At 40.4% G+C, this 144,179-nt stretch overlaps 2 protein-coding genes across 13 annotated transcripts; one reads left to right on the plus strand and one right to left on the minus strand.

The window, feature by feature from the left end:
• Positions 1–2,430: 2,430 nt before the first annotated feature.
• Positions 2,431–23,575, minus strand: MAFF (MAF bZIP transcription factor F). 7 transcript variants are annotated; one of them, XM_075182954.1, is made up of 4 exons: positions 23,431–23,573; positions 14,727–14,797; positions 10,218–10,277; positions 2,431–5,500 (listed from the first exon to the last, which is right to left on the minus strand). In XM_075182954.1, exons 2-4 carry the CDS (start codon positions 14,742–14,744, stop codon positions 5,090–5,092), a joined length of 489 nt encoding a protein of 162 aa, XP_075039055.1. In that variant the 5' UTR covers positions 14,745–14,797; positions 23,431–23,573; the 3' UTR covers positions 2,431–5,089. The 7 variants fall into 7 exon arrangements, with proteins under 7 accessions (XP_075039055.1, XP_075039054.1, XP_075039057.1 ...); XM_075182953.1 differs by lacking the exon at positions 23,431–23,573 and adding an exon at positions 23,233–23,417; XM_075182956.1 differs by lacking the exon at positions 14,727–14,797 and having other exon boundaries at positions 23,431–23,575.
• A 7,659-nt stretch (positions 23,576–31,234) lies between these two features.
• On the plus strand, positions 31,235–106,853 carry PLA2G6 (phospholipase A2 group VI). Of its 6 annotated transcripts, none has more exons than XM_075182960.1 (19): positions 31,235–31,505; positions 40,061–40,277; positions 44,403–44,618; positions 48,137–48,320; positions 48,530–48,717; positions 49,143–49,239; positions 63,299–63,481; positions 77,188–77,296; positions 77,986–78,120; positions 79,006–79,096; positions 82,154–82,317; positions 89,489–89,639; positions 92,721–92,857; positions 95,632–95,676; positions 96,044–96,198; positions 97,782–97,949; positions 99,778–99,851; positions 100,209–100,379; positions 103,422–106,853. In XM_075182960.1, exons 2-18 carry the CDS (start codon positions 40,069–40,071, stop codon positions 100,351–100,353), a joined length of 2,451 nt encoding a protein of 816 aa, XP_075039061.1. In that variant the 5' UTR covers positions 31,235–31,505; positions 40,061–40,068; the 3' UTR covers positions 100,354–100,379; positions 103,422–106,853. The 6 variants fall into 6 exon arrangements, with proteins under 6 accessions (XP_075039061.1, XP_075039060.1, XP_075039063.1 ...); XM_075182959.1 differs by lacking the exon at positions 31,235–31,505 and adding an exon at positions 31,543–31,642; XM_075182965.1 differs by lacking the exon at positions 31,235–31,505 and adding an exon at positions 41,020–41,075 and having other exon boundaries at positions 40,210–40,277.
• The last annotated feature ends 37,326 nt before the right edge of the window (positions 106,854–144,179 follow it).

Raw genomic sequence — 144,179 nt, forward strand, 5'->3', positions numbered from 1 at the left:
TACTTAAGTCTTAAATGCAGCACTAACATTGGTAAACGCTTCACAATAAACTGCACTCTTGGTTTGTAAATAACTTCTGAAAAGAGTGTGTTAAAGTGCCTAAAGCTGGATAGTATTAAAGGCCAACACATCATTTACGTGAAAAAAATGCTTTATTCGAACAATATAAAATACACTTATAAAGGGACTTTAAAATGCTTCAGAAAAATAAATACCAGTCACTATATTTATATACACACACATATATATTAGATATATGAAAATGTTCAATACATGAGACTTGTAATGCAGAATAAGTACTGTGCACTTGTATCTGACGAACACACAGATATTACACCTGAAATATGCCACACACCTCAGCTGACAATAGGATGAACAAAAGAACTAAGACCTTGAAAGCCAGAGGGGTTGCTGGCCCATTGCCCGTGAAGAGAACAATAGTCTAACTAAAGTTGAATATTAATTAACCCTTCTCCTGCCAAAAAGGCCACCTCTGGAAGTCAAAATGTAAAAGCAGTGATGCGTGATCAATTGCAGTATAAAGTGAGGCAGACTATTTATTGAGTGTAAGGCAACACATAGTTCATCTTGTCTATCCTGGCAGTGGACTCTTGTTTCTGGTGTTTATAAGTATCTCTATCCATTCTTCAGTACTGAGAAAGAGAACAACACTTTTTAGACTATTTCTGAAACAAAATGGAACATCAATAACTCTCGGCTGAGTTAGTAGTCTTTTAGGAAACAGATAATTCAAGATTCTCTCTCAAGTAGTCTAATCATCAAAATACAGGAAAAATAATTGTTTCCAGTGGAAGTCAAAGTAAAACATACATTTGGTTCTGGAATACCCAAGACTGAGAAATTTACAAAACACGGTGCTCCTTATTTATAACGTCAACATTAAAAAGATAAAACAAAACAGGCCAAACTGTTGTTATAGCGAGTGTGGTATTATAAACGTGACATATAATGGAATACATACATTTTTGTGCAGAGAATATACCTGGTGGTATTATAAATACAGGTTTTATAAAGAGGGAGCAAATATAGAATATACCCTTCTACTAATTATCAGACTATATTTTCGGTGTAGTTTACTAGTTCTGCTATAGTATGAATTTTGTCACTGTTAGTCTGAGCTTTCACCAGCGAGGGAATTGTGCAGACTTGAGCAGCCTATATCTCCATGCTGGAGAGATATAATTTTTGCCTTGTTTGGCTACGTTCAGACAGGTAACATATATATATATATATATATATATATATATATATATATATATATATATATATATATATATATATATATATATATATATATATATATATGTTGGTTTAGCGTATTTGAAAGGATTTGACATTACAGATACATTCCTAAAATGCTGTTACAATACAACTCCTTTCACTTTAATGGGATTCTAAATAAAAGGCTCATAAATGCCAGCTGCCGTTCTGGAAAAGGAGGACAGACTTTGTTTTCTATGCTCCTGGACAAAACGTTGCAGACATAAAAACAATCGCTCGGCTCATAATAACTATTCAATATGGTGTGTGCACATACCCAATAACGCACATACCCTGTAATCACTCACAGTAACCAAGCCGTAAGCTATAAAATCCAATACGGACTGTACTACTACCAAAAAGGTAACTACAATTAAAGGACGGTAAAATCTCGGTTCCATCAGAGAAATAATATAGGCATTGCATAATTATTTTTAGTTTTATGATAAGAAACACAGAGCAGACATGGCTGCACCCCTTACCAGAACCCCAGGATTTGGGGAAGGCGCTCTATGCAGCCATTTTTGCTCATTACTTGGTCTTCGTCACAAAGCACCCAAGCCAGAACTATGTGATTAAATTTAACATCCGTGGTTTGGTTATGAAAAAAAAATGCCTACAACTTCAGCAAAAGTGGAAGAAAATGCTTGTCTGAATGTAGCCTTACAATAGACATACAGCTGTGCACACAATATAGAAGACTCAAAGAAAATCCATACTGTAAGAAGTACAGTTGGTTTGCTGCATCATCACACCATCATTTAAAAACAAAAAAAATAGAAAACCACTGAAATATCCACTTTGGAATAGTTGTGTTGAGATATTTGCTTCTGTATTGGATGGTGACTAAAGAATGATTCATTTAAGCGTAACTGCACAAGGTTGTATTGCTGAAATCACCCCTATATATAACATCTGCACATAACCACACAATCTAATCGAATCCTCAGAACCTGCACAGTGTTAACTTCTGTTGGCTTAAGGATTTTCACTTTCAGGCAACTTAAATATATTGATTTGTAAATTCCTTACTGATACTTTTGATAAATAAATATCTATTGTTTTGGCTTCCTTCTGTGTTTTAACAAATAATGTATCTACCAGCTTTAGTGGTTTATATTGGTTGCTCTTGGATAGGTCAGTTATCTGTTCTGTGAATACAGTTTCAAAGAGCAGAGCTAAACTGTGTCATATCCAAGTGCAATAGAAAATAAACAACTCTACCTGGCATATATAAAAGGCCTTAATATAAAAAAAGAACAAAAAATAAGCTATGTAATTAGTAAGATTAATTAAATAACACAAAGGAATGTAGACCTGCTGAGGCAAACTGTGGCCCTCTAGCCGTTTTGGGACCAAAAGTCCCAGTATGTTGTTATAACAAGAGGTTTCCTAACAAAGTTAACAAGTCCAGATTATCTGATAATCTAATCTAATAATATAAAATATATATAAATAAGGGTTGTTGTTATATTTTGTGGTTCCAAAGTTTCTAGTCTTGAGTTTGTCACTTAATTGGAATTCCTGGATTTAGTTAATTCTAAGCTCAAGTAGAAATTCTATTTTTGTCAATAACCATTAAAGAAATAAAAATAATTTTACAAGACATAACAAATATTTAAAATAAGCATTTCCCACCCTTTACCCTAAAATCTTTAAAATAAAAATATATAAATATGCAGAAAAATAAACGTCTCAAACATAAATAAGAAAACAAAATAGGGCAACAGGGATAATCTGAGAGAAATGGCCTGGAATATTAAGGCCAGTGACATCATCTCCTCCCCAGCAATGCAAATTCTCTGTTCCATGGCTTGTCAAATTGATATTTTTTTTTTTGTTTGAAAGCAGCGAATAAAATATTTTAGAGTTTCTCCAGAAAAGAGAAGCAGACCCATCTCACCATAAGTAGTAATACCGATGGAAGTGGGGTACTTGTCATATGCCCAAACTGGCCACACTAGCTTGAAAACTTACAGTAATATTATATAGTTATGTCTGTAAGACACGTTAAAGTACCTTGCACCAGTATCTGTATGCATCAGAATGACTTCCTTTGCTGGGACACTGGCTACACATGACCAAGCAAACTTACATTTTTAGAATATAAATAAAGATTTAGGTTCCTGATGGAGAATGTTACCAGTGTTCTGGGCCCAGAAGGATTTATGGTCCATGTTTCTAGAATTCACATTAGACTTCCCTTAAATCAGCAAAATCTTTATATGCTTTTCTACTTTTTCCCTCAGTCACTTCTCCTATTGCCTGCATTGTTTATCCAAACATCCTTTAAATAGCTGGCTAGCAACAAGGTAGTTTAATAAAATCATGTCTGATGCTCTTTCTGTTTCAAGAGGCCCATGTTTAGGATTGATTATAACAATGAAACACAGACACTTGGCTGTTGCTATAAATATGTTTCCATCAAAGCGTATTACATGTCTTTTCTTTCTTCTAATCTTATACCTAAATGGATGGAGATGTAACCCTTCCACTCCCAAATTGCTGGTTTCAAATGTCAAACGCTGCTAGAATTGTAAAAAAAACTTTGTTTCAATATGTCCAAAAGTTACTATGGTTCATATGTTCACTTTAACTGTATGTAGTTACTAAAACATGTTTACGTACACCCCTCTAGAGCAGTGTCAGGTGGGGATAAGTCCAGCCCTGTTAATATCGGGTGATCATTACCCTACATGAAGTACACAGTGGCATGGAGAGAATGTTTAACTTATTATTGATCATTTACTTTACACACCTTCTCAAGACCTTAAACGTCTCCCTTCCTTCCCCATCACATTCTCATACTCCTTTCTTTGACTAGTCTACGACTTCCGGTTATCATTTTTCCCCTTTCATTTTGCCTTCATATGTTTTGCTTTTCCCAACATTTCACAGACACCAAGTAAATCCTTTTGGGCCATAATCCAAAAAGGACCAAACAAGCACCAGTCACACTCCACCAGGACACACTATGAGGCCTGTGTATTAAGATATCTGGTACATCTCTACTATGCCTCATATATAGATTATCTGCAGAATATGGGAGCACATTCTTAGTTAATAAAAATAGAACATGTATACATTTTTTAAAGTGAACCTGTCATGTATATAATTTACCCCCATTTCAAAAATTACAATAAATATTGTGAAAATAAATTAAACATGAAATAGTAACTTAATTTTTTCTATATAATGATTCCAACATTTTCCTCATTTCTGTAGGTTGGAGTAATATATTTCCTCTTAGAGACAGAATGTTAAATATTTCCTTAATTAGCATATTCTGCAATGGCAAACTGATAAAAAGAGAAATGATAAAGTTTTGCATTTAGCTAGCTATTAAACCAGCACAATATAAAATGCAGAATCTGATACAGTTTATAATGAAAATATTTGTGTGTGACAGGTTTACTTTAAGAAAAAGAAATGAAAAAAAACCCCAAAACACTGCTTTTCCTAATGAAAACATTTCCCAGAGATGTAGAACTTTACAAATATCTGTACTCAAAGACCAAAATGTCATGTTTTTCCTGCTGTTCTCCTACATGGGAATTTCCAATTAGGAATCCCACAATTTGGGGTAGATCATTAACTGCACCCTATAACACAATACACATACACATCCTGCTGTTGCTGGAAATGACTGGTTCGCATGGTAGAACAAAGGTTTGAGGGCAAGTTGAAGAATCCTCATACTTATGCCTATCCAAGTCTTTGGGAGACTGCTGTCTGGTGCGTGTCTTGTTGATGAGGTGAGATGGGATTTGGGTGCACAAGCAATGTTTTTTTTTTTTTTTTGCCTTTGTTAAGAGTAAGAGTTCCCAGAAGACTTCACGATGGTGATTACGCTGGTAGCAGCTACTTTTGCTGGAGTGACAGGCCCTCTGGCCACCGAGTGAGCAAAGTTTTGCAGAGCCTCATACTTGGCCCTCAGTGCGTCCAGCTCCAGTTTTATGGTGGAATTCTCCTGTGCCAACTTCTCCACTTCCTGCTGTAGGTCATTCTTCTGTTTCTCTAGTTCCTCCTTCTGCGACACACGCTTGACACGACAGCTGGCAGCGTAGCCCCTATTCTTCAGGGTTCTTCTCCTCTGTTTTAGCCGTACTACTTCCTCCTTGGACAAACCACGTAAGTGGTGATTTAGCTCCCGCACAGTCATAGACATTAATTCATCATCTGAGAGCATTGGCGTATTCTCTCCCATTTCTCTTTTCACCTGAGGGAAGAATTTAAGTTTTGTCACTAATATAGTCATTAAAAAGTGCTATGCAAATCAGTGGTTACAGAAATCAGCATCTATTAGAAACACAATATATGTATAAACTAAAAAAACAAAACAAAAGCTAGAGCCACCAGAGCATAATCAGTCTGAGCTCTCCACAACTGTGTATCACAATAATGGTTACCATGCAGTCCTATATTACAGTGGTTAAACAGATTTTATATAAAAACTTTATTACAACTACACAATATACAAATCAGTGACTGATATATTGCACATCTGTTAGAGTTGAGTAGTTATTGTGATAGGGTTTATTCCAACCAGGGCACTGTATATGGGCAGTTACTATGATCTCCCTGTGTTTGTGTGGGATTGCTTCAGGTTCCTCCAACAAGCCAAAAACATACAGGTAGGTTAACTGGCTTCAGTTGTCATTAACCCTAGTGTGTTTATTTGTGTGCGGTAAAGAACTGACTGTTAGCTTCGATGTGGGAAGAACTGATGTGAATGATTACATATTCTCAATAAAACACTGCATTTGTGCACTATATAAATAAAGGTTAATAATAAAATTAATAAAATAATGCTGCTATAATCTATTGAAATAAGCAAACAAGTGATATGTAGTAGTGGCGTGTAGATTAAATTGTAAAATTCACATTTTATCAGTGATTGATTTGGATAGAATATTCAATAGGTTTGGTAAGGTCAAAATGATAACTTATTTATAATTTAGTCATACACAGATTATCCCATTAGGTAGGATTAATGTTTTTTAATACTTTTATTTGTGCAGTTATGGAGTGTATATTACAATGGTGGGAAACAGGTGGCCAGCAGCATGCCAAGTCCTCATGTGCAGTCCACAGAGAATAAGGCAGACTTAAGGTTGGTTGGAGGGCCGCACATCACATCCTAGCAGCATTGATCAGTAGCTCTTCCTGGGAAGGAGGAGACTGGCTGTACGAGTGGCAGCCAGAGGAGAAGTGCACAGATCAGGTGATTAGGTAAGGAGAACTCAAGGGGATCGCAGCATCATACATGTCTCTCATCGCAGGCTGCTGCTGTAGATGTCGGGGTAGGGAGAGGAGGGGCTACTATGGTTGGACTCTGTGCAGACACCAGCTTGCGCTGCTCATACATGCACCTGCCCAGCTCTGTGTGTTTGTACATGTATTTGTCTTTGCATACATGTGTGTACTTAATATGTTGGTGGGGGTGATGGGCATAGCTACCATATTGTCACAATGCGTCTTCCTGATTACTGTTCTCTTTCATGGCCAAGATCTGTCTTGTGCACACTGATTAAGAAAATGAATGCCACTCTTGTATACAATGTAATGGACAGATAAAATGGTTAACTGTAAAGCTGTGTCTGTTGTGGCCACAAGCTAGAGAACTCACTTTATTATGTGATGTGTGAAAGAGTGATCAGACAGTAGTATGAGAGATACAAATGGGAGAGTGGCAAACACGGATGTCATATCAGACAGTGCTAGGTCAGTGGATGCTTAGAGAGTGGGTTTGTAGTGAATTTACTGTATGCTCTAATGTGCCAGTGGGATAATACACTGGGGCCTGAGGTTTGGAATTTTATAGTGGGCCTTTACTCTGAAGTCCAAACCTTAAAAGCCTCTCAAAGGCTCAAATTTGCCAATGATTTAGTGCTAGTGTGTCACACTGCGTAGTGGAGGAGGAGGGAGTGCAGTATGCCCCCCTCCTTTCTCTGTGTGGCCCTTTTGAAGGTTGCATATGTAGCCCTCAATGAACATGAGTTTGCCCATTGCTGATATACTATGTAGTTGTAATAAAGCTATTTAATATAAATTTGCTTAACTCTGTTGCAGTATAGGAGTGCTGTGTACAGACTCCATGGTAGTCCTAGATACTAAACCAATGGCAACAACAAAAAGTCAGCTCCTAAAACACAACAGCCCTACAATCAAAAACTCTGACTCAACAACCTGGATTTTTGTTTAGTTGGCCCTAAGGACTTTAAATGACAAACAAAGTATAAACTCTAAAAGGTCCTAATGCAAGACATGGTGGATCAGGGCATTGTCCAGGTTTTGCAGTTGACAGGTATGTTAGTAGAACATATATTTTATTACGCTACATTACAAAACCTTGATAACACAGATGACATGAAGTGCCTTCCCTCATATGGTTTCTAAGCCCGAGGATGGACAGCTGGGAATGGGACAATGATGTCAAGGGACCCTTTTAATGGAGGCGGTCCCAAGAGAGGGCTTTTCCCAAGGTGGAGAAGTGAAGAACCTTTTTATTTCAAGCATACCATTATTTCTGTCCTTGGAACATATATTTACATACATTTTCCTCTTTCTATTAAAAGAAAAAGTAAAAGTTAAAAAAAAATAAAAATATACAGTCCTACTGATCTCTTTATTATGTAATACATCCCAGGCTCAACTGTCTAGAAAGGTCCCACCTTTGGTTCTTAGCAAAAGAAGTTTGTTTTGAACAGGGGAAATAACCAATAACCGCATTTTCAAGGAGATTTTACGCGGATTTTCTTTAAAGCTTTAGTAAAATGCATACGTCAATTTGCACGCAGCTCCTTATTTGCATTTATGATATTACATTATTTGATGTGATTGGCCATATGTCTTGGCAGCAGAATACCTGGCCAAAGAGGGAGTCACATGAGTGGATGTGAGAGTCACACAAGTGACACACATCCACTCGTGCGATGGGTCTTGTCATAGAAACACCCCATTGCTACAAAGTCTCATGGCCGGTAGCAATAAACAGTCTGATTGGGCCTGGGGTACCAATCCCCTTTAACATGGAAGTTGCCATACTGCTTGCTTGAAATAAAGTTAAATCACTCTTGTGGAACAGGACCACTACTAGTATTCAAATACTAAAGCACAACACACACTTGGTTTTCAGCAACACACCTATCCAATATTAGAGTTATTTCAGTAAGTAAGGTCTAAAGAGCATTCACAGTTTATGAAATAAGCAGTGTTCTAGTGTAATATAGACTTAATTTACTGTTTCAACATATTTTTGACCCTAGTGCTTTTGAATAGGTTGTGTGTGGGGTGAATGCATGCGATATACATTGGGACTGGAGTGATCCATAGATATCATAGAACACAAAGGAAACTGCATAATACATGATGGCGGGAGAGCGGACAATGCATTTTTACTTGGTGTTTTCTCAATTCTCCTTTAAGAACGGACAATGTAGTTTTAATGCAATTTTGCTGCAACATGTGAATCCACATTTCTATACATACATTGCTAGCAAAAGGCAATGTGCAACACTTGGCTCATCCATGATATGAGGCACAGAAGAGCACACAAAAAAATAGAAGACTCAATAAAGGACTCTACTGCCACAAATCTGTAAGCTACGATATAATAAACAACAATCATATGCACTGCTTATGCAAGAACAAATCACATAAAACTACAAAAACAACAGCTACCTGATTCTTTAATAGTCACAGAAGAACAGTATTATTTTGCAATTGAGTTTAGTGGTTTTCAATTTGCAAATTCAACAATATATAGGAATAAAGCCATAAGCTGGGTACACACTACACAGTTTTCATCCAATAATCTGCTAAATCAGCCGACATACGACCGCTCGTTCAAAAGTCGGGTCAGTGTGTGCAGTGACACGATGGACGAAAGTCTGCCCAAATGGACGATTGTCGGCTCATTTGGTTGGTCGTACCGTTTAATATTTTCGTTCCAATCTCGTTTCTGTTGTGTAGTGTGTATAAACTTCCGACCGATCCACAACAGTGAGTACGAAATTACAGTCATTGCTCACGACAACATGGCTGTAAAAAGTTGCTAAAGGGACGTCCGCTCTTCCCTTTATTGTCCTAAACAAGGCTAGTGTGTATGCAGTCCATGGACCGAGCGATCGGAACATCGATCGCATGTAAAATCGCTCGGCATTAAAAGTTGGATGAAATTTCTGTAGTGTGTACCCAGCTATAGGTGGTGAGCATTGTCAGTTTAATCAGTGTTGGCAGATGACCTTGGGATTACTTTATGGAGTCCATATACGGCTGATCTGTCAGGTTTGGCCATTCACATCTGTTACAAATTGTGAAAGAGTCGTGTGACTCTTAGACCTAACATTTGGATCCAATAGGAGATGAGTGGGGCCAGATAAAAAAAACAAAAAAACAAAACAAACAAACAAAAAAAGAACACACATAAAAAACTAGATGTGGTCATTGACTATATTAACTGTCCATTCGAATCCACATCTAATAAATTCTAATCAGATGGTAAAAAACAGCAGTCTTATCGGACCCATACATAATGTAAATTGTGGCCAACTAGGTCTAAAGCAACCTAATTGACTGCCAAAATCGCATTGTGTATGGGCACCCTTAATCAGAGTGGAGGCATGCCATTTTGTGGGCTGAACCATTATTCATGAAAATTTAACCTATCAATTCACTTGGACCCAGTGACTGAAGAAAAAATGTAATTGCGAATTAATGAGCTGTATTCTCACAAATATCGGGTTAGATGACAAAGTGGCTTCCCAAATGTATAACTAAAATATTAACTTTGTTACTGCATGAAATAACATTGTTATACAGACTGGCAGACTAAGGTACTAAGCAATCACACATGTACATTTATTCTAGATGGAGTATGTTCGTGTTTGGGGGTAACGAGAGTCGTAGTAAGATGGTTCATCTAAGTACAGTACCTTTAAGGCCTTGGCCGAAAGTCCATCAGACGACATTGTCACCTGGAAGTCACGACCGGTCTGGAAAATGGTACAAATTTGGATCAAATGTTAATGTTGATTAAGCAAAATAATAATAATGCAATCAACATTTTTTGTAGATTTAATTTTGAAAGACACTATTCAAAAATTACCAGATAGCCACTAAATTTATAGAGCTGTTGCATAGTTTTATCACTGACTCCATCTTCGAATCCTCTCTGATAAAATAACGCCATGCCCATATTGCTGGTTGGGATGAACCAAAACTTTACATTTATACATATTCTAAAGAACAGTGTGAAAGACAAGCAGTTATACATCTTGCACCATAAAAGCTCATTCATACAAATAGCTTTGTAGCTTCAACAAAAAGTCACTTCTGCGATTTTTCCTAAACATACATTCAGGCTAAAACTTTGTTATTTTTAAGTGAGGATATCTTCAAGTATGGATTAAACTTTATAAGAAAGTTTTCTTCTATGACAGACATAGGTTCCAGCCCATCTCCTATATATGACTGGGTTAATGACAAACATACAATTTCTGAAAACAAATTCGCAGTGTGCAGAGTAAATGGAACCTAACTTCAACTGTATAAACTAATTAAACTGACTAATTAAAGTTTGAGAACCTCTATAATAATGGATCTAGATTGAGACATACAGTGATCGACATTCTCTGAGGAAGTCTGAACTGTTACTAGATGAAAGGTGTTGGAAATTATACATTAAAAACCTATTCGCTTTGAAAGACTACATTTATCACTACTTTTATTACTGAGTGAACTGTACATCCGAACATAGTAATTATACACTTAACTGCTTAACGGAGGGAGTATTGACAGCAATGAAGTACTTGCCATTCATCTGGAGGAGATACAACTGGAATGAGCAATACTGCCACAGACTCCGCACCACACTCTAAGTTCCTATATAGGATCGAATTGTGGACTGTTCATCTTAACTGGAGAGTGGCTAAGCTTCTGACTGCTAGCTACATTGCAAGCCTAGATACGAAGCAGACAGCAGGCAACACTTGCTGTATGTGCAGCAGCCGTATAGCACTAAGCCACCGATTGTGTGGTAAACCAGCCTCTGTACAGGAGCAGTTTCTGAATTCCTGAATCACTGAATGCTGAGTATATTACAAGCCCTGGCTTAGAGCCACATAACAAGTGATATTTTCTTTTTATCCATACTAGCCGGCGCAAACAAGTGTTTTCACTGGTGTTATTATTATTAATAATATTATTATTTATTGGGCTTCTCCATATTTATCAATGGCTACTGGCATGCATAGAGAAACCTATTTAACAAAGATTAATTTTAGGCTCATTTTGATACAGGCGGAGGGCGATTCAGACGATGTTAGGGTTTCACTTGCTGAAAACCAATGCATTTCACCCTTTATGTATACAGACCTCATCCGGGATATATCTATATACAGAAAGAACGAAACATTTTGTATTTCAGCAAGAACATTACAATCCTTTAAAATGAATAGAAAACAGCGCCATCCTGATCACAGATCAATACAGCAACACCAAATTGTTTTTATAAGAGCAACAGGCAATAAAATGAGCAGTAAACACAAAACTGCTATTTTCAGAGCAGTGATCTATAAACACTAGGTGAAGTAGTATATCTACTATTGAAACCCCATAGCCCACAGGGCTGTCTTGCAAAAGAGCTCACATTTCATGGCAAAACATTGCACCACCCAGGAGCACACCAGAAAAAACCTGATAAGAGTATACAAACATCACGCAAGACCGCAACACATAACCGGCGGATAACAATACCAATAATGAGAATAACCCTCTACAAGGATAAGGGATACATACTACAAGGATAATAGGTGCATCCTTCAAGGACCATCGGTACACCCCCACCCTCAAGATAAAAGCATCAGTTTCCTCCAACTACCCAAGATAGGATAAGTACAATCATACGGCAAGTTTAACACCCTCCTCTTCCCCCTTACAGAACAAACCAATTACTATGTTCACCACCACTGCCAAACAGAACTCTCCAAAACATTTTCTAAAAATAGGACATGGAACTGCTACCACCATTTGGCAACAACCTGCACAATAACACTATCACAATTGCAGACTGTCCAGACCATCTCCTATATCAGTACTTTGTATTTCCGTTGCTATTGTAGTCTATAAGACTTTGCCAATGACTAAAAGATTTTATCACTCTGCAATAATGGTGTATGTAGAGTACAAGTATAGTCAACAAAATATATTAACAAGGAGGAGGGTGAGAATGTGATAACTTTAATCAATATGAGGATTGTTAAAATCAATTCTATGTAATTTTGCACAAAATTATTTGATAAAGTAAGTAAAATGTATAGTATAAATGCACATGCCCTAAAAACAAGAAAAATAGTATTCCTTAACTTCCCTATTCCTAGCCTACATCAAAATTATTCCACAACAGGACCCGATATTCAGTGTTTTATTTTTAAAGTGTCGCTCCATTTCACTTTAAGGCGAGGCACAAACTCTCCAAAGTAATTAGAGATATAGGGGAAACAGGTTTTAGTCCATTAAAAAAAACCTTTGTAAAAATGTTTATAAAGTGTTTTATTTTAATAGTAGTGCCGTTATAATAAATTAGTATATCTCAGTGTATCGCATGTTGCCACAAAGAAAATTGGGGATTGCTACAATAAAAACATAATTAAAATGAATGTAAAGCCATTAAACTACCTCCCCCTGTACAATGCTGCCCTATGAGTGAGTAAAAGCCATGACCATGAACTATTTTCATTTAAATAAGTAGTAGAATAACAAGATACAAAAGTACAAGAAAAAATAAAATGAACCACTTTGCAGAAAAAGACCAAGCCCATAATGTGCACACATTCTACTAACTTATAAACCACAATCTCTAAAAAACAATGGAAAAAGCTTACTAATAGATTTTAAAATGTTGTCCCCAATGAGGGCAAAAACCATTAGCTTACTGTAAAATGAGAGCAATAGGGTTACACCTTGGATCAACATTCCAACATGACAATACTTTCTATACGCCTGTAAGAAGCTAAACATATATTTAACCTTTCTGAAGCCTTTACAATTAAGATTGTAAACACACAACAATACATTATAATACTATAATGTAAGATGGCTATTAAAAAGGACAATCCCATCAGTTATATTGAAAAATAAAAATCAATCTGGCAGATAATCTGCATGCAGGACACGCATTGCAATATGTGGAACCAACATTCCCTGTTCTTAATAAAGAAAAGTAGTTAGTACAGCATTTATTATGTGTTTGGAGAGTGCAGAGTATCCCTGTTTGTTGTCTATACAATATGAGTATCCCCCTCTTACACCTCAGTCTGTACATGGAGAGTGCAGAGGATCTATGTCTTTTTGGTAATAAATTTATATATATATATATATATATATATATATATATATATATATATATATATATATATATATATATATATATATATACACATATATATATATATATATATATATATACACACACACACACACATACAATTTTCTTGGAAGGTCGGTGTACTAGGTAATCGCACTCCTCGTGCCGTTCTGTCCACTGTCGGGGTAGTCATTATCGTGAAACTGACGTGTGTGTGTGTATGGACGGACCCGCCTGTTATTTATTTCCTGTAAGTATTATCTTAGGGGTTAAGGTTAGGGTTAGCTCTAACTCCAACACCCCTAACATAATACTTACAGGAAATAAATAACAGGCGGGTCCGTCCAGCGCCGCTTTAAGGGAAGTCAGTGTTTCTAATCACGTTATTTTCAGCAGTCTACAAGACAGCCAATCGGAATATGAAGTCATCTGGATTGCGATCAGTAGTTTTCTTGGAATGTCGGTGTACTAGGTAATCGCACTCCTCTTGTCGTTCTGTCCTCTGTCAGGGTAGTCAGTACCGTTAATTGGTACTACACCCACACATACATACATACATACATACATACATATACACGTATACACCTACTCTCACGATCATGTTTTATCGTACCAAAACACATCGCATCTGTTGATTTGTTTTAAAACATTTCCTAAAAATCACGCTCGACAATGGAACAATGTATTTTTACCACATGGGCATGAGAGATGGAGATCACAGATCTTAAGGTAAATTGTGTAGGTATACACGCACAAATCGGCATGTTTATCAGGACATTCAGTTGTTGGTGAAATCATTAGAGAAACTGCATCTGAAGTACGATTGCATACATGTATACCCGGCTTAAATGTACATGCTATACATCATGCATGCACACACACCTCCACCAAGAGGAACAAACTATACCCATGATACCAAGAGTCATCCTATTTTTGTCCAGTTCAAGAAGAATTGAAAGTAGAACAGCACTTGCAAAATTCATCACATCAGTATTTATTAGTAACTAGGATGGGGATTGTAATTTATGCCACTTCATACAGGACAGTGCTGTATTCAAAATAAAAAGTATTTGCTTACTGTGGAGCTGCCCCTCATCAAGTGGCAATCCGCAAAGATGGATAAAAACTATATATTCCACCTGATGTGTCCTACACAGGAAAAATAAAGATTATAAAATTAGCGTTCAAATAATACTCAATATTTGATATTAGTAAACATAACGATAGCACAAAAAGTAGTATGAATGAAAAAAAAAAGCCACAAAACGTAAGGTAGGGCTGGTTGAAACCCAGGAGCCAGGTAGCCAAAGCATCTTTAAAAACAAAAAAAAAAGCTGCTGGTGCTTAACTTTTGAAAGCTATTTCTATTGATGTCAATGGATGCACAGCTTCTCTGACTCCTTAAAATATCCTTCTTCCTCCTAAATTTAGCAGACTGGCTACTGAATTTTACATTATTTTGCCCATCCTCTGTGTTAGGTAGTATTTTGTGAAAGTCCCTATATCTTAGAAAACTCTTAGAGATGGGTTGGTTTTTCCACAAGTATAGGATGGTTTGACTGTGTCCTGTATTCCTGAACGTCATCAGTGCCTAACCTCTCAGTAATTATTGTGAATTATTTGGAATTGTAACCTCTCCACCCCAGCATATGACAAGAATATCAGAAATCAAGACTCTTCTACAGCCACAGATCTCTGTGATAACTTTGATATTCTACAAGATCTGTAACAGTGTTCCTAATAAATACTGAAGTGATTATGTCATAACTATGATTACTACATTATAATTACTCAGGCATTAGAATTATATAAACCTACTACCATGTGATAAATCCTAATTTGTACCACTTCTCTGTTGGCTTATTGACACATTTCCGTGCCTTGGACTTTTCTCTAAGATGGAGTCAAATCATACAGGAACTATACAATGACTCTCTTTGCCTGCCTGCTCTCCCAACCTAGAGCAGAATTTATGACAATTGTAACCTTTCTTTAGTTAAACATTAATTTGCAAACAGACCTGTCACAAGGTTCTTTTATAAAATAGGAAGTTACTTGACCAGAAGAAGAAATGGAAAAAACATTTAGCCACAGAATAAGCGGAAGTATACTTAAAGAAAAAAACTGCCACATTTTCTACCTAGTCTACTTTAAAGTCTTATTATTTAGAAGCTAAATAAAAGAGTGAAAGTTTGTAACAACATTAAAAGTGAACTCCACAATGAATGAACTTAAGGCGGTTAGAACTCTATTTTTTGTTTTTGTATTGTATAAGCAGAACCTGCTTATTTCCAAAGTGATCAATGGAGCCTAAATCTACTTACATTAGAATTACGCAGTCAAGATGCGTTTCTAACACAAGTTCAGTGCATGAAAACGCATGTGAAAATAAAAATCATTCTACCAAATGTGACAGAACTTATTTGTGTTTTTACGCTGGAGTCCATTTTTTTCCATTGGTTCATTTTCCATTTCATTGCGTCTGACAAGCATCAACACAGTTGAAAACTTACATTCATCTCAAAGGGAGCACATTGTAAAAGCAATAAGAGGGTGTTCAGAAGCATTTACATGTGTTTCCACCTGCGTTTGGTTTGAACGACATAACTTTCTCTTTTGCACAGAGAACTGTGAAAAATGTGAATTGAATATATTTTTACATGTGTATAAACATGCAACAATAAATACATTGTAAATGCCAGTCTGTACATAGCCTAAAACGGTTATATTTTCCATGCAGTTTTCCTCCACGAGTGTTGTGTTCAGAATGCAACAGAGAGAAATATTGTATAAATAAGCAGAGTTAGCATTTAGAAAGAGCTCAGTGCTACCTTGAAGATATTTTCACTACAGGAAAAGATGATGAAAGTCATTGATGTTACAATGAAAAAGATAAAAAAAAATAAAATTGTTTCTTGCCCGTATCCACCGTTTTAAAAATAATAATAAAAAAAAAAAATGTTCTAATGCTAGTAAAAGTATGTAACAGCCTATTGGCTCCAATGATCCCATACCCACTTGTGGCTGGAAGCAGTGTTGGCATGGCAGTAGCTTTCGGTTGATGCATTATTTACTTGTCCTTCACTAACACACTTCAACCCCCCCCCCCTCCCTGCAATTGATGGTTACTTCCTATATATGAAATATCCTATATTGATGGTGTTTGACATGCAGTGTCACTTGCTCTTTTCTAACACCAGTGGGTAAGCAGATTTATCACTCATATAGCTGGGCTCAGGCTACTTACGCTATTAGTGATATTATGAAGTACATATTATATGCAGCATGGTGACAAGTTAAACTAATAACACAAGACAAACAGTAAAAAAAAAATGTGAGTAAAAATTGAGACTTTATACAAAATAAATTAACTATGGTATATCCTTTTAAATGTTACTATACAAGTGATAAATAACAGCCCATAGTGAAGCATGTTTTAATGCTCATCATATTAAGGGCTTGTTTTGTTGATTAGTTCTGTATTCTCTCTAAATTTTCTCATTTATATCAGGACCTTGATAGCATCCCAACACACACTCTTACAGATTGCTAGCATGCTAGACTGTAATATTTCCAAGTAAAAAGTAGTAAATGCCAAATAGGTCACTGGGTTGAGACACCTCCCCGCTAAGTATTATAAGTTGTTCGCTATATAATGTTGCTATACACAGTGATGTATTTATTGCCTGTTTCCATGACGGGAGCACTGAAAATTCTGATGTCTAAGCCTGGCATGAATCCCAAATACTGCTCCTATATTGTCCCATGCCACTGTTCAACCTTTTAGCAAAAATCCTTGCCACCTGACAAATCAATCAGGGTTTATCATAAAAAAAAAATCTATAGCGGTCAACATACATACAACACTATTTGCAAACTTGTGTATTCCAACAATGGCTTGCATGTAGTAAAGTACTTAGTCTTTGTTTTGTGGGAGTCTTTGGCAGGTTGGATATGCCTCCACAGATTTACAATCACTAAAACTATGGTACAATAATCCCACGGTGTGTATCCACACTAACTCCTCAGATTTCTGCTATACATAACTCCAGCCCTTTTTTGCAAGAATGTCCTTTGGTCTTCTGGCCCAAAGGACATCCCTGGCTTTTGAACCACTAGCAATATTTCTGTCACATTTGGGCCACCTCCCTTTCAATAAAAACCAATGACCAAGCTAATATGCTCTTTGCCTATAAAATACCCCTTTAACTTAAAGAGAGTTGTTTTTACTACTAATCATTTGCCCTCGTGACTTATGCATGAGTCAGAGGTGTTTATAAACATGGGATACAGGGTTTGAAACCAGAGGGATAAAACAGGATCCAAATCCAGAGACACAGTAGGCAAGGTTAATGTCAGACCATGCTCAGGAGCAACAAATCAGTTTCACAGAGAATAGTCAAAATCTAAAGTCAGGCAGATAACAGGTGAGATAAGGAGTCAATCAGGGTAAAAACACTAGAGAACCATAAGTAACTGTGCACCTAGAAACAGCACCTATCACGAGCCACAAAAACCATGTGACCTGGTCTTATATAGTTTCAGAACACCTCTCCATTACTCACAACTGTACCAACATCAGTAGGACACACCGCTGTGATCCTAGAATCCAGCACAGTTTGGCTGTACCTGCAGTGGCACAACCTAACAATTGCTAAGGCTATTATCATGTGCAGATTATGGACAATGAGGAGAGGCTAGCCCTGTGCACAGGTAACATGTTACTATATCTGGAAGATGATGTCCCTTGTTTGGTGCAGTCCTTTGTTGATAATCCCATAGGTATCTTTTCAGGACTAGATATCTACTACTGAATTCATCACATTCCCTCAGCTTCCCATTCTAATATCTTCCCTGGCTCCCCTCTAACATGTATTTCTTACTTCCAGTACTTTCAGGTAGTTTACAAATATCTCTTTATGTTCGGTCATTTCAATTTACTGTCAGTGGCAAACATGTGTGTGGCCTGTTCCTCCCATCTCTTTACAGTTATGGGAAGAATTAACCTATTAAAATTGAAACTTCCACCTAAATATAATTCATTGTGTTGCCAAGCCCATAATTGGATAATCAGATAAAGTAAAGTAAGGCAATCATTTCATTTCTCTAGATGGAGGGACTGGCTTAGCTTGCCTACTCTCAATCTACAGACCTTAGGTGGCCTTTGAACTTCACAATTTTTTCTTTAGTTTCTTGCAACCATATAGGTCTCTGTTTGGAGTTAGTATGATGTCTATTAAGTTTTCTGAGGCCTGCAGTTCATCACACTTGTCACTATTCTTCAGACAGTGGCACATGCCAGATCTGATATACCACCATATCAGTAGTCTCCTTTTACTCCCCTCTGGCTTCGTTTTGTGCCCTCTTCACCTATCTACAGTACCTGACCCACAAGTGTTGGCAGCTGATGGTATTAAAATTGTAAAATAAATCTTTAATGAAGACTGTGTATTTTAAGCTTCACCTTGTGGTCTCTTGTCAGTTAACTCTATTGCCTATATAAGTACAATTAGATTATTTAGAGGACCCACCCTATGTGGCATTTGTATGTTTTCCCTGCGTTTGTGTGGGTTTCTTCCCACATAGTTCAAAAACATAACAGTAAGTTAATTGGCTTCTGACAAAACTGGACCCTGGCATGTGTATGTATGTATGTATGTATGTATGTATGTATGTATGTGTGTGTGTGTGTGTGTGTATGTGTGTGTGTTATAGAATTTAGAATGTGAGTACCAATGGGGCAGGATGTGAATGAGTATATAGGGTACAGAGTACCAGCTGCGCGCGCCCAAGATGGCTGCCTCACCCTCTGTAACAATGTAAAATGCTTTTGAGCCTTATTAGGAGTGTCACATAAAGAATTATTATTATTGAACTGGTTGATGACTGCAGCAGACCCTAGAAATGTTTACTAAAATCAGTCATATCTGCAAAGCACTGCATGACAGTTACATTTCTTTCATCTTATTTAATACCTGTGTCTATGGTTTTCGATGAGTTTGCCCCAACCGGAGATGAACGGGAAGCGCTAGTTACTTTTTTTTTTTTTTATGATGAACGTGAATATGAGCTAACTTAGAGGACTTCAAAACGCTGATGTCCTCCCTTTATACAGGCTTACATACCTAGCCACTCAAGTTATGAAGAGGTCTATAAAATTTAGTTGACATCGATAGACCCCAATACTTGTCATCCATTTTGTAGCACAGTGAACCCAGGGCACTCCTAGCAGGCAAGTTGTTCCCCTTTCCAACGGGAATGAAGGCCAAGTGCAGTAGGTGCCCATTGGCCATCAACAAAATTGCACCGACATATATTTCCTCACTTGTCTCGAAATATCTCCCTACTTGACACCTCCGTTCTGCACAAGATCTACGTCTCTCCTCCACTCTCATCACATCCTCCCATTCTCGGTTACAGGATTTTTTCCGGGCTGCACCTACTTTGTGGAATTCCCTCCCTCGCACAGTAAGACTTTCCTCTAGTCTTCAAACCTTCAAGCGTTCACTGAAAACCCACCTCTTCAGACAAGGTTATGATATTCCTCAACCATCATCTTAATTTCCCTAGATTACCCTATTGCCATCCTCTACACTGCTAACGCAAGACAACAACCTTCTGACCAACATTGCAACACACACAGCCCACTCAGTACTTTTACATTTGCAGTCTGGCTGGTCCATTGTGCAATATGATGTAGCACATGCCCTTGTGTTTCTAACTCCCATTGTCCTATAGATTGTAAGCTTTCGAGCAGGGTTCTCTTACCTCTCTGTCTGTATGTATTACCCAGTATTGTCTTATTAATGTTTGTTCCAAATTGTAAAGCGCTACGGAATTTGCTGGCGCTATATAAATAAATGTTGATGATGTTGATGATTGGTGTGTGTGTATAAATGAGTGTGGTATATTAGGTGGATATTATTTGTTACCTATATTTTCTGAAACGTTTTAAATAAAGCACTATATGAAAAAGCCAATAAACCTAAAACTCAAATTGAGACATTAAAAAAACTGCATTTTACATACGCAAATACGGCACATATTCACAGGTTCTTATAACCTGACAGCTCAAAATAGTTCAAGCTTTTTTATTTATGGATCATTGATATGAAGCAGAACGTGTACAGACTATCTAATGTACAAGGCTGAATGTTACCTTAAATGTTCATCCAATCCATCCAAATACTGCAACTATCTCATTGCCATCATAAGGCAAAGCAAAGATATTATTCCAACTCATATACAGCTGTATCACATTCTCAGTCATGAGATATCATAAGGTAAAATGCCAGCTATATACGTGGCAACCTTTATTACAAAACATAACTGATGTTCAAAATAGAAGGCCTAACTTGGTAGCAACATAAATAAGCCTAGCAATAACATTATAAATATTGTCCAGCTGGCAAAACATTCTTATCAATCTTGTTTAACGAACTTCCCAGTGATGAACTTTACACCATGACAAAACAATATTTTGGCAACATTGGACTTCAGTGTCAGTCTCCTGCCTGAAGGGTCACTGGTACATTGCAGAGTAAATAGTGCTGAGCATGAACTTTCTACAGGAGATCCTTCAGTAGCTGTGCTTCACACTTCATACGTTCTGCAATTTATGCTGACTCGTAAACTCTTGCCACTTAGGACTCACCCCTATCCTCTGTTAATGCGCTTTTCAGCTGCTAACTAACGAAAAGCAAATTAAAAATATATTTCTTCTGGTCTCATTCCCAACATTGTGTTTAAAATTTTAGAACACAGAACATCCTATTTCTCATTTGTTAATGCGAGCTACAAGTATAATAGATTGTATCGCAATCATAGAAAACGCAATGCATAAAAAAAAAGGAAAAACACTTCACTAAAACACCTCTAGACCTAGTTAGTTGTAATACGTGTTTACTCATTTACCCAGAGCATGTGTGAATGTGCCCCGAAGTGCAAGAACAGTATATCTGCTGTTTGTTTTTTTTAATGAAGGGCATTTCATAGGTATAAGTTATCATATGTAGGCTCTGACAATAACTGTAAATAGCTTGACTCTAGGGTATAAGAGTCAATTTAATGCAGTTTTGTTACATCTAGACAGTAGATAATCACAACATACACAATCAATTCCGTGATCCTACACAATAGCGTGGGACCTCTTGACTGCAAACCATCAGGACAGGATCAGACAGTGCTCGGTTTCTATATACAAAAGTGTCACCTTCTGCCCACAGTTTCAGGACAGTATTCGACAATGCAGACTTTATATATAATGTTGTGTCGGCTAACCATTACATAGGATATGATGAGACAGTGTTGACTTTATTTCTAATGTAGGGTTACCTTCTGACAGCAGGTTGTTAGCACTAACTTAACCTGTGCTCGGTTCTATGTAATATAACCTTCATACTGTAGATTATCAGGGTAGACTGAGACATAACTGAGCTTCCATATAATGTAGGGTGAATCCCTGACTGGACCTGACAATTTGCATACCATGTTTATTTTCTATCCTACTGCCTGACAATATATAGACTTATTTCAGAACATACACAATTTATCTTTACTGCAGCCATGAGGCTGCTCCAAAACTCCATTAAGCAAACACACGCCCCCTTCAAGTCAGTTACAATTACATACAGACAACACCCAGGGAAAAACAGGAATGTTACGTAAGGAATGTTACACACACTCTTCTCTGGAAGAAAACTAACAACATGACTTCATCTGGGAACAATCAGCAAGAAAAACAGTATACTAGCCAGAAAACCCTCCCTCTTCTGTAATACTGGCGCACCACTGGCATGTAAGATCACCAGAGCAAGGATTCTGTCCACAAAGTTTTATAAAACTGCAAAGTGTAGCAACCTACAGAAAGGAATGACATGTCACATTGATATAACTGACTACATGGTTTCACACACACAAGTCGTTACCTAGCTTTATGTGAACACTTCATATAGTGGCAATTACTGCCTCTGTGTATGAGATACTAAGAATATACAGATTCAATGTATATTTGAGATGTATTTAAGTTATTGCATGTGTAGATATACACACACATCATGTAGTGTAACACGTGCTTAATAATTTACTAAAATGTATACATGACTACATAAAGCAGACTGGCAATAGCTTGTAATATCCTATTATACAAACGAAATTAAGCAATAAATCCATATTGTTAATATATAATCTATACGTAAAACGTCATTTAACAGCGTTGTGTATCCGTATCACTAAATATAAAACTGGTTTCTCGACCACACACCGTACTTTGGAGGAAGTTACACTTGGGAGGGCCTTCCTTGATCGTCACTCATTTAAAAAAAACAAAACACACAACAAAACACAAAAATGTTATTACTAAGCAGTAAAGGAAAATATGCCATGCCTAAATATAGCAGTGGCAGTGGCCTGTATATGAAGAAAGAGCAGCATCGTTTGATTTCACCCCTTCCATGCCAGTTTGAGAGCCTTCAGCAGAGACAACAACCTATCACTGACAGCGAGGAGTTCCTGTAAGCAAATAATAGACGTAGGAACTGTAAACGCAATCCTTTAAGAAATAACGATTAGTATACATATCCCACCAAGATCTTCGGATGAAAACCACACAGCGTTTCGTTTGACCACATCATACAAAGAGCGAGCTTCCTTGTTTCCACCGTGTAAACACGCTTGCTACAAGGCGATCTTCTGCCCGATTCCAATTTCCTTATTATTAAACAGATCAGGTCCCACCCAGGTTCAGGGAGGAGATGCACATGGGGAACGAGGCGCTCCCTTACCTGCTGTGCTGTAGGATGAGGGGCCTGGGGGTCCCTGGGAGCTGCTTGCAGGAGGGAGTGCTCAGATCTGCTGAGTTGTAATGTTACAGTTTCCTGGAATTACTCACTCACGGATTCCTTTCATTCATAAAAACACAGTCATGCACTGACGTCATCCTTAGGGGGTGGGTCAGCAGCTATCACATGATGGGAACAGTGATGTCATTCAACTGCCTGTCTGAGTTTAAAGGGGCGATGTCACCAGAGTGAGTTAGCTTCCAAAATAGTTTTCAAAATTATTACTATATTACATTGAAAATGTAAATATTAACTCTTCCAAGGTAACCAGATTGATAATTACATAGTTATTTTTCAGTTACATTTTAATTATTTCTTGATTGTATAAAAATAGGAGATTATTTTCACTTGTTGAACTGCGAGAACTGACTACTTACTAAAGCAGTGATGGTCAAGCCGTGAACTGCATGGTTTGGGCTCTAACCTTCACAGGGGTGCGTAATACTCTTAATCTCAGTAATAAGTTAATAGAATACATTTAATCAAAGATGCTTATCTGGAATTTTCAACAAGTGTTGCAGGCAGTGGCGGAACTACCATTGGTGCAGCAGGTGCAGTGCACCAAGGTCCATGGAGATAATGGGGCCCGCTGCATGGGGAACTAGTGAGTTGTGGGCTCCGGTTCCCTCCTCCGGTGTCCACAGCTCGCTAGTTCTGCCTCTGGTTGCAGGCTAACAAATCTGACAATAAAGTAGGAAGGAGCTGGGGGCAGCATGTGAAGGCTCAAAGGGCCGTCTGTCGCACATTACTGTGCTAGAGTCAAAGTAGCACAAGAGATGGACAGATGGCCACTGCAGCACTCCACAAAAGAAGGTGGAAACATTTTCAATTTATTTATACAATTATTTGTCCCGATCAAAGGTGGTGGCACATACTGTTCAAATATACAAACATTAATCTTCAACAATAATATTCCAAGTGGCTTGATTATGTTTTTAGTTAGTGAGATGGCTGCATAACATAAGTCTAAGAAAAAACACATGCTATAGAATTATATTTCCCCTTACTATCTTACCTTACTTAATAAATTGCAATGAAATAGTTATTCTTGCGCATCATCAATATCCACCATATAGTTCAACGTTTATATTTTTCTTGTATACAGTAACATTTAACAAGGAGACACTTTTACACAGAGGGGCCAATTCAATTTGGCTGCGTTATTCTAGAAAGGTAGTACCAATAGTGCACAGTATTACCGTTAGTACGGTAATTCTAAAGCAGATTTTTGCCTGCTGTCCCCAGGGCCGCAAGCAAAAATTACCGTATTAACGGTAATACTATTAGTGCCGCGTTATTCCTAGAATAAAGTGCCCGAATTGAATCAGCCCAAGAGAGTGATATGAAAGATCAGTCCCTTATACAATTGAATATGAATAAATGTGGGAAGGGTTATCACCATGGTGAACCCTTTTGGTTTGTCGCCCAAGATCTTTAAAAGTATAATAAAAATGGCTGTCATTGTTTTTAGGGCTTAATGCTATAGCATTTTTGGAACATGGAAAGCTGGGGCAGAAATTAAGCTTTCTTTCTGAAATCGGACAGAAAAAGCAGTTAAATCCACTAAGCACATCAGGCTGTATGTGTCTATATGTAGCATGTATCATCTGTCACTGCATTTCACTTATCCGATAAACAATAATGCTTAATAGAACATGGAAGTGAAAATGTAGAATCATAATCACCATTTCATCATCATTTATTTCTATAGCACCACTATTTCTGCAGGGCTGTACAGCTTACTCACATCAGTCCCTGCCCCATTGGAGTTTACAGTCTAAATTTCCTAACACACACAGACAGACAGAGACTAGGGTCAATTTTGATAGCACAGGGAGAACATACAAACGCCACACACATAAGGCCGTAGTCGAGAATTGAACTCAAGACCCCAGTGCTGTGAGGCAGAAGTGCTAACCACTTAGCCACCGTGCTGCAAGCCAGTGATGGCTGCATAGTTAGTGGGTATAGTTCTAAGTGTATAATTACAAGTGTAAAAAAATTTAAATAGCATAATTTGGAGTTATACAAGAGAAGAACATTCTGCCCATTACCACAGCTACACAAGGACAACAGTCAGTATTCACCTGGACCTCTATATTCTACTCCTGATGTTTCCATCTCTCCCTCGCTACAAGCCTTACACATCATAAAGACTGTTTTGGACTCTGATCTTATTTTCTTCTCAGCTCATGAAAGTTTGTTTTATCTGTCAGTTTATTTTCCCTGCAAAATGCCTTCAGTTTAATCAACCTCCTGTACTACTCAGTCACTCCCTACTCATGCTACAGCTGTTTCAGTCCTCTATCTCATCATTACACTTTCAATTCTACTCAAGGCTTTGTCTGCAATCACAAGTATAAACAAATGAAACTGAGTTTGAACCACTCTCCTCTCTCATGACTCTACAAGAACCCAGATACTCCATCACCTGTGCCTTATTAGTCTCCATGCAACACTTCCACCCACTCCCCCCAGCATCATTACTCCATGTTATCCAGAAATAAACTATATCTGCTGCAGCCTCACTTACTCCACTACTTTTCTGTTTGCACAGGACATTGCAACTAGGTAATTCTTTTAATGCCCTCATTTTTTGTTACTTTACTCATAAATCCCAATGTTTGCCAAATTATTTTTATTACTCTCCTTTCATGGCATTATATGTAGGACTATATCATCCCTCACCCATCCTCCAACACACACCTCTGTCCACATTGCCCCTTCATTACTTCACTCACCTCTAGTTAACACTCATGAACTGTTGTCCTATTTAAATTCAATAAGTATAACAGCCTCGCCTTGTCGCCAGAAACTAAAAAGGTCACACATCTTACAATTATCTTTCCTATCTTTCTTCCTTGTTGCTTCTATTAGATGGTGATATATCACCTAATCCAGGTCCCCCTCACTTCATCCACACACATATATCTGAATGCTACAGAAATCCAGCAAACCTCAAACACATCACCTGTCTCCGCTCTCTTCCAAAGTCCTTTAAATGTGCCCTTGGGAATACACGCTCTGTAACAAACTTACCTCCATACATGATCTCTTACTTTCAAACAACCTCAACCTTATGGCAAGAACAGAAACATGGCTCACGCAATCACACTGCCTCACCTGTAGCCCTTTCACATAGTGGTCTCCATTTCACCCACAACCCCAGACCTGGAGGCAAAGAAGGAGGTGGGGTTGGACTACTTCTCTCCCCACAGTGACATTCACAGTTCTACCAAATGTCCCATCACTCACGTTCACATCTTTTGAAGTTCATACTGTTAGGATTTTTAACCCAATCTCTATGCGTGTTGCTGCTATCTATCACCCCCCTGAACCAAACCAACAATTTCTTGAACACTTCTCTGCATGTCTCCCTCACTTATCCTCTGACATTTCAACCATCATCATGGGTGATTTCAATATCCCTATTGCTAATCCACTTTTCAATGCTGCTCCCAAACTACGCTCTCTAACATCCTCACTTGACCTCGCCCAGTGGATTGAATCCGCTACTCATCAGGATGGCCACTGTCTTGATCTTGTTTTCTCTAAACTGTGCTCAGTTTCTGATTTTCTTAACACTGCTTACCCTCCCCAGTCAAACTCTTCTAAGCCTCCTCACACCCACAGGAATATTAACTCTTTTGATTTTCAACAGTTTGCCACCTCTATTCAACACCTTCTCTCCCAAATTTCTACATTCTACTCCCCTGATAGGACAGTACTTAATTTTCCCCAAACCCTTGCAACTGCCATTGATCAAGTGGCTCCAGCGACTCTACATACCCCGCGTAGACTTCGTTGCCAACCGTGGCACACTAAAGTAACACAAACTTTATAAAAACTTTCTCGTAAAGCAGAATGTCACTGGTGTAAATCTTGTACCTCTAATGATTTCATCAAATATACTGCACTCCTATCGAAATGCTCTGGACACTGCAAAACAAACATACTTCCAATCTCTCATCTATGCACAGGTTTCTAACCCAAAACGCCTTTTTAACACATTTAGATCTCTTCTAAACTCTCCCACCCCAAATCCTCCGACTACATCAGTGCCCATGATCGTGCTTCCTATTTCAAGGACAAAAGATATAGAATAGGTAAGATCAGACTTGAAATGGTATCATCTCCCTTGACAATCAGTCAGCTCAATTCCTTTGTAGCACCCTCTGACACTCTCTTCATTTGATCCTACAAATGAAGAGGAAGTTTCTACTCTCTTCTCATCTTCTTACTCTACCTCCTGTCCTCTTGTTCCCATACCCTCACAAATTGGTAGGTCCCTGTCTCCTGTGCTCATTCCACTTCTACCTAAAATCTGTAATCTACTAGTATTTTTCCATAACTATTCAAGTATGCAGTGATTACTGCTATTTTGAAAAAACAAAATTCTGACCCAAACTCTCTCTTAAATTACCGCCCCTTCTCTCAGCTCCCATGCCCCTTCAAGCTTCTCGAGAGAGTAGCCTACACTCACCTCACAAAACTGAAAGCCATTACTCTCTTCTAATTCTCCTGGATCTCTCTGCTGCATTTGACACTGTTGACCACTCTCTCCTCATACAGACGCTACAATCCCTAGGTCTTGAAGGCACTGTACTATCCTGGTTCTCATCCTACCTTTCTAATCGCTCTTTCAGTGTTAATTTCTCTGGATCCACCACCGTTTTCTTTATCAGTTGGAGTACCACAAGGCTCAGTCCTAGGTCCTCTGCTATTCTCCATCTACACCACTCCTCTTGGAAAACTAATAAGCTCCTTTGGATTTCAATATCATCTTTATGCTGATGATATACAAATCTATCCTCGCCAGATCTCTCACCATCTGTGTTGTCTTGCGTTGCTGACTTGCCATTTCATCTTGGATGTCTTCTCACCAACTCAAACTCTTTCAAAAACTGAATTAATAATATTCCCACACAAAAACAGAAGCTTCCTGCCTGACATTTCTATTTCTGTTGATAACATGACCATAAATCCCACCCCGCAAGTTCGCTGCCTAGGTGTAATCCTTGACTCTCAACTATCCTTTGTTCCCCACATCAACTCTCTATCTAAATAATTTTACCAGAATATGCACATATTTCACACAAGACACTGCAAAAACCTTAATTCATGCACTCATTTCCTCATCGACTATTGCAATTCCCTCCTTAATGGTCTTCCAAAATCAGACTTGAACCCCTACAATCTATTTTGCATGCAGTGGCTAGATTGATTTTCATTGCAAACTGTTCTTCCTCTGCTGAGCCACTCAGTCTCTACATTGGTTGTCTGTTTTTCAACGAATCCAATATAAAAATCTTCTACTAACATACAAGGCCGTCAACAAAATTACACCAACATACGTCTCCTCACTTGTCTCAAAATATCTCCCAACTCGACACCTCCATTCTACACAAGATCTGCGTCTTTCTTCCACTCTCATCACATCCTCCCATTCACAGTTACAGGACTTTTTTCGGGCTGCACCCACTTTGTGGAATTTCCTCCCTCGCACAATAAGACTTTCATCTAGTCTTCAAACCTTCAAGTGTTCTCTGAAAACCCACCTCTTTAGACAAGCTTATAATATTCCTCAACCAGCATCTTAATCTCCCTAGGTTACTCTTATCACTCTTTACACAGCTAACACAAGACAACAACTCTCTGATCAACATTGCTGTGTGACTGATCACACAGCCCACTCAATACTTTTTACCTTTGCGTTCTAGCTGGTCCAATGTGAAATATGATGTAGCACGTACCCTTGTGTTGCAAACTCCCATTGTCCCATAGATTGTAAGCTTGCGAGCAGTGCTCTCTTACCTCTCTGTCTGTCTGTATTACCCAGTATTGTTTTATTAATGTTTGTTCCCAATTGTAAAGGGCTACGGATTTGCTGGTGCTATATAAATTAATGTTGATGATGATGTAGAGCAGTGTTGGCTAACCTGTAACACTCCAGGTGTTGTGAAACTACAAGTCCCAGCATGCTTTGCCAATATATAGCAGCTTATTTCTGGTAGGGTATGCTGGGACTTGTAGTTTCACAACACCTGGAGTGTCACAGGTTAGCCAACACTGATTTAGAGTATGTTGTACTTTTTCCCTATCTATGTTCCATAAAGTAATGGGCAGCATGGTGGCTTAGTGGTTGGCACTTCTGCCTCAAAGCACTGGGGTCATGAGTTCGATTCGTGACAATGGCCTTATCTGTGTGGAGTTTGTATGTTCTCCCTGTGCTTGTGTGGGTTTCCTCCCACACTTCAAAAACATACTAGTATGTTAATTGGCTGCTATAAAATTGACCGTAGTCTGTGTGTGTGTGTGTCATGGAATTTAGAATGTAAGTTCCATTGGATCAGGGACTGATATGAGTGAGTTCTCTGTACAGCGCTATGAAATTAGTGGTGCTATATAAATGATGTTAAGAAGCCTGTGTACTGTGCATTTCTTCATAAGGACCAAGGATCCCTTTATGAACCTTTGTCCCTGCTTCATAAAGGGCCATGGGAAAATCAAAACTACCCATGTGCACTTACCCTAAAGCTGGTGTCACGTGGACAATCCTGAATATGAAACTTTTGTTGTCATGCAATAGCTTCTGCAGTGTTTTGGTAGCTGAAGCACTCCTGTGTGACAGGGAAACTGCATTTGTCTTTCACTTGTATACATAATCCTCCTTCAGCATGCTAGGTTTTTCAAGCTGGAAAAATACTGTTACTAATGGGCATTGATTGGGTCTTTTCTCCAGGCGGATTCAACAGTAAAATGACACTGCCTGCTCAAAGGCAGAAATTATCATCAGGCCTAACTACAGCACTACGTGACAGCAAGGACTTGTGAAAGGGATAGAGTATCTTGCAACAAGACTTGCAGCCACTGGGTACCATATTTAGCTCTGATGAGAATTCCAGGCTCTAAAGTACCAGTGCAAGTCACGCTGAATCCTCTGGGAGAGAAGTTCCCAGCAAAAATAATAATCTGTGTGACATGGATGGGCATTTTTTTTGTTTTTAAATTAGTGTTTAGGTAGCTGTACAAATTTGCTGCAACCCACGGGAACTAGTCAGATGTTAGCATTAACTTTCAAAAATGTTTGGTTTCTATGGATTATAACATCTTTTTGCAGTGCAGTCAAATGTTTAAAAGTGCACATTCCATGACTTGTTTTTAATATGTACGTCAGCATGCCTTGTTATGTAGTGAAATGTATTTCTACAGTTTCCTAGTTCAGTTGACCTGGTAGTAGTGTGTTATAGCGGTCATGTACATCTGATGCTAAGTTAACCAAGCCAATAAAGCATAATTGCTAGAAAGTCCCCTTGCAATTTACTATAACAAAGCTTCACATACTGATGATATTGTAATAGAACAAATGGTTCAACACATGATAAAGTGCTGTAAAACAAGAAAATAAATGCGTACACATGGCCACCATACTGATAATAAAGACCTGGTCAAATTTATAGCTAAATCATTTTAAATTCATTAGCCTCGTTGACCATTAGGTTTGTAGCTAGATGCTTAATTTCATATGTGTAAAAATAAACCACGTCTATCCTATTTAAATAGTATAATTTACATTTTATAGACCAGTGCTTGTTGCCCCAACAAAGATGGCACCGAATGTTCATAGCTGAACATCATCGACAAGATGGCCTCTAAAGACACTCACTCTCCTACAGCAGATAATATGGCGCCTTCACTTTGAATTTTGAAGACAGCATGTCCTCTGCCCTTAATATTTTGCTTTACTACATAATTTTTTTTTGCGCAGTAGTAATGTCGTGTGGAAGAAGCCGACCTGCATAGTGCAGTCTGGCAGAGAAGCCAAGTCGGGTTGTGAGACTGCAGAATTCTCGATATTAGGCCATGTTCCGTCACATCTCTTCTGCTATGCTAACAGGATGAAGTCTGCCATTTTGTCTATGACCTACGCAGAACGGGCATGACAGCCAACATGTCCACAATTCTATTCCCGATACAAACATGGCTTCTGCGATATCTGTGACCATTCGCACACACAGGTAAAATCCCGCCTTCACAGGGTTTTCATTGGTTAATTGTCGGCAAAGGCTTAACCAGTAGAGCTCTGATTGGTTAAGATGCTTCCCTGGTCTAAACGCATAGAAAGCTCTGAAGCGTGTGACTGCAGACAAGTGAGGTGAGTGGGGGGTTTACATAGAATGAAGACGTAGAAGTGATGATGTAGTTGGAGCATTGCTATCATATGTGAGATGCTCACGAGCTGCGGTGACATGTTGTAACATTTTAATTCCCACTATAGTTTTACTTTTAAAATGGACCTAATGAATCATCAGTTTCCATTTAAATAATGCGCACACGATACATAATTGTAATAGGTTTTCATAAAGGTTATCAGTTCCAGTAGGTGTTCCTCGCTTAGTCATTGTCTCCTCACCCTCCCGTTGTGACAGCTATAACTCTTTTTTTTTTGCCAACAACTACTAAATTCTAAATACTATTTTTTTTAAGTTGTCTTTGGAAATATTCCTATTTGTCTGCATAATGCAATTCCTGCAATGCATTTTTTTTTATGTAAGATGCAATTATCTCTGTTATCTGAGCTTTATCAACAACTATTTATTGAAGAGGACGTATAAATCAGGAATATGTTCTGTATACATGTTAGTTGTTGTACGATGGGGCCTGTAGTGCAGTGATGTCCAACACATATGCACTACTTAAATATACAGTTGAGCAGCAAAATATCCGTGGAAATTATAATCAAAAGAATTAATAAAATTAATCTTGACTCTTGTTTCTAACCCCAAACGCTTTAATACATTTAAATCCTTTAAACCCTCTCCCCCAATCTTGTTTAATACTTCAAGACAATATTCACAAGATCCGATATGATATTATATCATGCTCCTAGAGCTACAACCTTCATATTTCCTTCTCTGCACCCTCTGGCACTATCTCTTAATTTGGTACCACAATTGAAAAGATTCTACACTTATCTCTTGCCTCACTTCTACCTGTCAACTCAACCTTATCCCCGCACAGATAGGGGATATATTTATCAAGCTTCGGGATTGAAAAAGTGGAGATGTTGCCTATAGCAACCAATCAGATTCTAGTTATCATTTGTTTAGTACATTCTGTAAAATGACAGCTAGAATCTGGTTGCTATTAGTAACATCTCTACTGTTTCAAACCTGCAGCTTGATAAATTTACCACCAGGAGTTTGCAGTCTTCTGTGTTTTTTTAAGCTTTATCTTGCATTTGGAATCTTCCCCCCTCCCCACTGGTATTTTTCCATAATTATTCAAACATGCAACAATTGCTCCTATTCTGAAAAAAATACTTCTCACCCAAATTCTCTATCACATTACCATCAAATCCATAACTCCAATGCTTCTCCAAGCTCTTTGAGAAGCTTGCCTACACTCTTCTCATCTTTACAAGCATCCTTTCTTCTTCAGTCACACTATCCTGTCCTGGCTCTCATCCTAAATGTTAAACTGGTTCTTCAATGCTTGTTTTGTCTGGATCCGCATCCTTTCTGCTTCCTCTGTCAGTGGTGGTACCGCAAGGCTCAATCTCCACTCTTCCCTTTCACTATCACTTCTCTTGCAAAACAACTGAGATTCTTTTGGCATGTGTTAGCTTGCGTTACTGAACATGTTTTACCATTTCATCTTGGACGTCTTCAGGTAATATTTCAAAATAGAGTTAATAATCCTTCCACCAACCAACAAAAGCTGCCTACCTGACAGCTTTATTTCTGTGGACAACATGACGAGGCTCGGCACACACTGAAGAATTTTTCGACCGTCATGTGTACAACGATTTTACTAACGACTGAAGGTCCGATCGCTCGGGCGATTCATGCTTACACTCTAGACATGTTTTAAACGATTAACTAAAGACTGACCATCCAAGCAGCGATTTTTCACAGCTATATTGTTCTGTTAAAAGATTTGGATTTCATACAAACTGAAACTACATATGTGGTCCCTGTAGTGATATCCCCAATAAATTTAAATAAACGGCCGAGCATGTTAATTAAGAACCACCCAGAAACTCCTAAAAGGAGAAGGAAACACGTCGTCTTCATTCAAATGTATGTGTCTTTATTTTATACTAGAGTGACTAAGGGGCATAATTATGGAGGCAGACATATGCAATACACATATATAGAAAAGAAATCTAGGCGCGTTTCTTGCAGACTGTCCTGACAAAGGTGTATAGATAAACAAGCAGACCGGCTATACACATCAAGGCAGTGTACAGCTGCTATTGGTTTACCGTTAGAAGCACCTAATTACCAATTGAGTGATGTGCGGTTACCGCTCCACGTAGGAGAGGTACAGGCATCAGAAATTTACACAAGCCCCAAAGGAGTCGCAGCCCGAGGAACTATCGGCAGTTGGTGGTGAATTGGTTGATTGGTAATTTATACACATTATATGATCGTAAGGTGATTGGAACGAGATTATTAAACAGTTCTACCAAACAAATGAACCAACAGTCGGCACTTTGGGGCGATTTTCGACCATCATGTAATTATACACACAAAGCCGACATCTGAACGAACGGTCGAATGTCGGCTGTTTTGCACGATGATTGGACGAAAAAGCTAGAGGGTGAACCTTGCCAAAGTGTCATCCGTGGCACAGTATTGTCTTTTGTTACTTAAATCATGTTATGGTCATCTAAAAAACATGTCCAGAATACACACGTATCACACACAAGACAGTGGGAAAGCTTTTTCATTTATGTACACATAATTTCCTGCATCTGTCTTATTGGTCTTCACCTAACCACACTTCCCACCCCTACAATTTATTTCAAATGTAGTGGCTAGAATAATTTTTCTTCTTGCCATATATTCTATTCTTTTTCTGTTCTGCCAATCCCTATATTGGTTGCCTATACAGATACAATATAAAATACTTATACAAACATTCAAAGCCTTAACACATCTGCGCCAGCAAACCTCTTTTTACTTGTTTCAAAATATCTTGCAATCTGTCCCTCTGCAATGCCAAGATCTCCACCTCTCATCCTCACTCAGCACGTGCTTCCTCTCTCGGATACAGGACATCTTTTGGGCTGCACCTATTCTATGAAATGTCCTCCCTTGTATAACAACATTTTCCACTAGTTTCCAAACCTTCAATTGTTCCCTAAAAAAAAGCATCTATAGGCAACTTTGTGAAATTCCCGAACTACCTTCTTAACCTTTCTAGGCGATTCTACCTGATTACCACCCCTCTATACAGTTCACATAAAACTTATATTTATTCTTTTTCTATACTCAACCAACTGACTCTCAATCCAACTGGTTCATATGGCCACTATTTTCCCATTGCAATATGACTTAACCAATATGCAGTATGTGTCTTTAACCTAATGCATCAAACTCCAAATGTCCTATTTATTGTAAAATTGTGAGGTTAACTGTTATTTAATAAACTATAAATATCTGTTTAAATGTGATGACAAGCACTGATTCCTAGAATGAGCCTCGTGAACTAGGTTAGTCGTGGTCTTCCTCCAGGTCTTGTGAATGTGGTAGTAGGGGCTTATTTTTTTGTAGGTGCTGACACAGGAAAGTGGGAGACCAAAGAGTGGGTACGGCAGGCAGCAATCAAAAAATGATTTGGATTTAGTGTGGTCATGTGACCATACTTTAAACTACCCCAATGGTGCTAAGAAGGGTCACAGAAGCAGGATGGAGCTATACGGTGCCTCAGAGCATGCCTGTGCTCACTGCTACTAATCCTATGCAGCTCTTGCTCTTATACTCTAGTAATTATATTGCTGTTAAGGCTAAGAAGACTTAAGCATCATGCTTGAATGTAAAGGTGTCCAATTATGCAGTGATAGCTCAATTTTGTCGCATGTGGGGTACACAAAGATGGGTTGAGTATGGTATCCCGCTGCTTGGGATACCGATGTCCAATACACCTACAAAAGAAACCCGTAGCCTTAAATCAACAAACTACTAAAATCTACACTTGCCTTCTCACTGAACGAGGACATTACTGAAACAACTGGTATGCGACTGCTGCAAAATCCGAAGATGCTGGAGTCCGGCACTTCATTGTGACATCACTGACGACAGCAACGTTTCAAGCAGCCGCAGCCTAAACCCTAACCCTTAATGATAACATACCTGTTTAAATGTAGATGTCACTGTCTTCAGTGTCGTCACAATGAAGTCCCAGCATCCAGCATCTTCGGATTTTGCAGCAGTCGCATACCAGTTGTTACGGCAATGTTCTCCGTCGGTGAGAAGGTAAGTGTAGATTTTAATTAGATTAGATATAACTCCCTTGGCGCTTGAAACAGGGGGGACAGTGAGTGATATCAAAACCGGAGTTTGATGAAGGCAGTAAAAGGGTAACAACCTTACAGTATGGACTTTTTTTATAACATATAACTTTTTGCCTGCTTTCATGTTATACAAATTTGCCTATGTGCCTTGTTTATTTTATCATGTCAGTGTGATTCACACTGCAGGGTTGCCACCCACATATACTGCTGATCAATAAATCTGTATACTATTTTCCTATCTGACTTTTTGTTCCAAGCGCCAAGGGAGTGTTATACATTTACACTGTAGGGTTGTTACCCTTTTACTGCCTTCATCAAACTCCGGTTTTGATATCACTCACTGTCCCCCCTGTTTCAAGCGCCAAGAGAGTTATATCCAATGTAATCCTCCACTAGGGTTGAGCTATCCCTATATTCCCCCACTCCCAGGTGGCTGCTTACCCACTGACACGCTATAGCTGAAGGGAGCGCTGAACACCCATTTCCACAAATTAGATTTTAATTAGGCTGTTGTTTGGGTTTCTTTTGTAGGTGTATTCGGTGTCGGTATCCCAAGCATCAGGATACCGATTACCACCGACAGAGATAACCTAGTGTCCGAAAATAGTCTGACTGCAGTTGAGCTAATCAAAATTGCATTTAGTTAACTGAACAAGACAAATTGTTAGCTGTTTTTGACAAATAGGGACAAGAAATTTCAGGGACAAATCTTTAAAACCTGGGACCATGCCATATAAAGTTCTGTCATATTAAGGGAACGTTTACACATACTTGGGCCTGATTCATTAAGAGACAAATACTAAGCGCAATGTGCGTTGTTTTTTTAAAACGCATGTAAAGCGGGTATACGTACGCCCAAATTCAAAAAGGAGCAGATGTGAAGATACGTGTAGTGATGAATGAATACGGGTGTATAATAAAACTATTCAATTAATGTCATTTGTTAATAACATAGGCGTTAATGGTAAACATTAAAAAATAAAAGTGTTTTTTTGTTTATTATTTTTTATTTATGAAATACATTTATTAGGATGTTCTTAGGGGGGTATTCAATTGTCAGCGCTAACGCTGAAAAACGAGCGCTCAAAAAATATTACCGTTTATACGGTAATATTGTGCACGAAAACCGTTAATACGGTAGTTTACTCGCTGAATTACCGTATTAACGGTAAGATTTTTTGAGCGCTCGTTTTTCAGCGTTAACGCTGTGTCACTCACCAGACTGTGAGTGCTTCTTCCCGTGTGTTTAGGAACCGTGGCCGTCCACCATCCTGAGGGTCTGCGCATGCGCAGCCCTTTCAAACCTTCTGTTCATGTTCCTTTTAGTTAATTGGCTGATCAGGCAACACTCCCTATTTAAAGCACCTGAGTTCCATACCTCGTGGCCTGATCTTGGAGTCTCATTCCCATGAGCCTCTGAAGGTGTTCCTGTGTTCCTCGTGTATTCAGCCCTGCTGATTCCTGTGGTTTCCAGACCACTTCAACTCTCCTGTGTTTCATCGTGACTGTATTAGCTGATTCCTATCCGCTGCCTCCGTGCACTACAGTTATCAACTCACTTCAACTCTCCCGTGTTTCATCGAGACTGCACCTGCTGATTCCTATCCGCTACCTCCGTGTACCTGCAGTGTCCTGCTTGCCGCTACCCTTCAGTTCTATTCGTGTCTGCAGCCAGCTGATCCGCTCTCCGTGCTTCTACAGTGTTCCTGCCTGTGTCAACTCGCCTGTCTGCATCGGATCAACGCCTCGCTGCTTTCATCTCGTCTAGACCATCTCTACACTTCAGTGTCTCCAGGTGTCCAGTTCTATATACTACTGCTTCCTGAGTATTTGTTCCTATCTCTGCTGGTCTACCTACCTGTGCGCTGCACCTACTTGATTACCGCTTCTACCCTCCTGGGACTTCGCATCCTGCCGGCCTCCAGCCATTCAGGTATCTCTGCACTCCTGTCTGACAGCCTGCTCCTGAACCACGGTATGCATACTTCTCATTGACTGTGCTGGTGTATTGCATATCTTGCTGGACTGAGTTGTTCTCCTCTGGAGTTTACTATCCGCTGAGACTATTGCCATCATTTGACTGTGTTACCGTTTGCCCGGATAGTTCCTGTGACTTTGTATTATTGTGCAGTGCTGTTCAGTCATTACTAAATTGTGCCTATCATCGTGGGATCAAGTTCAGTGTGCCCGTGTATACTCTGTATTGCATTTCTCTCCCCGTGCTCCTCCTCACATATATATTCAGTGGTACAACTTGCTAGAGGCAGACCACTGATCCCTGTTTCCCGAGTCACCTGTTTTTAGTATCCTTTCACATAGCAGTGGTACAACTTGCTAACGCAGACCACTGACTTCCCGGATACCTCCACCTGGATTCCATTCCTTCACATGGACAGCGGTACAACTTGCTAAACGCAGACCGCTGACTCTCATCACCTCCTCGTTGCTGCTGGACATTCCTCCTCACTATAGCAGTGGTACAACTTGCTACCGCAGACCACTGACTACCCTCACGTTTCCTTTGTCCATTCAGTTCCTCGCGTACTACTACCTGTATATTACCAGTGCTGCTAGTCATAGACTTTCCACGAGCATTCTCTACCATCTGCTGTCTCCTGTTCCGTGATCACCCCGCTACCAGAGTACCATATTACCATCTATACTGCTCTGGTAAGTCTATCACCTGGTGATCCCTGGGTAAAGACTCCTTGTGCCCGTGACACGCTGACAATTGAATACCCCCCTTAATGTCTTTTTTTTACAGTTGCTGCTGATTGCCAACACATGTCTTAGCATGTATAGACAGCCGTCATCACTAGCAATCTGCAATAGACCTGTAGCTGGAGCAAAAGATACAGCTCAATAACAAGTATCTGAGAGATGCCCAGAGCTTAATTTGGACACTTCTATGTGCACTCACTATTGGCACACCCTTACTGCATATTGAATACTGGCATCAGCCCCTTTACTGCCCTGTTCCCTCCCTGAAATTGTAGGCTGTAGTAAATGTCCTTTGTACTTGAAAATGAATTGAACGTGGCTGCGTTCTGTGGCGTATTGTCCAGTTCTGGGCATTGTTCAGATTATACGCAGAAAATGCCGTTTACGCGCCTTAATGATTGAGGGCCACTATGTATATCTGATAATGGTAATATTAGCTCCTTGATATAAGTCTATTCATATTTTAAAAACCTCTTTAAGACAGGGGAAATTACCTTGTTGCAACAAAAGATGCTCATGAAACCATCTCACGCTTACTTTTCAGCTGTTCAGAGTGTGATTACAATGTGGTTTCATGTCTCTGCATATGGGAAACTTACTCATTTGTAAAGTCTACCTCTAATGCTTTCACTTAAGTGAAATCATAATTTGACATTGCAGCTAATCACAAAACACTATTACAAAGAGCTGTTCAGATTTAAACTTCTCCTACAATGTCAAAGCCAGAAGAAATAATGTTGGAGCTCTGGTACAGGTAAATTTTTCACGAACTGCGGTAATCTTTGGCTTGGGACTCCAGAGTTCTGCAGGACAGGAAGACGGGAGATGTTAAATAAATGTTTGTTGAATTAGACTTTGACTGATGGAACACTGGTGCAAAAAGTATTTCATATTATTATTTTTTTTTATAAATAAAGCTCAGTTTGTTATCTTTGTTGAGAACAATAAAATTTCAAGTTAATATTTGTCTGTTGAATTGTTATAGTATCGGTGTGTACTGGTTTACAAAAGCAACTAGATCTCCCTTTACATAAATCTTTCTCTATTTGCTCATGTAACCTGGCTCAGGCTTCCTAGGCTGTAGATAACAATATCAGCTAATTAGTGCATAATAAGGCATTGATTTACTAAACGCATAACTTTCTGGATCTTGTGTTTCCCAATTAGCCACCAAGCCTGTGAAAGTTTGGTCCTTGGGTAAATCACTGCATCAGTACCTATCATTTGTAGTACAGAGAAAAATGATACAACCAAGGGGTCTGTTTATCACCCCAGCTCAGTAGGCATCAATATGTATCTCTGTAAATTGCAGCTGTACATAAAGAAGCACTGCTGCAATTTGTTAAGACGGATATAGCGCTGCAGTGGAAAGTCATATTAACACTGAACAATATATTTTACTTTCCTTATATATGGTTCATATATGACAATGTTTGGATTTAGTGGTCCTTTAAGGGAAAACAAATAATCTGAAGTTTTATGTCAGACATGTAAACTGTAACGCCGCTGGGTATGTCTTATCTAATATCTGTATATTCTTTGCTATTTCAGTGCTTCCCATGGATCTGTTTGGACGAATCTTCAACACTGTGAGTGCAGTAAGCAACCTATTTACAAATCCTTACAAGGTGCGGGAGGTACCATTGTTGGACTATGTTGGTTGTCCTCGAATCAGAGAGGATGGACGGGTTTTGCTTTACAAGAGTAAGACCGCAAGATCGTGGGACTGTCTTTTAGTAAACCCGCTCACTCCACAAAATGCCTTTCGGTGAGTATCTTCCTTATTGTGATTATTATTATTATTATTATTATTATTATTATTATATCATTTTACTAAACCTTACAGATTATTGTCTTGTGGTTAATTAATGCATGAAGGTCACAAACCAACAAGTTGCATTAATCCTAAAGTAATTAGTAAAATAATTAAGTTACTTTATATGAAATGGGTACTATAATCATAAGCACATATGTGTGAATCCGTTTCAGAAACTTGTAGCCTTTATTCTGAAAATGTTACGATGGTCCGTGTTTGGATATTCTCGGTTAATCTCAGTTGGTTAACCTTATCCCTTGCTCCTTAAAATTTCAGAATAGATTTTAGCGCCATCACATTGTGGTTAATATGACTAAAAGCCATGTATCAGTGAAACTAATAATAGAGCATTAAATATATTGTGTGAGTAGGACAGTGTATCAGCTATAGATCAAAAGGAATGGTACCATACAACATATTAAAAGAGATATTCACTCACGTTTTCTTGTTTAACTTTATATGTTGCTACCAAAGGAAGACAAAACCTTAAAGGTTGCACTCAAACCACACAAAATTGAAAATGTAATAAAAATATATTTAGTTTTTGTGTTAACTTTATTAATATAAAAGAAAAAAAAAATCTCGTCTAGGTATTGACACTTTCATTTTAATTTTAGCATATAGGTATGCTGCTGGTTTCTTGTGTGATCAAGTTGACCAATACATTTATTATTATTATTAATTATATTTATAGGGCGCCACAAGGTGTCCGTGGTGCCATACAGGGACAAAAACAAATTACAATACAAGGTGAGACAGCACAGTAACTCAGTAAGCTCAATGCACAGCTAGTGAGGGCGGGGGGGAGTATGCGCAAATGACGGGGCCCAAAAGGAGGGCGCGGAAGACAGGGAGACAATACATATTGTATGGTGAATTTTGAGCCTAAATGTTATATATATATTTTTTCTTGAATATCAATAATGTTCAATAAACATGTTACCAATGCATATTAATTATGTTTAGATTATATTTTAATTTTGTTAATTTGTTTATTTTTGTTTTTCTTTTTAATAAGAGAACAAAAAACAACCTCTCCATGACTACGAAACTGAATTGTTGCTGTGTTGGGACTGTGCAGACGTGTCACCAGGTCGTTTAGAGTAATTTCTCTTTAATATCTGGGGGTAAATGTATCAAGCTGAGAGTTTTCTGGCGGGTTTGAAAAACCAATCAGATTCTAGCTATCATTTATTTAGTACATTCTACAAAATGAATGCTAGAATGTGATTGGTTGGTTAAGGCAACATCTTCTCCACTTTTCAAACCCGCCCTAAAACTCTTAGCTTGATACATTTACCACCCTGGTGTCTTATACACTTGGGAGAGAGCATTTACTTCAGCGTGCTAGACACTCTTCTGAGCAGGCTTCTTTTCAGCCTGCAGGTCAGTGGATCTGTGACGTGTAGAGGTAGCCAGCCTAGGAATGAGCATAATGCAATCCAACAGCTCGACTTGGAAGAATTCTCATTCCAATGGCTGCTTCCTCAACACATCAGAGCCCTACTGCTGTGGAAAGCCTGCCCTGGAGAGTGCACAACATGCTGAATAAAATACTCGCTAGTGGGTGAATGGCGTTCCGGGGAACCTTGTTTTTGTTTTGTATACTACATAGTCCGCCAGGGTCTAAAAATAACTAGAGGAAGTACACCTTTTTTGTTGAGGCTTGTGAAAAAATTGCTTTATGTAGTGTAGTGCCTTGTGCCGTGTGCCGTGCGTTAGAATTAAATGCTCTATGCCAGTTCAAGGTCGAAGTCACGCTTACTCCACGTTGGCTTTCTCCTCTATTTCCTCTACACTCGGGAGGCAGGGTACTATGAGAAATAGAAAATGATATAAGATATAGAGGAAAAAATAGATAAAGACTGCCTTTACTTCACGCAGCTCGTGTATTCTTCTGTTGGTTTTGGTATTGTTTTTTTGTTTGTGTTGAGACTCTTAAAGATCCCATAGATCTTCTTTAGCTATTTATAATGTTTCATCTGTCTGGTAGCAGAGTACCTATGTATTCCTCACTTGTAAGTATGTTCCAGTGTTTCTCTAGTATTTTCTTTGTTATGAACAAGCTACTACGGAGCAAGCATAGCTCTCCACCAAGGTTAGAATACAGCATTTGCATACAGTGAGGGATAATATATTATGCTATATATAATGCCCTATGCAATGTGAACAGCAGCAGAAAATATAATAATAATTTGAAAATCATCTTATTGATATGAATATTCAAAAATATTTTATGTAAAACGTGCTTTTAAATTAATTAAACTTTTTAATGGGGAAATGAATGGGTTAATATGTGGTTATGTTTCCTGTGGCTCTTCAAGCAGAAATGACTATTCTCTGAGGAGCAGCAATGCCATTTACATTAAAATATCACATCCCGCGTGTCTATAACAAATCTTCATCCTGCTTCCAGTATCATCTTCAGCCATTCATATGTGCAGACCAGATCTACAGTGCAACCTGTCTACATTTATACAGAATAATGGGATATGCCCATACATACTGTATTTCTAGTTCCATATCAGCAATGTATACCATACTTGCCAACTTTTCCTCGTTGGCTTCAGGGAGATCCTGGGTGAGGTGGGTGTGTGGGCGGGGCTTGACAAATTGTATCTTTTTGGCCCGCCCCTAGACGATTGTCACCATTTTGGCCATTTACAGCAGGGGGCGGGGCCAAGATGACGTAATATTTGCGTCATTAAGCCGGAGGTTGCCCTGCTCTCCCGGGAGGTCTCAAAGAAATGTGGGAATCTCCTGGACATTCTGGGAGAGTAGGCAACTATGCGTTAAAGAAAAGCAGCTAATGAATCTCTAGAGACTAAAGTGTCTTTTACATTTCTGTCTCCATTACTAAAGTCATATGGTCTTACCTGTCAGTCTTTGATTAAATCTTGGTCTCCATGAAAATGGCCACCTCCATAGGCATCAATACATGGACATAGGACACAATTTCTGAACTGTATCATCAAGACACAGATGGTGAAGCCAACCACATCTTGTACTGGCTCAGCATCAGGGAGAATGCCAGACTCTTCAGGGAGTGAGGGAGATCGCCCCTATTTCAGGGAGTCTCCCTGACATTCAGGGAGAGTTGGCAAGTATGATATATACTACAACATTCGTTTATTTTAAGAGTGGCACTATATTTATTTATCATCTGTTGGTCTCCTCTCGTATGTTTTGTCTTCACCAATATATAATCTTATTCCTCATTTCTACAAATGTAAAAGCAAGTAAAGAAAAAGTTAACTGTACCTGCCAGTGTTGCGGTGGGTCAAAGCATGAAAAGACAAGTATATAATAGTCCACAATGACCAACATATAATAGCCTGCAATGATCAGAATTCAGGGCCAAGTCGTTTGTGTCACCCCAGCCTCAGAGGCTGCTGATATGCTACAGAGCTTCAAACCCCAGCTTCATGTCCTGGTAACTAGCAATACCAGAACAATAAAACAGATAAAAGGACCATTTTCTTTATATCTTACAATTGAAAGAAGATATTATAAATGAGAAATGACATGCAAATCAAAGTGTATTTTGTACAGTGGACAAGCAACCTATGTATGACAAAGATGAACTTTGGCATGTGCTAGAAAATGCTAAAATGTAGCTAGTTTCTTGCAAACACAGAAACTGTGTGCTCAGAAATAAATGTCGCTAGAGAGTATAAGAAGGGCAGGAAGATGTAGTGTTGTTGATAGAGTAAGTATGTTATGGATGACAGGTGTAGGTAATAGAGGATTGGGTAAGGAAGGATAAGGGCATATGTCATTTGCAGACCTGAGAGTATGGCTAGGCAAATATGCAGAGTAGAGAAGTGATGTAGGAGCATTGTGTTTGGGCGGAAGGCCAATTAGTAGGGGGTTACAATAATTAATATAGTAAGCAAGCAGAATAAATATTGTGTATTATTGTGTGTTAAATATAAATATTGTCAGTAATTGTTTTCTTTTGAGTATTTTTTTTCCTTTAAAATTCACTCCCTATATAGATGTAAAAGAAGCAATTGAAGCATATTCAATTGTGATATTCTGTGTTGTGGTTTCCTGGTTCTCATCTTCTCCTCTCAGTCTGTTCCAGCTGGACTCGGAGACAGAAGCTCTGCAGCAATTTCACGAATTTGCTCTGAAACTGCGGCCATTCTATGAGAGTGCCAGACAGGGACTTCGTCTAGACACTGTGCAGCAACTTGCAGACTGTCTGCGCGGACATCCAAATTGGTCATTGGCACATGTAGCAGTGGAGATGGGTATTCGAGAGAGTTTTAGGCACAATGGAATTCTAAGGTGGGAGAAAAGTTTAATGTGTCACTGTAACAGTTGATGTGTGTTCATTATTAGTACCCATATTAGTGTACAATTACACAATACATTAACACAAATGGCCTATTGTGTAACAGACAATTTCATTTAGCATATATTATTTTTTACATTATTTTATTTCAAATGCTCTAGAGGCCTAGTGTCTTTATTTCCCATAGATTGTAAGCTTGCGAGCAGGGCCTTCTCACCTCTTTGTCTGCTTAACCCAGTTTGTTTATTAGTTTATTATGTTTGTCCCCAATTGTAAAGCGCTACGGAATATGTTGGCGCTATATAAATAAATAATGATGATGATGATTTCCTTTAAGTCCTAGCCACCTACCAAAAAGGGGTGAGTGCTGCAGACCCCTCTGTCGGTTCCCTAATCTGTTACCTGCATTTCCATTTCCAGGGCCTTCAGGAGGCATATCACCACAATATAGTAAATCTACATTGCTAAGATAAATAAAGCTCCAGGTCCAGATGGCATACACCCAAGGGTCCTTATGGAATTAAACTCTGAAATAGCTAGACCGCTATTCTTAATTTTCAGAGATTCAATCTCATCAGGCTCAGTACCAAGGGATTGGCGAATAGCAGATGTGGTGCCGTTGTTTAAAAAGGGGACGAGTTCACAACCAGAGAATTATAGACCTGTAAGCCTGACATCAATAGTGGGGAAACTACTGGAAGGTATTTTAAGGGACAGTATTCAGGATTACTTGGTAAGCAATAAAATTATTAGTGGGAATCAACATGGATTTGTGAGGGATAGGTCATGTCAAACTAATCTAATTAGTTTCTACGAGGAAGTTAGTGGGAACTTAGACCAGGGCAGGACAGTAGATGTGGTCTACTTAGATTTTGCAAAGGCCTTTGATACAGTGCCACACAAGAGGTTGGTTTACAAAATAAGGGAACTGGGTCTAGAAATCAAAATTTGTACTTGGATCGAAAACTGGTTAGAGAATAGGGAAGAGAGAGTTGTGATACATGGAACATTTTCTAATTGGTCAAAGGTCTTAAGTGGAGTTCCTCAAGGTTCCGTGCTGGGACCACTCCTTTTTAATATATTTATTAATGACCTTGGTGATGGTTTAGAGAGTAAAGTTTCTATTTTTGCAGATGACACTAAACTCTGTAAGGTAATAAAATCAAAGCAAGATGTAGCTTCTCTACAGAGGGACTTAAATAAACTGGAGGATTGGGCGGCTAAATGGAATATGAGGTTTAACACAGATAAATGTAAGGTTATGCATTCAGGGATCAAAAACAAGAACGCAATCTATAAATTAAATGGAATTAATTTGGGAGAATCTATAATGGAAAAGGATTTGGGAGTGCTCGTAGACAGTAGACTTAGCAATAGTGCTCAATGTCAAGCAGCAGCTGCAAGGGCAAACAAAGTATTGGCATGCATAAAAAGGGGCATAGATGCAAGGGAAGACAGTGTAATTTTGCCACTGTATAAATCATTGGTAAGACCTCATCTTGAATATGCAGTACAGTTCTGGGCACCACTCTATAAAAAAGATAATTTGGAACTAGAAAGGGTTCAGAGAAGGGCGACAAAATTGATAAAGGGTATGGAGTCATTAAGTTATGAGGAAAGGTTAGCCAGTTTAGGCATGTTTACTTTAGAAAAGAGGCGTCTAAGGGGAGATATGATTACTATGTACAAATACATTAGGGGTCAATACAGAGAGCTTTCATGGGAACTTTTTACCCCAAGGACCATACACAGGACACGTGGTCATCCCCTAAGGTTAGAGGAGAGGAAATTTCACAACCAGCAAAGTAAGGGCAGTCAAGATATGGAATTCATTGCCAGGGAAGGTTGTGATGGCAGATTCAATAGATATGTTTAAGAAAGGGTTAGACAAATTTTTAGCGGAAAGGTGTATCCAGGGATACGACCGTTAATTTAAAATAAAGGATAGTAGTGGATATAGGGTAAAAATTGGATTGCAATATTGAGTCAGGGGGGATTTTCAAAATTGAAACAGATTGGCGGTTGCCTACTCTGGATTAATTTCAAATATAAGTGCAGGATCGCAGGAGATCCAAAATAGGTTGAACTTGATGGACTGGTGTCTTTTTTTCAACCTCATCAACTATGTTACTATGTTACATTGACCCTGATCATTGGGTGGTGGACAGGTGGCCCCCATCAGTATTACCATCTACAGGTACTCTGCTGCCAGCCACAATAAGGACAGGCTCACCTGCCTGTGTGAGTGTGTCCAGCTCTGACAATATCTATGTGCGGCTGTCTGTTGCACCCCAGGCTTCATCCTGCTATATAGATGCCTAGAGGCTGGAGACTCCCACTGGTATAATGTACCAGTGAGGACAGTAAGGAGCTTGGTAAATCTACATGAAATATCCATAGACTGAGACACAGAAAATGTAGAATAAATGCAAGGGATAGCTGTATAGTAGACACTGCTTCTAATAACTGCTCATATATTTGTACCTCTTACAAATACAGGGGATTGGGTATGTTGGTGCAATGACCGAAACTCCAACAAGATTTACCCCGACTACTTGAGGGCGACGTTGTCATTCCCAGCACACTTATAATTCCTACTGTTTGTAAAACTGACGTCAAAGTATTGCGAGCACTGAACATCCCGGCACGACTAAATGACGTCACTGTGTGATGTAACTCTATTATTGCTGTTATGAGGATAATGGAAGGTGGCAGCGGCTGTACAATGTACAAGTGTTTGTCAAAAAATATTGTACAGCCGCTGCCACCTTCCATTACCACCTTAACAACAGCAATAATTGTGACGTCATTTAGTCATGCCGGGATGTTCAGTGCTCGCAGTACTAGTAGGGATTATAAGTGTGCCGGGAATGACAGTCTCGCCCTCAAGTAGTTGGTGTAAGTCAGAGTTTCGGTCATTGATAAATTCGTACAGGCATAGTACGAAGCACTATAGGCCCTTAGGCCTGCCATATAGTCCATCTATATCTTGTGCTCAAAACATAATGGCGGCTGTGGGTGTAGGGCAGCGGGGTTCCCAGGTTTGCCCAGCTTGATAGGCCATGGAAAAATAATCATCTGTCTGTAACTCTGTATTGAGCATATACAAGCTTACATGAAAATAGGGCAACATCCACACAATTTGGTGTCGAAAGCAACTTTTAACTTGGCATATGATGAATTCCTAACTAGCAGCAGTATATTCTTAATATTTAAATGCAATTCCACGCTACAATATGCAGTGGAGTCTTTCATTATGTGGAGTTTAGATTTCAGTTGGACAGTGGATCTGACAAAGTGTACTCACACACCCCATGCCAATATTCTATTATATTTATAACAAAAAGTTATTTTATACCTCTTTCTCCTTTACTTTTTTAAATCACATTTTCAAGTTTCCCCACCATTGATGTGTCCCACTTAGGACCTATCATTGTACACATATGCATCGTTATACAGTATAGCACCTTTGACAGATTCTGCAGTAAATACATCTTTGTGTGTTTTCCAGGAGTGTGAACAGCACAGAGTGTGACGGAGGCTGCACCCCGCTGCACCTGGCCTGCAAGAAGGGGGATGTTGAGTGCATACAGGAGCTGGTAGAAGAGTGCCATGCCAAGCAGGACATTGCTGACTCTAATGGAGAAACTGTGTACCATTACGCTGCACGTCAGAACAACCCCCGTGTTATCGAGGTTACTTCTCGTGTGCTTTGTTATAGTTGCCATTCACTTGCTGACCTTTGCCTCTGGATTCCCTCAGTGTTTAGTCATTACACTCCCTTATATGCTCATCACTTATTCTGTGCATACTGTGCCACCCTCTTCTGTATGCTTTTTTGCCCTTGTTTTGTTCTATGTTGTCTTACATTTATTTTTCTGCTCCCTTTTGCATTTACCCCTAGATCCTGTGTTCTGTGCCGTCCATTGGTATTAACCACCTGAGCAGCACCAGTGAGACTCCGATGCATGTGGCTTGCCGCATGGGCAAGGCTGAATCAGTGCTTGCCCTATTGCGCTGCCATGCTCGCTGTGATACCTTAGGAAAGGATGGATACCCCATTCACACAGCCATGAAATACTCTATGAAAGGGTAAGGTAGACTCAATATTCATGCAAAGGCAGCATGTGATTATAATGAGATTGCTATAGATGGGATAGCTCATACTGTAACATGGTCAGCAAAATATTAAAAAAGGACATTTTGCTCAATATTTGTAATGCACATCAATGCACTGGTGAAATGTGAAAAATGGAATAATAAATAAAACAATTGCTGCACATGTTTAAAGGGACACAATCAAAAATGCATTTAAAAAACTTACATTGCAATACCAATATTGCTAAGCCGAATGTTCTAGCATTTATAACGTGAGCTTGATTGAATAATAGCAATATTATGAAGAATAAAATATTATTATGAAACATACTTAATGCTATTAGGTAGTCGTTTCTGCCTCATTGAAATCAGACTGTGAGTTTATTAATCAGCAAATGTATACTTATGCTCCCCTTTAGATGTGCAGAAGCAATCCTGGACTTTAGTGCCAGCCAAGTCCATGCTGAAGATCCTCGACATGTGGCAACACCTCTGCATTGGGCAAAGACAGCTGAGGTATGAAGTTATTGGATTTAAACACTAATATGGAGCCTTGTGAAGTATTTTACTCGGGTATGTTAGGGTTCTCCATACCCGCATCTCAAGGTTTCCTCTACTTGCTAAGGACTATCCACACCAATTCCTCACAGCAGTTACTGAGTACACAGAGTCATCCACAGCCAGTTTCTCTTAAAATTAGCTGTTTTTTATTTGATCTGCGACACTAGCATGTACACACTCTTACTATTATTGGTAGATGATTATTGTTTGTGTGTTTACAATCATAACGGTTTTAGTTTGGCAAAAGCTTTGATCATGCACTGTTCCTGGGATCATTGGTGTATCTTTCAGTTTTGGACCAACACTTCCAGACAGATACAGCGCTTGACAGATATTGGTAGGCAGAATTTTTAATCATTGGTTTTGGATCTGAAATGGTCTTTTCTTGACTAATCACACACTAATCAGTGACCGATTCAGATGAAAAATAACTGGTATAGATCGTATGTATGCGTGCCCTGTAAGGAGGGCTATATACACTGCACATTCAAACTATAGCTGAATCCTAGAGCAAAGTATCCGAAAAGTCACTAATGTATGCTGCCTTATTGGCCAACACAAGTGCTCCTCAGAATATCAATATAAATATATATATTTTATATTGTTCAATAAGAACTGCACAACACCTCCTCATCACCTTGGCTTTACTGAAAGAAATGAATGATTTCACACGATGTTTGAAACGCCACCACCGTCTAAGTAGAAAAACATTTACGTTCCTCGATTTAAAATGGCTGTGGAGGGGAGCGAGAGGTCCAATCAGATCTTCATGGCAGCATCTGATAAATGTTTCCCTCACACCCTTCCTCCAGGGAGTGCACTCAGTTTCAGTTTTTTGGGACTGGACTATTGTATACTGGAAAAACAGCAGCCTGGAGCTCCAACCCTCATGATATGTACTCCAGATTAGACTACATATTTATCTCTTCATCTCTGACTAATCACGATTCCATATAGAAAAACATTTTCAATGAATCTAACATTCAAATCCAAACTGCTTAATTGTATCATAGTAACAAAACAATCATGACAAATTAGCAGCATTTAAATGGTATACTCATCTTGTGATGGAAAAAATGAAGCATAGATCATGGTAGTGTATGTCCAGAAGAATGCGCCCAATGGCCATTTCGTTGACTGGTAGGGCTAATTAACAGATAAAGGCAACAAGCCGGTATATAAAGGCAAAATTGGGCCTCATCAAATATAAATACACACCCAACAACTTCACTTGTGTACATCATGTACATCCTAATCCGGCGGTTCCCAAACTGTGCGCCGCGGCTCCCAGGGGTGCCGCGGCCTAGACATAGAAAAAAGAAAGAAAACAGGAACTTACCAATCCGCCGGGCGCCGGGACCCAGCAGACTCCTCTCTCCCTCAGCTGTCGCTGAATATCGACGTCAGCGACAAGCTGCTGCGGGAGAGAGGAGGCTGCTGGGTCCGGCGCCCGGCGGATTGGTAAGTTCCTTCTTTTTTCTATGGTTGGCGCCTGGCGCGGGGCAGAGTGAGAGGGATCGTAGCAGAGGAGGGGGACAGAGGGCAGTGGAGGAGGGGGACAGAGGAGGGGGACAGATGGCAGAGGAGGGGGACAGAGAGCAGAGGAGGGGGACAGAGGGCAGAGGGGGCAACGTGAGAGAGAGCAGTGTGCCTGGATGCAGAGGGGGCAGTGTGCCTGGATGCAGAGGGGGCAGTGTGCCTGGATGCAGAGGGGGCAGAGTGTCTGGATGCAGAGGGGCATTTTTGCATACAACTAAATAAGTATTTCTGTCGTGACCTAAATACTTATTACAATTTTTTGACCCAACTACTTCTAAAACAGGACTGCTCAATAATTATTTTGGAGGGGTGTCTTGAAAAAATTTTAAGACTCTAAGGGTGCAGCGAACTGAAAAAGTTTGGGAACCACTGTCCTAATCATTAGCCAAAATATAACAAATATTGCATGTAAACAAAATAATATAAATCCATTCTCATTATCTCACTCAAATTGTACACAATACAGTGGGTGCTCAGATCCCGCACTCCAAACATGTTAAAACACACTTCCTTAATCTCCGTGGTTGCCTACAGACCGGCAGCTACCTAGGGCTAACTAGAATGCTGGGTACAACATAGTCATTTTAAATGCAGCTCTGACAAAATCCAGCCACATCGCTAATAGCCAAGATATATCACGTAATTCAGAAGAATTATTCTATGTGGAGGCACTAATAACCCCCAAATAGTAACTTTTAGCAAAAGATCAATCTTAATTAGTCTAATATTAAAACGTATTTGCCCTAATTAATAAGTGTACCCAATTGGCAAAATATAAAATGTAGTGGAAAAAGTTAGATAAATATTTGTGAACAAATAAAAATACTGAAAATGTGGGTTTTTCCAGGTCTCACTGTTATGAAATTATCACATTCAATGTGTTGTGATATAAGTTATTGGCCGATCTATCAGAAAATGATATGTATTTTTTTTACTTGTACTTAATCCATTTTTATTACACAATTGTCTTTGTCACCTAATTATTATAGTAGTAGTAATAATTATCCAATGGCTCGTTCTAGTACAATCAGATGTGTGTTTAATGAGATCTGAAGGGTTTTAGATGTCTCATTCTAGTATCAATGCCTAATCATTCCTTATGAGAGAAAAAACTCTGTTACAAAATAGCACCTATATTGATTGTAAAAGATACAATTGATGCAATCTACATTTGTTGCAAAACATGTGCTGTTGCAGTGTAAGCATGCCTCATTATATCAGTAATCTGTTCACTCATTAGATCAGTACCATACATTGAATTCACTGTCACTTTCAGTCTCCTGTGTTACATTTTACAAGTTTACATTACTATCGCTGTGATCTCTTGCTGATCACTAAACACAAAAATGTTGCTGTATATTAAAATACTGCCAAAGTGAAGACCTTGGGTCTCTGTGAGCCACGTAAACACTTGCTGTTCTCTCCTCCTAACATACGTTTTACCATGTAGCTTTTCCAAAGGGTGCTCTGCTAAGATGTAAGTTGACATTAACAAAACCGATCTACAAAAACCACAAATGACAAGTTTGAACTTTCATATCTCCATCATTTTTTTATGTTGTAACCTTGATGCTTTTGACAAGCAAATTGAGGCTTTGCATCTGACCTTTTTAGGGTGGAGGTGCAGAACACAGATTTTATCAGAATACCTTTTTTAAGTGTCTTTGTTATGTTACAGTGTAATGTTTGAGAGAACCCTCATACCTCTTATACATAGGCTGCAGCAAAATCAAATAAATTAAGGTGAATCTTGATAATAAAAAGTAAAAGGCTTTAGGCTTTAGGCTTTAGATCTCTAACGGCCGATATCCTGACTTCCCTTACCCTTTTATTCGTAACTATTACCTTTAAATAATTGACACAAGACTTGAGTGTGGCAAAATTCAAATAGTTTATTTAAATAAGGTGGTGGAGAAAAGAGCAATCAGTACGACATCTACCAGACAGAACCAGAATGTCCCAGCTTAACCATGGAACCTAATCAACTGGGGGACAACCAATCAAACCCCAGGTTCAAGTGGGGAACAAACAATCGCCCCCGGGCGCACATATCTACCTTTAGTGGGACCCCGCGTCCCAGACTCTACAACCCACCAATCCTCTGGGCTAAACGGAACGCCACCACAGGCTGTCCACTCCCGGATCTCTAAGACCCGAGGTTCGCCACCATACCTCCACCTACCGCAGCCAAACTCTCATAAACATCCTTCACAAACAAAACTATGCATTCATCGCTTAAATGTACACATTCACTTCTATAGCTTTGAAATCTGATCTGCAGGTGCTCAATCCTCAAACCCCCAATAGAACGAGTGAAACAGGCAACTACTGAATTCACTTTTTTCCTAACTTCGTCTACCACGTGCCCATCGGGGAAAGAACGCCAAATCCTCCACTTCGTTATATCAGACCAACATATCAACAGGGAAGGCCAGGAGGCACAAACCCACGCCATGTCATCCGGAATCAGTAAAATCAAGTCAATAGATATACAGTAACCCAAATCATTCCCCCCAAGATGTATCACTAAAACATTAGAAACAGTGTTTGTCGTAACAGACCCCACACTAGGTAACCTAAAACCATGAAGGAACCCGTCCCTTAAAAGTTCTGCAGCCTCCTTAAGTGGGTAGCGGTCCGGCCACCGGCTGAGACTGACCACATTAATTGGGGACCCGGTTATCTGCAGCACTGGTGGCATTCTGGTTACCAGCTCCTTCCCCCTAACAGGCTTATCACAAGATTTGGCAGGGTGGTTACCACTGCAACGAAGGCATATGTGAGAAAACCTACATGCCGCTCCGCGTAAGCAACCGGTCTTATTAAAGGGGTAGCAGCGGCCCCGTCCAGGAAAGGGAGCGCCAATTCTGCCGCATCCCAGCTGCCGGCACCACATTGTTCCCTGGGAAACGTACCCCAACCATCCTGGGACACCTTCAGCCATGTCTCAACATCTCTATAACCCAGCATGAGGCTCAAACGGCCATCATATTTTTCTTGGAACACCTCATCATAAACTAGCCACACCCCAGGGCATGAAGATATATACATTTCATGGATCATGTGAAGGTAATGCAGCATGTCCATCCCCTGCTGAGGGCGAGTCTCCAAGTAGTATGCTGCAAAATGATACTCCCCCATCAGCCAATTCTTTTATGACTTATAACTAGCTTCGTCCCCGCCACCTCGCATGAGTTCCACAGTCCCCACCTTCTTCCCCCTTTCCGTGACAGCAAACATATCTAAGTACCTGCCTTTATCCCTTGAAATATAACCGTACTTACACAGCGTATTATTTCTTTGCCCGTGAGCCGGGAACTTCTGTATTGTTCCGGCCCCCACCCCCGCATACAACTATCCTTGTGTGTTAAAAAAAATGCTTGCGTAAACTTTTCAGCAACTCGCCTGTTAATACGGATTCGTGCGGAGCTGCCCGGCTGACCCTTCACTTCCGTCAGTGTCTGGAAATGGCCCCCACGGTCCACTGACTTAGCATCCCATTCACCAGCGGAAGCACCGTCATCTACTGGGAAAGATATGTTACTACCGGAAAATTGGGACAGAGAACAACGATATGCAGACCTCCCCTATATGACACCCCCTACCTGCGAACCCTGCACCGACCCTGTAGATCGTTTACCTTGTTGCCTGTCGCCACACATAGACCTGCGTCGGGATCGAGACCTAATCACACTAGCCGTACTGTGCTTTCTGCCCTCGGACCCACTAACTGACAGGTGCCTGCGCTGAGGTGTTGCCCAGGACCCACCTCCTGAATTCGGTCAGCGTGTCCTGTTGCAGCCCTCTCATGGAGAGACCTACTTCCCCCTATTTATTAGTGAGGCCCGTCCCTTGCCTGCCAGACAAATGTCCTTCTTGGGACCTAGTGGTGGATCGATGCTGAGGGACCTGACTACTCCCCTCCACAATCTGTCTCTATCTGGCCCTTGATGTCCTACCCTCTGTGGGGGCAGCCACCCCCACTGCTTCATAAGTGCGCCGGGGGTCACCTCTACTCCCTTCAGCATTCATGGTGCCACAGGACCTAGCAACCCGAACTGCGGTGGGGAAGCCAACCCCCTGCCCCCCTACGACCCCCTGAAGCTGACCGGGGCCTGACTGCCGAACCCCGAGTCTGAGCACCACTCGGGGATGCGCCGCGTAATGACTGTGAGACCGGTAGTGATGTCCGTCACTTCCAGTTTGACGGTGCAAAGCCCGGCCGGCTGAGTATCCCTCCACCGGGGGCTGCGCTGGGGGTTAGGAGACCCGACTACTGGCTCTCCTGGTGGGAGAGAGGGGGACTCAGGAGTGGTGAGGGCGAGAGCCGACGAGAAGCAGAGGAGGAAGAATGTTGGCAATCCATGGCAGGGAGATGAAGGGGACTAAAATGGAGATGGTAAGAGAGGGGGGGAAAGTAGGGGGGTTGTAAATGAGGATGGAGGATAAAGAAAAAATACACGTGGGAGCAGACAGAAGGACAAAACGGCAGGAGAAGGCGAAGGAGCGCAAAATAGATAGAAAAAGGGTAAAAATAGGTAACCGTACAATACAAATAGCTACGGAATAGACAGAGAAGGCACAGAGATATTTGTCCACTAATGTCCAGATTCCAGAGACTGTTTATTCTCCACCCATCCAACTTATAGACCCTGTCTATCCCTGTCTTAAGACATCAGATGGGCGTACCCCATAGTTAACTACTAACCCCAGAGAATAAATCCAGTTTTAAAGATACAGCCTCCGCTTTTAAATTGCCTTCAAGCTTATTTCATCCCTCAGTTCTTATTATTTTAGACTGCTTCAAAAATACAAACCTTCACAGTGGTGCAAACATTGCCCTGCAGAGACAGGGTCACACTTTGCATAATATCACAGAATATACATTAATATAAGGTAGTTGGACAGGCAAACCATGACTCTAAAATCCTAATAGAACAAAACTTATAAGAAATCTAGGCATAAATTATGCGGTACAATATTAGGAGAACCATGCTTCAATGATGCAGTCGAAGGTTTTTCACATTTATCGGGGTGAAAGCCAAGGTTAAAGAGAAAAAAGAAGGAAAGGGATATAGTAAAGAATAGAGGGAGAAGGAGTAGTAAAGAGCAAATTTACCAGGTGATAAATGTGTTTGAAAAGCTGGACAAGCCGAGGAATCGGAAATAGCAAGTTTTAGAATAGACCATGGAGAATCCATCTTGGCCAGGGCCTTGGATGTTTTTTTGGACTGAAAGGCCACTTTCACCTCTTCAACCTGTCACGAGGTAAGATTGTGGCACCTGCGGGTATTGGCACTGCAACACTAGGAGGTGCGGAGTCTAACACGCAGCCGGTCTTCACCAGGGACCCCCGCAAGGACGTTTGGATTCTGCGGCAAATGTTGTGCAGGTCGCGGCCCTCCCAGGAAGCTACCTGCGAGATGGCGGTGGTAATCGTGGTCGTACAAGCAGAGGTCTGGAACCGTGCGGGTAGATGAAGTACCAAATCAGGCAGGAAGCAGAGAGTAGTCAACAAGCCAAAGGTCAAACCGGAGAGTATAATGCAGAACTAAGGGAGTATCCAAATCAGAGTCAGTGAGAGCCGGGTCGGTACACTGGTCAGCAACCAGGGTATGTATGGACATAAACGCTGGAGGCTAGGATACAAGAGACTAGTTTCTCTGGCACCCTAGTGGTGTCAGAGCAGGATATATATAGGAGAGTCTGCTCTCATTGGTGGGCAGTGGGTCGGCGGTCAGACATGCTGACCGCCCACAGGAAGCAGGGGAGTGTGTCCCGTTGCTAGGGCATGCGCCCTGGAGCCGCCGGAAGGAGCGTCCCCGTTGCCTAGCAATGGGGCACTCCGTGGAGAGAAGACGTTTGTCCCCGGCTAGCGAGGAGGCGCCATTCCTCAAGCACAGTCTTTACTGCAAGTAATTCATTTTCACCAATGCCATAGTTAGCCTCTGAGGGAGAGAATCTCCTAGAGAAGAAGCCACAGGGGAGGAGAGTCCCAGAGATGGAATCCTGAGATAATACTGCCCCGACGCCAACAGAGGAAGCATCATCTTCTACTAGGAAGGGTCTGTTTTGATCTGGCTGAGCAAGCACTGGAGCAGACAAAAAGAACTTCTTAAGTGATTCAAAGGCGGAGATGGCCTCGGGAGACCAGTTCTGGGGTTTGCCGACCTTCGAGTGAGGGCACTGATGGGGGCAATGATGGAGGAGAATTGCGGAATAAACTGCCGGTAGTATTTGGCGACGCCAATAAATCTCTTGATTACCTTTAGCCCTATCGGCCTAGGCCAATTTAGAATAGCGGATAGCTTCACAGGATCCATCTGGAGGCCGGTTCCCGAAACTGTAGCGCAGAAAAGGAATTTGTGGAACCTTGAAGACACACTTTTCGAGCTTACAAAATTAACTTATTAGAATGTAAGCGTGATAAGACCTCTTTCACATGACGACGATGGCAAGTCAGTAGAGAAGATTTAGAATGTGCACCTGGAAGACTACCACAGAGATGTAGAGGAGGTCTTGAAAAATCTCATTAATAAAAGACTGAATACCTTGTCATGCCCCTGCTGTTTTTCAAAGTGTCCATCTCTAGTACAGAAGGCAGTCTTCCACTCGTCTCCTGGGCGTATGCGTATAAGGTTATACCCCCACGCAGATCCAGCGTGGGCGTTGCTAGGGCAACGGACGGGCATGCGCCCTGGAGCTGCCGGAAGGAGCGTCCTCGTTGCCTAGCAACGGGGTGCTCCGTTGACAGAAGACCCGGCTAGCGAGGAGGCGCGGGGACGGAGTCTGATACAACCATTACATTCTCACCCAAGGATTGAGTATCCCACAAGTCCTCTTCATAAGCTATTTATATAGTGCCACTAAAGTGACTCAAATTATTTAGCTTTTCATAATATAACATTTTATTGATCTAACGAGGATCTTATGTCTTGTTACACTTATTGTCCCTTATAGTGATAGCCTGTGATGCCCGTTTGGCTCGCAGCTTGTGCTTCAACAGGGTGTCTGCCTTGTTAGATTTTTCGTAATTTTTTTTAGAAAGTCATCGGAGGCTCTCTTACGTTTTTTCCGCTAAAATGTTACACTCCTAAGCCTGCCCAGCTCATCCAATTCAGATTCTTCCAGAGTACATTTGTGTCAATGTTCTAGCAGGCGGATCCAAGAGGTCAGATCCGTAACCCAAGCAATTTGCTGGCGTTTGCGGTGTGATGTAGATTTAATGAATTTGCCTCATATAACTGCCTTATGAGCCTCTCAGCTAGCAGAAAAGTTATCCTCCTCATCCTCCTCTGAGGTATTACTCTGAAATATATTCCAATATTTTTGAATTGAGTTTGTCTCTAAAATGGGGGATATTAAGGAGGGTTTTATTAAGTCTCCTTCCACGTTGATCTACTACCTGAGGGGACTCCTCAATAGCCGAATGGTCGGACTAGGTGTTAATATGAATGGATACCGATTTCAACGAGGAGAACAGTGACATACAGCAAAGAAAAATATCCATCCGGGAATATGAATCATGTGGGTGGGAATAAAAAGTATAATCCTTAGCTGTTGGATTAAAAGCCCACCAAGTATCCAGCAGACCCGCCTTGAAGTGTTTCAAAAGAGATTTAGACCCAATGGTCAGAAAGTCCTTAGATTTTGTCCCAAATCTATCAAGGGAGTGAGAAGGGACTGTGTTAAATCTTCCCCAACTAATTTCACCAGATTGATGTTTGTGTAATGCTTGAAAAAAGGCATAAAAAAAGTAAATACGTGAGGTCTTACCTGGCCCTGGAGGATAAGAAACTGTCCTTCAGAGTCACATATTGTTCTCCAGGATCATTAAAAGGACAGAGGCACTAACCATAATCGCAACCCTGTTCTGCTTGATGATGTGATTTGAATAAACCACTGTTGGAAATATCTTGTAGGTCAGGGAGGTATGGTCTCTACCTTTTGAGGTGCATCTCCTGCAAAAAAAAAATCACATCAGCATGGTGGGCATTAATATAGGTATGCAGAGAGGAATGTTTCTGAGGCACATTAAGACCCTTCACATTGAGAGACAAAAACTTTAGTGGCATAGTGGGAACTGAAGCATAAATACAAATCAGTCTATCTGGTTATGGTGAGAAGAGAAACACATCAGACAGTGGGAGTACAATAATGAGGCAGAGAGACTCAAAGAAAGAAAGGGAAGGTTACCTAAAAAGGTAAAGAGGCACGGAAAAAGGTGATACCAGAAATATAAAACAGGGAAAAGGGAGAAAGGAGGCTTGGGTGAGCAGCTATGGCATCCTAGGCCAGGTACACCGCTAGTCCAGTCAAGCTCCAGCCAATAAAAGAAAGTGGAAAAGAAGGGATGCTCAGAGTCGGGATCAGTTAACTGCTTCAAAGGGCAAGATAGGCAATCACCAATAATGTTTACATATGAATGAAACCCCAGGCATTCCTTTTCTGTGCCAGGTCATACAATGGTTATATGATCTATATAGTGTTTATATATCTAACAATACAATGAGCATATGGAGTATCATCAGGAAAGATATACTTCTATTCCCATTATTCCATAAATGTCCAGTGGAAAGATAGTACCCATAGCAGTACCCTTTTTTTTTTTATTGATTTTTATCAAACAAAAAGTATTGTAACAACATGTATTGAATCTGTGAGAAAATTAATGTGTTCTAAACTGAAACTTATATTTGCTTTAAGTGACAAATACACTGCTTCCAAACCATCTATGTGATTTATAATGAAAGAGATGATGAGTCTATATTCCTTTTTTCCAATAAGGCATAAAAGATGGGAGTTAAGGGGCTCTTCACAATATGTGTTTTTATATTTCTCCTCATTTAATGATATAATTTTCCAAAGCATTATTAAAAATTGTCTTTTGTGAACATTTACATCCTTAAAAATATTATCCACCATGTTTATATATTGTGAATTACTCATAACTACTACTTTACCTCCACTTACTTGCTTTTTTATAGCGATTTATTTTCATTTCTGAAGTACTTCAAGAGCCCTAAATTCCATTTTAGATAGATTGTATCCACTAAGCCTTGCTCAATAAATCTAAATAATTTTCATCAAGTTTTTAAAAGATCTCTATTGCGTCACCCTAGAGAGGTAAAAATAGATTCATCCTCAAACATTTGTGGCTTTAAGAATTCTATCAAAATCACATGGTGTATCAGACAGAGTATCGACATGATTGTATATTTTTTTTTTTTTTTTTAGGAAGTTGACCCCACATCCCCCATCAACATTATTGTAGTACCAAAATCTCTGTACAGTATAAACAGTGTATAGGGGACAATGATAAGCATAACATCACATGCTAGGATGAGTTGCACATAGATATCCGTAGCGAGTGTGCATTGAGCGAAAGGTGGTAACTGATTGCATTATTGTAGCTAGCTTTTATGAGGTTTGAGTTACCAGGGAGTGTTTAAAGGTTGGGAGACTGACTGTGTGATATTAGCAGTACTTGATGATAAGAGAGGTAATGTAAGGAGTTGCAACATTGTTAACAGCTTTGGAGTATTATGAAGGTAGTGTAGAGTCAGAGAAGACTGATACTTAAGGAGCAGGGCTAGAAGTGCATAAGTCTGTCTGCAACATTCATGAGATAGGAGTGGTGAAAGTTTATTCAGTCCTAGACCAAAGAGGAGAGTGGCACTGTTTCTGTGGCTGACTTTTTTTTCAAGCTCTGTTCTGTAAACTTGGGGACTTGGATAGATCTTCATAAAATATAAGTCCTGATGTCAACTACTAAGGGCAGTGCGCAGTTAAAATTGGTCAATACATTTGTGAAGATTCACTAAAACTAGATCCTAGATATGCCTGATTTTCAGAACAATTCCACAACATATCAAATAGAAGAGAACAGTAGCAATTTACTCTGCCTGACCAGCCATTTTACTTGGGTGATTACTGGCATAACTATTCCTCATAAATATATCTAAATATTTTATATATACAATACATTAATAATATGAAAAAAGGGAGTTCCACTGCACTAAAGAAAACTAAAATATAATATGTATTATTTATAGTTTAAATACTCTGAATTGAATACAATTACTTAATAAAACCACATAAATAACCTGACTTATGTAAACAAACAGATTATTGTAGGTGGATAAGTAGCAATATAATAGGTATATATGTTGAGAATACCATGTAAATCATCTAGGGCGGCAGTTCCCAAACTGTGCGCCGCGGCTCCCAGGGGTGCCGCGGCGCTCTGACTGGGGTGCCGCGGGCCAGACATAGAAAAAAGAAAGAAAACAGGAACTTGCCAATCTGCCGGGCGCCGGGACCCAGCAGACTCCTCTCTCCCGCAGCTGTCACTGAATATCGACGTCCGTGACAAGCTGCTGCGGGAGAGAGGAGTCTGCTGGGTCCCGGCGGATTGGTAAGTTCCTGTTTTCTTTCTTTTTTCTATGGTTGGCGCCTGGCGCGGGGCAGAGTGAGAGGAATCGTAGCAGAGGAGGGGGACAGAGAGCAGAGGAAGGGGACAGATGGCAGAGGAAGGTGACAGAGGGCAGAGGTGGGGAGCAGAGGAGGGGGACGGAGGGCAGAGGAGGGGGACGGAGGGCAGAGGAGGGGGACGGAGAGAAGAGGGGGACGGAGAGCAGAGGAGGGGGAGGGGGGCAGATGGCAGAGGAGGGGGGCAGATGGCAGAGGAGGGGGACAGCGTGAGAGAGGGCAGAGGAGGGGGACAGCGGGGCAGAGGAGGGGACAGCGTGAGAGAGGGCAGTGTGCCTGGATGCAGAGGGGGCAGAGTGTCTGGATGCAGAGGGGCATTTTTGCATACAACTAAATAAGTATTTCTGTCGTGACCTAAATACTTATTACAATTTTTTGACCCAACTACTTCTAAAACAGGACTGCTCAGTAATTATTTTGGAGGGGTGCCTTGAAAATTTTTTGAAACTCTAAGGGTGTTGCTAACTGAAAAAGTTTGAGAACCACTGATCTAGGGGCTATATTGATATTATGTCCACTAAATATATTGTGTATTAGTTTGAAGAGGGCATAGCTAGAAACAGACAAATCGGAACCTTCAGTAAAATATTCCTCTTCCTGCTCCATTGAACCTCCTCACTTTCCAATTATCCTGCTCTGTCAATTTTAAATAGATAAACATTACCCTATATCTCCATTAAAGAGAATGATTCTTTCATGTACATTTTTTCTCTTATGGTTACCTTCCACCAAGTAAGTGGTCTATCCACCTCCATATTTCAGTTTCAGTGCTACCCACAGCTTATTCTCTGAAGCTTGTAGCGATAGTAAGACTTTAATCTGAAGTGTGACATTATCTGATTTTCTGGCCATAGCACTCAATCAGATGCTGCCATTTTATCCACACAATCCTGCAAATTGTGTCAAAAACATTGAATATGGTCTTGGGAAGAACTTACTACTTACTGGGAGCTGGGAGATGCCTGGCCAGAGGTGGAAATATTTCTCATAACGTGCATACCCTTTAAAGAGTTTGGCCGCTTTACCTTTCAGTGGTGTACTCCATTAGTCATATAGTATGAATCAATCTCCGACTCCAGCTGTTTCCAGAGGGAGGAACTTCAGCACTTCCACAGTTGGGTACAATACTTTTTTGAAGTTCTTCGTGACATTATGGTTTTTGTAATTCGAATTACAGGCTGATTTGTATTTAATAAATTAATTAATTGATGACTGATGGAAATATACGGTTCTTGATAGACCTAACAAAAAAACATAACTGTTATAAAACTGTGCCCCTCCTTTCTCTGTCTAGTGCATCTTAAATATCTTACCCAATGGTAAAATTTGCTGTTCGTGTGAGCTGAAGCTCATGTGATCATTTAGAGCAGTCTGCTGAATGTTGGCACATGTCCTACAATGTGATGATGTCACGGAAAGTTTCAGTGCACACTGAGCATTCTTTTGTCAGTACTCTGGGTGTTCACATTCTCATTAATGCTCATGAATATTTATGCTGCCCACAACTTCATGTGGATATGTAAGAAGGTTAATGTATTAGAAACTATACAACTATAACACACAGTACATATAAACATGTTCATTCATGGTTCATAGCTTGACCTGTGCTGCAATAGGGGTTATGGAACCCAATGAAGAACGTGCATGTGAGTCTACAGAGTGGAAGCTCGATGGACTGTTAATGCAAAGCAATGGTTCATACTGCATCCATATTCCATCCAGTGCCTATGCTGTGTGCTGTTTGAATAGTCTTTGTAGAGTTTGGCGATCCTTATTTGCAGTGCTGGTTGAGATGCATTAACGCAGCTCAGACTGAACATACCACGGGCACATGGAAAGTACCTTTGAGCACTTATATTCACTTTGATAAATACAAAGAAATACATTTGTCTGTACAAGATAGTCGGTTTTTACCTTTCTGTAGTTCTACAGATTGTAGCTGACAAACACAATAATTCATCTCACATTACATTTTTTTCTGCAGATGGCTCTACTGTTGCTTGACCATGGTAGCAATGTAAATTCTATCAGTAGAACATTAGAAACCCCTCTACACATTATGGTGAAGAGAGACAGGTTTGACTGCGCCATGATTCTCTTGACGCATGGAGCAGACCCCAACTCCAAAGGAGAACATGGGAACACACCCCTACACCTTGCCATGAAGGTAAGGCATTTATTTATTTCTTCATTTATTTTATAATCGTGTAATAAAAGTAATTGGCACATCAGAACAAGTCCTCTCCATTCACATGGAACAATTTATTTTCATTTCTATTAGTGGTAGAGTCCCGTTTTGGACATTTTATTGCTAAATATTGTTTTCTTACAGTCGCAATGGCTGGATCACTGATTGTAGCACCTATAGCTATATTCTGCCCATAGGCCTGTAGCCAATTATGTTATAATAGTATGCTCTCTGATCGGGTATAGGTGCAGACTTCACAAGCAAACAGTTTGTGGCTGCATTGCTTTCAATGTACTCTTCACTACAAATATTGTTTCCATATGTAACCAGTTTGCAAGTATTAGCTTGACACTGACTGGTTGATTTTCTAGGTACAGACTTCCTATAAATTGTTCTGCTTACTCTATATACTTATTATTTTTTTTTTGTGAAAGAAACTTTTTGTTGGAATTTTTACAATGAACATAAGAAGGGGGTGAAAGTGAGTAATCTATACTTACAAGGGAAGGACAGAGAGGCAGTAGGGAAGTTAACAGTATTTTTAAACAGCAATAGTATACCAAATACAAAGTCTGCTCAGAGACAGCTTTGTGATAAGCCCCAGAGTTATATCTTATATCCATATATCTAAAATGTTATATGTGATAGGAGCAGAGGAGTCATTGACAGGTATTTATCCCTTTGAGTGGGGAAGAGGGGGGAGTTGATGGCGGTTACTTAGTATTATGTTTATGTATGTGGCTAATGTGATTCAGATAGTGGTTAATGGTGGTTCGGCCTCATAATAGTCTGTTCACGGTGACTGAGTGGTTGCAAAGCTGTTGGGAGTATTATGCAAAATAGCGTCTTAGTTTTTGGGTGTGTTGCGAGGTATTCAGTTGTGGGTCTAGGCAGAAGGGAGTAGAGAGGGGACTTGGGTAGTTTGACACTGGTCATAGTTTTGATAAGATTGTGGATCTCTCTCCAGTAGCATCTTATTTTAGGACATGACCACCAGATGTGCAATATAGGGGCCTCTCTGACCACATGACCTTCAGCATGAGTCTGTGAAGTTCAGGAAGATGGACTGGGGGCACGTTGGGACCCTGTACCTTCAATTAAAAAGCTTTTTTGTGTTTTCTTGGTCTCTGACTGAAATCAAACTAAATCAGCTTTAATTTTGGACCACTCATCTGAGTACCATATCTTCCCTTCATCCCGCTCTCATGCTAATTTTGGTGTTTATTTTGTCTTAACATCACTTGATATAAAGTAGAAATAAGCCCTTTAGATGATGGATTATGACGACAGAGTTGACTACTGGAGAGCTTTGTTCAGCCGGATCAGATATACAGTGAATTTGGAAATATTGATAGAAATGACTGAGACAAAAGCGAGAGCGGATTTCTGCAAAAATGCCAAGTCTATTGAGAAATGTATGTTATTGTGAATACAGTTGCTGAATCCTTTGGAATCTAGTACAAATTTGGGTTGTTCTATAAGGGGACTAAAAGGGGGTGTGGGAATCTAAAAGGGGGTGTGGGAATCTAAGTTGATAAACTGTGGTGCAGTGGTCATAGCTTGAAATGGAGAATGATACCGTAGGAAATACTTTCGATTCCATCAGTCGATTTTGGTGCTTTAGTCATAGAAGTGAATATGGGGAAAATAGGGTTAATAGGTCAGCCATGCTTGTCCAGACTCTGATAAGGAGGTGATACATTTGGCCGTGTGAGCTGCATAATAATATTTCAGCAAGTTAGGGACTCCCAGAGACCCTTCTTTATAGCCCTCGTTTAGAATGTACATCTTCACTCTAGGTTTTCTGCCTGCCCAAATGAATTTTGAAAAGGATTGAAGAATGGCATTGAGGGTTTTAGTAAGAACTACTATTGGCAGGGTTTGCCATGAATATAAATGTTTAGGAAGGACGTTCATTTTGATAGCGCAAGATATGGTGAGCTTGTTCCATGTTGCCAGATCTGATTGAGTCTATCGATTAGTGAAAATTGTACAGCTGGTAATAAGACTTCGCTAGGTACATGCTCAAATGCTTTTTGACATTGCCAGCTGAAGTTATAGTTCAGATTCTAGAACATGATGTGTGGTTTGGTGACAGTCAATAGGATGTTGTTGACATATACTGCTATTTTATGCTCCTGAGGGTTAACAGTGATGCCTTAGATGTCCTGGTTTCTGTGAAAGTGTGTTACAAGCCGTTCCATTGCTAATGTAAATATTATGGGCGACAGGGAGCAACTCTGCGTCATGCCTCAGTTATACCATTCTATGTACACACAATGCAGCATGAGGCCACTAGGCAGGTAGAAAGACATCTTGTGTCTCTGGTCAATTCACAGAATGATTGGGCAAAGATTCACGTGTCTTTATGCATGTATCGAAAATAGGACAGTAGCAATTACATCTAGCTAATGGCAAACCTGTTGTTTAAAAGGACCGATGGAGAATATACAACTTGTACAGACCAACTACAGTTAGTGAAGTTTGAGAAGAATAAAACTGTGCTGCTGAAAAGGCATATAAAAAGGGACAATTTGTACTAATTGTCGATAGCTAACAACCCAAAAAAACAAGTCACCTAGACTAATAATTCCTGTTTCTGTCATTTCACATTGATGGGAGGACTATGATACAGACATAACCGAAAAACTCCATAGATCCATCCTGCTAGATGTCAAAAAAGCATGATGGTGGTAACAATGTAATACTCTGGGATGTATTTTGGTGGAGTACAGAACAACATTTGATTGCCAAAAGTTGTGTCCATATTCCAATTTTTTTTTAGCAAGGTAATACTCCATGCTGCAAGACTGGGAATGGACCCAGGAAGATTACAGTAAATTTAGCTTAATACAGCACTTTGACAACTCCTGTAGTCCATGTCCTGATGCATTCAGGCTGTTCGGAGGACAAATGGGGGAATCTTTCTTTCAACTAGCTAGATTCATAATAATTGGCCCCTCTGTGTATGCTATGGTGCCATTCGTTGCTCCTCATGGTCTCTGCCTTCCAAGACCCCACGAAACACACATATATGAAAACAGGATCAAGATGGCACCCAGATATCCCCTCCACAGTCAAACTGAGGTCTTCTTCAAGCTATCTGCTGTACCTGTGCTACCATCACTTCCATTGCTGGTGTGACTGTAAGTGCTGGGTCATCTCACATAAAATCATCACAGGGTTTCAGACTGACCGTTTCAGATTGTAATGAAATTTGGTATGATAAATGTTATCATGAGTGTAAAGAAAACCCCCCAAATCTTAGGATGATATGTGCACTGGTTTTGAAGTTTTATCCCTTTAAAGTTCCACTTTTTTTTAACAAAAAAATTGCTTTTAATGTTTATTTCAATTGCATTTGTAGCTCACCTTATTGAGCTAGAGTGTTGGGCAAGTTCTCATTTAAACCTTTTTATGGGCTTTCATATGATTTATAACACAGCAGTATTTTTCAATTAAAAATATAACAGTTTCAATATTAAATGTTTGATTTTCTCAAAAAGCCATATTTTTAAATTTTTGAAAAACATCTCTAAAATTGTTCATGCTGTTGTTAATAAATCCCCAAAGTCTTATTTTGGGATCATCTGCTACAAGAGCTTTCACTTTGGACTGTTTGATAAAATAATGCAAATGAGAACTATCTAGGCCTGTTCATTACTTTTAATTTATCTCCTGTAACAATCCCTTTGACATATATTATGTACAATGACACAGTATGTTAATACTGATATATTTAAAATATTTGTGATTATTTTATGTCTTTCACATATTACGAGAAAGCTTACTACAGATCATTACCATTTGGTGCTGTCCTCTGGATGGATGGTGCTACTTGATGGGTTGAAACTGGCTGAAAGCTTCATTTGTTTTTTAGTATTTCCATTTCAGAAAGGGTGTACATTCGACCCGTTGGAGTTAACGGATTCACCTTACACAGAACATCTACCATAGTGATCCATAAAACATCCGGTTCCTTGGGTATGATAAAGATGGTGATTGGCCAGCTGGATGTAGAAATGTCACTGACTTTATCGATGTTTTCATCTTTCTCCAGAATAAATGCGAGCCACCATTTCTTGTCATAGACAGCAGTTACATACCCTCTGATGTCAGAAAGTGGGTGCTGATCCTTCATTATCTTGAGGAACTGATCAATTATCCTATTACTCTTTTCGAAGTGTCCCAAGTTGTTTTCTGCAGCTGGCACAGACTTTTGTAACTTTTGGCATTTCAGAAAATGATTTTCACATCCATTGAGAAACCGTTCTCAAGCACTTCTTATTAGAAGTATGATTAGCTTTTTTAAATGAGTTGAAACAATAAGGTATCTGTCACTTTCCTCCATCTTTATTCCTCTTTACCTTTCTAAACCCAAGCCCAACCACTGCCAACACTGCTCAAAACCAATTTAAACACCACAGCGGGCTCAGACTGGGCTGTTGGGGAGTCGGGGGTAATAATTCCCATGAGACTCAGCTGAGGTGTGCATATGAGGCGCATATGCTGAGCTCTGATTGGAGGAGCCCATCACATGCTCCTCTGACCAGTGGAGATCAGCAGCAGCCTCATGGGTTGTGCCTTCTCTTCCCTGCCTGGCCGGGTGACTGAGGCTTCTTCTTGTGAGTACAGTGTTGCTCCCAGTCTGCTGGGTCTCTCTCTCCCAGCACCCCTTCTCCAAGTTGCTGTTCCTTACTGCTCCAAGCACACATTCTCCCATTCTGATACTCCACTGTAATTTAAACACTCCGCTTTTTCAAATGTGACACAGATGATCCAGAGTCAGCTAAGGTTTGGGTGGGCTTAAATTAGTGACCAAGGGGCTTTTCTGCACTAAAGCCCACCCAAACCTATCCTGTCTCTGTAAAGACAGGCCTATTCAACACAATTGAAGTGTCTTTCCACATAGAGTATCTGTCCACTTAAGTTTACATGCCTGTGCAGAAGTGGGAGGAGACGCTATCTGTAAAATCTTGTCCCCAAACACACCTGAAGAGGAACGGGCATTCCTCTAATGAAGTGAACTGGAAAAATATTGTTTTGTTGATTTTCTCAGACGTGTGCCTCAATAAATACAATTTTCATGAATCACTCAAAAGTGAAAGCTCCTGTAGCAGATGATCCCATTATGATCCCAAAATCAAACCTTTGGTATTTATTTAACAAGAGTATAAACAATTTTTGAGATGTTTCTCAAAAATTTAAAAATATAACCTTTTGAGCAAAATAATATTTTTATATTGAAAATGTTTCATTTTTAATTTTTATAGAAATATACTACTGTGTTCTATATAATTGTAAGCCAATAAAAAGAGGTTTAAAATGAGACCTTGCCCAATTCCCTAGCTCAATCAGGTGATTTACAAATGCAATTTAAGTAAACATTAAAAGCAAGTTTTTTGTTAAAAAAAAATTACAGCTTTAAAGGTGTATAAAACTTCAAAACCAGTGTACACATCAGCCTAAGATTTGGGGGGGTTTCTTTACACCCATAGCAGCATTTATTCTACCAAATTTAATTGAAATTAGAGAATGTAAGGAAGAATTTATTTGTAAAATTGTTTTGATTTGATGTGGAATGACCCTGCTATAAATGTTTTGTTAAACACAATTAGACATAACATCTGACGTTAGATCTTCATTTAAATAAATCAGCGTGCCTTTTCTGAGCTATATGAGAGAACAGACAACTTGAAATCTAAATTTTCTGGGCTGGTTAAAACTCAGTTACAAAATATTAAGAATAAAATTAGAGATCAGGAGGACTGCTTATGCCGCAACACTGTTAAACTCCAATGACTCCCTGGATCAGTCCAGGAGAATGTCTTACTTCTAAACTTGTATTGCTCCTTACTGCCACAAGAGACTGATCAGCATAGGAGGATTTTTATACCTGCGACAAATCCTTTTCTGTGAGTCTATCTGGGGGACACTGCTACCATGGGGTTGTATGATGGGAGCTAGGAGTTGGCACGCAAACAGTTAATTACTTGTTTAACCTACAGACAGACTCCTTCCCTCTGCAACCCCCTGCATCCTAAGTGTATTTATAAAGCTCCAAGGAAAGGTAAGACAACCGAGAAAAGAGTAAAGGGGAGCGAACGCAGTGTCCACCAGATGAACTCAGAGAAAAGGATTTATCGTAAGTATAAAAATCCTCCTTTCTCTTTTATCCTATCTGGGTGACAATACTACCATGGGGACGTTCTAAAGCAGCCCCCTTAGGGAGGGACTGCGGCCAAAACTGGAGCCTGAGAACGCAAAAACCTTAAGCTTAATAAAGGTATGTATTGATGATCAGGTTACCGCTCCGCAAAGATGATCTGCTGAAACTCCATTTTGTGCATTGATGTACCCACTGAGTGGGTGAAATGGGCGGCAATATGTCTAGACACAGGCCGGTCTGTCGTGAAATAGGACTGCCTAATGGTGGATGTGATCCACCTGGTGATGCTCTGCTTAGTAGTCGGCCGTCCCTCTTCTAAGCCTGCAACAACACAAAGAGGGAATCTGTCTTGCGAATGTCCGAACTTCGTTTAACATATATGCAAAGGGCACAAACAATATTCAAGGATTCCTCAGATTGTAAGCCCAAAGATCAATCCCGCACCCGGAAAGCCGGGACTACGATCTCCTGATTCAGGTGAAACATGAAACCACCTTAGGTTGAAAAGAAGGAACCATCCGCGGAACAGCCCTATCATGGGCGAGTTGTAAGAAAGTTCTCCAAGTTCTCATACTCTACGTGCAGATGATATAGCCAAGAGAAAAACCACCTTCCATGTGAACAACCTGAACTCGACTGTGCCCAATGGTTCAAATAGTGCGCTCTGAAGCATAGCACCAAGTTCAGATCCCAGGAAGCTGTGGACGGAACGTAAGGCAGCGGGATATGCAAGACCCCTGAAAAAAAATCCTCACTTCCGGCAGCTCCATAATTTTCTTCTGGAAATAGACAGAGAGGGCCGATATATGGACTCTCAGAGAGCCGAGTCTAAGACCCGCGGAAAAAACATTTTGGAGAAAGGCCAAGGGACTAGAAAGTCGGAAAACCTTTGTGTGGAAAAGCGATGCTCGCACCACCTAACGTAGATACATCACACTCTGTGCTAAATGCGGGCAGAAGCCAGCTTTCTAGCTTGCAACATAGTGTCCACTACTCTGGTGGATAAACCTTTTGCCTACCAGACTGGCTTCAAAAGCCATGCAAAGCGGTAGACGCCACCCTTGCTCACTTGCCAGTCGCAGAATAACTGCAAACCAGACCCAATATGGCCAATGTGAAGCCACCAGGATCACAGGTAGTCTCCCTGTTTCACTCGTCTGAGGTCTTGGGCCAGCATTGGAATGGAAAAAGATATCATGCGCTGGAAGTCTACTGCCAGAGGGTCGCTGGTTCTTGAGCAGAACGTCCACTTGCCTGGTGTGAGGAGAAGCCATCAGGTTGATGTCGCACAGACCTCCCAGTTTTCCACCCAGGGAATGATCATTGCCAATATGGCTGAAACAAACTTTTTCGCACAAGCCAGAATCTGAGCTGCCACTCGCATGCCTCCCACACTCCTGGTACCTCCCTGATGATTTACATGTACCACAGCCATGGCATTGTCGGACTGGAGTTGTACTGGAGTGCCCTGAAGAACTTGCTGTGCCCCCTGCAGAGCTAGCAACATGACCTTCAATTCCAATTCCAAACCATTTATCGGAAACAAGGTTTCCCGGGACGACCAGGTCCCCTAAAAGTGCAAGTGTAACACCACGACTCCCCAACCAAGGAAGACTGTGTCCATGTGACAATGGTCCAAGGCCATGTTGCAAAGAAACTGCCCATGGACGGATGATACTTCATTAGCCACCAGCGAAGGTACATACGGGATTCCTGAGACAGCTGGATCAACTGGGAATTTGAGTGAATGGTTTAGCCCTTCCATTTCTTCAACAGGTCCCACTGAAGGTGCGTGAATAGAATCTCCGGAAGGGAAGTGGCTGGAATGTGGAGACCATCTGGCCCAGAAGCTTCATGCATACTAGCATGGAAGACCAAGGAAGGGTCAGAGCCCTGAAGAAAAAGTCACAAAATATAATGTCGGTAAAGGGCAGTAAAGGAGGATACTGATTTGTCCCTGGCTAGAGTCCCAAACAGTATCTCCCAACCCTTGTGCCTCACAATATCTGTACTAAATACATGCAGCCGGGTGGCATTAAGAAGCAGCTGGGTGCGGGCAGTGTAATACTTTGCAGTAATATTGAAAAATGTTGGATGTTATTGCCCAAAGCTGTCAGGACTGGTCAGACTGGTGGTCAGTGGTATAGCATACACTGCGGGTTGTAGTGCTCACATAGTGCCTTATCTAATAGGAGAAACCATGGTTTATTCTATTATAATAGTACTCTGTTAGGCTCCAAGAGTCGGGTGGCAAGTAAAAACAGCCATCTGTAGCACATGGGAATAGGTGCTGGGGAGAACAGTGTGCATATAGTTACACACACATTGTGTTTCACAATGGCAAACAATTATCTATCTCTTCTATGGGAGCTGGCACCAAGCTGTTCCATACGTGGACCATATCTACATCTCCAACAAAGCACAAGGTCTCTATCAGTACCCCACAGCATTGTAATCTTAGCGCAGTGGCTAAGTGGTTAGCACTTCTGCCTTACAGCTCTGGGGTCATGAGTTCAATTCCCCACCATGGCCTTATCTGTGAGGAGTTTGTATGTTCTCCCCGTGTTTGCGTGGGTTTCCTCCTGGTGCTCCGGTTTCCTCCCACACTCCAAAAACATACTGGTAGGGTAATTGGCTGCTAACAAATTTACCCTAGTCTGTGTGTGTGTCTGTCTGTGTGTATGTATGTGTGTGTTAGGGAATTTAGACTGTAAGCTCCAATGGGACAGGGACTGATGTGAGTGAGTTCTCTGTATAGCGCTGCAGAATTAGTGGCGCTATATAAATAGATGATGATGATGATGAAGAAGAATCCGGAATCTGATTTTTTCATATTACCAATGATGTTTGCTTTTACAATGAGCAACTGTTGCATATTCAGGAGTATTTTGTTATCATATGTGGGTAATATTATATAATGTTTTCACTACACTGTTTGTGCCCAACAATTAATTTTCTCTGTTTTTAGGGTCGTATTATTTTACTTTGTAATTCTTTCCGTACCTCAATTCCACCAGAAGTTCTGCTCTAGTGATCTACTGGATCAGTCAGGATGTAGTATGTCTGCTTAGCACTGATCATCACCACTTGTGACTTCATAAGCCTAGACTCTGTATTTCCCTTCTGCTGGTCATTGTTTGTTACCTGGAACTTGCTGAGGAGCTGTGAGTCGGTTTGTTAGTTTCCTGCTCTTTTGTTCCTGCATTCTCCGTATTGCTTTTTGGAATTATGTGAGTTCAGCTATATCTTCTTGCAATCTTATTTGATATGATGCCAAGAACCTGTGTTGTTTTACATTGTGTGCCTCACTCTTACTGACTTACCTCACAAAATGTCTCCCAGAATCCTCACTCGATGACTTACTCCTAAACCAAGCACATTGAGCACTTCACTCAAAGCCACCTCTGGACCAACCCCCATGAGATGTGGTAGTCTGATTCCACTTCAAATGGAAGAAATGTTCCTGGTTTCAGTGATAAACACCCCTGTGATCCCTTACTCAAGGCACACCTTACAAAGTTATCAAGAAATAGCTCTTTTTACACTAAATAAAATGCTGTAATTGCATCACTGCGAGCGAAGCATTAAGAAACCTCAATACCCAGTACAGGTAGGGGCAACCAATTCCACCTCCCAGTTTCACAAGTGGGCAAGTCAAACAAGGTGAAAACTCGAGAACAGGACCTCTCGGTTTAGGTAGTCCGTTGCCTCCATTTGACTAGTTCGCAACAGAATCCACAAAATGCACGCTCCAGCCCCAGAGTGGACCACAAAATCAGACTGAAATTTGCATACCATATCATACATATCAAACAAACATTTAGAGTCTCTGTCTTGTTCTCTACCTTCTCTTGCTGTTTTTATTTTTCTCTTTTTGTTTTGTTTGCAGTATAAAAAGAGACATCATTCCAAAAAAAAGAGTCATAGAATTTCCTCTGGTGATATTCATGTACTGTGAACTGAAAAATTCTCATGTCTATAAATGTTTTTGTTTTTTTTAAATAACAGTTGTTTTATTATTTTAGTTAGGCATACAGACATTTAAACTTGTATCCACCCAGGGGCAACTTACTTATGTTGTGTTATTTTCTGCTGCTTCCAAAAAAACATTGCATATACTTCAATAGTACACAAAGTTTCATCAGCAAAATAAAATTAGATTAGATATTTCAGGATATACAGTATGTGATGTTACGTACAGCTTGGTTTACAAGAAAGACAACTGGTGACCGAGTGCATGCCATAAACTCCATCATAAAAAACAATCTAAACTCCTTAATTCTCTCAACACAAAAGGAGAGTTTATATATCTGTGTAAAAAACATTCAGATTTATCCAATGTATTACGACTTGTATACATGAACCTTTCATTGCCAACCTTTTCATTTACCAATCTAATCCAATTGCAAAGTTTTCTGGTTTTGAGGAGCCATACATTTCTTGGCAATGCTGACCGTAGCCATCATGATCAGCTTAGGCAACAATTGTGTGGTGAATTTATATATTTTGACCTTTAAGTCAAGCCCAAAAAGGTATGTTTGGATGCAAATTCACTCCCATTCTTACTATATATCCCATAACTTTGCCCCAGAATTCAAACGCTTTTAGACACTTTCTGATCAGGTGCCAAAAGGTACCCTGCTGATTCCCACACTTAGGCCAGGTTGAATCTCTCGTCCCACCAAATTTTTGTTGCCTAACAAGTGTTAAATATACTCTATGGATAATAAAAAGTTATATTTGCTTAAATGTTGCAATTGTCCAATATATTTAACCCCAAACTCGCGCCTAGAAACTTCCTCATCTATATGTAATAGCTCTTCCAGTTTGGTATTTGACCAGAGGGTGGTCTCTGGATCATACCCAGAGTTTTAAATACTTTAATTTGAATTGCCTTTGATACCAAATAAGAAGGTTCGAGAGAGCTAGTCCCCCTGTTCTGGACCTGCACATTGTTGTAAATTTAATACGGACCCGTTAATCCGCCCACAAAAGTGATGAGATATAGTGGTCAATTTTCTGAAAAATGTAATATGGTATATGAATTGGTGCCTGCTGCAGGACATACAGGAACTTTGACTACAGGATAAATATTATAATGTTTATTCTTCCCATAACAGAGCATTGGTTCTTTCCAAGCATTCATCCTACTCTTTAAATATTCAATTTGTGTCTGTATGTTAAATTCTATATATATGCTGATATCAATAGAAATCCAAATCTCTAAATACTCAATCCTGTACGTCCCCTGCAGGGGAAGTTGGACAGCAAGCACGTCCGGCAGTCCCTTTTAGGCAGAAAAATAACCTTCTGTGTAAGATAACTTCTGCTTCCACGATGTGATATGTGTCACTATATTAGCAATATCCATTTTCATAGGTACAGTCGTATCCTCAAGTGTTGAGATACAATTTTCTGTTTCGCCCACCCTCTCTCTGATTTTTTTTTTTTTTGGTAGGTCCTGTCTCATAAAAGATAAATTGTTTTGAACCTCGCCAATTTTGTCAGAAACTCTCTTTTCAGATGAAGTGATCCATTATAAGACCTGATTTGGACTTCCAAATCTAAATCGGGCTGAGCATGAAATTACAGCCGTGCAGACAAAAAAATGTTGCAAGGAAAGACCTTCTTATCTAACTATGCAAGTAGGATCTGACCACAATGTGTCAGAGATTGTAGTCCAGTGAGGACTTTGGTAACATTAGTGGGAAATTGCTGTGCTTTGTATAATCAGTTGTAGAGAAATGAAAAGATCAATAAATCAGTTGGTATTGTAGGTCCACTTTAAAAGGAAAGTAGCAAACCTTGGTTGGTGTTTTAGTGTAAACTGTAAATGTATTATAATGCAACTGCAGGCCTTGTGCTCCATTAGCCTAGAACATTATGTAATTTGCAGGGAACATGCCTGCACTGAAAAGGAATTTAAACAGAAGGGGGACCGAAGGATCGAGCAGTTACAACATTTATTTGATGATTTATGTCTTACTATTGTGTGTATTTAAACAAAAATAGAAAATGAAATATATAGGCTCAGTAAGAACTGTTCAGCAGCCCTCCTCTTCCCTAGACCCTATCCACAAAAGGTCTCATAAAAGTCACAAAATCACAAAAAGTGGATGAAAAGATGGTGCTATAACATTATGTCCTTATATATCAATGAATACATTTGTATAGGTCTTTCAATTTCTCACTGTTTTGTAGTGCACTATGTTTCATAAAAGTTCTTTCTCTTACTCGAAGTGAGAATCCTCTTTGTGTAATTCAACTTGTCATATATGAAAAAATAGAAAAACAAATCGGAAATTAAATAGGAGGGTGTAAAATCACAAATACAGCTTTATTATCAGTACAATAGCTGTATAACAATACAGACACGCAAAATACATTCCTTAAAAAACAATCCCGGACTTAGGTACAGATGGGTCCTTGCCACATATTGATTGTAAAACCCCATATAATCAAATACATGAATCCATGCCAGATGGTAACTTCAGGGTGCCGGCTTCTTGTATCCGAGAATATCTGTGCAGTAAGGGATGACTGAACCTAACGTCTGCTTTCCACCACCAACATGTTTCAATTGTTGCAATCTTTTTCAAGGTACCTTGAAAAGATCGCATTTAAGTTTCTGGTGTAGATTTACAGTTGACAATGCTGGCCTTTAAATTACTGAAATACGCCTTGGCATGATACATCTGTGGAGATGTGCAAGGTTTTTGTTTCTGCCCAAATGGAGCCTGTTAAAGAGCGCAGTTCAGAAATGTTCAATGATACAAGTGTAAGTTGACATTTGTATGTTCTTTATTGTAGGTACACTTTAACAGATATAGTTAACAATAAATCATAGGTGCATAATTTTTGCAACAGACATCATTCTTAAAAGAAAAAATAATAAGAAAAATGAAATTGTTTTGATGCTGGGTAACAAAAGGTTGCTCCTATGTCCTGGTAATGCTTTGTAGAAAAGTTACAAGTTTTTAATTGCAAGTTACCTACCTGTGTCATGCTAGTTTGACCACTGGGCGTCACTGTTCCATTATTGTGCATGTTTGTTAGTTCAGAGTCTATTTTGCAAATAAAACTACCAAACTTGCTTAGGTGATTAGACCAACAGTGGGACGATCAGCAGTTTTGAAATTGTCAGTGCTGTATTATTGCCAGGAGTTCTCAAAACCACTGATAACTTGAGAATGGGAGTGGGCATGCATGTGTGTCTGCACTCAGTGTCCTCCCGTGCAGCATAATCAGGTACTTTAGATGCAGGGAGACTCAGGCACTGGAACAATTGACTGTATGGGTCTATTAAATCTGATTATGAAGAAAAAATGACCACAAAGGCAGATAATTGAAGCATGTGAGTGTGTGATAGATATAGATATATATATATATTCTTGTATAGTATATTTTTAATTAATGCAGCCTCTTAATATTCAATGACTCCCATTTAACTGAAGCGATCTTTCTTTATATGGTCCAGTTGGAAGAAAGTTAATCTGTATTTTTCTTTATTCCACAGAAGGATCACCTGGAGCTTATAAAAGCCCTTATGGTATTTGGGGCCAACGTGGAACAGACCAATGACTTTGGGGAGACACCAGGACTCATGGCAGCCAGGTCTAGCAAAGGTGGTAAACCTCAATAAGTTTTGATAGTTTGGGGGCATATCAACAAGGAAAAGGGTGGATCCAAAGCTCCTTGAACTTTCCCTTATTAAGTTTTCTTGTGGCATCAGAAAAGGTCAGCAGACTGTTATACTGATATCAAGGGTCACTGCATATACTAATTTAATTTTTTCTTCGACATACAAATCATTCTGTTGAAATCCCATTTGAGTTGCTGAAAACAGTACATCCATTATTGTTTACAGATCTTCATTTGCATGCATACATCTTTCTGTTGTGTATCCAGACTCCTACGTGGGATTCTACATTACCCTTAATACTCTGCATCTGTACTACACCAGTGGGTAAATTTATCAAGCTGGGGCTTTAAAAAAGTGGAGATGTTGCCTATAGCAACCAATCAGATTCTAGTTATCATTTATTTAGTACAGTCTACAAAATGACAGCTAGAATCTATAGCAACTAAAAATGATTAGTTGCTATAGGCAACATCTCCACTTTTTCAAACCCGCAGCTTGATAAATTTACCCCCAGATCTCCATCTCTATAAACATGCTGTTTTTTTCCCACCACCACCATCATCATCATCATCATCATCTTCAGTGAAACATCTGTAATAAAGTTCTTTTCACGTACTACGAGTGGGGTCCACCCGCATATGACTTTTGTCTCTTCCCGTCCTGCTTTTAAAGGATCCAATCGCAAGGTGCTACTCGGCATGCTTTATAATGTAGGAGCAGAGCGCTGTTTTCCCCCTGACACCCAGCTTCCACCAGCTGCCTCCTCCCCCATCACCGCACCTCCCATGGACAGAACTAGCAGCATAGGTAACCTGCCTTGTCTCCTGCAAACACAGATCTTCTCTGCTCCATTCACCCATTACTGGGAGCTCAGTATCTGTCTAGCTAATCTAATAATGTTAGCACTTGAAGGGTCCTTATACCTAAACATTTCTAATCTAGAAAAAAAATATCATAAAATTGCATTGCTTTGTTGTTCATTTGGCCATGTCATGATTATTTAGTTGGTCCTGAGCTCCCAAGAGTGCTGATGATGCCCCTGACCAGATTTTCCTCTGCCTATCACTTTTTTCTTTTTGCAGACCTTATCTTCCTATGTTCACCTCCGCTGTCCTTCTTTTTTTTTTTTTTTCCCCCAGGTGTTTCCACTGTGTTCTTCAACCTGTAATGTGGGAAGCATTTCTTTTGTATGCACACATGTTCCTTCTTCTCTTTTCCATGAGCTATCTGTACAAAGGAGTGTGTATGTATATAATATGTACAAGCAGCCGTGCACGTGAAGTGGGCTGTAGTGACTCGCATCATCAATCTGGACATGGATGGACAGAGACATACAGTAATAATTCTATTAGACACTCTTTGAAGTAGACCATATATCTGTCGATCCTATGCATAAAAAAAACAAGAAATATTCCTCTGGGGAGGGCCTGGGTAGCCTCTGAAATTCACATCTAGCCTGAGCTCCGGGGTGTGGGTCACCCTGCTTTAGAAGACACATGACATGTTCATGTGGTAGCAATGGAATATATTCATTATCCAAAGTGCGAGATGCAGAAAACAATTGTTCTTATGAGTGTGAATGGACATGTGCGCACTTTTCCACCTACACTCTTTTCTGTTGAGTTCTCTTTCTCTTGCATTCATTTCTTGGGATTGCTCATCCAAAAGATTGCTTTGTTAATTCTCACTCAGGTTTTCAGGACCTGGTCTATGTTGCCACCGGTCTGAGCAGTATGCTGGTGTCACATGACAGCGTGGACTTCGCAGGAGATGGCCTAAGAGTGTGAGTGGAACATACACATATATATTATATGGGACAGTGTATGCCTGGTTATAAATTTTATGTTTATAAAAAAAATATATGTTTTTTTAATAAAACAAAAACGCTTGTTATGATCATACAAATGCACAAGGCTTCAGGCCTTTATACAGGGCACAGGTTTTGGATATCCTTATAGACTGCCAGCTAGAAGATATTTATTTCTTAAATTGCACAAGTGTGTCTAATGAATTTTGAGGTAAAGACATCACTTCTCAAGTTTGTTTAGATATAATGTAGAGGAATTCACGAATAAATAAGCATAACTTGTGTGTTAATACAATCAAAACTCGTGAGACATTAATAGAAGTATAAACTCCTGTGAATCAAATACACATAAGCTGTGCTTAGTGATGCAATGACGTTAGTAATTCAGGTGTTAACTAAATTTTAGTGATTTTTTTGTGTTTTTGTTTTTTTTTTAATATATGACCCATGAAGGTAAAATACATTGTTAACCTGACATTGTACAGCAATTATTTTTAAAAAGTAAAATATTACCTCCCACACCATTAAAGACAGTTGAAACTCCTCCCACATATTTAGGATAGGTCCTTATTGGATCTGAAACAAAACAATACAGAAACTTGCTATGACATCGCTGGCTCTGTCCTATATACAAAGCACTGCACAAAGCACAGCAATTCTGCCAAGCTCTGTGTTATTGGCTGTTTAGTTAGAGAAGCACCACCCTCCCACATGCCCACATGGCAATGTTCTGCAGGAGAGAGAGAGTGCAATGAGGACATGTTTAGTTAAGTATAAACACTGTGAAAATAAGTCAACCATAGGATTGAATAAGAAGGTAAAATCCATCCTACAAATCAGGATGATGATGATATGGGTATACATATGTGGTGAATATGTACACCTGGGTATAGATGAGATACAACCCAGAATAAGGGTGGGAATGACAATGTAATATTATGTAATATTTACTATATAATTACAGCCAATCCTTGTTTCTCTAATATTGGTCCGGCTCCTACATAAGGGTTTATTTATTTTAATATCAATTAAATAATTTTTCTTCGTTTCCCACTTTATTATTTCCTATTGTTTTTTAAATATTTCGCCACATAAATACCTAGTTTAAATGTAATTTTGATAATAATCATTATTATTATTATTATCGTAGATTTGTAAGGTGCCACAGTGCTCCGCAGCGCCGAACAGTAGGGAAAACAGTATCCACATAAAACAGGGACATACAAGGTAGACAAAAAAAAACGAAAACATGACATGAAAACAAAAGGTATGGAGGACCCTGCTCACCAGAGAGCTTACATTCTAAATGTAAGATGGCACAACTGAAACAAGAGGAGCTAGTGTGGCTCAAAGTGGAGATTGGGACAGTTGTGAGGGTGCATTAGTGTGAATAGCGTTATCGAGGATAAGGTCACCTCTAAAAAGGAGATGGGTTTTCAAAGAGCATCTAAAGATATGAAGGCTCTCGGAAAGTCTGTTTGAGCGTGGTAGGGAATTCCATAAGTGGGGAGCAGCATGGGAAAAGTCTTCTAGGCGGGAGTGAGAGGTGGTTACCAGAGACAAGACAAGGCGCAGGTCAGAGGTAGATCTAAGAGGGCGAGTGGGAGAGTATTTTGATATGAGATTTGAGATGTATGCAGGGCTATTGTTGTTGAGGGCATTGTAGGTAAGGGTGAGTAATTTGAATTTGATTCTGGAGGACACAGGGAGCCAGTGTAGGGATTTGCAAAGTGGTGCAGCAGATGTGGAGCGGTGATGAGAGAGGAAGTCTTGCAGCAGCATTAGGATGGATTGAAGTGTGAATATATGGGTGTCAGGAATGCCAGATAGCAGGAGGTTGCAATAGTCAAGACGGGAGATGATGAGAGAATGGAGTTTTGGTAGCAAAGAAGTATGAAAAGAGCCTATCGACAGGACTGGGAGAGAGAGTCTGGTTATGAGGAATAAAGCAGAGGGCGGAGTCAAGTGTGACACCAAGGCAGCGGGCTTGGGAGACTGAGGAAATAGTGGTGAGGTAAGATAATAAATTCTGTTTTGGACATGTTGAGCTATAGGTATCGTTGGGACATCCATGTGGAGATGGCAGAAAGACAGTTGGTTACACGAGTATAGAAGGAGAGATGATCAGCGTAGAGGTGGTATTGGAGGCCGAATGAGTGAATTAGTGCCCAAAGAGAAAAGGTGTACAATAAAAAAAAGTAAAGGGCCAAGAACATTGCCTGGTGGAACCCCAACAGATACTGGGAATGGAGGGGAGGATGTGCCAGAGGTAGAAACACTAAAGGTGCAGTTCGATAGGTAGGAAGTGAACCAGGCAAGATCTGTGTGGTGAAGGGCAATGGAGTGAATTGTGTGTAGGAGAAGAGTGATCAACAGTATCAAAGGCAGCAGAGAGGTCCAGGAGAATGAGCATGGAAAAATTACCCTTAGATTTTGCCATAAGTAAATCATTGGTCACTTTTGTGACCAATTTTTGTGTCACTTTCATTTAATAATGAATTAAAAGTGTTTTTAAATGATATGTTAATGTATACTAGTGGACTACCTTTTTTGTTTTTGTTTGCAACCTTGGGGGGATTTCAATTAGCGGCCAGGGGATTTTTTCAGAAATAACCACTGATTTTTCCTCTCATTCCATAGAGGTGCGAGGAAAAATGAGCAGAGATTTTACCGTGCTAGCTGTAAAAATGCGCAGCCGCGATGTTGTGAATTCCTCCTTTGGTCTATGTGATAATGTAACTTTATTTGTTGGTAAGAGTACCCCCTCCGTTAAATATATGGGAATCTAACCATAAATTAGGAGGATAGTCCCCCCCTTTCTTTTCTTTTGCGATTTCATCTTTTTCCGGATATGGATATTAAGTATAAACACTACAGTTATTTCATGTATATTACTCAGCTCATTAATACACAATATTGATCTATAGCTATGTTAAACTGTGGCTTTACTTGTTTTTTTAAAAACTATAAGCCCTCCTCTTAATAAGGGAACATCTTTTATGTAGAGCTGACTGACTCCCCTCATACCTGCAGGCGAGATCGTCTCCTTTGTTTGGACGGAGGTGGAATCCGTGGACTGGTTCTTATTCAGTTGCTTATTGCCATAGAGAAAACCGCAGGCCGTCCCATAAGGGAGCTCTTTGATTGGGTCTCCGGCACCAGCACGGGAGGTATCCTAGCACTAGCCATAGTGCATGGTAAGTTTATTATTATTATTATTATCCTTTATTTGTTAGGCGCCACAAGAGTTCCGCAGCGCCATACAATGCACAATCAGTAGAAAATACAGGGTAAAACATTAATGAGCAGTAAAGCAGTAAAAGTTTAAACTGCTTTGCCTACACTCTACAAGAAGACATCTAGTTGAAACTATTGGGCAGTCCTCATATTGGTCAAAATACTTTTCTCTTTCATCATATCTGGGGGACACTGCTACCATGGGTTGTGAGAATGGAGGTGGAGTCGGCACTTAAGTTAACTTGTTAATGTATCATGCTGACAAACCCCTCCCCTCTGCAACCCCCTTTAGCCTCTTCAGTCTTCGTTAAGTGGCCAAGGGAGTTGGGCTTACTTTAATGACAGGAAGCATTTTCTTTTCCTTATTTTCCTTATTTTAACTTTTCTTTTTTGAAGCAGTGTGCTCTGTTCGACTAATACAGAGAACAATTATTCATATATTGATAGCCGGACAACAACATCGGAAGTTTTATTTTTTCACTTTCAAGACTTGGCGCTGACAAGCGGCTTATAGGGCTCATAGCCGCTGTCCTGCTGATCAAGGACCGCTATATCGGCGATGGCAAAGAGCACTGGTAATCGGAATACTGGGGGGGTGGGGGCATTTTGGAATGTACCAAGTCCCCTCCACAGCAAAGGGGGGAGGGCACTCGTCCACCAACAAAACGGCCACCAGGAATCTGTTACAAGCGACTGCTGAATATTATAGATGCAGCAGATCGCCTTTTGCCAGCAGAAATATCAGGAGCAGCGGGAAAAGGGTGCAGCACAGAGGGTACTAAGAAGACAGAGTCCATCCCTGCAGTCTGAAGCGAGTGAACTATTCCAAGGGCGCCAAAACAACATCCCGGGAAAAAGAGCAGAAACCATTTCTCGGGGACACAGAGTTCCTAACAGACCTCTCCAGCTCCAAAAGACATCTTAGCCTGATTGGAAAGCTAACTACCACTTTTCTTATATCTCTATAACATAGATAGGGGTATATTAAAACTAAATTGTTGTTGCAATAGCATTTTCATTAAAATATAGAATACTAATTGCAGAACACATAATCTTAACAGGGATACTATTTTTTGACTCTGTCATAGACTAGTTAGTATCTCTCTCTTTGCTTGTGAGTAATTCCCTGTATTACATTGTAGTACTGTTATACTGTTCCCTTAAAAAATCTCTGATAAGGGAAAGGCACCTTGAGGCAAAATATTATACGTGTTCCAAGTGTAAAGATAAGTTACAAATTGGACTACAGGACCCGGGGGCGCTTTGTACTGACTGCATCGGGGGTACCCTGGCCATGCAGGCTCAGGCTAGCGCACCGCCATTAGTGGAAACCCCAGCATGGGCAAATGACCTGACACGGGGTTGAGATGAGCTGCTCTCTAAACCAACAGAGATTCCAGTGGTTGCGGCGGTTTTTCCCCTCTACCTCAGTAACAATTGACCCACTCGTAACAAGCAGGACTACGGTTACCGCCCAGTCCATGGACTTAGGACAGGCTGGGGCTCCATGTGTTCTCACCTCACAAGACCCTCCTACAGGAGAACCGTCTTAGTTGGCTTCCCTAGTTAGAGGACTTGATAGGTTAAACCTCTCTGATTTGAAGACATATTCAGAAGAGGGTGAGCTAATAGAAGACTCTGATTCCATAGAGGTCATAGACCAAGAAGAATCTTCCAGATATTAAGGTATTGACGACCTGGTGGCAGCAGTTCGTCAGACATTAGGTATTCTGGATCAAGAAGAGACCAGGACATCAGATCAAAGTCTCTTTAAAACAGCTAGGTGATGTGCTATCCGCTTTTTTACATCAATGGAACTGAAGGAAATAGCGGAAGCATCTTTGAAACAACCAGATCGGAAATGTACTATTCCGCAAAGGTATTTGGCATTTATATCAATTACAGGAGGAGGACCTCAACCGTTAGGAACAAGTTCCAAGGGCTGATCCACCAGTGGCACGCTTGACACGCCACACCACACTCCCTATTCCAGGGACAGCCACCCTGCAGGATAATACTGACCACAAGATAGAGGGATTTTTAAGGTCTATCTACACTGCAGGAGGTACTTCATTCAGACCTATGTTTTCATTGGCATGGGTTGCCAGGGCTATGGAAACATGGACTGACCAATTAGCAGTGGGTCTGCAAAATTCGTAATTGCTTCCCCTCGCCCTGCATCTCAAAGAGGCTTCCGGATACTTATGCGAGGCCACCCAAAATGCAGCCTCCATTTCTTAATTTATTTCTGCAACCGCAGTAGCGGCCAGGAGAACCTTATGGATCACGTCCTGGGATGCGGACACTGAATCTAAACAGTCTTTAGAATCACTCCGTTATTCAGGGGGAGTGTTATTCGGCCCTGAACTGGACCGCATAATTTGCCAGGCCACACAAGGCAAAAGCAGCTTCTTACCAGTGAATGTCCCAAAACCTAGGGCACCAAGGTTTTGTTCATTTAGAAAGTCCTTTCGTGGGGGTTGCTCTAGCCAGGGCCAGCCACATAGACCGAGACCTTCGGCCTCTAGAAGACAATCGTATAGAGGCAGATCCTCCTCCTCCACAAAACGTCCCTCTCCCAAGCTTCCGGACAAGCCGTCAATTTGATGGTCTCCCTCCCCTCCTCATAGTTGCGGGAGAGGGTGGACGTCTGCTACTGTTCAGAAATCAGTAGGCAGCGTCATCAGAAGATCGCTGGATTCAGGGAATCATGACCAGAGGATACATGATAGATCTCTCAAGGTCCGGCCCCTAGTTGGTTCTTTGCAACCAACTTGCCCCGCAACCCTCGAAAGAAAGAAGCAATGCTTACATGTGTTGCTTCTCTTCTTCCCGTTGGAGTCATCCGCCAGGTTCTGGAACTCCAAAAAAGACAGGGGTTCAACTCCATTCTCTTTTTGGTCCCAAAGCCTAATGGCTCGTTCCGACCTGTTCTAAATCTAAAATGGTTAAACCTGCACCTGCGGGTGGTCAGGTTTGGAATGGAATCGCTCAGGTCTGTCATCAATTCATGGTGTCTATAGACATCAAAGACGCCTACCTTTAGATTCCTATCTGGAAGGCTCACCAGGCCCTTTTCAGATTCACAGTGGGCCGTCTCACTATCAATTCAGAGCTCTCACATGTGGCCTCTCGACAGCACCAAGTGTTTACAAATATAATGACAGTAATGATAGCCTGTCTTCATTCCAGAGGAGTGCAAATAGTGCCCTTTCTGGACAATCTGCTCATAAATGCCTCCTTAGGTCACCTGCTAGCTCAGCACCTGGTCCTTGCTATCAGGATCCTGGAGACGCACGGATGGCTCATAAACCGAGAAAAATCCCAGTTGATTCCATGCCAGAAAATGACCTACCTGGGACTAATCATGGATACCAACAAACAAAAGGTTTTCCTTCCAGATGACATATCACAATCCCTAAGGAACCTAACGTCTCGGGTTATGACCTGCTGCAGACCGTTGGTCCTCTTATGCTTATGTCTATTAGGAAAGATGGTATCAACTTTCGAGACCCTTCCTTATTGTCGACTTCACTTGAGCTGCTTCCAATGGGACCTCTTAAGGAAGTGGTCAGGATCACATCTGAAATTAGAGGGACAACTGATACAATTGTCAGCAGAGGCGAAGGCTTTCCTGAGATGTTAGATGGTCCAGGACAATCTGACAATAGGAAGGTTCTTTGCCCCATGGTCCTGGATCTTGGTAACCACAGCCAGCTTGACAGGATGGGGGGCTGCGGTACTTCATTTACAAAAGAAGTGCAAGAGCAATGAGGATGGCGGCTCAGAACTTGACCTGGACCGAAATCCATGCTCCTACTATCTCAGCAATTTTTATTCCAGGAATCCAAAACTGGGAAGCAGATTATCTCAGCCGGTATGCGATATTGCCGAGCGGGTGGTTGCTCCATCCGGAGGTCTTATGGTCCCTGGTCCTACGATGGGGGATCCTGGATCTGGACTTAATGACATCTCATCACAACAGGAAAATACCACAGTTTTGCTCTTGAGCAAGAGACCCTTTGGCAGTGTCCATCGACGTATTGACGATGCCATGGGACTTCAGGTTGGGGTACCTTTTTCCTCCCATCCTTATGATTCCCCGTATCCGTCGATGGGTAAAGCATAGGTGGCTCCCAGTATACTAGGGGCTCCCGCTTGGCCACGGTGAGTTTGGTACACAGAAATTCTGGGGCTAGCGGTAGGTCCGGGTCTGAAATTACCTCTTCGAGAAGACCTTCAGTAAGGACCATTCATTCACACATCGGGACTTGCCTCGGCTCAATTAGAGGCAAACCTATGGTGGTCCAGAGGTTATTGTTCACGAGTAGTGAACACCATCCTTTGGGCTAGAAAACCAGTTTCGGGGTGTATTTACCATTGGTGAACCTACATTAGATGGTGCGAGAGCTGACTGTGCCACATGGCTTTTTTTTCGTCTTATACGTTTTCTGGCTTTTCTCCTGGATGGCCTAGATGCGGACCTTCGTCTAGGTTCACTAAAAGTACAGATATCTGCCCTTTCGGTGTATTTTTTACCTGCGCTTGGCAGACATTCCGGATGTCAGGACCTTCTTGTAAGGAGTCCTGCATATCCAACCTCTCCATATGTTTCACCAACGGCACCCTGGGATCTTAACCTGGTGCTTAATATGCTTCAAGGATCTCCTTTTAAACCGTTACACACTGCAGAATTACGGTTCTTCACTATGAAAGTTGTATTTCTATTAGTTATTGCATCGGCGCATAGAGTTTCAGAATTGGATGTGCTCTCATGTCGTGAACCATATCTTATCTTTCAGAACAGTTCCTGCTTTCCTACCAAAGGTGGTTTCCAGCTTTCATGTGAACCAAGAAATAGTGGTTCTGGTATTCACGGTGGCCCACAGTTTTCAGGGACAGGTTCCATGGAGTTTTTGAATATGCTTAGGGCTCTAAGAATTTATGTAAGGAGGACATCAAAGATTCGCCGCACGGATTTGGTATTTATTTTGTTTGACTCCTCAAAACGAGGATGGCCGGCCTCTAAGCAATCGATTGCTAGGTGGCTTACTTCTACTATTAAGCAGGCTTATGTCAGTGCTAACTGACCTGTGCCAGATCGTATTTTAGCCCATGCTACCCTTTCTGTGGGGGCATCCTGGGCTGCATGAAATGGGACCCCAGCAGACCAGTTGTGCTGGGCAGCCACTTGGTCCTCAGTCCATACTTTTACCAAATTTTATCACTTCTATTTGTGTCAGCAGATGCTGCTTTTGGCAGTAGTGCTCTACGTGCCGGGCTGTCAGAGCGGTCCCTCCCTTAAGGGGGCTGCTTTAGATCGTCCCCATGGTAGCAGTGTCCCCCAGATAGGATGAATGAGAAAAGAGGATTTTTATACTCATGATAAATCTGTTTCTCTGATTCCATCTGGGGGAGACTGCGTTCCCTTCCTTCTGCTCTTCTGCTGTTTAGTCTCTGGTTGATTGACTTCCCTTCCTTGGAGGTTTGCACACATGGACTGAAGAGGCTACAGGGGGTTGCAGAGGGGAGGGTTTGTCCACATGATACATTAACCTGTTAAGTGCCAACTCCACCTCCACTTTCACAACCCATGGTAGCAGTGTCACCCAGATAGAATCAGAGAAAGGGATTTATCGTGAGTATAAAAATCCTATTTTCTAAGGAACTTCTTGGTAACAGAAAAGGAACTTGAAAACTCACAGTTAGAATTGCAGGGTTGAGAATTACTTCTGTGATAGAGATTCAATTTTACCAAACAACGGTGCGTCTCCAAAAAACAATTTAAGGGTGTTATCTGTAGTTGATGGTTGGGGAAAACTAGACATCAGCAATATTTTCACAACTGTTCTGCACAGTGTTTTCCTCATTACACATTTGGCCATGAAAATTTGCATTTAAGGGCAGCAACATTGCACTCCGCAATGGCCTGATAATTTTCAGATTTCATGATAGTATGCACACGTTTAAAGGCACCCAGTGCCAGATGCAGCACAGCTGCCCCAAACATCATTGAACCTCCTGACTGTTGGATAGGTGGTCCTTTGTTTAAATGCTTCATTTCACTTCCTGCAAAGTTAGGGAAAAAGCTATAATTTGGTCTCATCTGTCCACATGACATTCTCCCAGAAGGAATCTGGCTTGTTCATGTGTGTGCAAACTCCAGCTGAACTTTCTTATGTTTTCTCTCTTTCAGCAGTGGGGCCCTCCTGGGCCTCCTACCATATATGGCAGTTGATTGAGGTGCTTTCTCCACCATTGAAATAATCCTGCTCTGTAATCTTCTATTAAGTTTTCTCCTGTCCAGGGAGGTTGGCTACAGTGCCATGGGCCTAAAACTTGATAATAACATAACATACAGTGAAAATGGGAACATCAAGGTTTCTGGAGATTTAGTTGTAGCCTTATTGTCCATACTTTGCTACAATCTTCTGTCTGACCTCAATGGACAATTTTCTGGCTTTCTTTCTTACATACTCATTGTACTACACAATGACACAAAAGAGGAGATAAAGTTCTTTCCTCTATTCATGCTAGTTTATGGAGTGATTTTTATATTGCAGGCACATGCTACTAACCACAGGTGAGCTCGGTTCCAAAATGAAGAAAAACACTTGTTTGATATATAATTATTGATAACAATTTATTAAAGGTGCCAACAATTTTGTCTGGCCCATTTTAGGATTTCTGTGTCAAATAAGCAATGACTTTATTCCACTGCAACCAAATAAATATACACATGGGTACAAAAATATTGACAACTTAAGCAATTTTCATGAAAGAAAAGGTGCATTATTAGAAAAACCTGCAAGGGTGCCACTATTTTTAGCCATGACATAGAGAGACTAGAATAAGCGACATATGCTTTCTGTAGAACCTCAGTTTCAATAGGACAGCTGGTGCGTTGGAGTTTAAATCTGGCAATGTGAGCACCGGACCGCTATTCACCTAAGTGTACTCTTCTATATTCTTTAATATCCATATGGAACTTTGGAACCATATGAACTGCCTCATCTCCAGTGTGAAATATTGTTTCTAGTTATGAGATTTAGAGGGGTCCGATCATGTTCTATGCCAACAACTGTTTAGTAGATAGTTTTACTTTACCAAATGTGTGCCTATTTTTGGCAGGAAAGCCCATGGAGTACCTCCGCTGTCTGTACTTCCGTATGAAGAATGAGGTTTTTTGTGGCTCAAGACCATATGAGTCTGGACCTTTGGAAGAATTCCTAAAAAAGGAGTTTGGAGAACAAACAAAAATGACAGATGTGAAGTACCCCAAGTGAGTCTGCCTTATTTTTTATAAACTGGTATACATATTTCTTGGTGCTTTCTTTCATCCCAGCACTGGTCTATCTTTCTTCTCTTTTCTAATTCTTATATCTGTTTGTTTTTTATCAGCTTTTAATGGCCTGAATTTATTTGCCTAGTTCTTATTTACTTTCCCTTTTACTGCATTCAGATCCTGTGATTCTCAATTTCATGTGACTCTTTTCTGTGTCTCTAATCTTCTGTAACACCCTCCCTTCTCGATCACCATTTACTGTGGCTTCCTTCTTGCAAAATTACCATGACTATACTTGCTGGATTTGGTTGCTATTAACATTCTCCATTCCTATATTTTTTTTTCCTCCTTTCTCTTTCAGCAGTATGGAGACAAAAGGCTATGGGTTATGTTTCCAATATACGGCATGTCACTGGGAAAAAGTACAGATTTCTCTTCCCTATAATTCCCTGTTCTATCTCCTAATCCTCCTCAGTTCATTTTCCACTGTTGTGTATAACAATTGGGACTAAGGCTTTTGCTTTTGCATACTTTTATTGTTTAAACTATGAGGGACAGCTGTAGCTCTCCCTGGAGAGTGACAGTTTTTTTTTCCACACCCACCTCTGTCCTTGGCCTCAGCCAGGTGTTAAACGGATCATTGAGAGACTATGATGATTAGAGGTCAATTATAGCTGCAGACCAATGAAACTTTCCATTTCTTCAGTCCTGGTCATTGCATCCAGGGACTTCTGGAGGGGGAAGTCTTTTTTTCTTGTAACTTGAACACAACATTGTTTCTAATTGGTAACAGTCAAATGTCTCAGAGGAGAGGCCTAATGAAGCATGAGCATTCAAAGAACATCCCATTGGGGTTTATTCTTAGGAAGAAAAGAACTCTTCACACCCATAGGATCTTGATTATTTTCACCAGTTCTGGCCTGAAGAAAGCCTTCCTAAAAAGGCAGCAAATACAGGGACCCTTTGTAAGTATTGTACACCAGCCAGGATTTGAGCCAGAGGACTATGTGCGCCACCTCAAATTTGGTCAAGTATCTGGCCACTAACCTGGTGGTTGTGTCCTCAAAGGTATTCGACGAGATCTGCGTAACCTTTACTTGGGTGTGCAACCCCTACAAGAGTTGTTCCACCTAAGTGAAAGTTCACTTTATTCACCCAAGCACTTGCAAAAGCTGGCCTAATCACCAAATTAAAGGTGGAAATAGTCTGTCTGACAGTCCTTGAAGGACTGTCCTCCAAAATTGCCACGGAACTGAAGGGTTCATAGCTGGAGAGGATTTCCAGAACTCCAAATCTCCTAGCCCAGAGGGGTCCAGGAATGGATAGGTAGGTGGGAAATGCAGTCCACACACTGCAAGAGGAATTGCACCAACTCAGGGTAACATACAGTGGAGCCTTGCTGTCTAACAGTTAATTTAACCTGGAATTTGGCACATACATAACTGTACCACCAAGGTTGCTAGCGCACCCTTTTTGTATATGGATTAGTGAGATTCTGACATGACTTCACACTGGAAAAGCATTCTTTACTACTGCCCTCTAAAAGAGGGGTGAATCTCCATTCCTCCTGCTAGTTAAAAAGCCAGAGTAGAAAACACTTCCAAGAAAAATGGGTAAGAGCACTCTTGGAACTATAGGTCTTGTACCCTCCAAAAGGAAGTTTCCATGAGTTAACCCTTTCACTTTTTGGACTTTATACATGGGACCAATCCTTAAAGCCTCAGGACACTTTCTTGGGGGCAACACATCCCTAAATGAAACTCTTCTGGACTTTCAAATTGGAGAACATAAAGACTTCTTACAGCTGTAAGTCCTACTAACTATTAGCTAAGATAAGAGGTTCAGAAGTGGTTATTTCAGCCATGAGGGAAGGGGAGTTTTCTGGTGTCCTGGATATCAGAAATGTTTGCCTTCCTAGCCTCATATCTGAGGACCACCAGCACTTCCTTCGCTATACTTTCTAGGGAAAGCAAAGTTTCAGACGCTCCATCCCATATCTGAATCAGACGATTCAGAAAGTGGGTGATTCATCATTTCCTAGCTAGCTCTTGGAGTTACATGGCCTGGTTAATGAACAGGCCCAAATCATCTCTGACATCAACAAATTCCATGGTGTTCCTGGGCCTCAACTTGATTGTGTTTTGGGTTTTCTCTCTGCAGGAGCTTAAAATCGCCACGCCTACCCAACCCACACACTTCCATCGGTACTGCAAGAGGATGGTGGGGACTATGATCAACCCTGGAACAAGTGGTTTTTTCCAGTGGGCCATTTACTAACTGTGTAGGTTTCTGCCCTCTAAGTGTTTTTGTTAATCACCATCTGGAACTGCTTATTGTTTTTAAAAATAGAGGGTCATGTTTGGTCACAATTCAGTTCTCTTTTATCTCCATGGAACATGAACCTGGCTTTAAACGTTACTGCTGTGTGCTGCTTTTGAGCCTGTTTGTTCTGTTTTTTTTGTTTTGTTTTTTTCATCTAGAAGGTCATTGTTCTCCTAGGTGTTGTATTGCCTGTTTGAAAACAAGGTTGTCCTTTGTACAGTTCCTACGTTCCAACCTAAGGTTGTCTGTGGTTTCCACAGCAACTAGGAGTTGCTGGTATCATCAATTTGCACTTGCTCTTTAAACCTTAAAGAAGGAGCTCTTTGTACGGGGTGCATTGTCTGTGATCTGTCCAGGACTCAGAAATTCAATCATTCGCATGGTCTGATTGTCGTTTACGAAGGCCATAGGTAGGAATGCAGTACCTCCCGTAAGGTGAGAGAAAAACTAAGTAGTGAAAGTGATTGACCCCTTGCAGCTGTATCCAGGTCACATATACAGATGCCGTGCAAAAGTAACAGCCACAGTAGTACAACTTCTTATGTCCCTTTGTGTAAGGGAGGACAATGGGATTATATCAGTTCCTGCCTAATTCATCAGAATGTTTAGAACCACCTTTCTTCTCTGGCCCAACTTCTGCAATTCCCTCTTTAATTTCCAATTCCTGTGACTTCCTGACAATAGTATGCATATCCACTGTTTAATAGCCTTTTTTCCTCTCTATTTACCTTTACCAAACTCCATTCTCCTTCCCAGGGTGATGGTGACTGGAACAATGTCAGATAGGCACCCAGCTGAACTACATTTGTTCCGAAATTATGAACCTCCTGAAACAGGCAGAGATCCAACATTCAAAAGTGTTGCTTCATTCCGTCCAGTAACAAGACCAGAAGGTAAAAGCATAAGTTTACTATGAAAGGTGGTTACAGGAAGCTGTATAACCCCAACCCACTGAAGATCATAAATCAGTAGCAAAAGGTACAAGTTAGATACACAGTGCTGTAAAGTTACTAATGCCTAGATTTAGGATAGATTTTAGATTTGCAAAATAGACCCATTGAATATATTTATCCCTCCCAAGAAAACTCCACATGTAAGTCTCTGTGTGAGGAAGAGTACCCTCTATGCTCCTTGCAGTTGTCAGTGGTTCCTTGGGACACAGAATATTAGGTTTGGGATTCATCACAGGAACCCAAAGTAAGAAACCACCTGTTCCCCTTTCCAAAGTAGTCTTACCAGAAGACTGCTGACTTCACATACAAGTATATTGTCACAACACAAAGATGCTAAAGATCTGCAGCAAACAGCAGTCAGCAGTGAAGTAAGGTCAAGGCAGGCAGATATCAAGCAAAGTCTGAAAACATGATCAAGGAACCAGTTGTGCACTTTTGCACAGCAAGTAACCTGTTGCACAGACAAGTAGTAAATGAAATTGAGGGGTTTATATAGAAAGCCAAATATCTAAATTTGCAACAGGAGGAACACAGGTGAACGCAATAAGGTAATCTGCACTGTTTGTGGATACAGCAACAACGTAAAACTGGAAATTCTATATAACACCTCAAAGGTCTTTTATTGATATATTTGACTTGAAATATTTGACATTATATTAACCACCATCTATGAACCACACCAAAAAATCTTATAGCCAGGATCAGGCTCAAAGCAGAACAACAACACAAAAATGGGACCAGGCTGATGGTTAGGTGCCTACAAAGACATCATAAATGATGGGTTCTAAGGAATAATCACGAACCCCTAACTTATTGCAATGGGTTCCTGATGACTTCATGTGAGACGTAAGCCTGTCTGTCCTCTCCTTTCACGTAGATAATTAAGCGGGTTCTTAATTGTCATATGGGTACTGTAAAGTACTGTTTCCATTTCACTTCATGTATATAAAAATGGTTATTTCCTGTTTGTATGGCATCAGTAATTGAGGTGAATGGTACAGGTTTGGTCAGGAACTTCCTGTACTAATTGGGGGGAAAAAGGCCTTTTTCCACTCAAGGGTTTAAATTACAATTGGCCCTGGCCCAACCCTTTCACAGGTTTTAGCTGGCTCCTATCCCCTTATTTGTTTTACTGTGTATTGTGTCCTCAGACAAACAGACACACTCATTGGAGTCAAGTTTGCTTGGACTCCAATGGGGAATAAAGGTAGTTGATTATTCGACTATATCTAGAATCTTCAAAGCCAATAGGAATCCTTTCCTTTGAAAGCTGAGTCTGGTTATCCTGTGCTGCCTGGCCTTGGGCTAGTTTGGCACTATGTCAGGGGTTTCCGATCTGGATGCGCCCACTTTTCCAAATGGGGAACACCACAAAATGTGCCTCATCCTGGACACAAGCGGGAATCACGCAGTTTACATACATACTAGAAGAATTTGCTCTTACCTCATTTCCTGTCTTGTGCGAAAAGTCCCTATATCTTCATATATCCAAATTAAAGGCTTTATTCAAGCGCATCTAAAATATTCCAGACTCTGCAAACCTACTATATTTGGAAGACAATGCATGTATCAAGTAGCCAAATAGGGACTCATTTCCCTGCCACATCACAACATTCTATTCCCTATGGAACAGTCTCTAGAACCATTTGAAGAAGCGTGGGAGGCCAATGTGGAAAGGTCTTTGGACCAGGAGGAATGATCATTCATCAAATATTGGATCTCTAAAACTTCTATAAATACCTCTATAAAAGAGAATAACTATAAAATTTACACTAGATTGTATATGGTCCCTTCTAAACCCCACAGAATATTCCCCACTACCCTTGATTTATGCTGGAGCGAATGTGGGCGCATAGGATCCTTTTTTCATATCCAGTGGGAATGCCCCCACTTCTCCACTTTCTGGCTAGTTGTTGACTTGATATAACAGATCATAGGCTCTCATATAGGTCCAGACCCCCTTGTCATGTTACTCTACTATCCCATACGGACGATCACCATACCAACTGACAAGTTGAGTAGCATATATTCAATGCAGCGAGACTCCACATAGCTAAAGAATGGAAAAATCCAAACTCGCCATATATCATATCTTTTACATTACCTTTCTGGTACATCGTCTCCATGGAGTTCATTTTACAAGCTTACTCCACGATAGTATTAATAGGTGCTAAAAAATATGGGAACCCTGGTACTCTTTTCACAACTCTCCCATGCTAGGGTCCCTCTAAATTTCTAAGCTTACCCTATTTCCTAATGGTATGTGTCAACAGAAATCGCCCCTCTGAATTCTATCTATTCTCTCGCCTGTGCTCAGGATGCCAATCAGAGAAATAGATCCCCACCTCCCACTATCCAACTAAAAAATAAAAAAAAAATCCCCAACTACGGGAGCATTTTCCTTTTTATCTTTTTTTTTTTTTCTTTTATAGTTATCTATTTTGATACACAAATGTGTTGGTTTGAAATTTATGTAGCTAGAAGGTTCTTAATAGAAGTTTAATATTTGTTCTTTATAATTCTGTCTATACTGTTTCTGCATTCCATGTTATAAATAAAGACTGCACAAAAAGTTTGTAAACCCCCACAGTTCAGTCCCCGAATGAAGATGAAAAGGCAATGAATCATAATCCACTATAGATATTTTAGTTTGCTCCTCCAGCCTTGTATGAGACTAGTTGTGCTGTATGACCATTTCTACTTACCATCTGCAGGTGAAGAGGGTGAGGGAAGAGAGAGCTTAGAGCTGCCCTGGGAAGGTATGAATACAGTGTCCTGCTAGCTAGTCTCTTCCTCGTGTCCCATTTAGTCACTTTCCAGGTAATAGATTACCATATTGTCACTGGGAAAGTTTGCTGCTAGTAGATTAACATTAGTTCTAGTTCCTTCTACTCCTTGGTGTCCAATGTCCTGGCAGTTTTATAGGTACCTTTAGTGAATAAAGCCTAATTCAATATAATAAACAATAGTCAAACATGTTCTTGTGCTGATAAATGTACTTGATTTTGTTTTACTCTTGTCTCTGCTTATGCCCTTTAATTGTTCCTCTTCTCTTTATTCCCACTCTCTACCTTCCTGCTTCTTTCACTGCTTTTGTTTTGTTACTGTCTTTTCTCCTGAACACAGAGCAGTTGGTGTGGCGTGCTGCACGTTCCAGTGGGGCTGCCCCCACCTACTTTCGCCCTATGGGTCGTTTCCTGGATGGTGGGTTGCTTTCCAATAATCCCACATTGGATACCATGAGTGAGATCCATGACTACAACACTTGCATGAAACGCCAGGTTAGTATCATTTTCAAATAGAAAATCTGTAGGGAAGGTAAGAAGAGAGGAAGGGATTTGTCTAGATATTAGAACCTGCATAAAACCTATGAACGTATAACAATGTAGAGTCTGTACAGACATCTTCCTGTATATCTAGTCATAACGTTGGGATTGGTGTTTATTATAAACCATCTATCATAAACTTTTGTACTGAAATTCAATTAATATTGAATTGAAAGGGTAGCAGAGGAAAAAAATGTCCCTATTATCATAAGAGATTTGAGCTAACCAGATAAGCCAATTAATCTAGAAATTCTGCCAAAATAAAGCCATTTTTATCAATTTACATTCACAAACGGTCGATGAGCCATTAGAGGGGTGAGCTCTGTTGGATTTTCAATCTATCTAATAGAAAAGAATATATCTAATGTACAGATCAGAGAGCACTAAGGAATATTGATCACAACATAGTAACATTTGTCTTGTGTTTCAGTAAAACATTCTGGAAGGGAGTTAAAAAACTCAATTTTAGATAGGTAGTCGGCGCAGAGGCCAAACAGGAAATTGTTTAAAATATGTTAAATAAATACTGTTGTAAATACATACCATATGACAAAAACTAGAAATTGAACTAGAAGAGTCTATAATAATGCATTGTAGAAATACAAGAAATGTAGTAAAATCTGTAAGAAGGAGTTAGCAAAGACTGGAGTTGAAAAACAGATTGCAAAAGGTAGCAAATAGAATCCAAAAACATTTTGTAAGCACATAAAGAGCAAGAAAATAAAACTTAATAATATTAGACTGGCAAATGATAAAATCTAAAAATAATTGTAGAAGGTAAAATGAATGCTGATCTTTGAAATATATTTTAACAACTGTATTCACAAAAGAATAAAATACCAGAAAATAACTATAGCCGTGACTCTATTGAATGTTACGTGTCTAACTAACATGGGAGGATGTGCTTTTATGCCTAAACAAAATCTAGTCCGATAAAGCATATGACCCAGAAGGCATCCACCCATGTGTGCTAAAGGAACTAAGTTCTGTAATTGTTGGACCATTATTTCTTATATTTATGGATTTCCCACATATGGGATGGTGATGGCAAATTAACCTAATTTAAACATTGATTGGATGCATCTCTTACTAGAAAGTTTATTTTGTAGCTGTAATCCATAGAGGAGATTATGGAGGTGATTGGTACAGGCAATTTAATTGATTGCTATTTTTGAAGTCGGAAAGGAATATTTTCCCCTGTGAAGCTAAATTGGCAACTGTTTAACTTTTTTTATGTTTTGCATTCCGCTGAGTTGACTGTGTAAGTAGTGCTTGTAAGAAAAGCATGAATGCTGTTTAGAACTTTAGTTATTAGAGGTATTAGAGCTTTCTTATTAAACAGACACTTTCAGCTAGGCAGATTTGTGCTTACTGGTTTCTGTTGAAATTTGGAAATGACCAGCCCAATCATTTCTGCTACATGGGATGTCTTAGCTCAGTTTAATGAAATAAATGAAAATTAAATAAATGTTATCATTCCTGCTAAACCATTATAAACAAATTAAAAATATTGTCCAATATTGTTCTGTTCTCTGCAGGGTAGGAGCGAGCAGGTAAAGAAATTAGGTGTGGTGGTTTCACTGGGCACCGGGAAGCCCCCACAAATGCAGGTCAGCTCCGTTGATGTGTTTAGACCATCTAATCCATGGGAAATGATGAAGACTGTGGTCGGAGCAAGAGAACTGGGCAAGATGGTAGTGGATTGTGTATGTATACATTATTTTATATATTTACAGTGCACTTCTTGCAAATTATACCATTAGGCTTTGTTTGGAAAGTTAAATATGTACATCGATTCACATATATGTGTACATCATATTGTATGCACTCAAAAATATTTACATACAGTATATTGTAGACACACTCATGAACCTAAAGTATGGGCTAAAATCACACAAGTGCAATGGTGCACCCAAAGCACAAATGAGTTTACACTGCAGTTGTAAATTAAAATTTATTTGAAGATTGAAAACATAAAACACCAATCTAAAATATAATCAATTGCTGAATAATAAGAAAGCATAAATCTTCTACTTTAACCACTGGTCACAATCAGGTGAACCCAAACGATCATATAATGAATTACACTGGATAAAAATCCTCAAATATATATATTAATAATCCTCAGAATCGGAGGACCATACCGAAATGTCTAACATATGGACTCATTCGAATCCTTTTGTTTCCAATAAACGAAGTGAAAAAATTGCTACCATAGGAGCCAATGGCAATAGAGGTACTAAAAAAATCCAGAGTATATAAAACTAAGTCCACCTGAGCCAGGCAGACAATCAGCAGTACAAAGTTCTGCTTTTGGTAGAAATATATATACGCGCACCAAATAAAGCCGCATTTATAATACCTAGAAGTAAATGTGTAGTCCGCAGAAATACAAGATGGGAGATAGTGTCAACACCCAAGGGTTATTTGGGAGCATATGAAATCAATCATCTTACCAGATTGCTGGACATTGAAATACAAGAAAGTTCACTAAGCTCCATGTATATTCAAACCCGATCAGTGGTTGTTCACCCAATGTAAAGGCAGTTAGGATCTTCCTCCTTCCCAGATAACTGGACGTTTCATTTAAGGAGAGCTATCCCTGCTCCAAATACTTCTGGGTCTGATGAATGGGTGATCACCCAATGCATGCAGTGCGGCAGTGATACTTTTCCTCCTTCCACCTAAAGGCAGGACGTATCTGAAATAGTATTTAATTCACTAGCTTCACGCGGAGGGTAGATAATGCAGCGAATGTGGTGCAGAATGAATCAAAGTCAGACCTTTCCAATAGTTTAACACGATCCGTGTAACAACACTTGAAAATGAGGACTGATGTGTTTCATTGCCTAAAGCAATTACCTCAGAGACATAATCAAAGACTCTTAGGTCTCCAATAAATACCAGACGGCATTTGGCTCTTATTTAAACCACCTGAAATCATTAACCTTATATTAACCGCATTGTAATTCAATTATAAATATAAATGCAGTGCAGATCCAAAGAGAAGGAAAAGGAGAACAACTATGTGAAAAATAATATGTGCATGTATATATTTTTATATATATTTGATAAGACCATACTGAGGCAAAACATGTTGTAATATGAGATGATCTAAGCAATTCAATATGCCACATCAAGAACAAAAGAGCTAAATAAAAAAGAAAAATATAAATGGTAAATTTATCATATGACATATCTTATTTAAACTCATTTGTGCTTTGGGTGCACCATTGCACTTGTGTGATTTTTGATTTTATGGTTTGTTGGGGGATCGCAACCACAGCCTATTCAGCACTGAATATTTACTTTGTTCTAAAGTATGGGCTATTTGTACTATACTACTGCTATGTAATGTGTGATATTTAGATATACAAGTGACTTGAATGCTGTATGCACTTTTGTGTTCTCACTATACCTTAGTGTGCATGTAATTTTAGAGTAATATAGTTTTGTGTCTTAATGTTACAAGATCTTCCCAGGTTTTATTCACCTCACCCTTTTTACATTTCACATGTCTTAATGTCTTGTTAGTGCACAGATTCGGATGGCCCTGCTGTTAATAGGGCGCGAGCATGGTGTGAAATGATAGACATCCCTTACTTCAGGTGAGCATGTTACTGACGTTTCTATTGGGTGATTCAATTAGGAGGAAGGAGCCTGTTGTTGCCTCGCACATTCATTTTATAGTATTGCATGATAAAATATGCTTCATTCGCTAAAGTTTGTGTGCATCTGATCAAACGGATTTAAGCATATTTTATTAGGTGATCAGTACCCTAACTGCCTATAATTTGCATGGCAAAAGAACGCGCAAGGCAACTGTGGAACTGAACTATTGCTCCTCATTGAATTGCCCCAGCTGCAACCTCCATAAAGAGCTGTGGTCACGTAGCTCAGTCTTTGATCATACATGGCTAGTATTTGGTTCTTCATCCAGTCCTTTTTGCTGTCTTTCAATGCAGATTGAGCCCACAGCTTCAAACTGATGTCATGTTGGACGAGGTTAGCGACGCAGTGTTAGTTAATATGCTGTGGGATACACAGATATATATCTACCAGCAGAGGGAGTTACTTCAGAATCTGGCAAGACTATTACTAGAGCCCTGAGGATTATATGTGACTAAATTATGCAGGTAAGTGATGAAACAATGAGAAAGTGAAGCACACTTTGAGCAAAAACAGTTCTACTAAGCGTAACCCCTTCTTACCTATGGGCTGTTTATAAATGGCAGTCACAACTAGATCCAATGTAGTGTGCATCTGTAAGTGCTGGCAATAGGGGACACTTACTGGAGTCTCTTGTGACCCAATTAAAAAGAATAAAAATGTAAAGAAAAAAAGTAAATCTAAAATCCTACCCACTGTATAAATACATTAAATATCTTATAAACATAATATAATTTGGATCCCTGTACTCTGAAAATTAGAGAAAGTTTGCAGTAAAATCATGAGAAAGTTACCTTTGGTGGTACAGTTTGTGTTTGCCATAGATTTCCCTGTTTAATACAAATTCGATTAAGAATATATATTTATTGCCATATGATCCCACAAGAAATTCCTATCATACCTAAAGAAATGAAAGTGTGTTTAGCGAGAAATAAAAAATAAAAAAGTTTTTACCTATGAAGCCAACACATGTCTAAATTGAGCTGGTTATTAAAGCACAAAATGCATCTGATCATTAAAGATTTAAAATACAAATGCATCTAATATTTAAAAATGTATTTGTTTTTGTTTTTATTTACCTCTTTTTATTATATTTATATTCATTATAAACATCATGCGTATCTGCTGTTTGAGTTGTGAATGCTTTTGTATAATATTTTGTTTGAAAACTTTAATATGTATTGAGTTAAAAAAATATATATATTTGTAAAACGCACAAATTTATTTGTAAATGTTTCCATGTCTTGACAGAACACTTATGTTCTGTTAAATTTTTCTGTTATGGTGTGGCACTTTCTTTATATTTGCTGTGCAGCTGTTCAAGCTAGTGTTCTCTTTCATCAGCCATATCAGCCAATGAGGCCCCCTGAATTAAATCGAAGCACTGAAATCCTCAACCACAGGTGTCCTCAATCTTTAAAACAACAAGTTTATCACAGTGGCCTAGTGGTTAGCACTTCTGCCTCACAGCACTGGGGTCATGAGTTTAATTCCCAACCATGGCCTTATCTGTGTGGAGTTTGTATGTTCTCACTGTGTTGGCGTGGGTTTCCTCTGGGTGCTCCGGTTTCCTCCCACACTCCAAAAACATACTAACAGGTTAATTGGCTTCTATCAAAATTGACCCTAGTGTGTGTCTGTGTTAGAGAATTAGACTGTAAGCTCCAATGGGGTAGGGACTGATGTGAATGTGTTCTCTGTACAGCTCTGCGGAATTAGTGGCGCTATATATATAACTGATGATGATGATTCAAACAATTTGCAAGAAAAACATTGTATTAAAAAGTATACACTGAAAAATATCTTATGAGAGAGCCACAGTAACAAGTTTTAGAGCATCAGGAGTATAGGATAAATCTATGTACCAGAGATGAATGTGGAAGTGATAAAATGTCCCTCTTCTCACTAACAGTTCATCCAGAAGGTATTTATGAAATGTGCATAATTAATATTGTATCCGCAAACTGGAAAATAAAAAGATTTCTATTTCCCAAAGCCTGCTTACCACTACAGCAGTGGCATATGAAAAAGGCAAGAACAATAGCCAGCATGCTTGGAAGATGCTTCATAAACCGCTAGATGTTATTGCACGCATATAAATTGAAGACCTCTCCAACTGGGGTCTAATGGATAGCCACCTTCCTGCTAAGCTCCAGTATGATGTATATTATTCCAAAATATTATTAATTATTTAATAAATTGAAAAATCAATATATAATCAACTAATTGTCAGACAGTCGAGATATTTGGCAGAAATAGTTGTTTTGACATCCTCTCTTAACTAAAATCTTTTCTTAGAAGTCGGAGATGGGTGGTGGACAACCCTGGTTGAACTGACGTGGAATGACCCCTCTGTGTTCCAGCATTAGTTAAAAGGGAAACTCACTTCTCTACACTGTTGTTAATGTTTAGATCTTCAGATTTGCTACATATTGGTCTAGCACCTCCCAATATAAACTTGCCAGCTAATGAGCGTACAGGAGTTTGCAGAGCTGAAATGCTCTGACCTGCTATTATCATTCCAGCTACATGTCGGTTTAACCCTTCTCAAATTTCCTGGTTGTCTGTGTGTCATCAGTTTTTTTTCAATAATGGTTTTTATTAAAGCTTTTAATTACAGGGTATACACACACAAAAAAAGAAAATTACACACTCAAAAAACAAGGGGAATGTATGGGAAGGTTAGGTAAAAAGGGGGGGGGGGAGGCAGTACATATCAGTACAGATCAATAGCAACAACATGCACAAATCCCAACAATTTAACAGATTACAAATTGTTCAGTATGCAGCTTGAGGGGCCCCTTTCCAGATATTACTGTAACAGGTTGTGGTGGGAACTCAAGGAGACTGACTGAACTGATGTTTTGGAGACATATTGATTCCAGTCAAACCATTTAATGTGGGGAGAGGAGGCAGAAGAGGCGTACGGTACTCCCCAAGTTTCCATGTCACAGCTCAACTGAACCTTAGAGATTATTTTAGCTATTGAAGGTAGCGTAGTTGATTTCCACGCTTGGGCTATCACCGCACGGGTAGCTATGAAAATGTGACCTATGACATACCGATCCCCTGGTAGAACTTCTGGTGGGAAAAAGTGTAAAAGTGCTACTTCCGGAGTTTTAGGAATCGGAGTTCGAATGACCTTAGATATTAATACATATACCTCTGCCCAGAGAACACGGGCCACGGGACAACTCCAGAAAACATGGAAGATGTCCCCTACTTCCCCACATTCGTGCCAACAGGCCCTAGTCTGGGCCGGCCACATCTTATGCAATCTGTCAGGGGTCATGTAGAGTCTATGAAGCAGCTTATAGAGCATCTCCGTGTCATCAGTTTTGAAGAATGAATGCAGTAGGCACTTTGGTCCTTGACAAATGCATCTAAAAAGAAAAATCCAAAAAACAGATTTTTGCTTTTTCACCATGTAAACGCATCACCCCTAATTTTTTGCCCATTTACAATCACAATATGTTACAAATATTGACTCTAAACTTTTTATTTTTCAGACACATTTACTCACAAGGAACTCTTGTAACAGCTATACCTTGCCACAAGATCACAAAGACCATGGATGTTATTGAACTTCGCTTTCATAAATTTTGTGATCACCGAGATCGTAATGAGAAGGCTTAAATATTTTAAATTTAAGAGAGCTTGATTGTAAACGGTGATTCGATCTTTAATCTGAATATCTGAACTCTCTGTCTTATAGTTGATTTAATATGATCCAAGCTGCTAACATTTTGCCTATATTTATTACCTTTGTATGTTTAATATTTTTCCCTTCATTGAGAAAGATAACCATGGAGATTTTCTTGATTGAAGTGTAGAATTAAAAGTGACAGACACTACGGTATTTGACTATTGATGCTTGTCAGATAGATCTTTATTGACATTAATATCAGCTATAAAAACGTTAGACTTGTATGAATATACCAGTGTGAAGGCTTGGTTTCGGAGAACAGTGACTAGTGTAGCAGAAAGGGTCACAGCTTTCTGGCCCTATTTGTAATCCAGCTAATAGTATGAGCAAGCAGGCACAATCTGTGGGACCATAGGAAATGTGTAAACAGTCTGTATGAAATAAACAAGAGCCTGCTAATTACTGACTTCACATGGAGCAATGATGTTGTCGCACAGTGTTCCCATGAGACTTCACTCAGTCTCCTATAAACAGCCAGTTTATGCAGCTTCGATGGTCCTGTTGTTTATTTTTTAGCCCAGTCCTGGTTTCTGTACATGAAGCACAGTGCCCAAATCTTGAGGAGTTGCCAGGGAGTTACCTAGAGGACATCAAAGGGTAACACAGGACACAACATGTAAGTTATTGTGTCAGACAATACACAACAGTACATGTGGAGGGAGCAGTGGAAATAACAGGAAATAAACATGGGGGGATTAAAAGGGGCACAAACAATGCATATGCAGGAGACTAAAGGGCGCATAGGCAATACACATCAAGTATATCAAGTGGGCATATAATATGTTTAGGATCAGAGGGTACACAAACCAGACCCATGAGGAAATGAAGGAGGGTACATGCAATACATTTATGAGCTGATGGGATATGTGTGCTTTCTATGTATGTGTGGGTAGGAGCATTATAAGTGGGGGTTGCAGTTACAGTTTTGGTGGGCTCTGGTGCAAAATCTCAGCCAGGGTAGAATAGCTGCACCCACTGAAGCATGGTATTTATTGTGCAGTGGAATGCAAACTTAAAGTCTACTGGTATTTTGTCTGACTCAATGATCAAAATTTACACATCAAATACTTAAATATTCTTTTAACATGCACTGATATCTGTTAATGACTTTGCAGTGATATTTATTTATGATTAAGTTGTATAATACAAGTATGCTAATGGATGACTACATCTAGTAGTCAATATGTATAATAAATATATACATGTATTTCTACTGTGTCATTTGTTTCCACCAGCTGTAAAATGCTGAAAATCCTCTTTAGTCAGGCTTTCTTTCTCAACACTCCACAGAGACTGCTTTAAATAAGGTTGTCAACGATTTGATCACTGCATAATCTAAAGGCCATTACTTCCTTCTAATTCTCCTGGATTTCTCTGCTGCATATGACATTGTTTACCACTCTCTTGCCATACAATCACTACAATCCCTAGGTCTTCAAAACACACCTATTCTGGTTCTCATCTTACCTATCTAATCGCTCTTTCAATGTTAGTTTCTCTGGACCCACCTCTGATCCACTACCTCTATCGGTTACAGTACCTCAAGGCTCAGTCCTAGGTCATCTACTCTTCTCTCTATCTATACCACTTCTCTTAGAAAACTAATAAGCTTCTTTGGATTTCATTATGCTCTCTATGCGGATGACACCCAAATTTATCTATCCTCTCACCATCTGTCTTGGCCCGTGTTACTGACTATCTTTGTGCCATTTCATTTGGGATGTCCTCTCACCAACTCAAACTCAGTCTTTCAAAAACCGAGTTTATAATATTCCCACCCAACAACAGAAGTTACCTTCCTGACATTGCTATTTCTGTTGACAACATGACAATAAATCCCATCCCACAAGCTTGTTGCCTTGGCATTATCCTTGACAATCCTTTGTTCCCAACATAGACTTTTTTTTATCTAAATCATGTTACATACATCTAAAATACATTTCCAGAATAAGCACATATCTCACACAAGACACTGCAAAAAGTTCAATTCATGCACTCACCTCCCGCATTGTCTATTGCAATTCCCTTCTTATTGGTCTTCCCCGAATCAAACTCTCACCCCTGCAATCTATTTTTTCATGCAGTGGCTAGATTGATTTTCCTTGCAAATTGTTCTTTCTCTGCTGATCTACTCTGTCAGTCTCTACATTGGTTGTCTGTTAACCAAACCCAATATGAAATACTTCTACTAACATAAAAGGCCATCAACAAAACTGCAGCAACATACATCGTTTCACTTGTCTCAAAATATCTCCCAACTTGACACCTTTTGTTCTGCAGAAGATCTGTTTCTCTCATCTGCACTTTGTGGAATTCCTTCCCTCACATAATAAGACTTTCCAATAGTCTTCAAACCATCAAGCGTTCGCTAAAAACCCACCTCTTCAGGCAAGTTTATAACATTCCTCAATCACTCTGTTAACCTTCCTAAGTTGCCCTATTACCAATCTTTACAAAGTTTACTCAAGACAACAACCCTTTGACCAACATTGCTAAGTGACTGGATCATATAGCTCACTAAGCACCTTTACCTTTGCAATCTGGCTGGACCAATATGCAATATGTAGCACTTAACTTCATGTATTAAACTGCCATTGTCCCATAGATTGTAAGCTTGCGAGCAGGGCTCTCTTACCTCTTTGTCTGTATTAACCAGTATTGTTTTATTACTGTGTTTGTACCCAATTGTAAAGCGCTATGGAATTTGCTGGTGCTATATAAATAAATAAATGATGATGACAATGCATGCTTTGAAAGGGACTACTTAGTTAAATTCCACCATTTGGGTGGGGATTTTCACTGTCCTGCAAGATGAATAAAACAAATTGAGGATTCGTATAAAAAATATTTGGGCAAGTATAATTACATGTGCACAATATTTAACTGTATTACTCATCCTTGATAGGTGATTAGAGGAGAGACTGAAATTCACAAATGTCCTTAATCTCTATGGGGAGACCAGTGCAGTGCAATGAGCTGCTTTACCAAAGTGAATGACAGCAGGGATGGGTGAAAGTAGAGCAGGATCTTTCCCTTACTCTTGCTTTGTCGTCTACCTTGCTAAGTTTGCACAATAATCTCTGAGTTTCTGTCTTTCCTTCATTGCTCCTGTCAAAAACTGAATGGAGGAGACATGGATTTTAATAACATTTGTGTTCATAAGCCATAAGGCTATGTTAAATCTCAAGTACAGCACGTGTTATATTAATAAACTATATTGACCTTTTGGTCTTTATCCACTGTTATGCTTCTTTTGTTTCAAAACAGTTTTGTTATTCACTATCATGACATTCATGTGACTCAGCCAAAAAGCATACCCCCAATATTCTCTTGATTACTTTGGAACCTGCGAATGGTTTGTCAGGAAGTAGGTGTGATTGGACAGATTTGTCTGGAGTTTGTGCGTGTTGGGAGCAAGACTTATTTTGTCCCAATTTTTGCCTGGTTAAATGTTGGGAGGTATGCTTAAAGACATATACATGACCAGATTTTTATCATTGGAGCCCGTATGCAAAATCTTTGGCATGTTAATGAACTTGCATTCTCTCCTTCCAACTTCTTTCCTGTTGCCTATATAAACTTTTACAGCTCTGCAGTTGAAACTTTTTCTCACAAAGGGTATGAGCCCTAGTGGAAATCTAAGCATATTTGCACAGATTTGGTTGCACTGTGTAACTTTCGTTCATTAAAATGTAGCCTCAGTTCACCAGAAATTGTGCAGTTTTGCACCATGTCTCTGTTTTCATGGCAATAGAGTGCCTTATACAGACAAATTTTTCTTTGTTTATATTTTTTAGCACAGGTAGGCTGGGGCTCCCTGGTAATCGCGGTAGGAGGGTTACCATGTTCTGTCGGCCCCCGATCAGCATTATCCTGCATAGTTCACCACCTGCTCACTTAAGTGGTAGTCCTTACTTGCAATTTAATATTTTCCCACCTCAGTTAAGCTCACAAAAGTTGAATTATATTCCTTCAGGTTAATTTTCAATCTTGATGAATGAAAATCTTGACCTACCGCAGAAAAAAGGCTGCTGCTACTAGTCACATGCTTAGTGTGATTGGATATGTGATAGATTTGTAAAGACAAAAAGGCTGGGGTGCAGTGCTAAGAAATACTGTGGTTCCCATCAACACAATGAAAGGTAATGCAAGCATACCTAGAAAATGTTGCAGCATTTAATTCTCTATCAGCAGTACATGTGGTTGGAGCAGTGGGATATGTTTCACCCCTAGGTGGAATTATTTTCTTTTTGCCAGACTAGTGGTCAGATCCTCAGCCAATTTGTTGCATGCAGTATACTCTGGCTCAAATTTTGGTCAGCAGGCAATATTTCCATATTTCTTCAGGGAAGGGTCTCTTCAAGCAAGAACAGGAGAAGTAAATCAAGTATACTAATAGATGGAAGAGTTCCTTCCTTCCTCAGAATAAACAAACAAATTAATTTCCATTTCAAAAGCATGAGACCATTTATTGAGACTGACTCCTTAGGGGCAGCAAAGACTAGAAAGAACTCTAAAGCTGGTGATGGCAGTAAATTCTTAGGACTTTTGGCTTGGATCTGGTGGTGCCCAAATAGTTGGGGTTCATCACCTCTTATACTCCACACTGGGTGCTCACCATCATAAGTCAGATATACTTACCAATCAATTTGTTATTAAAAAAAACCCTTTATTTTGGTTTAACTCTAACAACGCAAACAGTAGCAGGCATCAGGTGGGTACACAAAGGTGACAACTAAGCAAGAGATAGTCAACATAGTTATTACAAAAATGGTGAGATCGCAGTGGCGACAGGTACCGAAGTGTGTGAAAGTCTATGTATGTAGTGAAGATGAGAAGTAAAGGTTAATAAGGAGGGAGGTGGTAAAAACTGAACTGAGGCTGATGTAGAATTGTTTGAATAGTCAGTCTGACTTACAAAATGGAGTCTGGATTACAAAATGGAGTTTAGCAGCCATAATTGTATTTATTTGCTACAGCTTTAATAAAATTAAGTCTTTCAAGAAATGATGAATGTTTAATACTTTCATGCTTCATAGAATGCATGCTTTGCAAAACTGTACTGTTTTTTGTTTTGGTGCTTATTTTGAAAAACAATGATAAGAGAATCAGTGTTTCCAAACCTCCAAGGCAAGTGGTTGTGGTGCTCACCGCTTTATACTCCAGTGGGACAGTCTACAGGAATTCGATAAGATACCAGCAGACTTTGAGCCCAAACGCTGTGATTTTATACCTCCTATTGAGCTGGCGCTTTCAGTATATCTGGATTATTTCTGTGACTGTATTTATTGGGCAATGATTCAATATTCAAGTGCTCCAACCACCACAGACCATACTATTTTTTAATGTGCTGATTATCTGATAGGTATGTGCTTATCTAAACCAATTATTATTCTTTGGAATCTGTGATTTACATATTGCTATTTCAGTTATGGACTGACGCTTTGATATATTTCCTCATGGGACTTTTTTTTAACACGCTGTTGCATTTTTATATAATATCTATTTATCCATATGTGATTTTTTTCATCCAATAGTTTTTTATACTTTTCATTTATATTGTTTTATATCAGCTGATAAATATTGTCTAATTATTTACATTAACAGCTGTTTTGTGGTCACTGTTTCACAATTGCATATCTTTCCATCTGGGAAGAAGATTGTTTACAAACCAGGCTACTGTCTGACAGGTGGGACACCAAATAGTAGAGGCGGATGTTTGGGAAGCTTCTTCCTTCATTGGTGGCGGCCCGTCTGAAGTTTATAAAGCTGGTACTTAGGGGCTTCTTTTTCAATATTGGATGAATCATTTATGTAGGTGGTTCTGGGCACTTGCATGGGCAGGGTCTTGAAGTACAGTGTCATGATCTGCCTACAGCGTATGCATTACATGCTGCCTTGCATGGCAGCTCCTGCCTTTTTGTCATTCTATTATTTGTATTTCTATTTTGTGTTCCAGCAGTACCTCTTTTCACCAGAGGTGCTGCTATCGTGCATTATTCTTGTGCTTAAGGAGTTAACCTGTATGTTCACTAATTATCTCATGCACCTGGGTGTGTCTCATTCCCCTTATATATACCTGATCCTCCCAGCAGTCATTGCTGGTTATTGTTGTCCCATCCTGTGATGTCATTTCCTGTTGTCCTTACCTGATTGTTTCTGGACATTCATGCTACTTGCTGCATCAGCTGGAACCTGGTATTTATCACTGCTCCTTATTACCTGTTGTTATCACCTCTCTGCAAATAAACACAGAGTGTTTTCACCGAATTCATGACTCCTAGCTGTACTTCTGTTTGAGAACCGTGACATACAGTAGCCTATTCTAGATATTAATTAGGGACCACAATTCTACCAAGGAAACAAACAGCTCTGTCATCTGAACAAGTCAAATTTAACGTCTCTTCTAATAGAATATTCTATTTGATTATGGTTTCATGAAAAGTTGCAGTAAATTCTATAAAATGTGTTCTCTGGGTCAAGAAAAGCACGAGATTTGGGGTTTTCGGAGAGTTGATGGTATGAATGAAGCTGACAACCCTCCTGGTGGTGTCGGGGGCCTGTTTACCAGGTACAAAACCCACATGGTCAAAGTGTACTAACTGGTGTAATATTATGTTAAGACTTTCCACAAGGATTATTGCATAGATCTTGACATTTGTGTTCAACAGTGAGATGGTGCCGTTAAATAGGTACTTTCCATCTTTTCTAATAAAAATTATGAGATCCTCAAGTGTCTCTTTTGAACAGTTACTTTTTAAGATGTTTTGAACAGGGAGGTCAAATAAACAGTAAGGGCAACACAGCAGGGTTTGAAGTAGGAGGCTGTGAAGCCATATGGACCCAGGGCTTTATTTGTTTTCAGTTTTTTAATTACGTTTGACACCTCTTTCTCTGTGATCTCGGCGCCTAGCACCTCCAGTGAGCCAATTATAAGCTTAGATAAATGCCATTGAGCCAAGAAATCCATGTTGGTATGGTGACAGAAGGGGGCACCTTTGAAGTGTGAGCCTTCTTAAATTTTGCAGCAAGCACTACAATAAAATTGTCAGTGATGTGTTTGGGGTTTAAATCACCAGGGCATTATTCTGAAGCAATATAGTTTTCAATCTAGAAGCCAGTATACTGGCAGCTTTATCCCCCTTTTTGTAAAGACTGGATTTGAAAGAGTTTTTAGCTTGGCCTGATTAGTAATAAATTTAATTCCTCTTTAGCTCTAACCAGCTTGTCATAGCCCAGAGTTTTTATGAAACCTTTCTAGGATTTTTATTTGTTCTGAAATATCACAGATTTTTTTTTCTTTTTTTCTTGGCGCAGACAACGAGTTTGATTTGGTTACCCCAAGTCCCTGCCTTATGAGCACCCCATAATAGCATGTAAAAGATTGTTGGGGTGGAGGCCCTCTGAGCAATTTTTTAATCTCTGAGATTAACAAAGTCCCAAAGTGCAGAAATACTTTTTACTTGACTATTCATGGGCTGCTGTCTTCTGTCCTGATCATGAAAGGGTTGTGGTTTTTACTCTTTCTGGTACCCAAGAGGGACAATTAATTCCAACCTGTGTAGAGGGACGATTCATTCCAACCTGTGTAGAGGGACGATTCATTCTAGCTTGTGTTTTTCATCATTGCACCCAGGCTAAGTGCACTCCTCGGGGGTCAGCTATACAGGTCACCGTTCTGAATCTCAGGGCCATCTTCCTAGCTCTGAGCATTTGGACATCACTCCACAATGACCTAGCAGTCAGGGACCAAACACAACAATGCCACAGATGGAACCATAGGTGGGACACATGCAGCCCTTAGTCCGTGAGCAAAGAATCTGGCATTGGGCAGAACATTTGGTTTCCAATCATCTTAGTAACCTGCATTCTGTGGTGGACAACTAGGAAGCAGATATCCTGATCCATCAATGCCTAGTAAAGGAGAAAGTGGCAGCATGGTGGCTTAGAAGTCATGAGCTCGATTCATGACTATGGCCTTATCTGTGTGGAATTTGTATATTCTTCCTATGTTTGCATGGGTTTCCTCTGAGTGCTATTAAATTGACCTTAGTCTCTCTATCCGTGTGTGTATGTTAGGGAATTTAGACTATAAGCTCCAATGGGGCAGGGACTGATGTGTGCGCTGCGAAATTAATAGCGCTATATAAATTGATGATGATGGTGAATGGTCCTTCCTTTGCAAAGTATTTCAAGCCTTTAGCAAAGCTGTGGTTCCAGGATATATAGGTGAATGAATAATAAGCTACCCTTCTATGGTGCCAGATCTTGAGGGCTTCTCATCGGCATGCTGGTGATTCCTTGACAATTTCAGGTCATCTACCTGCTACCCTCTCCATCTCTGCTGGTTCCACTGATATTATGGAAGGTCAGACAAAAAGTGTGTGTGTGTTTTGTTCATTGCACCTTCCTCTCCATTTGGACATTCTATCTCAGGACCCCTTCTTCCATCAGCGCATCACAGAGCTGGCTTTAAAGGCATGGCTATTGAAGCTAAAAGGGCTGTCACAGGCACTAGGAGTCTTGCCCAGGAATTCACCAGATGACTGGGCTTACCAGAGTAGTGAAGTTTAACACAACGGTCCTCTGGTAGCAGGGTGACTAGCGGAACATATATCACAGCAGATGGAGAGAGAATGCCAATAAAGAATAGGAAAGTCAGTGACTTGCAGCAATCTTGGTCAATGAGTCAGCGACTAGCTGATATAGTGGAAAGGCAGATTTGAACACGGAGATCAGGATGGACATGAGCAGATGCGGGAGGTAGTAGGGAAGTCAGTGGTCTGCGTACAGCAAGTTGTACCACTGCTTAATAGGTGAGGATGTGTACAGGTGTCAATGAGAGGAAGCATACAAAGGATAATAGGATGTAGACACTGAGAGCACAGAGGAACTTGATCCCAATAGATATGCAGCGTATCCAGCAAAGTCTATAACGGTATGTGGCGCTGCTTGGTAGAGACTTGCTCAGCACAGATATGCAGACCAATAAAGGATAGTCAATCACAATTATGCATATAACGACTGAGTAGTACGGTTAATTCCAAACAGATATGCAGCGTAACAATAACAGTCTATAGCGGGTATGGATACCGCTGCTGAGAGTGGAAACTTGTCCTAGCGGATATGCAGAGTAGACGTAGAAAGTCAATAACAGATAGGCATACCGCTATCTAGTAGAACAGTCTGTCCACAGGAAGATGCAGGGACTGCAGAGACGCTGAACGGCAGAGACGAGTGTAGGAACCACAGGTGAGTAGATCCGGAAATCAGAGTCCAGCTGAGGACACAGGCAGGAAACAGGAGACTGTAGCAGGTATGGAAACCAGTGATGAGTAGCACAGGGAATCCACAGGAACTGAAGACACTAGTAGTACACAGGAGACACCTTCAGAGACTCACAGGGAATGAGACTCAAGATCAGGCAATGAGGTAATGAGCACAGGTGCCTTAAATAGGGAGAGTTGCCTGATCAACCAATTAGATTAAAAGCAACAGTCACAAGAGTTCTTGGGTGCTGCGCATGCGCAGTCCATCAGGATGGCGGACTCCTGCGGTTCAAGATAGGTGCCGGCAGGAAGGCTAGGGAGCCACGCACCAGCGTAGAGGCACTCACGGTCCGGTGAGTGACAAGGGCCTTGCTAACTCAATTATTGAGAACATGCCGTGGGCATGGAAGACCTCTTTTGCCTGTATTATAGGTAACAGGCCACACTGGGGTGCTCTTCTGTTCTATTTTATCTCATGGGATCTAATCCTGATTCTTAATGTCTTGAAGGAGGCTTCTATTGAGCACTTTTGTTCTGATCGCTCTTGTATCCTCATCTGGAAGGTCAATTTTCTTGTAGCTATTGTTTTGACTAGGTGGATTTTTGAGCTAGCAGCTTTTTCCCGTAAGTCCATACCTGATTTTCCATAAAAACAAAGTGGTCCTGCATATGGTTTCATCATCCAGAAACTAGTGGTATTATCCTTGCACCCTCACCCAAGCAACTCCAAGGTAGTAGTGCTCCACTATTTGGATGTGGTGCTTGGTCTGCAGATACAGCCAGGATTTAGGAATGCCATCACTCGGATACCCTGTTTCTTTACAAGGGACATAGAAATGTATGTGGTGTCTCCTGTCCCGATCTGAATGACAATGTGGCAGGGTGTGATACGTTTATATGTATTGTATGAAATAAAGATTTTCTAATCACTGTGGTTTCAAAGCACAAGAGTTCTATTCGCAAAATAGATTACAGGGCAAAGTATTGTATGCATATGCCTGCGCAGTTGGCACCAACAACAAGCTTCTATCAGAATGCTCTGGTTTCCAAAGCCAAAGTTGAAAATATTATACACTGTACAGTGATAAAAGGAAGTGATATCACAAAGATACATAGCTACAGTATTAAGGTCCATATTCATAGGTCGATGGGTTATGACCTTCTAAGAACTCGACGTCCCATTGGTTGATTTCTCTGGTGATTGTTCTTTGAGATGGAGTTCATCGTTCCATGTGTGGCCAACTGTCCTTTCTCGGGCTCCTGCCTCTAGACCTGTATCTAGGTTCTTTAATAACATCTCTGGAGTTGCTATTTGGTGTATGAAAAGTGATATTAGTTATAACTAGCGTTCATAATGTGCGAACGCTACATAATACCGGAAACGTTCTCATGAGAACAGACTCAGACCAAACTCTGTATAGTTAACTTGTTAGAAACATTAATTAGCCTTTTCATCACATTATATTTTATATTAACTGAAATAATTAGATTAAACTTATTTGCATGTTATTTGGAAAAATAATTGTTCGATTGCTTACTAATCGTATTAGTGTACAGAAATTGTTGATTATAACTTTCATCCAATTATTAAACTTCAACAGGTGTTTGGCCCTTCTTGGGCGATACATCTCTAGGTGTTTGTGTTTCAGATTTGCAAAGTGGTCACCTGGTCGTCCCCACATATCATTTCAAAATCTTACAAAGTGAACATTGTTGCCTCTGAGGAGGGTACCTTTGGTGGGAAGATTCTCGATATAGCTTTCAATTTTTTAATTTCTTCCCTTCCAAGGATGGTGGCTTGGGATATTTATACCATCTTTGCCCATTATTGTTGAAGGATAAAATGGGATTTTTGTACTTACAATTAAATCTTTTCTCTGTTGTTTTAAAGGAACACAGCCAACCCACTCAGGAAATTGTATTGCGTAACGTTACCTTTACATTGATGCTGTTACTGTATTGGATACTTTGTATAAATCCAGTTAGCCCATTGTTCCACTCTGGACCAAGTGACAATTATCTCCGAGTTCGGCCTCTAATAGGGCCTGATTCGTGTTTGGATGTACATCCATTTGTGTAGCGTATCTTGCGTGAAATAGCTCATGCACATGCTCAGAAACGGAATTTACACTAATGAGCTCAATTGCATGCAATTCATGTGTGAACGCTATTAACACTTATGACTGTCTACTTTTTGAAGGGTGGAAGAGGGAAGGGACGTCGTGGACTAACGGCTTTGTACAGTAAGGCCATTCCAACACAAATGTGGCAATTCAAGTCCTATGTTTATGTTAGAATGAAAACAGCAATTACCTGCTGTTCCTGTCTGCTGCAGTGTTGTTTTTAGCCTGGGTGTGATCAATTGAACTCCCCTCACCTATAGCTCAATCTGACACCTGCCCTGATTGGCTTCTCCTTCTTTAAATACCTGTCAGTTTCACTAAACCTTTGTTGAGTATATCGTTCAGTTCCTGGTTGCTGACCTACTCCTGTGTAGTGTGCGGATTTCTGGATGGATTTTCTGTGTATGACCTTTGGCTTGTTTCCTGGACTGTGTTTAATTGCTGGTGGCCCTAATCTTTTGCTTGTGATATCCTAGCATTCTGCCGGCCCTGACCCTTGCCTGAACCTTACCTTGTTGCCTTTTGTCCTCGGACTCCAGCTTGTTCCTTACCATGGTTATCTCCTGTCATCACCTCCTATACCACACTGCGGTGATATTCATAAGCTTGCACTACATTGGGTTTAAGACCTGGGGGCATCTGAGTACCTGTGAGCGCCACGAGCTCTATGGGAAAGGCGGCTGCTATAGGTGAAGACCTCTACACCCTGTTCTGCAAGCTTATGATAATCAGCCGTTAGCCGTAACAGTTTCTCGTAAGTACGCTTGGTTTCACCAATATCATGTGCCTATAACAGGCCAGGTATAAATGTCGAATGATAGTAATATTTTAAAACATTTCTGTAAGTACTTCTACAAGTGCTTATGTGACGACACGAGTGTGATAACACTAACCATTCTGTTTCTCGTTTCTCACATAATGTGGATTATAGCAAGTACTTTTGTTCCCCAACTCACCAGACTACAACTGCATTGTCTAATTACAGATGGCTAAGGGGACATTGTAGCTCAGTTTAAATATGTATATTGTGTATTGTATATTGATGACTTGCAGTAAGATTATTCATTGTCTTTAAAGTGAAGCCAGGGGGATTATGGGTAGGGATCAGGTTGCAAGGTGCTGGAGTGGGAAAACTAATTAGCGTCCATTGTTCTCACCAGGCTAGTCCAGACAGGCCATCTAACAGGGAGGTTCTGTGTAAGGACAGCTCATCTTCACTCCCCTCTCCTACACCCTCTAGTCCAGCACTGACCAATGGTTAAGAAGAATAGACCCAGGGAGGGGAAAGACTGTCGAAATTAGACCCAAGATATAAGGAGCCACTCCAGGGGGGAGGGGGTGTTCATTCTGGGATTTCATTCATGAAAGGTGCAAGATCTGGGTTTTGAGTTGTCGTTCTCTACTAGAGTCTGTATATGCCGCTGAGAGAGATCCATGGGTCGTCAAGTCTGGACAGCCAGGTGACTATAACTCCTTAAGCTATTGGGGTAAGGGACAGATGTGGTAAACCTGCCTGGCATTTATTTACTGTGTGTACATAATATTCTAGTGTTGTTTGTATGACAATAAATGTACTGTTGTACTTTTGTAACTGCATTTGCCTGAGTGACTATACGAATCCTAGAATGTACTGAGTAGACTTCCCTGGCATAGGAAGGCACCCGTGGGTGGCCAGCCAGCATGAAGTGAGTAGCATTGGTCCAGAAAACCCGGTATCTTCACAGCTTAGCTAGAGCATACTTACACACAGAATCAAATCAGAACGTATCTTGAGATACGTTTGGATTGGATGCGGTTGGAATTACGCACAAGTTCTGTGTTCTTTTTTAAAACTCAACTTACGTATTGAGTTCGGACTTGAATCATGCCCATAGTCTACCACCAATATAGGTCTGGGTTGCCATGGACAAGTTGAGGGGAATTGCCTAGAGCAATTTACCAACTAGCAGTGTGGCATGTAAATGTACTGGTCTGGGCACATTCAGGTAGAGCCTGCCGAAAGCAGGGAGATTATGTAGTCTTTTACCGTTCATTTGACCTCCCTGTTCAAAACATCTTTAGTTTGTCTAGACTAGTATATTTTGCCATTAGCAATCCAGACCTTGTAGGTATATCTTGATGAGGAGTACAAATATTTTTCAGCTCCAGCGTGCTACTTACAAGTATCCAAGCCCTCTTGTACTGCTGCTTCATTAGATGGTGGGAGCCTTGTTGGATTTTCTGGCCATGTCTGTAGCGCATATGACCGTTTAATTTATCAAATAGGGCTACATCTGATTGGCATCTGCCTCCCACACCCTCCTATTTGCCTTCAGTATATATATATATATATATATAGCCACTCTGACACAGGGTGCCAGAACATTAAGTCTTGTTTCTGACTGCTTAGTCCTGGTTCCCTCCTGTGTTTAATGCATTCTGCATACCTTTGCCATCAGTGTGTATTGGTTGTTCCATCCACGCCAGTGTGTCTTGGTTATTCCATCTACATCAGTGTGTCTTGTTATTTCATCCTTGCCACTGAGACCAGGTTATTCCATTCCACAGTGTGTCCTGGTAATTCCATCCACACCAGTGCAGGGCCGGACTGGGAATAAAAATCAGCCCTGAAAACATACAGGCCCACCTCTATTGATGAGTAGGAAATAAATTATGTACGGTGCCAAAGCCGTGGCCACATTGTGTTGGGTGCGTGAACAACATGGAGGGTTGAAACATACATTGAAATAAAACATTACATTTATCACGCCCTCCCCAGCCACATCCTGCCACCCCACTCCAGTCCACTGTACTTATCTATGCTTCTGATGCTGCTGACATTCATCAGGGTGGGAACTTACTGTAAAGTGAGCAGGAAAGCTCTTATCTCACAAGCTTTCCAAATCTTGTAATACTTAGAGATTCTCAGCTTGTTCTGCAGTGTGTGTCCTGTGCAGGGACTGGGAGCAACGATCAGCTTCCTCCTGCTAACCAGAGCTGAATTAAGGCTCCAGGGAGCCTGGGGCACTTAAGACAGGGGGGACTCTTATGATGTAGTATGGTTATTGGACAAATTTTAGACAAATACACAGGCAAAACTGTGTGCACTATTCTTAGGTGCAGGCTGCACCCACTTCACAAGCAGTATAGTGTGAAGTGGCACATACCTCCCAACTGTCCTTGTAGTCAGACCAAATCCTGATTGAGAGACAGTCACCCAAATTCGTGACTGCCCCAACAGATTCAGGACAGTTGGTAGACTCCCTTCTACCTGTTCTTGTCACTTTCACTACATACAGCTGCTGGTTTCTTTAGTTTCTGCTTGTCTGGATCTTGGAATGTTGGATGCCCTATTTGGAAAAAAAATGGGTACATGTCATTTTTAAAACCCCCCCTTCCTCCCATCACCTCCATTTGAAGTGTCTCTCTTGCTAATCTCTCCATTACCCATATTCTCATCTTTGATGTCTCGGTGAACAACGTCGCAGGCGTGACAGTGTCGTACAGCTTCCACAACTTGTTGGAAGAAGTTGGCCGCCAGGTCAGAGCCCCCCGTTCGGTGATGAAATCAAACAGATCCTGCACAGTCTCTGGTCTCTCCATAACAATGATAAAGCCATCAGGCCGCTTGTAGCAGTCCAAGAGCCGAATCACCCCGCGGCAGCCGGTTAACACCCACGTTTAATAATGTAGATTCTTTCCAGCCAACATTAAAATAATTGTATTTAAAATTGATAAATAGATCTAATTCACTCCAACCAGCTTCAAAATTAAAATAATAGTATACACATTTAATAAATAAACCTATTTCCCTCCCTCCAAACAGCCCCAGCAATAAACTAATAACATTTACATTTAATAAATATAACACTTTCCCACAACTTTCGCCAGCCTTAAATAATTCATATACATATTTAATAAATAGCCCTCCTCCCCAAACTCAGCCCTACATTCAATTAATAGCCACAAACCACCCCAGCATTAAATTAAAGGTCCCATCACCCCATCTTAAATTAATAGGTACCACTATTATATTAAAGAGCGAATCAATACATTTAAAGCTCCCACCCTTCATTATAAGATTATCCCCCCACTCGCACATTAAATTAATAGTTCACGCTTCCACCTGCATTACATTAAAAGCCCCTTCAAACTCTCCCAACCCAAACCCTTCCCTGACCTTCTTCCATGTGGCGCTATAGCCTGGTACTGGAGCTAGCTTTCTTCACACATGCTGTCATACGTTAATAATGGATATATGTACACAATGTAGTTAGGAGTCATTGATTTTGTTAGTCGTTGTAATTAGATCTGAAGGTAGATATGGTATGTATATACAAGTGTATATTGGAATTCAGTGGGTGAAGGTTAAGGTTCTAGGCTGATACCTTATCGATTTTAGGAATTTTGGATGTGAATGGAATAATGCCTGTAGTGTGTAGATTTTTAAGTGTGTTATTCAACTAAACCTAGATCCTCATCTATTTCCAAAGATATTTGTTTTTATTGAATTTGGAATTAATTGTTGATAGCACTTGATTTAATGGAGGAAATATCATTCAATGAGACTAACTAGCATTAAATCAATTTAATTTTAATACTGATAATACACGATACATTCAATTTGCTCAATAAAACCGATTTTTAAAAGAGTGGGAAAAATAAAATAATATTTTACCAGGATTGATAACACGTTATTCCTGTTCAACACCTAATAATTATAAGCCCCTGATTTGCTTTCAACACAGTAATACATAAAATTGTTGCTAGCCCTGATGTCAATAAAATAAACATGTAAACCAGTAAAACCATAAAATGTATGAATGGTTAATAGGAATTAGACAAATAATAAATAAATAATGCATAAAATAGGTTCAATGAGGGCTTATAAATATTTCCAGCAGCAATGTCCACGATTAAAGCTATTGTAACCAGTCTGAAGAAATCACATCAGTACCATAACAACAGTGAAGAGTCCAGAGAGAATGAACAGAATCCAATCATAATGATTTTTCCAATGGTTTTGAGTCTTGTGAGGGGACAACTTGAACCTGGTCAGAGTGAGCGGTTTCCAGAGTGTGAAAGTTAAGTGTCATCTCACCTTGTTTGTTTTCCTAGGACAGCGGCAGGTGGCAGTGCTCCGGTGTTCTCCGGCAAAAGAGTGTGAACTGGACACTGTAGTGAGTGTACAGTGCTCATCGGCACTTCCGGGTACGGGAACCGCAATGCCCCCCTTAATCCATCTCTGGGGGGAGTCGGAGCGCCTAACAGGTAGTATGGTGGCTGGTTCCTGGGGAGGAGCTAGTCACCAGCAAGTCAGTCAGTGTTGGGGCCAGCCACTAATAGGCTAGGGCTGGACCCATTAGCTCGGGCGCATAGACTGCTATCTGCCATGCCGGAACCTGGCATGGCAGATAGAATAGAACGGATTGAAATGACTGCCCAATTCGCCAGTCCCTGCACCGGCCCAACTGGCCATCGGCCCTTCTGGCATTTGCCAGAACTGCCAGATGGCCAGTCCGGCCCTGCCAGTGAGTCCTAGTTATTACATTCACACCACTGTGTCCTGGTAATTCCATTCATGCCAGAGTGTCTTGGTTATTCTATTTACTCCAGTGAGCTCCAGACTATTTGCTAACATGTGTATTCCAAATCATTCTCACTTGTTCCCTACTACCTGCCAGTCATGTCCTAATATCTACTCAGAGGGCCACAACCTGTGAGGGGATAGTGGCTAAGCCCATACCTCCTTGCAGGGGTCTGTTGTTAAGTTCTACCCCTCATTAGATTTCACGCCTCCTCTGCAGGTAGTGCCAAATTGGACTGACTGTTGAAATTCCTGTGTGATTCCTGACATGAGTTAGATATACCAGTGTAGTGAATACTAGCCATAAGCATAGGTGAACATGGAATTCAATGGATTCCATGTTCACCTAGGCTTATGGCTTTTCGGAAAACAAACATGTCATGAAGCTTCAATTCTGGAACAAATTAGGCAGAGTTCTAAATTCAGAAATACCACCCCTTACTCCTAGGAAGGTATAGTGTGCGGATCTAGATTTCCTAGGTGGTATCCTGCAGCACCCAAATTCTGACATGGCATACCGGGCTGTGATGCAAAAGGCACGGGGAATAGATAAAGGAATGGTTCTCAGGAAACAGTTTTCGTTAAGAAATATCCTAATTTTTAACATAAAGTGACGCTGAGTATATGTTGTTATATAAATAAGTTATTATGGGTTTAGTATGATGAAATGTAGAATTTTAGTGCAGACAGGGGCCCAGAGCCCTAGGACTGGCAAGGAAGTACTCCTGTAACTACCACTGTCTAGGAGCATGTGATTAATCCCGATATCTCTACTTGAAGCACACCGGCTTATGGTCAAACCAAATGACTGTGAAAATGGTATATTTGCTTGTTACAATACCCACATATTTACCAGCACCAAGTCTTTTACTAGTATTTAGTATGTACTGCATTATGGGTAGTGGACAAAAGGTCTAGTCCTTCTCCCTCATATCTTGTGATCACCAAAAATCAAATAATGTTTGCTCTGCTAAAAATGAATTAAATATATTGTCAGTATTAATGTTAAATAAACTTTGGATGGGGTAGCGGAGCTATTCAATTTGGGGTCTGGGCTGAGGTTAGTCTCCCAGGACTATTAGAGAGGATTACCCTTAGCGAGAGTCTTGCGGATAAAAATGCTAATTGTCTGTATAAAAGGAGCTTCAAACCTTATAAATATAGTGATGCCCCCAATCATGAGAGAATAAAGGGTTATATGGTTATGTAAATAGTGTCAGGATTCCCAATATAAAAACCACTGAGAAAATGCAAGTGGAAGGAAGTGGTTTTTATTTTACAGGGGTTACACAGGTAAGTGATGCAATAAACGGTGAGGCGTGAAAAGTCAGCAGAATATGGCCGTTATAGCAAGGAGAAGACACACAGAAATCAATAGTCTGCAGACCGATACATAAGAGATACAGCAAAGAGGATGCAATGGTCTGAGTGGCGTTACCAGTGGCAGGCACATGCCCCCCAGTCTGGACAGAAAATGACTATTTTGGGCCGGTGCATGATACGGTCCAAGTCTATTATTTGGTGGCTGGCCCCTCCTCCCGGACCAGCCACCATTCACCATTGGCCGCTGCCCCTTCTCCCCTGCTTGTCACATGGGACGCACACCACGTGCCGTTCCATGTGTGAACAGTGAAGTGCCGCAGATGCGCTGGTGGAATAAGTTAAGTGCGTGCGTGCGTGCGTGTGTATGAGCAGTATATAAATATAGTTTGTGTGTGTGTGGCCAGTATATATAGTTTGTGTGTGTGTGGGCAGTATATAAATATAGTGTGAGTGGGGGGTAGTACATAAATATCGTGTGTGAGTGTGGGGCGGCAGTATATAAATATAGTGTGTGAGTATGGGGGGGTCTTAATATAGTGTGAGAAGTAGGCTATTTAATGGTGGAGTACAGGTGGGGGCTAATTAATGAGTGCTATTTTATCTGTGGGGTGATGGAGGGGAAATTTAATATTGGGTCCTATTAATTTAAGGTGAGGTGGTTTGGGGCTATTGAATATGGGACTGATTTTCGGGCTGAGGCCTATTTATTAATTGTAATTGTAAATATTTAATTTATTGCTGGGGCTGTTTGGAGGGAGGGAAAAAGGATTATGTATTAAATAGGAATACTATTAATTTAGTGTTGGGAAATAGATCTATTTAGCAAATGTGAATATTAGTATTTTAATGTTGGGGGTGGAGGGAGGCATAATTCTAAAACTTGTATTCTAATGATTTAACACTGGGGCTAGTTGGAGTTTTCTAAATCTCATGTATCCATTTTTTTCCAAATAGGGTCTCCAACATTCCAGGATCCAGACAACCAGCAAATGAGCTAAAATAACCAGCAGCCACAAGTGGTGACAAGACAGGTAGGAGAGAGCAGGACAGTCTGCCAACTGTCCTGAATCTGGAGGGACAGTCCCGCATTTGGGTGACTGTTTCGCTTAGGACAGTTGGGGGGTATGTCCCGCTTCACCTTGTACTGCTCGTGAAGACAGAACTGTGTGCACCTAGCAGTAGTGCACATAGTATTGCCTGTGTATTTGTCTAAAATGATAACTATGCTACATCATAGGGGGTTACCCTGTCTAAAGTGCCCAGGCCCCCCAGAGCCTTAATCCAGCTCTGGGCCTGGGCATAAAAATATATATATAGTTTAAGCAACACTAAAATAGCTTCTTTTTATATAGATTAATATATATATATATATATATATTATATATATTGTACCAATAACCACCCTTTAAGGATGGGCCGCTACTTATGGGCCAGTGCTGTGTGCTTGCCCCACAGATTAAAGTCTGCCAGCCCTTCCCTGGGCGTTACCACTAGACAGTGGAGATGACAAACAGGATGCAATAGTCTGCAGGCCAATACACAGGAGATACTGGAAACAGGTTGCGAACTGCGGGTGCTGTCATAACAAAGCCTAGTTAGGAGTCACAGGAAGAGATGCCAAAACGGAGGGATAAGCAGAGGTCAAAACCAGGAAGTTAAACTAGGATAATTCCCAGAGGTCAAGGCAAAATATGAACTGGCAAGGATTACTAGGGAAGGTAGTCTTTATAGACCAGTGACAGGTGCTAAGCATCACGAAGTAATGAGCTTACCACAGTGGCCACTTTGGTGGAACAGTTGTACTGCAGGCTTGATACACATAAAGACAAAAGTTAAACTTAATAACTGATAGGCAGAAGCTGCAGGAGGCAGATCGTGACAAATATTAGCCCAGCAATAACAAATCTTGTGAAATGCTAGGCACATAGTAATAGAAAAACAAAGAGACTAATCACCCAGAGCACTGAAATGACTTCTGTTTGAGTCTTATTTATAAATCCTTCAAAGCAATCTGGATCCATTCTCTGGAAAATAAATGTTATTTTGTTGCCCTTACAACCAAAAAGCTTGACTGGGAAACCCCAGTGGTACGAGGCACCACCATTTGTATGTATCTTTGAGTTCTTCAGAGTTTTTAATTTCTTAACTATCAATCTCCTAATATTTAAGATATGGAGCCTCATTAACACATCCCTGTGAGATGTATTTGGCAGGTGCTTTGGTCATGTTTCAAGTAGTGTGGAGAAGAATAATTCTGGTTAAAATCATGAAGGTCTTATTGCTGTATGAATTCAGGACTCCTGCACCCCTCAACCTCATATTATCACTCCTCCATATTCACCATTTTATCTCCTGTATTTTATATGAACTTCAGTTTGTTCTAGGACCTGACCAATTCAGTGAATTTTAACTCTATATAATCAATTGCCAAGTTTAGGCATTTCCTACAGGGATGATATGATGTTTGACATTATGTCTTCAATTTGTGTAGTAGTTTATACATAGAAGTTTCAGACAAGGTTTAAGGGGAAAGTCTTCCACCAATATAAGAGAAGATAAGCCCTCAGGTGCTGTGGCTTTGGGGCCTATGAGCTGGGAGGTTGCTTTAATCACTGCAGCCTGTAATGGAGATAGTTTGACACCATCTTGTCCCCACAGGGAGCTGGACCGCTATGAACCGATGGTGCTATCTTAGTAGCTTTGTATTTTTCAGGCCCATACTGGTCTCTAAATTTGGGATGTCCTCGAGCTTAGCTTTCTTCTGGGTAACTGTCGCTGCTAGGCAGAGCATTGGTACTGGAATGCTGGGTCCAACCTGAGAACACCCGGTGAACAGATTAGATTTGAGTCTAATCTGCAGGGCACAGGAATTACAGCACGAAAGCAGTTGCAGGATCTTGAAGCAAAATGTTGTTTATTAGCTCAAGTAGTCCTAAGAAGGACAGGCAGACTGGTTTAAACTACCAGCAGGGTTGCCAAGAAGAATTTGGGTCCCCGGTACAGCAAATTTCTGGGCCCCCCTCCACATATAGTAGGAGAAGGGATGTTTTCCGCCGCGCAGTGGTGGAGCCGACGAAGGGGGTGTGATCACAGTGATGAGGGTGTGGCCAACATGAACTGTGCCTGCGCCTCTTTACACATGACAGTTTGGGGGGAATTCAATTAGCCATGAAGTGCCTCTGGAACATCTGTGAGACACTTTGTAGCTGAGATTTTGTCAGAAATGTCCACGCGCCACCTCACCTCCAATTGAATTTGCCCCATTGTGTATTAAAATGGTGTTGCTCTCGCCTACCTGTTATTGCAGCTTTCACAACCTGGTACTGGATTCTTGTATGTATCCTGGAGTGTTGGGAACTGTTTGAAAAATGTATAGGTACATGAAATATGGAAAATATTGAACACAGAACACAACACAGATCACACAGTATATAATTATATAACGAGCAAAATATGTGTGAAAAATAATCACAGATACCTATATGTTTGGAAGTGGGCAGATAATGAAACACAATTGTATGTGTATAAGAGAAATGGCTGCCTCCAGGGGCTCTGCAACCCTATACAAAGATAAACGCACAATAAAAATTAAAAGCCGCTCAAAAACCCTTAAACATAAATTCAATAATGAGAGAAAATGACATAACTCCAAACTAATTTATTCATAAAGTAACAATATGGGGGAGATTCAATTGCCGTCGATGTGGCACGCGGACATTGCGCTGCGCACATTGCTGGCAATTATAGTTGGAATCTCCGCTCCGGTGGACTTTTCTATATATATATAATTGTGTTTTATTTTAATGTTTGTTTTATATAAAAATTAAGGGGTGCTCAAAAACCCTTAAACACACACACACACACACACACACACACACACACACACACACACACACACACACACACACACATATGTTTAAGGGTTTTTGAGCGCCTCTTAATTTTTACCAAGCAATATATAAGACATACATAATAAAACATAACATTTAACATGCCACCCCTCCAGCCACATTACGCCACCCCCCCAGCCACATCACGCCACCCCCGCAAAAACATTACGCCACCGCCACATTACAATCCCCCCGGACACATCCTAAGCCCCCCATACACATCATAAACCCCCCCAGACACATCATAACAACCCCAGCTCACTTACCAAGGTAAGGGACAATGTGTGATGTCACACACTGTCTGGGGACTGGGAGCTGCTGACAGCTGTCAGCCCGCTCCCTCCCTCCCCCTTAACATTACCCACACCTCCAATTTGCGGGTGCGCACTAGCGCCACCTATTGGTAGAAATGTTCTTAAATTTTTTTTAATAAAAAAATACTAGACTGCTGGGTCCGGGTTCCCCAGGCAGCCCAGGCCCAGAAATTTGTACCCGCTTCACCGGCCCATGCTAGGCGCCCCTGGGTACCAGTGATCTTTCCAGAAGTACAGATGGTATGATACATTACATGGTCACACCGCTCTCCTTTTTATACAGATTCTGATACAAATTCTGGCAGGGGGTAATCTAGCCCCCTGATCCAAGATGGCTGAAATATTTAATTCAAAGATTAACATTAGGATGTAAAATCTTCTACATTTGGAGTTACCACAGTTTTATACTTTTAACAAAATTCATATCAATCTATGATATCCTTAATCACATTGATCAGAGGTTTTCTTTCACTGTAATCAGGCAGGATATAGGTAATGACTCCCTGCTGTGTATTCAAGTGTTGATCACTCACAGATGACAAATAACTAATTAGCCTAATTGGAATTTCCTCTAAAAAAGTTAAAATAAAAAGGAAATTTCCTCTCCTGGTCTCAGAAATAAATACATTTCCTATACCAAAATACACACAATATAAAAAAGTAAGTATATTTCTAATACACACAGTATATTTCTAACAATATAGATTGGCACATTGTGCTAATAATTTAAATATATTATTACAATAAGTTATTTATAAGTGATCCAGTCACAAGGATATTTAAAGAGGCTGAAGTTGAGCACTAAATATCGGTCAGACAGGATGGAAGGGTCAGAAGGTATTGTCTCACTAGTAAATTTTCAAATAATTTCTAGAATTTGGTCCCAGAAAGTAGATGGTTTTCAGCATGACCATTATTTGAGCTACCGTTCCGCCACACTTATTACATTTCCAGGAACTATTGGTGAAACAAAATGTTTAGACTGTCTCAATCACCAGGTACCACAATTATCACAGGGCACATGGATGTAAAAATGGTTACTTTAACCCCATATTCCCCGTTGTTTCAAGAACCCACTGCCTACAGCTAATACTGTGCAATAGGATCAATAGTCAGGATATCCTCACAGCCACTCCCAGCATGGAAAAATAGGAGAGTACAAAAGTCCCAGTACTAGCAAGGAAAAGGAGTTCTGAGTTGGGGTTCGGTTGACTGTACTTGGAACAAATGTATGGTGGGGATTACGATTCCCACTGGCCTGGAATGCTGTGACAGGATCCAGGATCACAGGTCTTTGCATATCTGTGTACCCAGCAAAAGCAGAGTGACTTCGCTGGACCTTTGCCATATAGGCAGTAGCACTATAAGCTATTTGGGACTGAAAGTGGGTGCCTCCATAGTGCCCAGTCACCGGTAAAGCTGTCTCTCTGTTTGACATATATGTGTTTTATGATTGTACCACTCTATAGAATTAATATTGTTTTGTTACTTAAGGTTTTGATATGGTGATTATATTGTAACTGCCATTTGGATATCCACCCAAGTATATCAGAAGCCATGTAACAGTACCCAGGAGTCTGAGAGGGCAGGTGGAAGTCTGTAGGCATGGGTAGTGCTCTTGCCCTGGGACAGAAAGAGAGGGTGTATTCACCTACCTCAGGGTATTGTGACAGATATGAAAAGATATGAGTGGGATACTAATTATATGCATATATGTAATATTACATGTTATGGAAGGCTAGAACCAACATAACATTTCAAAATGTTTGTTATCCCTACGTAAAAGTTCCATTAGACTAGAGTAGAAATGCCTGTGCATAGTTGAGAGAATTGTTAAGACATGGTGATGAGACTGGTAGTCAATATGTCAGTGGTTTCAAGGCATTTGATGGCACAACTGCAAGGTGCCCAGCATGGTTCATTCCCAAGAAAGTTGTGTAAAAAAAGCCTGGGTGAAGACAAGGTACCAACACTTTTATGATGGGTACTTGGAGAAGCTGATATATAACAAACTTATTTTTAGAATAGGTTTAAAGCAAGATGAGAAAACAAAGTCACTGTTCTGTGTATTTATACCTTACATCAAGTACGCAGTAGACAGCCACTTAATAAACCTTCATGAGCATTTTAATTGCTTAGATGCCAACCCTAGTCATTTTATCCAGGTGGTAGTTGTCTACTTTCAAACTAAGTCCTGCATCACCAAGGCTCCTTTAATTAATTGTATATCAACTAATTAACTGAACCAAAAGGAATTCAGTCACATCATAAGTGTAAAAATCAGGAGCAGACAAACAACAAGTGGAAAAAAATGGGTTATGTTGACATGTCTAATTATCAATTCAGGAATTTGTTTACTTATCATACTTAGATAGAGCCAACTTAATTAAAATGGTGACATTCCCCAAAATCTTATAGCCACTAAAATCACTCCCAATCATTATAAGAAATGGAGATGTAAAAGCCCTAAATGCTGCTTTCTGATAATTTATCTGGAACGGTAAAAAAACTAAAATTAGCCTTAAAATTCTACAGAAATACAGAGTGGAAGGGAGAATAAACTTTCCAAACATTGAATTATATAACCAAGAGGCTATATGCTGATATATTAAGGATTGGATTAACAGACAAGTCCTAAATGCTAATAGGACAATAGAACAAACTTTATGCCATGCTTACATCTAGTTACATTTCTTCCCTTACCATTTACATTTCCATTATGGATGTCAACATGGTTGGTCTGGCACAGAGTTAGAAATAAATGGAACGTAAATGCTTTTCACTCACTATTCCTCCTAAAGCATAAGGGGCCTGATTCATTAAAGAAAATAAGGGGGAAAAATAAATTAATTTTCTCCTGGATAAATCAGTTTATTATTATTTTGCACATAAGTTAAATACTGGCTTTTTATCATTTACCTCCCCCTCCAATGGAACATGGTTTTGCCAAGGTGCAAAATTACTCATTTTTTTTGCTTTACTTTCCTTAATGAATCAGGCCCACAGACTTCCATCACGGTGAAGCCTCATACCCATTTACAGGATGGGAAATAGAAAACCACTAACTTACTCACAGGCAGTCCTTACATTTCAATGTGCAGTATATATCCACATACCTTAGAATTCATCCAGGCTCAGCACTACACCAGTAAGACACCTGCCTTTCTAACACCAATAGATTGGGCAAATTCATTGGATAACTTGCTCATAAACAAAATAATCTTTCAAAAAATAATCTTTACTAATTCCAATAGTGACAAAAGAATTTAAAACAGGGATAACAAGGCATGAATAAATTCCCCTCTTCAGCACAACACAATCCTAATGTCACGGTTCAAATACAAAGTGCAGCTCAGGAGCCAGGAATGAGGTGAAAACACAAAGTTTATTGCTGGAATAACAATCTGATGGTGTAATACTGAGTATACAGGAAAATGCAGGAATAAATACCGGGTAGATGGCTGATGTAGGAAAGTGGTAATATGGAGAGCTCCCAAATAGCAGGTAAGCAGTGATATGGTGAAATCCAGGCAGCATGCAACCACAAGCACAGCAGAGGGTAGGAACAACAGGAATGGACAACAGTAACCAGCAATGAATGCTGGGAGAGACAAGTATAAGAAGGACACACCCAGGTGCAAGGAATAATTAGTGAACAGGAAGGTTAACTCCTAAAGCACAAGAGGCAGGCACAATTGCAGCACCTCTGGTGATCAGAGGTACTGCTGCTAACACATAAAATGAACACAAATACTGCACAGTGCAAAACAAACAGGGACTGCAGGATGCAAGCAGCATTCAAAAGGGAGATGATGCAAAGCAGACGGAGGAAGACCGTGACACCTAACTGCCTTGTCACAATCAACTCAAATACTAACAGCCACCACTTACAGAGAGATGTGTATAGAATTTTATATAGCGGACACCTCTCCCCATCCAGATGTCAATCCATTGGTATTTCAGATACATCTAAATGCACAAAATGTACCAACATGTCAGCCTCACTTTATCACTGCTTATGGGACTTAAAAAATTCTGGCTTCAAGTTAGAGATTATACCACCTCAGTACTTTTGAACCATGTACCTCTGTCCCCAAAGTGGGCTATCTTAGATATACCTATCACAACATCGAGGAGGCAAAAAGCTCCTCATAATTGTAACTGCAGTAGCCAATAAAATGTATTTTTACCACAATGGATTCAGGAAGCCACATCTTCTCTGTCATTGTTCAAAGACTAGCTATTCTACAGCTTCAAAATGGACTGGTTAAATGCAGCTTTACATAAAGAACAGTAGAAACACTATCTGCAACAATCAAGTCACAAACTGAAACCACATGACCCGTTGGTACACAACAAGACTACTAACTGGAGACCCACCGATCCTAATAAAACTAATAGTTAGGCTGACACAAGAGGCCCCCAAGCTAATAGAAATCCTTACCCCTCCTTTCCCACCTACTAACCTTCCCTCCCCACTCTTTCCTCTTTTTTGTTTCTTTTCACTGACTTGAAAAATAAAAACTCACAGCTTTAGTTATACAAGTTAAATGTTTGAAACTCATAATTACTCTACAATTGAAATCATATGAAGACAATTTAAAAAGTATACCATTTGTGCCATATAAGAAGCACAGTAAAATCGTTTGGAAATAATCAAGGTATTGTATGATTTTAGAAATAAAAAATAGGTTATCTTTCCAAAAACTTTCCTTTATTCTCATACCAAAAGGAATGCACCATAAATAATCCCATGGGAAAGGATAAGACAGAGAGATTTGTGTGAGAACAGAAAAAGAAAACCTTTTGCTCTTCTCATGATCAGTATTTAATGCTGACCACATTGTGCAAGTTTTAAAAATAAATTGAATTCAAAATGTAAAAAAAAAAACCTTTATTATGTCTCAAAGTATTTTTTTTATTGGAGGAAATTCCTATATGTGGTATCGTACCAACAAGTCTTAAGTCTATGACCAAATTGAGTGTTATATGAATGGATACAGTGATGGTTTTTGTACTTTATGAATCCACCTCCATGCTTATAACCTTTGTACATACATAACTCAGCAATTTACTTCAATAAAATGCTATTTATCATGGTCTGATTTTAAATACAATACTCTTTAAATACATAAAAACTTCACAAAATGAAAATAGTGGCGCTAAGTCATTACCCAATGTTAAGTAACAAACAAATAAAATGAGTGAACAAATAGATTAACACCATACAGTAGGTTGCTATTTCCTTAGACACCTTTTCCAGGTATGCATCTACAAAGAATCATACAAGAGAAAACGTCAAACATAGTGTAATATTAGCAAACAAACTTAAATGAATAGTGATGTGCTCTGATCAATATCCGCCTACCAAAGGAAAATAAATATAAAGCTTATCTGAAGCATCTTTTGTCTTCTTCAAGTGTTTGACTGCGGTTTTTCTTCAGAAAAGTGTATCTTTTATGATAAATCATAGTGTAGTATATTTATTTAAAAATGGTAGAAATATTCAAATATTGCAGCTGTATTTGTGTTCCAAAGTAAACTATATAATAAGGCGTTGAATTATCATTCAAAAATCCAGATCCCAATATTTCAAATAAAAATTTGCATTTACTAAACATAGAAAGGTAAAATGGTAGTACATTAGGCATACATTAAAAATAAAAATATCGAGCTTATCTGTAAGGGGTCCAAACAAGTCATTGTAAACAATGAGAAATCTCTGTCCAGGAAAAAGAGAGTCCCAGAGTCAATATGGAAGCCTCCAGGCCTCAATGCATTTCATCGAACAGCAATATTCCAATGCTGAACTGGCGTTTAGGATTCCTGCACATTTGCTGATAACTTACAGGAGCCCTGATCGCCACGATCTGGAGTGAGATGGGACCCCACAGGACAACTAATCAGACACTGTTTGCCTAAACACACCTATACCCTTGAAGCTTACCAGTTCAACATTGAAATATTACTGCTTACCATCAATTTTTCCAACTAGTGTGATTCAGCTGATTTCTCATCTCATGCAAGATCTGCTATAAGCATATGGATTTGTAGTAGGTGGTACCTGTAAGCCGCCGGGGTATCGGGCAGCTCACCCGACCCCCGGCAAACTTACCTGGCTCCGGCGGTCCTCTCCGTCCCGGGCGCCGCCATCTTGGATTCGGGTCTGCGCATGACTGCCTTCCTATTGTCCAGGCAATCCTGGCGCCAAATACAAAAAGCCCTTCCTCCAAACCTTCAGTCCCTTGTCGAAGTCAGGAAGTCAGTAAATTGGATAAAGTCATTTCAGTTAAAGTCTAGCAAACTTGGTTGTCTTTGTCTGAAAAGATGCGTACGGTACGCTACGACGGGCACGCTACGGCATGAAAGGGCGTACGCATCCACTACACGTGGCAGCAACAGTAATCAGTCTTTTACCATACATTCGCACAAACACGCATACTTATAAAATAGCACACATTAATGGTAGTTGCAACACATAGTCAGTTATGTCGAAATATAGTAGTATTTATATGTTATATCAGAGTTACATGCATATTAGTGAAATACACGGAACGGGTTGAAGGAATAACATCATGAGTGGTATCATAATGAACCTTGTCACATATCCTACTGTTTGGTTCACTCTGCGAGGGAATCGCAGAGTGCATACGCAAGTTATGAATGATAGGGAATTATGAACTACTTAAGAGTAAGGAATCTTGGCGGGAAGAGCAGAGCATACCCCCTGCAGAGATGACCCCCTCCTTTGGATTCCTTTGTCTGAACTGGCCAATGATGATGAACCCTTGGACCTTCCTGATACCTGGACCAATAGATGCATGCTATTCCATCTTCATTGTATTACTGTATGTAATTGTGTAAATAAGCAGCAGCTTGTGATCCAGAGTGCAGACATCTTGTCCCCAGACTTCAGGATTGAATGACTGCACTGGATCCAGAGCGTATTTACTATTTATTCGCCTGAGCATATATATATTCTATTATTTGCGAATAAATCTCTGTGCTTTGGAAACACAACTCGAGGTTCGACAATCGTTATTGGTTAGCGACAATACGCACATAACAATTTGGGGGCTCGTGAGCTTTGGAGGTTTCGTTGCCGATGATACGCAAGACCAACGGATTTCGGTTCCTCAACAAAGGGTGGAGACGCGTCATAAACGGGTAAGAACGCATGGTGTTCAAAACCTGAATTTTACTCTGTGTTGTGAAACCGAATGTCCGTTTTGCATTATCTAGGGCATGCTAACTAGAACCTAGGGACAAAAGAGAAAACTGTTTATTTTCACTGTCAGTGTGCGTTTTAACTGTATTGCATTGCTTAGCGTATGTGTATTTCCTGCTGTGCGTACGCGAACTTCCGGTAGATTTGCCACGTGGTTAAACAATCGTTTTGATAGTTATTATACATGCATAGTATAATTACTTGTGAAAGCCTCTGAGACATTATTACTATTGTTGGGAACTTTTGATTTTCTGCGCAGAAAAGGTGTATAGTGTGTGATGTTGTAACGTAGATACACTGTTTATTATTCATTGGTTCTCAGTTGCTGTCTGACGAGGCGGATTGCCCAACTGAAGGACGGTATACAGGGCAGGTATACCGAATGCGAAAACGTGTTTTTCGCAAAGCGCTACCAATAGATCGCAAGGTTTGCTAATAATTAGTATTGGTAGGCAGTGCGATCCAATCGCACCGTTAGTGCAAATTGGTGAAGCAGCTAGGAGGAATTATACTGGAAAGGCCGGTTGATTGTATCAACTTGCGCTCCCAGCGATAATAAAGTCAGCAGATTTTTGTGGTTGAGCCAGGGTATCGAGGAGCTGATAGCCCTTGGGGCCCACAGTGATATTTCTGTATTAGGGATCCTCGCCTGGTGCGAGAAAAGCGAGTGAACGCGGCTAAAGGAAATACGTTCACCGAGCATTATAGATCTCTAGCGGTGAGTATAGCAACAGAGTTGAAATTATTGGGTGGAAAGAACAGAGCATTGCGGTGTGTCTGTATTTCACATTTGGCAGGAAGGAACAGAGCATTGCGGTGTGTCTGTGTTCCGGGTAGAAGGTATATTGTTCAACATGGGTGCTAAGCATACGCTAGAGATGGTCAGTGTACTGCCTAAGGAAGGCCCTATTGGTTCAGCGAGGTTTCTCATGTGTAAGAAATATGGTGCATAAGCAACTGTGTATTGTGACACGTGGGTCGAGATGACCAAAGCTTGTGATAGGCCTTTCCCAACATTAGGAAGTTTTAATGCAGAGGTACTAAATACTGTAAAAGATAAAGTATGGTTGATCAAGTCAACGACAAAGAGAAATAGACATAATGATTGTTTAAAATTGTGGCAAATGGAAGGTAACACGTGGCAGAGCAGCGAATGCAAACCAGAAGTAGGCGTGACGAAAAGCGCGCGCGAGGCGGATGTAACCGTTGCGAAGCGTGGCGAACTCAGCGCAAGCGCGCCCCCGCCACCTTATGTTGAGGGAGGGGTAAGTACAGCCGTTGTTAAAACTGAAACTAGAAACATTGCTAAGTTGTACCCTGTTTTAAGCCAGTTTCAATCAAGTGTATCTGAAAATGAAGATGAACCCACTGTGATTTCGGCCATTGCCCATGCTGTTAGTGTACTAGAGGCTCAGCGCAAGTATGAGAAAATGGCTGAGATAGGTGAGAGTAGCGTGATCACTAGGAGTGAAAGCGTTCTAAATCTAGGACCAGTAAATCCTGTAGTGTCCCCTGAAGTCAGTGTACCAGAGGGTGCGTTCCCGGTCCGCACAATATCAGTTCCCAATGGGAAACCGGATAAGGATGGTGTAGTTCCTTTAAGAAATGTTACAATGCATTGTCCCTGGACTAGATCAGAATTACGTTCCATTATGACTGAATTCCCAGATCCTAGAAAGGAGTTAACTAAATGTCAGAAATTTGTTAAAGACTTAGGAAATGCTCACGAACCAACCAGTAAGGATTGGCGGGTAGTGTTGAGGACGTGTCTTCCTCCCAATACTAACATACAAAAATTTATTGAAGATTGTTTGTTGGAGGAAGATGACACCTTGACTGATGAGATTAACCAACGGAATATAGAACAAATTGTCAAACACTTAGCCATCTGTTTTCCAGTAGTAGCAAATTGGAGTAAGATTTTCACCATTAAACAAAAGGATAGTGAAACTGCCTCAGATTACTTTGCTAGAGCTATAACAGCGATCGCATGGTTTACTGGGATATCCAACATAAGTGAGGACCCACATCACAGAGAGGTAGCTGTAGGAGTACTGATGGATGGCCTTAGAGAAAATTTAAAGACGAGAGTACAAACCACATTACCTAATTGGAGAGGCGTCACAGTAGCCTCTCTTAGGAAGTCTGCTGTGGAGCATGACAAGAACCTTTTTAGAAAAAGGGAGGAGAAAAGTGATAGGTTAATGACGGTAAGTATACAGGCTCTAGAAGGGGTGCATACACGACCACCAGCATACAACCCATATAACAGGAAACCTAAAGTGATCAGGTGTTTCAACTGTAACGAGGAAGGACATTACATGAGAGATTGTAAAAAGGAAAGACTCAATACACATAGGGGTGGGTCACATAGATATCCTCCAAGGAGGGATTCACATAGACTAGAAGTCTCACATCTACCCGCGCATATTACGGCAGCAAATGCTGCGCGGGAAATCAATAGTTAGCGCTAGGGGTCAGGTCATACCTGTAGTCTACAGCCAGTGAGGTTAACTGAGAGTCAGAGTGAAGAACCAACAATGATAGTTGACATAGCTGGTAGGAAACAAACTTTTCTTGTAGATACAGGGGCGGCCCGATCTGTGATAACCTCTCCTTTCAATCTACAGATGACCAGTAAAACTATTCCAGCTATGGGGGTAACGGGAAAAGTGTTACATTATCCTCTAACTAAACCCGCTGAAGTTACTATCGGCTCTCTGCATACTAAGCATTCGTTTCTCTTAGCTGCAGCGGCTCCTACTAACTTGCTAGGGAGAGACTTGTTATGTAAAATGGGATGTGTCATATACTGTACTTCAGATGGTGTGTTCCTAGATATACCCGAGAAGGTTGCACATGAGGTACAGGACATATTGGATACCCCTCAAAGGTTAATGTTACACTCTCCTGTTATAGAACAAAGTCCATCTCAAGTAAAGGGGATGTTGCTGGAAATACCAGGTTCCCTATGGACCAGAGATGGACAGGACACTGGACTGATGGCAAACGTAGCCCCTGTCATGGTCAATCTAAAAAGTGGTAGGATAGCTCCAAAAATCCCACAGTATCCATTAAAACCGGAGGTGGAACTAGGGGTATATCCTGTTATTGAGAGGCTGATACAACAAGGGATTTTAATCCGTACAGCCAGTACAGCAAATAGTCCCATTTTCCCTGTGAAGAAGAGTGGGGGGAGGGGCTATAGATTAGTCCAGGACTTAAGGGGAATTAACAAAGTTGTTGAGAGCCAATTCCCCGTAGTGCCGAATCCAGCTGTCATCCTCATGCAGATTCCACCGTCTGCCAGTCATTTTACTGTCATTGATCTATGTTCTGCTTTCTTTTCAGTCCCTCTTCACCCTGACTGCCAATACCTTTTTGCATTCTCCTACAGGGCAGTGCAATACACATGGACCAGACTACCCCAGGGGTTCATTGACAGCCCCAGTATTTTCTCCCAAGCCTTACATGACTGTTTGCAATCCTTTCAACCCCACAATGGGTCTGTTCTAATTCAATATGTGGACGATTTGTTGTTGTGCTCTGATTCTTTTATGTCATGTTTACATGATACTAAATTGTTGTTGCTTCATCTTTCACAAACAGGGCACAAGGTGGCAAAGGATAAATTACAGCCATGTCAGACTAAGGTCAAATACTTAGGACACTGCCTCACTAAGGGGCTAAGACACCTGACAACCGACAGAATTGAGGCCATACAACACATGACCCTGCCGCAGAGCCAGAAGCAGATTCGTACTTTCTTGGGGATGTGTGGATACTGTAGGTCCTGGATCCCAGGTTTTTCTATTCTGGCATTACCATTGCAGGAGCTAGTCTCTTCGTCAAAACCAGAACGTGTTGTACACACAGAAGAGTCAGAACAAGCGTTCTTTAATCTTAAAGATAGTCTAACAAGAGCACCTGCATTGGGAATACCTGATTATGAAAAGCCTTTTGAGCTATTTTGTACAGAAGCTGATGGCTGTGCAGCAGGTGTCCTCGCACAGAAACATGGTGACGCTAGCAGACCGGTAGCATACTACAGTGCACAATTAGACAATGTGGCAAGATCACTCCCAACATGTCTCAGAAGTGTAGCAGCAACGGCCCTTCTAGTAAGTAAGAGCGAGGATGTAGTATTAGGATATAATTCAACCATCTATACACCCCATGCTGTATCAGCTCTGTTAAATTCAGCCCAAACCAGACATGTTTCTTCAGCTAGATTCACAAAGTGGGAACTAGCCCTGATGGCACCCTCAAACATCACCATCAAACGATGTAGCACCTTAAATCCAGCTACATACCTTCCGTATGTGTCTCTAGAGACATAAAGGGTGGGAGGTGAGGAGACCCTGGTTGATGATGAGTTAGGCAAGAATACTGACACGCATGACTGTATGGAACACCTGAATCAGACCTTTACTGCAAGGCCCGACACACGTGACACCCCCTTAGAAAATGTAGATTTTACGTTTTATACAGACGGAAGTTGTCATAGACAGACAGAGACAGGAGAGCTATGTACTGGTTACGCTGTTGTAGACGATCAGGATGTGGTAGAAGCTGAACCCCTTGGTCCACCTCACTCAGCCCAGGTGGCGGAACTGGTAGCACTAAGGAGAGCGTGTGAATTGGCAGAGGGTAAATCAGCCAATATATATACTGACTCTAGGTACGCCTTTGGGGTAGTGCACGATTTTGGGGCCCTTTGGCATCTTAGAAACTTTACGACAGCAGCAGGTACACCAGTAGCGCACTCACAACACATAAAAGGACTTCTGACAGCGATACAGTTACCCAGAACAGTAGCCGTCATAAAGTGCAAAGCCCATACCTTTGAAGAAGACCCAGTGTCATTGGGCAACAACAGGGCAGACGAAGCTGCTAAATGGGCAGCAGGGCAACCTATAACTGTATCGACCGAGACTATGATGGTTTTTCAGACACTAGACATGCAGAAATTAATTGAAATGCAAGATTTGTGTTCCCTGCAGGAAAAGGCGGTCTGGAAGGCGAAGGGATGTGGTCAAGAGTCCTCAGGACTCTGGAGGGATGGACAAGGTAAGCCTGTAGCTCCCTGAACATACTATCCAAGCCTGGCTGAAGCAGCACACGGCCTGACTCACCTGGGTAAAGAAGGTATGTGCAAACTGGTGAGAGCATACTGGTGTGCTCCCGGATTTTCCTCTCAAGCTGGTAAGAAAGCAATGTCATGTCTTACTTGTTTGAGGAAAAATGTTGGGAAAACTATTCCAACTGAGCCATCCCACATCCCTCCTACAAACGGACCTTTTCAGGTAATACAAATTGACTATATCCAATTACCACCGTGCAGGAATTTAAAGTATGTGTTAGTGTGTATTGATGTGTTTTCCGGTTGGGTAGAAGCATATCAGGCAGCCACTAATACTGCTGTGTTCACTGCAAAGAAAATTGTACAAGACTTTGTGTGTAGGTTCGGTATCCCTAGAATCATTGAAAGTGATAGGGGTACCCATTTTACTGGTGATATCTTCCAAAATATGTGTAAACTCATGGGAATCAGTAGCAGACTTCACATCCCTTACCGACCACAAGCCAGTGGTAAGGTGGAGAGAGTAAACGGTACTATAAAGAACAAACTGGATAAGATAATGGCTGAAACTGGGTTGGCATGGCCTGAGGCTTTGCCGTTGGTCCTCCATAGCATTCGAACCACTCCTAGACCTCCTCTTAATCTGTCCCCCTTTGAGATACTGTTCGGACGACAACCTCATTTGATCGTGAGTCCACAAGACGACTTAAAGTGTAATAATGAAGTGACTGTACAATATCTTATAAGAATGAGTAGACAGCTGAAACAACAACAACAAAAACTAAAAATGCTGTCACCTGGTATGCCAGAGACGAACTGTCATGATGTTGAACCTGGAGACTATGTTATGATCCGCAATTTCTTACGTTCAGGTTGTTTAACAGACCGTTGGGAAGGCCCGTACCAAGTGCTGCTGACCAGTACTACATCACTGAAGGTAGCAGAGAGAGACACTTGGGTCCATTCCACCCACTGCAGGAGAGTCCATAATCCGGAGAAAGTGCAAGACAAAACTCAGACCGACGACATAGAGCTGTCACTTGTGAGCCTGTTCCCGGAGACCTAAAGCCTGCAGTCGAGACACCTGAACCAGAGACGTTGCCTCAGAACTATCTTTCCAGCGATGGAGTGGCGGTTTTTGTTTTTCTTTTTCTTTTGTTCCAGGATTTTCCTTGTTTTTACTTTTTCTAGGACATTCTATTTTTGTGAAGGAGGATGGAGGACGGAGGAGAGTTCTGGGAGTGATATGGATGAAATGGAGGCCGAAGAAAAGTTAATAGGATACTCTGAGCAGCCCTTTATCAAACTTGGTCCAGGGGTTATGAAAAGGTCTGCTAGCTCAGGAACTCGGAGGCAGTGTGAGGGGCTATTGTCTGATGAGTATTGTATCTGCAAGTTCTGCGACTCCCTAGTTGAAGAGAGATGCATCCAACGATGCCAGTCCCCCAGTACTCTGAATATAGGCGGGCATCCTTTGGAGGATTATCACTCCCTGGTGGGTAAGGTGCTAAACCAAACCGAGTGTTGGGTGTGCTCTCACGTGCCTCAAGGGCAGCATAACATAGGACTAGTGCCATTCCCTCTAAACATATCCGAAGTACTCGAATTAAGGGGTGGGAGGCCCATAGAAGGGAGGTACAATAACACTAGGTCCCCTAGTCTGACGCTTCGACAATACTCCATAGGCAGATCTTTGCTGTGCCTAAACATATCTCATGCAAAGCGCCTGGAGAATTGGGAGGCTGACCTATCAGATCAGACAATGGCTCGCCACACTCATTTTAGAGAAAGACTCACAAGGTCACTACTAGGCAGGAATGTTGATGGAAGTCACAAGTTAGGGCGTATAACCAAACATAAGAAGGTATCCCTTGGAAAAGTCTCTACAGATAAATGTGAAAATGTCATTAATGCCGACACGTGTCTAGAGCAGATGGAGACACTAGGCATGGGTAGTTTTATCAAAACTCTGTGTGATATAATTTATGGGCATACTGTTCCTTATGTTCTCCCTGAGGATGTGTATTTTGTTTGTGGAAGAAAAGCTTATTCCTGGGTAACTCCGAGTTCCAAGGGCTTGTATTTCTTAGCTAAACTGGTTCCTGAAATCATGACTATTACTCATGAAGAAATGGTTGGTATTCACAAGACTACATCACCACCATACATACACACACAGTATGAACACCGTGGCAAGAGAAATATGATTCCTGGTGAGGAACCCATAGCTACAAAATTGATTAGTGAAACTGCTGGTTTCCAAGTTATGGTTGCTCTAGAAATCACCAGGACCGCTCGGCGAACCTTAAACTTTAAATATATCCAAGACCTAGCTAAATTAATAGATAATATCACCGAGATGTATGATGACACTTTCAGGTATACTGGAAGGGAGCTACAAGCGTACAAGAAGGAGTTGGTGCAATATAGACTGGTACTAAATTATCTCACCTCTATTACTGGTGGGTACTGTGTGACACTGGCCACCCAGTTTGGTGTCAAATGTTGCACGTACATTACTAATAATATGGATGACCCTAAAGAGGTTATAGACCGGAAGATGGACGAAATTTTGCAGCTGAAATGGGAATTTCGAAAGAGCCATAATTCTTCGTTATATGAGGTCGGGGAAAAGGTGGCGGGTTGGTTCTCATGGTTGAACCCAGCAAAATGGTTCTCCGGTCTGGGGGAGTGGGTACAGGAAATGATTGCGAGTGTAGGTAAGCTCCTTCTCTTTATACTGGGTGTCATCTTAGCAATTGGTTTAGTTGTCAAATGTGTTCCTACTGTGTTGAAGTGTGGAAAATGGTCTCATAGGCGTAACACTGAGAAAGATACTGAAAGGGTGGTACCAGATACCGAGATCATGGTCTGTGAAGAAGTATTGTATAATCCTGAACTTGAAACGGTGATTGGGTGATAGTTTATTATATTATCAAAGGGTGGAACTGTCGAAGTCAGTAAATTGGATAAAGTCATTTCAATTAAAGTCTAGCAAACTTGGTTGTCTTTGTCTGAAAAGATGCATACGGTATGGTCGCAGTAATAGGTAGGAAGTTATCTGCGTATATTTTTGAATTGTCTTTGTTTATGATCACCCCCAAATACATGAGGTGCGTGGGGTGCCAGGCAAAGGGAAAAGCTGACTTCAGACCTTCAATTATGTTAGGTGGGGAGGAAATATTAAGGGCCACTGACTTTGAATAATTAATTTTAAAATGAGATAACTCTCCAAAAACATGAAATTCCGACACCAGGTTCGGAATTGAGATGGTTGGATTTGTGAGGATGGCTAGAAGGTCATCCGCAAAGAGGGCTAATTTGAATTCCTTCTCTCCCACCCGGACCCCTGAAATGTCTGGGTTTGCTCTAATAGATCGCGCGAGTGCCTCCATACATAGGATGAAAATCATGGGAGAAAGGGGACAGCCGGACATTAGCTATATTAAAGGGTTCTGATAGGTCCCCGTTAATTCTAACTCTTGCCGTTGAATGAGTGTACAATGTTTGAATTCTCGCCAACCCCACCGGCCCCAGACCCAAATGACTAAGTGTTCCCTGTATGAAATCCCCATCCACTCTATCGAAGGCTTTCTCCGCATCTGTAGATAATAAAACGGTGGAAGATTTGGTAATAGTGGCATGCTGGATCAAATCAATTATTTTTGTAGTATTGTCACTAGCTTCGTGTCCTGGGACAAATCCTACCTGGTCTGAGTGGATAATTTTAGACAGGAGTGCTTTCATTCTGTTTGCTATGAGCTTGGCATATAATTTGATGTCCACATTAAGCAGAGATATTGGCCTATAGCTTGGGCAAAGCGCTGGGTCCTTCCCTTCTTTAGGCAAAACTGTGATATGTGCTGACAAGGATTGGTGTGAAAAGTGAGTTTGGGCCGAGATCGCATTGAAGGCCTGGAGCATTAGCGGTATCAATTTGGCTTTAAAGGTTTTATAATAGGATATTGTGAAACCGTCTGGACCAGGACTCTTCCCTGAGGGTGTTGTTTTGATTGCTTCCTCTAGTTCCTCAGGGGTGAAAGGGGCCTCCAGCAATTGTATGGCATCTGTGTCTAGTTTGGGAAATTGAACCCTCTCAAGGTAGTTCGCTATGCGCTCCTGTTTAGCAGAGCTTTCCGCCAGCGATAACTTCTTATTAAGGTTATAAAGATTTGAGTAATATGTGTGGAATGTTCTAGCTATGTCTGAGGAGGTAATGCAGAGCTTCCCGGTATCTGATTTGATGTGTGATATATACAGCTAAGCTCTCTGAGCTCGAAGGGCTCGGGCCAAAAGCTTTCCGGGTTTATCACCCCACTGGAAGAATTTATTTCGGCACTTGCGATAGTCCAGCTGTATCTTACCCAAAATCAGCTGATTTAAGGTCTTTCTCACCTCTGCCAATTCAGCCAGGGTTTCTGATTCTCTAGAGACTTTGTGCCTCATTTCAAGGGATTTGATTTTTTCCAAGAGTAGATCTCGGTAAGCTATCTTTTCTTTTTTCATGAATGTACCTAATTGAATCATCTTTCCCCTAATAACACATTTGTGGGCCTCCCATAGTGAGATTTTTGATATGTCGGGGGTGTCGTTAAGTAGTGTATAGTCATATAGTGCTGTCTCGATTTGTGTTTTACTGTAGTTCTCCTGAATCAGGAGATCATTTAGCCTCCAAGTAAATGTTTTATGGCCAGGTTGGGGTAGTGAAAGAGATAAGTATACTGGGGCATGGTCCGACCATGTGACTTGGTCTATTGTTGCTTCCCTTACCAGGTCTAGGTGGTTGTGTGATAAGAAAAGGTCTAATCGTGAGTATATATTGTGAGGGTGGGAGAAGAAAGTATAATCTCTTTCTGTAGGGTGTTTAAATCTTCATGTGTCGACCAGCTGGTGTCCATGCATGGTACGTCTCAACTTGCGGTAAAGTTTACCAGAATACCTGGTCAACCCGGAAGAGGCATCGACGGCAGGATGAAACACCCAGTTGAAGTCTCCTCCTAGAACGAGAATACCTTCCATCAACAGATCCACTTTGTCCAGAATAGCTTCTAGGAAGACAGGTTGATTATAATTAGGCACATATAAGGTCACCAAGGTAAAGGGCTGGTCGAAAATTTTACAGGTCAATGCTAAACCCCTACCCGCTTGCAACTTGTGGGTTACTATATCTTTACTCTGCAGTCGTCTGGAGAGAAGAATAGCTACCCCTAGTGTCTTGCCATCAGGATTGTTGCAGGTGAAACTGTGTGGGTATTGTTGGCTACGGAGGCGCGGTTCCGCACCCAGCTTAAAATGTGTCTCTTGTAAAAAAGCCACATCTATTTTTGCTGCTATGAGATCCCTTATTAACCTAGATCTCTTCTCTGGTATATTGAGATCCTTAACATTAAGGGTCATACATTTAAGTTTATCCCTTGTCAACTATTTTGTGAAAGGAATATGTGCTGGTAGGGTTACTGTTTTGTGGGATGCATTTCCATGTAGCCCAAAACAATGGAAGTGTGGTAGGGTGGAAAGAGGGAAAGGGGGTTGGGAAAGAGGGACATGGGGAGAGAAAATGCAAATAGTAGTAACATTTGAAAATAACCTTTTGGTACTTTAAACAAAAGTAACAGACCGCTCCGGGGAAACAAGAGGGACCAAATATCCTTCATGCCTCAGAAAAACACTGTCAGTGACAACTTTGTAATAAACTTCTTCTGTACTGCTATTTCAGGAATACTATGTAACCTAACATATCTGAAACTGATACAGGTGAACAAAAC

Source organism: Mixophyes fleayi, chromosome 8 (assembly GCF_038048845.1).
Source record: "Mixophyes fleayi isolate aMixFle1 chromosome 8, aMixFle1.hap1, whole genome shotgun sequence".
NCBI lineage: Eukaryota > Metazoa > Chordata > Amphibia > Anura > Limnodynastidae > Mixophyes > Mixophyes fleayi.

What these genes read in the sequence shown, in the direction of transcription:
- PLA2G6 (XM_075182960.1), top strand. Translation starts at nt 40,069, where the DNA reads ATGGATCTGTTTGGACGAATCTTCAACACTGTGAGTGCAGTAAGCAAC. An exon ending in AGGCACAATGGAATTCTAAG is followed by an intron (nt 44,619 to 48,136) that starts GTGGGAGAAAAG and finishes TGTGTTTTCCAG; the next exon opens with GAGTGTGAACAGCACAGAGT. An exon ending in GCAGGAGATGGCCTAAGAGT is followed by an intron (nt 79,097 to 82,153) that starts GTGAGTGGAACA and finishes TCATACCTGCAG; the next exon opens with GCGAGATCGTCTCCTTTGTT.
- MAFF (XM_075182952.1), bottom strand. Translation starts at nt 23,280, where the DNA reads ATGATGTGGTCAAACGAAACGCTGTGTGGTTTTCATCCGAAGATCTTG. An exon ending in GTTTTCATCCGAAGATCTTG is followed by an intron (nt 10,278 to 23,232) that starts GTGGGATATGTA and finishes ACCATTTTCCAG; the next exon opens with ACCGGTCGTGACTTCCAGGT. An exon ending in TTTCGGCCAAGGCCTTAAAG is followed by an intron (nt 5,501 to 10,217) that starts GTACTGTACTTA and finishes TTCTTCCCTCAG; the next exon opens with GTGAAAAGAGAAATGGGAGA.